General features: G+C 43.4%; 2 protein-coding genes across 5 annotated transcripts; one reads left to right on the top strand and one right to left on the bottom strand.

Moving 5' to 3' along the window:
* Positions 1-2964: 2964 nt before the first annotated feature.
* NIPA2 (NIPA magnesium transporter 2) lies at positions 2965-60980 on the bottom strand. 4 transcript variants are annotated; one of them, XM_073614613.1, is made up of 7 exons: positions 60825-60980; positions 43430-43579; positions 30362-30599; positions 26592-26648; positions 15072-15162; positions 11589-11749; positions 2965-5480 (listed from the first exon to the last, which is right to left on the bottom strand). In XM_073614613.1, exons 3-7 carry the CDS (start codon positions 30498-30500, stop codon positions 4837-4839), a joined length of 1092 nt encoding a protein of 363 aa, XP_073470714.1. In that variant the 5' UTR covers positions 30501-30599; positions 43430-43579; positions 60825-60980; the 3' UTR covers positions 2965-4836. The 4 variants fall into 4 exon arrangements, with proteins under 4 accessions (XP_073470714.1, XP_073470715.1, XP_073470713.1 ...); XM_073614614.1 differs by lacking the exons at positions 43430-43579; positions 60825-60980 and adding exons at positions 32510-32547; positions 37608-37875; XM_073614612.1 differs by lacking the exon at positions 43430-43579.
* A 15294-nt stretch (positions 60981-76274) lies between these two features.
* NIPA1 (NIPA magnesium transporter 1) lies at positions 76275-104216 on the top strand. Its single transcript, XM_073614616.1, has 5 exons — positions 76275-76554; positions 84864-84911; positions 90602-90692; positions 98159-98319; positions 101499-104216. Exons 1-5 carry the CDS (start codon positions 76437-76439, stop codon positions 102008-102010), a joined length of 930 nt encoding a protein of 309 aa, XP_073470717.1. The 5' UTR covers positions 76275-76436; the 3' UTR covers positions 102011-104216.
* The last annotated feature ends 39963 nt before the right edge of the window (positions 104217-144179 follow it).

The raw sequence follows: 144179 nt of genomic DNA on the forward strand, positions 1-144179 counted from the left end.
GACCCCACAATAGGGATAAAACTTTTTCGCAGAAGAGAGTTTAATTGGACTCGTGGCCACTCATTACAATTAGAAGAAAAGAGGTTTAACCTTAACCCCTTCCCGCCGACCGAACGCATATATGCGTCCTCGGCTTTCCGGGGTTATACCGGGATGATGCCCGCAGCTGCAGGCATCATCCCGGTACCGTTGTTTTCAGCGGGCGATCGGCTACCCGAATATAACAACCGATGCGGCTAAAAGCCGCTCGGTTGTTATACCGGAGGAGCGGGAGGGGACATCCCCCCCCTCCCGCCGCCTCCCGCCGCTGTTACCGGGCCTCCCGTGCGATCGGGAGGCCCGGTGTCCGGTCCGCTGCCTTCGGCGGCTGGGGGCGGACTGGAACGAAGCTGTGAGCGGCTTCGTTCCAGCCTTCTTCTTGTAAATGCGGAAGCGACGTCATGACGTCACTTCCCGTTTACTCGGCTGCCAATGGCGCCGAATTTAAAAAAGTACACAGTATTCAGAATCGCCGTTTTCGGCGATCTGAATACTTTGAAGTGTAAAGGAGGGATGGGGGGTCTTTTAGACCCCCCATCCCTCCATAAAGAGTACCTGTCACCACATATTACTGTCACAAGGGATGTTTACATTGCTTGTGACAGCAATAAAAGTAAAAAAAAAAAAAAAAAAATTTAAACACAATTTATAAAGTACAAAAATAAATAAATTAAATTAAAAAAAAAAAAAAAAATTTTTTAAAGTGCCCCTGTCCCCGCGAGCTCGCGCAGCGAAGAAAACGCATACGGAAGAAAAATTGGGGTAACTTTACTGTTTGGATTTTTTAAAATTCATGAAAGTGTCACTTTTCCAAAAATTTGCGTTTAAAACACCGCTGCACAAATACCGTGTGATAAAAAATATTGCAACAATCGTCATTTTATTCTCTAGATTCTTTGCTAAAAAAATATATATAATGTTTGGGGGTTCTAAGTAATTTTCTAGCAAAAAATATGGATTTTAACTTGTAAACACCAAATTTCAAAAATAGGCTTAGTCATGAAAGGGTTAAACTACGTAGAGGGTTCTTTACTGTAAGAGCGGCAAGGATGTGGAATTCCCTTCCACAGGCGGTGGTCTCAGCGGGGAGCATTGATAGCTTCAAGAAACTATTAGATAATCACCTGAATGACCGCAATATACAGGGATATGTAATGTAATACTGACACATAATCACACACATAGGTTGGACTTGATGGACTTGTGTCTTTTTTCAACCTCACCTACTATATATGTAACTATGTAACATCATAGTTACACTGGTGATGTTTCAGAGCTCCAAAACGTCACCTTGTAACTATGATGTGATCGCTAAATAAAGCTTTGGACCTGTTCTGGAGATCCTTGGTGTGCTGGTGACATATTTTTTTTTTAGGAAAGAGGACACGCTTGATAGTCTGTCAGTGTCCTGCCACCCCCCCACCAAGAAGGTCATTCATATACTTGTAGTGATCAATTTTCCCCCTGCAAATCACTGCTGCAACCTGTAGTCTCACACTGCACTGTTCTGCTGTGGTCTGTAGTCATGTACATGCAGAGAGCTGCACAGACATGACCATCACCTACAACATTAGCAAAAAAAAAAAAAACTGAAGTCTTGCATAACTGGGAAGGGACTTGTTTTTTTTGCCAGTGTCCAATCAACTGAAGGTGGTAACATAAACCCTATTCTAATGGATATGAAGATGCCCTGGTGTACCCATTATGTATGACAAATACCTACTGATGAACACAGAGGGCAAAAAAACAAGGGCTTTTAACCCTTCCCTACTATATGCAAACAAAATAAAAAGTCGTGGAGTAAAGCCCTGTACACAAGAGCAGAATCTCGGGAAACATTTGCCAGTACAAAAAATTACCGCCCTACATTCTGCCTGTATGCATGTCAGTCAGAAGCCGGGTGTTCGGCCAGCTTCTGTCAGACATGCATGCTGGAAAACCAGCAGCCGACCGACTCCTGATCAGCGCTTTAATGCAATGGCAAAGAGCGCTGACCAGAGTGCTCTGGCTGGGTGGGAAGAACACAACAGCTCAGCGGGGAGATCGATGCACTAACCTTGCATGGTTAGCACAGCTGCTCCTGACTAGAGCAGTCAGTTTTGTTTCGTGGAACCCGCGGGGTTGCACGAAAAAAAAAAAAAAACAAACAGTAGTGTGTACCAGGCTTTAAAGCTGGACTACAGCTTTACCTTATCTTTAGGATGTTCATTCACACTCTCCTCCTACACTGATTCATACATACATTTGTGCCTGTAAACTTTACGTACCACTACATAGCAAGGACGGTGCAGGACACATTCTTAAACCCACCCAACTTCCAGGCTGAGCGACTTACAATTACAAAGCAGCTCACTTCTAGACTCATCTCCATACGATGGCTAGTCTCTTACACCCATTGGTTCGCAGCTCTTGAAACTAAGCTGTGGTGAAGTGAATGGGCTGTCTTCCAGCCCTCCCTACACAGCATGGACTTGAGAAAAGGACAGAAACAGCCGGGAACCATCAATGACGTCAGAATACTCACAAAAAGTATGTTTTGTTTTTTTTTACAAGGGAAGAATGAAAGCTAATTATAGCGTAGCTATCAAGGAGGGATGCATTTTTTTTTTCAGATTACACTTCATCTTTAAAGCGATTTCCAATTCATCCTGAAATTACTGCAAGGTAACAGAATTATTGTGGAAAAAAACTGGGTCAGGATCATCAAGCTGCTGACTGCACATCTGCAGCTAAACAGTGTTTGGTGTCAATGTGTACAAGCCCTTATGAGTTAAGGAGGCTGATTTACTGACAAACAAAAAAAAACAAAAACTGAAACAGTGCAAGCCTTTTTTTTGCAAGTAAGTGTAACATATTAGATATATTGTTCTCATGTATTAGCCAACACCACTATATTATGTTTTTTAAAGAATTTTGATGCCGTAGTTGAAAGCTTTCAAAGAAACATTTTATTTCAAAATAAGTTATGTTTCACAATTTTTTATTACTTGCCCAATTCTGTATTATACAAAGGCAGCAAGCTTAAATTGCATTAGACAGTGTAGAGATCATAAAAGCAAACAGAACTTTAGACACATATTATTTATGTACAATTAAAAGTTACCAGTGCAACAAATTTTGTTTTAGGAGTCTAAAAATTATGTACAGTTTTACATGCTCAAATTAAGAACAGAAGATAAAATTGTAAGGCAAAATAAACCATTGCTGCTCAAGCTAACCCAATCAAAATCAGTGTTAATGGGATTGTTTGTACACTTGAGAGATAAAATCACTTCAAATATTCAGACATTCTAAAATGGCCAAGCAAGGGAAATTCACATGGATTGCCATTCAACATGGTTATTCATTCCCAAATCATTTAGAGAGATTATCTATAAATTTTGCATTGATTTTTCAAAGAACAAACTTGCATGGCCTCCTAATAGTCATTACATTATCACAGGCCAATACTGTACCTTAGTCTGTCCCACAGACTCCACAGCCTGTTAATACCAAGGATTTGTTATGCAACTTTATCTGCTGCTAAGACAAACCCATTCAAGTCTCAAATCAAAACTGGCATTCTGTAAAAGTATAAAGTATCTCTTAATACAAAAACACAGCATATACAAAAGGATCTGGTTTAATCTCCTTACCAGTGGCATGCAGACTCTCAGTTAATCTTCATTTTGTTTTTACAGGAGCTGGCAGTAGCCTTTCAAATAAAAAGAAAATACTTTGATACTGGACAGCAGCAGCTTCTTCCCCCTCCTTCTCCGTGGCATTAAATGCATTTTCCACAGTGCTGCCACCAAATGCTATTTAGGGTATGAGCTTTTCTGAGGGTTTATAAGTGCAAATAATTTAAAATAACCTGTAGTGACAAAATATAGAGACTGCTATCCCAAACAAGTCTTCTTAACAGTAGGTCAGCACGGCAGCCCCTGTATTTCTCAGTACATGTTTCCTTCACAAGGGCAGAAAATATACATTAAAACTAGGCTTACATAAAAGGGCAGTCAGTTGCATTCACAAATATAAAAACAGAATAGTGTTAAGAAATGAATCCATCCAAGATAAATTTATAATCCTGATGAAAAGGCTTTCTTATACATAGATTTGTCATACTCAACCCCTCCTCAAACCAAAATCTAGTAGAAAACTCTTGAGAAAAGGGCTGTACGGTCAATGTAAATACAATGTATATCACGCCATATATTTACATATTTGTAAATGTTATCGATAGAATACTAGCCCTTTTATCTAAGGGAGCTTGTAATTTTAGATTTTCTGCATATTACAGTGCAGGCATCCAAGGAACCCATAGAACAAACTTGGTCACGTAAAAATTGAATAAGGAAACAAGTCTTCAATCAAATTTTTTAAAAATATACCCATTATTTATACGGAAGCTTCAGGCAGCCTTTGATTCTCCAGTTTTAATGCTGCAGGAACCAGAGGCTGCCTATTCATCTCATTATATTAGTGGACTTCTAAAGCAGAATTTTCAGTGAAAATATTCCCATCAGTGACACATTTAATTGTTGCACCACATTAACTTTGATGTTTCTGTTTTACTGTTCCTGCAATGGTTTTGAAGCTGGGTTGGGCATGTTGCTGGCGTTTCTTATGTTTAAAATGCCTTGATAAAGCTGTTTGGTCCCAACAACAGAGAGCAACACAGCGGTGCCACACCTCATTTACATGATGCCACTGAGTAAAAGGTTACTGGCAATGTTTATTATTCACTAGGTGACCTTTCATGAGGCCAACATTGTGTATGAAGTTTGCCAGTAGTGGAGAAAACCATATTTCATTTTAAAAGGATGCCAGATTTCCACTGCGGCGAGAAGCTGTATTCTCATTTATCTGTATCTCATTTTCACACAGAAGAGAGCTCTCCTCATTCCCATTTAAGTGTTCATAGATATTGTTGGATAGATTCCCATTCATGATTCGTTCATCTTTTCTCAGGGAAACTGGAAGGCTGGACAAGGTGAAAGAAACATCTTTGAAGGCGTGCAATAAAAAGATGCCAATAATAATGGTTAAGAAGCCACTAAAGGTCCCAATCATGTCATTAGCAGGCATATGTCGCCATTCTTTGAACAGGATGGCAGAGCATGTAAGCACTGAGGTGGTAAAGAACACATAGTAAACTGGAGTCACTAGGGAGGTGTTAAATATATCCAAAGCTCGGTTTAAATAGTTTATCTGAGTGCTTACACAAACAATAAGGCTGACCAATAAGATCCAGGCCAAGGGATTCTTCAGGACAGGCTCTCCAGCAAAGATTCCTTTAATAGCAATTCCTAATCCTTTGACACAGGAAACAGAAAGGGCTCCAATGACAGAGCAGATGGAAATGTACACCAAAAGATTGGATTGTCCATGACTTGGTCCCACCACAAAAATGAGAATCAGTGATACAATGATCACTGCTGTTGCAAAGAGCACAAAACCTAAAGAACAGAAAAAAATAGCGCATTACATATTTGTTTTTTTAATGGTAGTGTCATATTTAGTTTGTGTATTTGCACACATATGCATTTTTCCATATCCTACACCCACTGGTATACAATTATAACGAAGCCTGGCTGAAATGCATGTTCCTGCATTACACAGAATATGTGAGAGTTTTCTACACCCTTTCTCCCACTCATGTGCATCCCTTCCCTTAAAGTGGTAATAAACCCAAAAACAAAAAATGTAATTGCAGCTTACCAATCCTTAGATGTGGTGGCTGCATTCACTTTCTTTTTTTTAGGCTTTTCACCTTTGTTTCACCTGGTGATCCAGCCAGTAACACATTTCCTGTCCTAAGCTGGGTTTTTTTTTTTTTGGTCAACCAGCCAATTGAAAAAAATAAAAATAAAATAAAAAAAAAAACTGACAGATCCCTGCATCACACATCGTTGTGTGGATACCCAGCTTCATACTACAGAAACAGCCGTAGGGAGTTTATGATAAAAAAAAAAAATTCACAGCACAACACAACAAAGTTCCACTGAGAACTCATAGCATGTTTTTTCAGATCAGACTCTGCAAAAACCAAAGAAATTTTCCATGGTGCAAAGGCAAGATCTGATCTGTTAAAGTTGCTGTGTGGCAACAAGGGGGTCTTGGAGTAATTCATCCCTCAAATGCTAAATGAAGCCACCTATACTCTCCATGCAAGGTCTCATAATTTGAATTATTTAGTTAAGACACCTGCCAAGCCTAAATCTAAAGATCTAAAGTAGACCTGAAAAAAAGTGAAGATCTACTATCTTATGGGGAGCATCTAGAAACATCTAAAACAGTGTTTCTCAACTGCAGTCCTCAAGGCGTCCCAACAGGTCATGTTTTCAAGATTCCCCGCAGATGAAACGGCTGTGGTAATTACTAAGGCAGTGAAACTGATTAAATCACCTGTGCAAAATAATGGATAGCCTGAAAACATGACCTGTTGGGCGCCTTGAGGACTGGAGTTGAGAAGCACTGATCTAAAAAGGTCTACATTTAGTTTTGAAATCCTCCTCTAAAACCACAGTGCACTTCCTGGTATGCAAGTTTCTGTAGCCTTATAGTTAACGCCCCCCACCCCCAGCCCCCCTAAATAGTTACCAGAGTGTGATCTTGAGCCAGCGCTGTGCCCAAGGGTAGTAGCGCTGTTCTCTCTCTACACTGAAGTCATTGGCTCCTGCTGCTGTCAATCAAATCCTGTGAGGGGGGAGCCGGGGGCACTGTGTGTGTCAACAGATTAGCTAATTGAACAAAAAAAAAACCCACCTCCCCCCCAACAGATCCTCACATCAACACAACAATGTGTGATGCAGGGATTTCTCCCACTGTGCGAGTGCGAATGCGGGTGCGGGTGCCCCCGCCAGAATATACTGATCAGCACTTGCAGCCATTGACTGCAATCGCTGAGTGAAGGTTGGTTTTCCAGAAAGACCATTCAACAGAAGTTAGCCTCTGTTGAACAGACAGCGGTACACATATACTGAAAGTTGGCCGGTTCCTGCTTAACTGGCCCACTCTCAATGTCAGTACTGGGATTTAGGATGTCTGCATTCTGAATAAAGTAGTAAAGCAAACACCTTTGGACAACAGCATTTCCAGTCTGGAGAGAGGCTAGTGTTAGATACGCTAGCAGATTTAAATGGACTGAACTCCAGCCAACACTCTACAGCTTTTCCTTTTGGAATAAAAGTTTTACACAAATAAATTGCTGTCATTGTTAACTACTTGCCGCCCGCACTATAGCTGAAAGATGGCTACAGCGCGGTCCTTAATTGTGATGTCCTTCCGAGCAAGTGCTGTCTGTGCAGGACGTGTGTGGCGCGCTCTGTGATCGAGTCTATGAGACTCAGCTGATCACAGATCTGAGTAAGGGGTCGATCCCGGACCCTTACCACGTGATCATCTGCAAGCCAATGACGGCTGATTACTTGATGTAAACAGAAGCTCGGTAATCTGTAATTTTTTTTCCCCCTTATGCTGTCAGCAAGGGAAAAAAAGAGCCGATCACCGGCTTCTGTCAGAGGGACAACGGTCCCTCACACAGAAAGCCGTGGCTGCATTTTCTGTGCACACCAGTGTCAGTTGCCAGTGCCCACTGTGCCACCTATCAGTACCCAGCAGTGCCACCTACCAGTGCCCACCAGTGTCTCATAATCAGTGCCACAGATCAGTGCTGCCTATCAGTGTCACCTACCAGTGCCGCCTATAAGTACCCATCAGTGTAGCCTCATCAGTGCACATCGGGGAGAAAAATTACCCGTTTTCCAAATTTTATAACAAAACTATGAAACAGTTTTGTTTTGTTTTTTCAAAAATTTCGGTCCCTTTTTGTTTTATTTAGCAAAAAATAAAAAACCCAGCAGCAATTAAATACCACCAAAAGCTGTATCTGTGTGAAAAAAAATGATAAAAAGTTCATTTGGGTACACTGTAGCACTGTCATTCAAAGTGTGACAGTGCTGAAAGCTGAAAATTGGTCTGGGCAGGAAGGGGGGTTAAGTGCCCTGTAAGCAAGTGGTTAAATGATTAGTCTCAACACCCTAAAAGCTACTTTGTCTGGATGGTTATGGTCTGTTAAAGAAGGTTGCAAAATAACAGATTTACTGGCTGGATCACAACGTGAAAATCTAATGCAGCCACCACATCTAAGAATTGGTAAGCTGAAATCCAATACATTTTTGTTTTTAGGTTTAATACTGCTTTAGAGTTCATTCCACTTTTTTGTGTGTTGCTGTTGTGGTGTTTTAGAAAATTTATCTCAGTGGAGGATGCGTTTTACTGTTAACTGCACTAAACACTAGGGTGTGGATATAATTTGGCTTGCCTAATTTGGGGAAGCTGAAGAAAATAGGAGTTCTCTCTTTAACCACTTAAAGTGGTTGTAAACTCTCACAAAAAAAAAAAATAATGACCTGCAAGACAAAGGCATAATGAGCTAGTATGCATCGCATATTGGCTCATTATGAAATACTTACCTTAGATCAAAGCTGTTGCAGTGGTCCCCATACACCACTGTGACCAGTAACGTGTCTCCTGGAGTTATTTCCTGGTTCGCGGGCTCCGGTGCGGTGATTGGCCGGTGCCGCGATGACGTCACTCCCACGCTTTGCATGTGGAGCCGCTGGTCACAGCACAGCTCCTGAAGAATCGGCACGAACGAGCCGTTTCTTCAGTGTGCATGTGCCGATGACGTTGGTACATCCAGATACAGTGAATGGTGCAATTTTAGGAGATATTGACTGTACCTACAGGTAAGTCTTATTTATAGGTTTACCTGTAGGTAAAAGTGGTGTAACAGGGTTTACAGCCACTTTAAGGACCAAGCCTATTTTTTACACTTGGTGTTTACAAGTTAAAATCGTTTTTTTTTTTTTTTTTTTTTGCTAGAAAAGTTACTTAGAACCCCCAAACATTATATATTTTTTTCAGACACCCTAGAGAATAAAATGGCGTTTGTTGCAATTACTTTATGTCACACCTTATTTGCGCAGCAGTCTTACAAACGCATTTTTTTTTTTGCAAAAAACACACTTTTTTGTATTAAAAAAAAAAAAGAAAAAGTAAAAAAGATAGCCCAATTTTTTTATATTGTAAAAGATAATGTTACACCGAGTAAATTGATACCCAACATGTAATGCATCAAAATTGCACCTGCTCGTGGAATGGTGACAAACTTTGACACTTAAAAATCTCCATAAGCGACATTTAAAAATTTCTACAGGTTACCACTTTTGTGTTACAGAGGTCTTTTGCTAGAATTATTGCTCTCACTCTAATGATGGTGGTGATACTGCACATGTGTGGCTTGAACACCGTTTACATACGCGGGCGCGACTTACGTATGTCCCTTAAAAAAAAAAAAATTTGATCACTTTTATTCCTATTACAAGGAATGTAAACATCCCTTGTAATAGAAATACACAGAACCTCTTTAATGTGAGATCTGGGGTCAAAAAGACCTCAGATCTCACATTTGCACTTAAAATGCAATAAGTCTTTTTTTTTATATATATATATATTTTAAAAAAAATTGCCCCTTTAAGGTCGTTGGGTGGAAGTGGCGTTTGACATCGCAACTGTCAACCAATGGCAAAGAGTCAAGTCGGGGCCATCATTCCCTCTCTTGACTTCCTAGATCATCTCCGCCGCTACCGATGGATCCAGTAAGTGGCAGAGACGACCATGTCCTGGCAGGAGCGGGGTGGGCTCCTCTCCCACCACAGATGAAAGTGATCTTGCGGCGAAACCGCCACGGAGACCACTTATTTTAAAGCAGCCCGCCTGCCTTTGAAGAAAATACCAGGGTTATGGCAGCTATCTGCTGCCATAAGAACAGTATTAAAGATCAAAGTAGCAACCTTACTCCATGGTGGGCGGTCCAGAAGTGGTAAAGAGGAGCTACAGTCTCCTACTCCAAAAACATCCCCGTGATCCTTAAAAACAAATTAAAAAAAAAAAAACAACACACACCTTTTTTTTAAATTTGGATATGGTCAGTATTTAAATAAATTGCTTACTTTCCAAATGTCTGAGTTAGTTGCCCCTGATAAAATGCTGGTGGCAGCCATCTTAGGTGTGGGCATCTGAAGCCAGTGCCAGCGAGTTTGGGGATGTAGTGCAGCTGGTTTACCCAGAATGCAACTCCCAATCTTGCGCATGCGCACAAGTGAGTGCCCAACGTACAGGTTGCTATAGCAATGGTTGCAAAATACCATAATTTCATGATTTATGTCTCTTCTGTAATAAGCCTGCCTGCTCGCTGTTTCTTACAGTGGCACTTCAGTTACACTTTCAGAGCAATGTCTTCTCCATTTCAAATGGTGCAAAAAACAATGTGATTAAGTTATCTCACAGTCAGTACATACATGGTTTACTTACAAAAGATTACAGGGACACTTCAGTCTATAGGGGAGACTACAATGTCACAACTTAGGTACTTAGACCTAGATAGACTGAGATCCCTGTGCCTAGACACGTTTTAGGGGCTGGACATCGGGTCACTGACCTTAGGTTTATAGTAAAAGACCAGGTCCCAAAGCTTAAAAAGGGGCAGTTACCACAGCACGGCCTTGAAATGCAAAGCGATATTATTAGATTTTTTTAAATAAATACTTTACGGTCACAAGGTTTAAAACATGATTTAGATTTGTTTCTTTAAATGGATTTTCCCTGTTTCTGGAGTAGAATTCATCTAGCGATTACACCTGTAATTCACTGGTGTTGTTGCCATGTATCTTTAAAATATCTAATGTGTTGTCTATGTGCTGCAACCTCTCTATCCCTATAAAATGCTATGTGGTTTGTTGCAATGCCTTTGTCGCAAAGGTAGGTGGGTAGGTGCAGCTATGCAGAAAAAAAAAGTTCATCTATCTACACACACACTTAGGCCCCTTTCACACTGAGGCGGTTTGCAGGCGTTATTGCGCTAAAAATAGCGCCTGCAAACCGCCCCTAAACAGCCTCCGCTGTTTGTTCAGTGTGAAAGCCCGAGGGCTTTCACACTGAAGCGGTGCGCTGACAGGAGAAGAAAAAATCTCCTGTCAGCCGCATCTTTGGAGCGGTGAAGGAGCGGTGTTATTCACCGCTCCTAAACCGCTCCTGCCCATTGAAATCAATGGGACAGCGCGGCTATACCGCGGTAATACCGCGGCTATAGCCGCGCTATACGAGGGGTTTTAACCCTTTTTCGGCCGCCAGCGGGGGGTTAAAACCGCACCGCTAGCGGCCGAATACCGCGGTAAAACAGCGCTAAAAATAGCTCTGTTTTACCGCCGACGCCCCCTACCGCCCCAGTGTGAAAGGGGCCTTACCGCATTCTTTTTTAAACACATATACACTATTTTTATAATATATACATGCCCTCCTATATTTTTACCATTCAATAGAGATAGAATTTTACGGTCTATGTATTAAGTGGCCAACCCCTTAATGATTATTCTTGTCTGGTATCCAGCAAAAAAAAAAAAAAGAAAATTATGTTTTTCTTTGTGAAATTTTATTACTAACAGTACATAATATTGCACTGACACCTCATAACACAGAATGTCTGTATGTAGGTACAGTACCTGGGTCCGCTAATTTAATGGACATTTCATTTAAACTCCGAATTTCCTCTTCCTGAGGGGCATGGATAACCATCACAGTTGATCCCAATATGCTCAGCAAACATCCGATCTTTCCATGCAGATTTAATTTCTCATTAAGGAAGTATGAGGATAGGATGGCACTGCAATGAAAAAAGGTCAGCAGTCACAACACACCTTAAAGAAAGCGCACATATATGTTGTTGTTTGATACAAACTAACAGACACCATCATCTGCTGATCTCCATTTACAGCTTTATTTGTAGTTCTGTCAAATTCCTGGAGGGTGGTGCATTAAATAGCTATTCTACCCTAAACTAATATTTCATCTATAGTCAGTGTCCGATTTGTGAAATCACTTCCCTATTTTTTTTTTTTTTTATTAAATCTCTCAGGAACTCCAATGATGAGATTTCCTTGACACGTTTCCTGAGCAGCAGTTAAGCAGTTAAAACCAGGCAAACCTCACCTCTTGGCAAGTAAAAGCATTTACAAAACCTTTAATTAGAGAAGTACACTTCAGAGCAGAGAGTTCCATACGCACCTTCACCCCACTATGCAATTTAAAAATTACAATGTCAGGCTTCAGACCAAACTAGTCCACCACCTAAACAATCCAATGCACTATGACAATTATGGACAGTAACTGACTGATGCAGAGATTAGCAGAAAAACAAGGTGAACTTTTGCTCAGGCATTCTCAAGCCAATACATCCAAAAGGGGAGGGGGATATCTGACCTAGAGCTAGTGGATAGCTGTCTAACCCCTGTGAGTACCCTTGGGTATCTGGCTGCCTGAATGAAGCAGTGCCCTTCAGATAAACTCAACCAGGTTAAACAACATCCAAAGAATCAAAGTACCTTGTTAGGATGTTTAGGATTACGACAAAAGATGGCAACACAATGTACCGATTTAGGTAGAAGAACCACTTTAGGTAAGAAAGAGGACAGAGGCCCCAACGCCACCTTATCCTGGAGAAGAATCAGAAATAGGTACTTGCAGGAAAGCACAACCAACTAAGAGATCCAGCAAGCCAAAAGGTAATGGCAACCAAAAAGCAGTGAAACTCCAATTTGAAGGCTCTGGATACCACTCTGCAGACCCAGTCACCTGTGATACGGAGTCCAGGCAGCTGCAAGGTCCCGTAATCAACCTCCAAACCCCACATGTGGGGATGCCCCTTAACTGTGACTGGGATTTGCCTTTGGAACAAAAGGACTTGGGTGTCAAATTTTTCTTATGGAACTGGGTTGTAGGTTTCCAAGGCTGGTTGCTTGCAAAGGGAACTCTTCTTGGATTCTGGAAGCGCAATTGGTTTACCTGTCACCTTCACCTTCTTCTTAAGGGGTAGGAATATGCTCTTTCCTACAGTCACCTTCTGTATGAAGGCATCAAAAGATAGCGCAAACAAGCATTTGCCCTCAAAGAGCAGCCTCTCAAATTTCTTCTTGCAGGGAAGATCTGCTGACCAACACTTAAACCAGAGGATCCTCCTCCTATGGATAGACATGGTGCCCACTCTAGAAAGCTACCATATGAAATCTTCCAAGGCATAAACTGTGAAGCTACAGGCCCATGGAAAGTCTTCCAGAAGCTGCCGGATCATCCAGGTCATATTCTACAGAATGGGAGCAAAAGCTTCGCCCAGACCTTAAGGGCTTGGCAAACGAATCTATAACAGGCTGTAGAGTTGCTTCTAACTAGAGCAGTGGTTCTCAACTCCTGTCCTCAGGAGCCACGAACAGGCTAAGTTTGCAAGATAACCGAAATACATCACAGGTGATCTCATTTGCTGCTCAGTGATTGCAGTATTCTAGCCTACATTTCCCCAAGGCAATACTTAAAATCTGGCCTGTTAGTGGGTGCTGAGGACAGGAGTTGAGAACCACTAAACTAGAGAGAGGGGTGCCTTAAAGAGGGTTTCAAACCTCTTATCCATGGCATAGTTAAAGACCGGGACCTCATCTATCAGGAACGTCAGTAGGACATAGCCAGGCCAACTGCCAGAGCACCCCATTTCTCCTCCTCCATGGAATACTGGTGAGCAAAATACTTTGGCAGTGAAAACGCTTTCACTGGGTGAGCCCAATGGGCAGACATCAATTCTTGTATATGAAGGTGACCCAAACACAGTGACATTAGGGGAAGAGGATTCTGGCAGCGTACCTTAACTTAGAGCTTACCACATCAGCCAGGAAGCCCACAGTGGACTTTTGTGTCTCAGACGGTGAGCTTCCTCCTGTGAGGACTTCAATGCTGCAGAAATGTTTCTGTACCATTCCCCAGATCTGTGCCTCGATACAATCCTGTCTACAGACAATTCCTTGGACTTCGTGGCTTGGTTTGTGCTCTAACACTGTTATCAGTGGGACTTTATACAGACAGGCATGTGCTTTTCCAAATCATGTCCAATCAACTGAATTTACCACAGGTGAACTCCAATCAAGCTGTAGAAAAATCTCAAGGATGATCAGTTAACATGATGCACCTGAGCTAAATTTTGAGTGTCATGGCAAAGGCTGTGAATACTTATGTAAAAGTGATTTTTTTCTCATTTTTTATTTTTAATAAACTCTTTGACGTTGTCATTATGGGGTATTGTTTGCAGAATTTTGAGAAAAATAATTTATTTAGTCCACTTTTTAATAAGGCTGTAACATAACATAAATTGTGGAAAAAGTCTCTTCCTCTTACTGATGAGCTACTGGCTGTCCCTGATCTTGTATGTGGGTCTGGATACAGTTCATCTTGGCCTGCTGGCCATAGTGACAGGTCCAGATACAGCCCACCTCTGCCCAATTAGGGTTGCAAGGAACAAGCCATGAACTAGGAGACCGAGCCCACAAGAGAGAGATACATGGGAGGAACATCCATCACATAAGGACACTAGCATAAAACTAAGGCTTAGTGGAGCTGGAAGGGGCTATGCCTGGGCAATGATTGCTGCCTTTTTTTGGCCAGTGTCTATTTACCTGAAAGGGTCAGCATAACCCAAATAGTCATGAACATTAACGTCTGTATCCTGTGATGTATGCTTAAAAAGAGCTTCACCAAGTTCCCTATCCACAAACAAGTATTTAATCGTCGAAATTTGGGTGCAGGCACAGCCCCACTGCAAGAGCTGGTTCTTTTTTTAAGTTTCCTGGAGTTCAGCTTTAAATGTATTCTTTTTTGTTAGATTACAAGCAAAACAGTTTATGTCATTGTAAATGTTTGTCTGCTATGGCGGATTTGGACCATGGTTTTAAACAGTACATGTCAGACCTGCAACTTTAAACCTATATGAACTATTAACTAAAACAAGTAAGAGCCTGTGCTGTAAAATAGACAGATGATACTGTATGTTAATTATATTGTTAATTTCATAAATATAGACCAATAAACAATATTGATAAGGCAGACAGATAAAATAAGATTAGTTCTGATTTATATACAGATAAATTATAGAATTATAGGCATAGTACCTGACCAGTACACTCAAAGCTCCTAAGGGTGTCACAAGAGTAGCTGGTGCAAAAGCATATGCGGCAAAGTTTGCAACTTCTCCAGCTCCCACTGAAAGATAGAAAAGCAGACTGTCAGTCTATAGAAAGAGCTCAGAGCACTACTGCAACACTCAGTGAAATTGGATATAATGAACAGATTGACAATTCTAGATTTTCCCATCAGATATTGGTTTGCTTTCTATGGATACCTTATATATAGTAAAAACAGCAGATAAAAGGTTAATAAAACAGGTTTTCCAAGACTTAACAGGACATAAAATTTTAAACAGACTAAACATGACATAGCTGTTGTAAATCTAAAGCAGCAGAATCTACAACCCCAATTCCAAAAGAGGTGAGACATGGTGTAAATCTACATAAAAAACAGAATGCAATCATTTGCAAATCTCATAAACCCATATACTATTCACAATGGAAAATAGAAAACATATCAAAAGTTTACACTGAGAAAATAGATCATTTTAGGGGAAAATAAAGGTAAACTTTAAAAATTGATGGCAGCAACACATATCAAAAAAGTTGAGGTTAAGATTTATTGGCAACGGGTCAGTAACATGATTTGGTTTAAACCACTTCAGTACTGGGCACTTCCACCCCCTTTCTGCCCAGGCCAATTCTCAGCTTTCAGTGCAGTTGCACTTTGAATTGCGCAGTCATGCAACACTGTATCCATATGAATTTTTTAATCATTTTTTGAGACAGATGGAGCTTTTTTCGGTGGTATTTAATAACCATTGGATTTATTTTTTACTAAACATGCGGAAAAATTATATATATTAGTAAATTTTTCCTCTTCACTGATGATCAGTGCAAATGTCCCCTGTCACACTTGCCTGTTACCGGCTCGCCTCTCCTAATGTGTGACAGCACGTGAGGAAAGGAATGCTGATAACCGGCAAGTTTGTTTACATGTGATCAGCTGTGATTGGACACAGCTTATCACATGGTAAAGGGTCACTGTGATTGGCCCTTTACCGCAATCTGTGATCAGTTGTGTCCAATCACAGAGCATGCCAGATGCATGCCCCAGGGGGTACCTGGTTCTGGGAGGATGTCCATGAAAGCCCTCCCAGTTTTTGGCTATAGCGCACATCTGAACTGGTTAAAGAGCATTTGAAAGAGTCAGAATGTCTCAGAAATAAAGATAGGCAGAGGTTAACTAATCTGTGAAAAGCTGTGTCTAAAAATTGTCAATTTCAAAATAATGTTCTTCAACCTAAAATTGCGAAGGTTTTCAATATATCATCATCATCTACAATACATAATATCCTCAAAAGATTCAGAATCTATAGAAATCTCTTTGCTTAAGGGACAAGGCCAAAATGCATTGGAGGTCTGTAATCTTCCGGCTCTCAGACAACACTGCGTTAAAAACAGGAATGATTCTGTGATGACATTACTGCATGGGCTCAGGGACACTTCCAAAAATAACTGTCTGAGCACAGTTCACCATGCCATCCAAAAATGCAAGATAAAGCTCTATCATGCAAAGCAGCAGCCACATCTGAAAATTAATTAAAACCCCATGCGCTATTCAAAAATATAAATCAGGGGGCGTGTCCAAGATGGCGCTGGGAGCAGACGTACTCTAGCTGAGCTCCCGTCTCCGGCAACGAATCCTGCGTTGATCCTGGTGATAGTGACCCACGATATAGCAGTCACCCAACGGAGTATTAGCAGGGGGTCCGGGCGATGCCCGTGGGCAAACGGCACGGTAAACAGAGCGATTTGGCGACCTCTGGGAGTTCCCGTCCCTCGCTGCGGCCTACGACACACGCGGCACACCATATGGAGGCCCAGACAGATCCCCCACCTGATAACGGGATCCAGGCCGGATCGGCAGCTTTTGATGCCCTCATGCTGGCGATCACGACATGCCAGGCTGCACTTACGACAAAAATTGAACATGTGCAAACCGAGACTGCCCTTCCGGGACCGTGTGGCGGAGGTGGAGCGACGGGTCTCGGAGACGGAGGACTGCCAGAGAGAACACCATACAGACCTCCAGGCCCTAAAACTGAGAGTGAAACACCTGGAATCAAGGGCTGAAGATGCCGAGAACCGGAACAGGCGTAATAACCTGCGGGTTCTAGGCCTTCCTGAAGGAGCGGAAGGAGAAGACCCGGTGGGGTTTATGGAGGAGCTGCTGCCAACCTTGCTGCCCAGAGCTAAGTTCTCTCCACACTTCTCTATAGAGCGGGCTCATTGTATTCCAGCATCAAGAGGTCCCCCGGGAGCCCCCCCCGCGCACTTTCATATTCAAACTCTTGCATTACCGAGACTGTGACACAGTGCTGAGGGCGGCTAGGCTGCAGGGGGAACTCAAATTAGAGAACACTAAACTCCTCATTTTCCCGGACTACACAGTGGAAACACAGCGTCAACGGAAGGCTTTTGATCATGTCAGAGGCATGCTACGCCAGAAGGGGGCAAAGTATAGCATGCTATTTCCAGCCCGGCTGAGAGTCCAAGACGGGGAAAGGATCCAATTTTTCACATCTCCCAGTGAAGCTGCAAAATGGGCTGAAACACTCCCTAACTAACCCCCCCCTCCCCGCAGGTATGCTAGACTCTAGGAAATGGCTCAGAAGACTCTCTCTTATTCAACTGTACACTCTTCCTCATAGTGGCTCCTCCTCGGCTGCATATACTGACTCAGTATGTTAGACGCATAGGGGCACTAGATCTAACTGTGTTTAGCTGACTAATGTTCTGTAAACTCTCCCCCCTTGTGTAAGAATTAATCCTCAGACATACATCTGCTCCTCAGCTAAGCTTCTTCTGACGAGGAGGTGAAGAAACATAGATTCCCCCTTAAGCGGTGCCCGGGACCTATTTGAGACTCCTCTTTTCAGACCACATATAAATATACCTCTGGAGAGGTGCTGTATGCGACAGACACCTAAACCTTTCAAGGCAGCCAATAGATGTACTTTTCTCTGGAGATGGTCAGCTGCATCAGGATTGACTGGGGGGAATGCTCTTCCCCTCCTAATTTTTTACCCTCTCCACCCCCCCCCTTGTTACACTGTGGGACGGGTGATGGGGATGGAGGGGATGGAGCGCAACTTCTCATTGTTACTGGGATATGCCACTTATAGAAGAGTCAGTACTGCATATTTCATGAGACTATGATTGTCATGACCTAGGGTGGATGGTTATACTTTAATTCAACTGGGACCTTAAGCTTGTGCCCCCCCGGGGACCCGGGAGATCTACACTCGATATCCTTGCCGGACTACAGACTATTCCTCCTTTTTCTTGTTTTTGTGTTACATTTTGTTTTTCCCTTTTTTTTCCCTTGCAGTTAAGCCTGAACTGAGAGGCAGAAGCGCCTCTTGCACACTACCCTCATGTTTGGCTGGGAAGCCAATTGTTGTTTGGGAAGGGAAGCCCTCCTGCTGGAAGTGGGGATGGGCGGGTGGGGTTGAAGGGTTAAGTTGGTCTGCTGTTGCGGGCCCTATTTTTTTTTTGTTTTTATGGCTTATGACAGTGCATTTGGCGATTATGGTGACCTACATTGTAACGCGTGTAATGGTTTGTGTATGCCCGTCCGAGCCTGGGGGTTTTGATCAGAGAGGCCTGACCCACACCTATTATCCTTTAATAATCATGGACAGTTATTATGTCCTCCCTTAAGATAATCTCCTGGAACACGAGGGGATTAAATTCTCCTATTAAGAGATCACTAGTATTCCAATTCGTTAAATCGTATCACCCCCACATATGTGTGTTCCAGGAGACTCACCTAGTAGGGAAAGAGACTTACAGCCTTTAAAAAACTGTGGGTAGGCTACCACTATCACTCTACCCATTCTCATTCTTAAATCCCTCCCCTTCAGGCTTCTCGATCTGGCTCAAGACACAGAGGGCAGGTTTGTTGTGATACATGCCTTATTATACAATGTCCCTTGGGTAATTGTGGGCCTATACCTCCCGCCCCCGGCCTCCCTTCATGTATTAAATCAGATTACAGCTAAAATAGCTGAATTCTCTACTGACAAAGTGCTTTTACTAGGGGATTTCAATCTAGTTCCTGATGCAGGACTAGATAGACTCCTGGCTGCTGGTACGACCCGACAGGGTCTTGCAGACTGGGCAGACACCTATGGGTTTTATGACATCTGGAGGTGGAAACACCCCCAGACCAGGGCACACACCTGTCACTCAGCTTCCCATAGAACCTTCTCCCGCATTGACTTGGTCTATGCGGGGGTTCGGTTCTTCCTAAGATCCGGGATGTCAAGATCCTCCCACGAGGTATCTCAGGCCATTCTCCGATCCTCCTGGAGCTGGATGCCTCACTTGCCCCGTCAGATAGGCTCTGGCGTCTCTCCAGATACTGGATATCGGACACGGACGTAGAGCAAAAATACAACGATGAGTCCTACAGGCAGATAAATCCTGATTCTGCCTCGGCCTCCTCGGTCTGGGATGCCTTCAAGGCATTTTCCAGGGGACAGTACCAGACCATTATAGGGCAAGTCCGTAGGACACGTAGAAAGGAACTAACAACCCTTGAAATTGAGGCCCAGAGACAGGAAGCCTTATATGTTCGATCCCCAGACCCATTAGTTTATGCCAGGTTGCAGTCTCTTCTGGGAGAAGCTCTCCTCCTGAGGACGGCATTGACACAAAAGAGACTCCTCCATCAAACGCAGAGAATATTCGAGCAGGGGGAGAGATCGAGTCGGCTGTTGGCCTGGCTCTCCAAGGAACAATCATTGGGAATGTCCATAGGTCAGATCCAGACTAGAGATGGAACTCTCACTTTCACACCTGAGGGAATTAATCGGGAATTCGTATCTTACTATCGAACGCTATATAGCTCCCAGATAACATATGATTCAGCAGACTTACTGGCCTATCTTGAAAACATTGATATACCAATCCTCACCCAGACTTACGCTGATAAACTAGATGCCCCTATTAGAATAGAAGAAATCCAAAAAGCACTTAAAATGATGCAGACGGGTAAGACACCGGGACCGGACGGTTTCCCGGTGGAATTCTACAAAACGTACACAGAACATTTGGCCCCTAGACTCCACTCTCTGTTCAACGAGTCCCTTAATGACGGACACCTTCCTGACTCCATGCACGAGGCGGTGATTGTAGTCATTCCTAAACAAGGCAAAGACCCGACCCTATGCGCTTCATACCGCCCCATTTCTCTCCTAAACGTAGACGCAAAAATCTTTGCCAAAATCCTGGCTAACAGGCTAAATACTATCATTACAGCCCTGATACATCCAAATCAAAACGGGATTCATGCCAGGCAGAGGAACAGACATAAACATCCGCAGACTACATACACACATAGCTATTGCCTCCCCCGATAACCTGGGAATAGTGGCCTCACTCGACACGGAGAAAGCTTTTGATTCGGTCGAGTGGGGCTACTTACAGGCAGTCCTTTCTAAATTTGGATTCGGTCCCAAATTCTTCACTTGGCTACAAATGCTTTACGCCCAACCCAGAGCTCGTATCCGCACTAACGGGGTCCTCTCAGAGGGGTTTAAGTTGGGAAGGGGTACCAGACAGGGGTGCCCTCTCTCTCCGACCCGGTTTTCTTTGGCACTTGAGCCATTAGCCATCCTCCTTAGAGCAGACGATCAAATTAAGGGCATTAAGGTAGGCCCATTGGTAGAGAAGGTTTTGTTATACACTGATGACTCTGTCCTTTATCTGGCGGATGCCTCTGAATCCCTAAGAGCAGCCCTCGCGGTATTTGATAAATTTGGCTGGTTTTTGGGCATCTGAATAAATTGGAACAAATCGATCCTCTTCCCCCTCTGTCACTCGATGCCACGGGCGGATACTGGAACCCCGTTGGGATGGGTTGATGAGTTTACCTATCTGGGGGTGAAAATAGGGAATGACCTGACTAGTTTCCTAAGTAAAAATGTACTTCCCCTGTTGGCCCAGCTTCAGCAGAGATGCTCAGCCTGGAAATCTCTTCCCTTGACTCCGGTGGGCAGAGGGAACCTCCTAAAAATGATTTTTCTGCCAAAATTCCTTTACTACTATTTCAGAAATACCCCAACCCCTATCCCCAAATCCTTCTTCCGCAAACTGGAAAATGTGGTGATCTCCTTCATTTGGGCAGAGAAACCCCCAAGAATAGCAAAAAATACACTTTATCTTCCTCTGTCTGGTGGCAGTCTGGCGCTGCCTAATTTCCTGATGTATTACTGGGCGGCGGTTCTGGTGACAGTGAGATGGTGGTTTTCACAGCCTAAACAGAACCCCGCAGTCACCCTGGAGGCAGCCTTATTGGGATCTTATACAGCGTTATCTAACCTGCCATACAGGGGACCGAAGTCGATCCCTGCAGCGACGAGTCTTATGAAAACCACAATTCAGGTATGGAAGGCGTCCAGGGCTTCCCTCCTGAAGCCAACACAAATTTCCCCACACACTCCATTATGGGCTAACCCCATGCTCCCCCACCTCTTTACTGTCCCGGACCTGGCAATCTGGGCTAAGAGGAGTATCACAGCGATAAAGCATGTTATGCCTCGGGGGGTTATAATTTCATTCCGGGAGTTACAATCTGCTCATAACCTTCCGAGGCATTTCCTATTCAGATATCGGCAACTACTTCACGCACTAAAGACCCAATTCCCCTCCCAGGTGACGCTAGAACCTGACCCAATAGAGCGCCTTCTGACCTCAGGGATGTTAGATAAACCTCTTTCCTCCTTATACCTTTATCTAACAGTAGCTCATGAGAATAGGAAGAATGGTTCATTGACCAAATGGCAGAAAGACATTCCTTCATTGGGTGAAGAGGAGTGGGAGGAATGTTTAACCACGTTTATACCATCCATGATAGCAGCTAAGGATAGATTTATCCAATTGAAGTTTATACATAGGGCTTACTATACGCCGGAAAGGCTAGCAAGGATTTACCCTACTCTCAGTCCAAAATGCACCAGATGCGAACTAGATACGGGCACCTTTTATCACATGGTCTGGTCCTGTCCCAAAATCCGCCCATTCTGGAGTTCAATTGCAGACACTCTGGAGACGATGTGCGGTGTTGAGATACCACTAGACCCATTTACTTTGTTGTTGAGTCACTTGGAAGATATAGAGGGAGACCGTTATACTAAATTATGCCTAACGTAGTCGCTATTTTATGCGAGAAGGGAGATACTCCTTAAATGGAAACAAAGTGAAGCCCCAACTAAAGAAGCATGGCAAAGAACGATAAAAAATGTGTTACCATTATATCGTATAACTTATGAGAGCAGAAACTGTCCACAGAAATATGATAAAGTGTGGTCGAGTTGGATTGATGCATGTGGTTAGTCCCAGATCGGGAGTGGAACTCTCTAGTGCAAACCTTTGCTGGGAAACTCACTCTTCACGAAGGGAGAGTTGGGGATTGCCCTCTCCTCCTTGTTCTCAGGGCTACATGATGTTTGATTGGACAGGGGGTCGGGGGTGTTTCCCCCCGCCCTTCTCCGAGCCCTCCCCCCTCCCGCCCCCTGGGGTCGGGGAGGGGGGGAGGGAGTTCTAATATGGGCTGGAGTAGGGTGTCTGCTCCCGTCTAGGTATGATACTCGGGGGACAGCCCCCCGATCCGATCCAATCTGACATGGGTTTCTAATAATCTGTATGTTTACACCCGTTGACTATCATAAAATTTACAGCACCTCGTAAGATCAGTTTAATTAAACTCATACTGATGTACTATAACTAATCACCTACTGCTTGATCCTGTCAATGATACTTGTCATAATGTACTGTCTTGTTTTTGTGTTCAGAAAATAAAAAACTTTTCTGTTAAAAAAAAAATATAAATCAGAAAGCAGCCATCACTACAAAATGTGCACTTGTACTACAACAGAAAAAATATTACAATGAACTCAAAGGGCAATGCACTGATAGCGCTTCACTGTTTGTAATATCATATATCTGAACATGACCCAGAAACACTGCCATCCTTTCTAGGCCAAAGCTTATTTAAAAGGGTCTGTTGCAAAGTGGAAAACTGTTCTGTGGTCAGACGAATCAAACTTTGACATTCTTTTTGGCAACCATAGGTGCTGTGTCTTCCAGACTAAAGAGGAGATGGTCCTTCCAGCTTGTTGTCAGCACTCAAAAGCCTGCATCTCAGAAGGTATGGGGGTGCAGCTTGCACATCTGGAAAGGCAAGATCAATGCTGAAAGATATATCCAGATTTTAGAGCAGCGTATGCTGCCTTCCTCTGCCAAACTTTCAGCAACTGTTTTTCTCAGTTCCCAGACAGTTACAGAGTGTTGGTAAAAGAAGAGGGGATGCTACACTGTGCTAAACTTGGCTCAGTCCCAACTTTTTTGAATCGTGTTGCCATCAATTTCAAAATTACCTTATTTTTTTCTTAAAATTGTATATTTTCTCAGGTTAAACATTTGATATGTTGTTTTCTATTGTGAATAAAACACGGGTTTATGAAACTTGCATTCTGTTTTATGTAGATTTTACACTGCATCCCAACTTTTTGAGAACTGGGGTTGTACAAAGATATTGTAACGTTACTAACCAGGTTTACCCAAGTGGATAACCTTCATGATTTCATAGCAATGTGCAGGTTGCTACAAGTTATTTGCCTTTGTTAATGTTAGAGTGTAGTGTAATGATGTACTCTAACAGAAATTACTTTATGACACAACGCAGTGGTGGCTGGTGCTCAAAATTTTTGGAGGGGCACAAACAAACTAAAGCATGCAGAAAAAAAAAAAAAAAAAAAATCATCAAATGCAGCCTCACTGTGCCCCATTAAATGCCGTCGCCAATGTACCCCATCAAATGCCGCCACTGTGACCCCCACCTGCCCGGCACTTACCCCATGGGTAAGTGGCGGATCAAGCAGCGTCGAGCTGTGTCCTCCGTGTGTCTCTTGCTTCCTGCTAGGCATCCAATAGCAGCGCCCGTCCTTTCAGCCAATCAGGTGACAGGTATCAGACCCACGCTACCTGACTGGCGGAGAGGCGGTTCAGTGTTAAAAAAGCAAATATTCATTTGCTTTTCTAACACACCTGGGTGGGCTCCGAGCCCAATGCTCTGTGCTCCAAGTCCACCTTTTTTGAAGCCTATTAGAGCCTATGGCTCTAATTAGGTGCTTCAAAAAAAAGAAAACCCTGGCGCTGTAATTCAGGCGCCCGGTACCCTAAAAGTGACAGGACGCCTGAATAGAATGAATGCATGCCCCCCATAGCAAGCCACCTTTCTATTTTTCACTTTTTTATGTCACACGGTATTTGCTCAGCAGTTTTTCAAACACAATTTTTTTGGAAAAAAATACATTTTTATTTTTTTTTTTGCATTAAAATTCAAAAGATACAGAAGCCACATTTTTTTGAAAAATATACAAGATGATGTTACGCCTTTACAGGTTACCACTTTAGATTTAGAGAGGTTTAGTGCTAGGATTACTGCTCAAGATCTGGCGTTCGTGGTAATACCTCATGTGTGGGTTGATTGTGGTTTGCGTGTGTGCAGCACCAACACGTGTGTTCCTCTTTGCACGTGAGCACTTACATTTTTTTTTTTTTTTTTTTTGGAAACTGTTGCTTGTAAAAAAAAAAAATTGAATCACTTTTATTGCTGTCACAAGAAGTGGAAACATCCTTGTGAAAGTAAGAGGCATGTGACAGGTATTCATTATGGGGAGATCTGGGGTCAAATCCACCCTTTGCCCTTAAAAGCATTCAAAACACCAAGATCCGTGTTTTTGAATGCTTTTCATTTTTTAAAATGGCGCCGTTGACATCAGGGTAAACCAGAAGTGATGTCAGGTCATCGCTTCCCGGTAACTATAGCAGAGAGACACTCAAAGCCGATCCTGCCTTTGTTCGGCTGTCCGACCAGCCATCAGACACGGCGGCTGGACGCTCAGGTGAGCCCGAACAAGAGAGCTGACCACTGGCTCTAAAGAACGGTACTGGGGTGACGCCTGCAGCTGCATCATCATACCTGCATTATTCCGGTATAACAACTTGAGGTCCGGAAACATATGTCGTATGTCACTGGTCAGCAAGTGGTTAATATTGGAAGTTATTCATTTGGGCCAGCTTGACCCAAGCTTTTTAAAGTCACAGTAAAAATGCAATTCTACTTTACGCAAGTTTGTATGTAGCAAATAAAGTAGTCCTCTATCATTAAGCACCTCACTAGAGGCCACTGTATATATACACGTCCTGGTCGGGCAGTGGTTTTACCGGGATCATGGTTGAGGCTACAACCACTATCCCGATGTCATTTTTTTTTTCAGCCAGCGAGTCTTTCATGTAAACATATTCTCGAGCTGCTGGGCAGCCGCTGAAATACTTTTACATGTGGTGCAAGGGGGTTCCACCCCCCCCCCGCCACTGCCATTACCAGGCTAGCCTGAGCGATCGGGAAGCCCGGGAGTGATGTGACCGGCGGCATCCATGTCCAGGCTCACAGAGAGAGGAACTGAAGCTGTTCCTCTCACTGTGTGATCTCAGAACCGGCGAGCGTCGACTATGTCATCACTTTCAGCTCTTCATTTGTTCGTTGCTGCGCGACCAGTAAAGCAACCGATCAGACTGATCTGTGTCTGATTGGCCCCATTGGAGCCCAAAGGAGAGATGGGGGGTCTAACAGACGCCCATCTTTCCATAAAGAATACCTGTCATTGCTATTGCCATCAAAAGGGATGTTCATATTCCTTCTGACAGCAATAAAAGTGATCAATAAATGTTTTTTTTTTTTTTTTTTAAACACTGTAAAAATAAAATAAATAATAATTGAAAAAAAAAATGTTTTAAATGTTCAAAGCGCCCTAGTCACCCCGTGCTCACGCGCAGTGGAGAACACACACGTCAGTCCCACGCGCATATGTAAACCATGATCGCACCACACATATGAGGTATCACCGCGATCGTCAGAGCGAGAGCAATAATTCTAGCGCCTCCTCTGTAAATCAAAACTGGTAACCCGCAAAGGCTTTTAAAGCGTCACCTATAGAAAATTTTAATTACCATGGTTTGTCGCAATTCCATGAGCGTGCACAATTTTGAAGCATGACATGTTAGTTATCTTTTTATGCGGCATAACATCAGCTTTCACATTGTAGAAATTTTTTTAACTCATTAAAGTGTATTTTTTCAAAAAAAAAAAAAAAAAAACTGTGTTTGAAAGACTGCTGCGCAAATACCGTGTGGCATAAAATATTGCAACTGCTTTAAAAAAAAAATAATAAAAAAAATAACATATAAATATATATAATGTTTGGGGTTCCAAGTAATTTTCTAGTACAAAAGAAAAAAAAAAAAAAAAAAAGAAGTTGATTTTTACATGTATATGAGAAGTGTCAGAATTGGCCCGGTTTTAAAATAGTTAAAATAACCACCTGACAGAAGTCCAGCCCACCACACATGCTGCTGTTCTGGAAGTTTTTATTAAAACTTAAGTTAAGCCTGCATGTAGGAAATAAAATCATCTTCCTTTAAAATACCTACTTGACAGAAGTCCAGCCCACCACAGCCATTCTTTAAGGTATGCATGACCTCCTTGACCTACAGGCAACGACAAAACAATAATATATGTTATAAATGTGATCTGTCCGCTTTAGAATGGTAATGCACTGAAACAATAACGTAATGTATTCTTATACATTGGCACATGCATTACAGTTCTCATAATGGCGCCAACCACTTAACTAGTTATTTGAAAATTTTATTGTGGCAATTAAATGTTACGTTATCTATGAAGCCAGCCTTGGCTTGTGTTTTCAGTATTACAGAGGAGTTAACATGTTATCATACTGACACTACTTAAAAAGGGACCTTGCAGCTAAAATACAAGGTCAGCTTTTTAAATTCCCCTCTCCCCTCCACACATAACGCAGCATAAAACTTTTAAAAATGTTTTTTAAAAATTCCTGTAGGGTGAAAAAGTATAGTATGGGCAGGAAAGTATAGCATAGGGTGTCATCCTTCTTCTGAAAAGATCTGGAGGAGGAGTAACCCAAATCACAGTAAAGCTGGCCATACACTAGGCAAACTTTGAAGGACCATGACTGAAAAATTGTTAGTTGAACGGTGGTTGCATCAAATCAGATGCAGCTGCTGTTTGGGTATTTTGGCAGCCGCTGGCACCAGCTATCAGAACACAATAGGCGCAGCGGGAGATGGAGGAATCTAAAAAAAAAAAAAAAAAAAAAAAATTTCATGCACCCCGCAGGCAGGAAAAAAAAAAAAAAATCTGTATGGCCAGCTTAAGTTTACGCTCCCAGCACTGTGCTGCAGTGTCTTCTTGCAAGATATGAAGTGCTCACCATTCACCAGAATCTGGTTAAAGTGGATGTAAACCCACTCTCATCTTTTCTAAACTACTGCCATATTAGTTATCTATAAGGATATACATGCCTCCTGCATGTATCCTTGCCTGTCAAATGTCTCCCCTCTGTTATGAGACCCAAAAAACTGCAGATTGTGTGGGTGGGTCTGTTGTCCGGAGCTCGGTGGGTGGAGTCGTGATGTCAGTAGGCTCCCCGCCCACCTCTACAATCCCCTTGTCAACATGCATTTTCTCCTGTGTATTTCTTACAATGAACTTCTGCTATGATCACTAACATACAGTCAAAACCCGGAAAAAAGTCACCACATGACTTCAGCATGCCCAATCATGCGGAGGTGTGGAGCAGCCAATCCTGGGAGAGCTGGAGAAGAAAGGAGGAGGGGATCTGAAGTACACAGAATGCCTCTCTCAGGCTCCTGCATGAGATATGTAAATCACCTGTCACTCACACCAGGGGGGAAGAACTGACTCCTATTTCTCTGGTGTCAGTTTTTATCTCACCGAAAAAAAAGATAAGAGGATTGCTCAGAGCTGGATTAACTCTTCGCAGCAAGACTGGGCACAGATGACATTAAATCCTATACTGTACAAGGTGCAAGCCTTAATTTAAAAAAATAAATAAATCTGGGTTTATATGAACTTTAAGGAGGATGTTGTGCTTTTTGTAGTTGCCTTTCCTCCTGCTTTTTTCCACTTTTACTTTGCAAAAAAACAGACCTTGCAAGTATAGTGTTTTGATTATTATTTTTTTTTTTAATCTATACACATGGGGGAAAAAAAAAAAAAAAAAAGAGAGAAGATCAGCTTCACATAAACATCATTTTTACTCCCTATTTTGCAAAAAAGTGTGATGTGCCCTAGGCTTCCATTTAAGGCAGAATTTCAGTTCTGGATTCATTCCAAGATACTTGAGATTTCAAAACTGAGCAATTTGGTATCGAAGGTGGACTACTTTTGTTCTATGAGAGAAATGCTTCATTCTTACAAAGATTCCTACAATAGCTTCTATGAAATTAGCAGATGGCTAGAGTTTAAACCCTTTGGTGCTTATGGTGACTTAGTAGGCCTCCATGTTTAGAACGGATTACTGATATATGAAATGGATCTAGGTAACCAAGGCCTGGCTCAGGAGTGCGTTCGCGGTTTTATTGCGGTCTGCATTTCTGTAGGAAAGGTGCCTCCCCTCAGTTTCTGTGTTGGTAACTATCATCACTGGGCCTGGAAATTAGGAAGTTTGTATCCGGAAAATAATAAAATTCCTGCGAGCCTCAATCAAAGCTTAATAGATATCACTAACCAGCTGCAAGCATTACACACGTCTCATAAGCTCGTGCACTTAGAAAAAAAATAGTAAATAATACGCTGCGCTTTAGAATATTACACAATAAATGCGTGCTGAGGATTAAAACAAACACGTGTAGTGTTAATGTGACGTAAGTGACATAGATGTAATATGACCACAATAAAACAATAAATATGTCAATTAAAAGATAAATAATAAAGTGCTCATGTGCATCCAAGTGCTTTGTAACACAGATATAAGTGTCCGGTGGTATATAGGGAATAACACTAGCCCCAATTTAAATAGCAAAAAGTGCTATTGTGCAAAAACAAGTCTTTTTATAAAACAATACTGTGACAATCCTGTTGAAAAAAGTGCATATGCGTGGTATCCAGTAATGGCACCGCTGACATGCTTATAAATCCATGAGTCTAAATATGATTGACAGGTGTTGCAGATCATGCATGGGTGCTCTTATTCCAGTGACCCCCTAGGTATTGAATGCTCACCTTAGAGCGTGTGACTTAGCAAATATGCTCAGTCAATACACGCTTGTGAACCACCCCTGGGTTCTATAATGGTAACAGGATCCTGGGCTTCCCACGCAGTATCTCGGGAATAATGGGAAATAAAAAGACTTGATAGTGTAATATTGCTTTAAACATTTTATTAAACAAATAAGAACAATCCCCCAATGGTGTACTCACATGTACCAGGTGCATCAGTGCACCACTCTGTGAATTCCCCCTGATGAAGATACGATTACCCTGTATCGAACACATGTAGGGGAGGGGCCAGGACGGTATGACAGGCAGTCTATCTGCCTAGGAGGAAGCATATACCATTCCAAAACCAGCCGCTGTAATATTTCATGCCATACACAGAGTGGTGCACTGACGCACCTGGTACATGTGAGTACACCATTGGGGGATTGTTCTTATTTGTTTAATAAAACGTTTAAAGCAATATTACACTATCAAGGCTTTTCATTTCCCATTATTCCTGAGATACTGTGTGGGAAGCCCAGGATCCTGTTACCATTATAGAACCCAGGGGTGGTTCACAAGCGTGTATTGACTGAGCGTATTTGCTAAGTCATACGCTCCAAGGTGAGCATTCAATACCTAGGGGGTCACTGGAATAAGAGCACCCATGCATGATCTGCAACACCTGTCAATCATCTTTAGACTCATGGATTTATAAGCATGTCAGCGGTGCCATTACTGGATACCACGCATATGCACTTTTTTCAACAGGACTGTCACAGTATTGTTTTATAAAAAGACTTGTTTTTGCACAATAGCACTTTTTGCTATTTAAAGTGGGACTAGTGTTATTCCCTATATACCACCGGACACTTATATCTGTGTTACAAAACACTTGGATGCACATGAGCACTTTATTATTATTGTTTTAATTGACATATTTATTGTTTGATTGTGGTCATATCACATCTATGTCACATATGTCACTTACGTCACATTAACACTACACTTGTTTGTTTTAATCCTCAGCACGCATTTATTGTGTAATATTCTAAAGCGCAGTGTAGGAAGTTTGTATCCAACAGGAAAAAAGACCACAGCAAAAATGTTCATATGCAGTTCTAAACAATTGTGCTTTGTTTGCAGTACTGCAGCTGTATACCTGCTCTCATAGAGCCCTTCCTAGCCAGCCGGAGAAGTCCTTTCTTTTTTAGGATGAAGCTTCCCCCAATGAAGAAACTGGAGCTGATCGCCAATATGAGCCCAATATAAAAGTCATATTTTCCCTTGTCTTGGCTCATCTTGAAATGCTGTTAATCCAATCACATTGGTGTCTGTCCTACAGACCCAGATACATCGACAGAAGAATACGATCTCTTACGAGGAATCCACTGTTACATCTGTATGAAAAAAGGAATCAAGTCATTTGTAGTAATTAAGAGGAAAACAAAAATAAAACTGCTAATAAAAATTATATATATATATATATATATATATATATATATATATATATATATATATATACACACACACACACACACACACACTCGACAGAGTATTTTGAGGTACAAAGTGCATTCAAGAAACAAATAAATTCTATATCCCACCTACGGTGCCTTGCAAAAGTATTCACCCCCCTTGGCTTTTTACCTATTTTGTTACATTACAGCCTTTAGTTCAGTGTTTTTTTTTAATCTGAATTATATGTGATGGATCAGAACACAATAGTCTAAGTTGGTGAAGTAAAAGTAGAAAACTATATACATAAAACTATTTTTCAGAAATAAAAAACTGATAATTGGCATGTGCGTATATATTCACCCCCTTTGTTATAAAGCCCATAAAAAGCTCTGGTGCAACCAATTACCTTCAAAAGTCACATAATTAGTAAAATGATGTCCACCTGTGTGCAATCTAGGTGTCACATGATCTGTCATTACATATACACACCTTTTTGAAAGTCCCCAGAGGCTGCAACACCTAAGCAAGAGGCACCACTAACCAAACACTGCCATGAAGACCACTGAACTCTCCAAACAAGTAAGGGACAATGTTGTTGAGAAGTACAAGTCAGGGTTAGGTTATAAAAAAAAAATATCCAAATCTTTTATGATCCCTAGGAGTACCATCAAATCTATCATAACCAAATGGAAAGAACATGGCACACTAGCAAACCTGCGAAGAGACTGCCGCACACCAAAACTCACGGACAAGAAGGGCATTAATCAAAGAGCCGGCAGCACAGAGACCTAAGGTAACCCTGGAGGAGCTGCAGAGCTCCACAGCAGACTGGAGTATCTGTACATAGGACGACAATAAGCCATACACTTCACAGTTGGGCTTTATGGCAGAGTGGCCAGAAGAAAGCCATTACTTTCAGCAAAAAACAAAATGGCACTTTTTGAGTTTGCGAAAAGGCATGTGGGAGACTCCCAAAATGTATGGAGGAAGGTGCTCTGGTCTGATGAGACTAAAATTTAACTTTTTGGCCATCAAAGAAAACTCTGACACATCACCCAAAGAACACCATCCCCACAGTGAAACGTGGTGGAAGCATCATGTTGTGGGGATGTTTTTCAGCAGTCGGGACTGGGAAACTGGTCAGGGTTGAGGGAAAGATGGATGGTGCTAAATACAGGGATATTCTTTGGCAAAACCTGTACCACTGTGTGTGTGATTTGAGACTAGGACAGAGGTTCGCCTTCCAGCAGACCCCAAACACACTGCTAAAGCAACACTTGAGTGGTTTAAGGGGAAACATGTAAATGTGTTGGAATGGCCTAGTTAAAGCCCCGACCTCAATCCAATAGAAAATGTGTGGTCAAACCAAAAGATGGCTGTTCACAAGCGCAAACCATCCAACTTGAAGGAGCTGGAGCAGTTTTGCAAGGAGGAATGGGAAAAAATCCCAGTGGTAAGATGTGGCAAGCTCATAGAGACTTATCCAAAGTGACTTGGAGCTGTGATAGCTGCAAAAGGTGGCTCTACAAAGTATAGACTTTAGGGGGGTGAATAGTTATGCAAATTGACTTTTTCTGTTATTTTGTCCTATTTGTTGTTTGCTTCACAATAAAAATAAAAAAACACATCTTCAAAGTTGTGGGCATGTTCTGTAAATTAAATGATGCAAATCCTCAAACAATCCATGTTAACTCCAGGTTGTGAGGCAAAAAAACACGAAAAATGCCAAGGGGGGTGAATACTGAATGAGCCATGAAAGATGAGAGAGAAAAAAATGGCATCCAATTAGCTATCAACTACTGAAACTGAATGGTTGCCATGGACAAAAAAAAAACATTAGACTACGAACCTTCCAGGATGGCACACCCGAGAGATGAGGGCTCCTTCCTACAGGAAACACAAATCAATTGACAACTTGTTATGAGTCCCCACCCTTCTCCTTGATCCCATTTGTAATAAAGTAATCCCGAACCGGTTCACAAGGAGAATCACTCCACATTTGGTACATTTGTTTCCAGGAAGCCCCTGCTTTCTCAGCCCAGGAAGTTGCTAGTGACCTGGTTGAAAGGGCCTTTACTTTTGCTGGTGCTGGGACCCCAGAACTCTCGCAAGCCAGGGAGATAGCTCCCCTCATCCACCTCGAGACTGAGGCCTTAGACGCCGGAAGTCCCATTCTTGGTCCAGAGTATAGCACTAGTAAGTGATTGCATCTCCTAAACTCTTTTGTTCTTTGTAAATAGGTAAGGAGACACCTTCTTACATACAGGCAATTAAATGTATTTTCTTACTAATTTTTTGGTTTATCACAGAAGGACGGCAATATTATATCTTGCGACCTATGGAATAAGGATGTTACCTTTTGGTGGATACAAAGCGTCTGGCCTTAGGGTGACTATCTGGCTGTATCAATAGGAAGGGTTCCTTCATGGACAGCCCTTGTAGATCCCCAACCTTCCTGGCCGTGGTAATTGGTAACAAAAATTACAAATTTTAATGTTAGACACTTAAAAGGAACCTCCTCTATGGGTTCAAATGGGTGTTTAGATAACACCTCTAATACCCTCGTCAGGTCTCATGGTGGAAAACTGCCTTTGGGGACTGGGTAAACCCTTTCTCTGGGCACCAGAAATCGCTTAATGAGGTCTTCGTTTGCTAGTTTTGTATGAAGGAAGACCGAGAGCACTGCGATCTGCACCTGAAGGGTGCTGACCTCTAGGCCTTTTTCTACTCCGTCCTGGACAAAAACTCCAGGATCACGGGGATAGTGGTGGTCGTCACCTGTTTTAATTTACCCCAGGAACAGAAAGTTTTCCAATTTTTGGAGTAGATTCTTTTAGTAACTGGTTTTCTGCTCTGAAGTGGAGCATCTAGCACTCTCTCTGAGCAGCCCTTCCACTTTAGCATCTGGCGCTCACTAGCCAGGCTGTCAGCTGGAAAAATTCTGGCCTTGGATGTAGCACTGGACTCTGCCTGAGAAGATCTGGCCTGACTGGGAGCTTCCATGGCTCTGCCACCGCCATGGATCTTAGGATTGCGAACCTGGCCCTCCTTGACCACCAGGATGCTATCAGGAGGAGCTGGCCTGGGGATTGGTTGATCTTCTCAAGGACCCGCGGGATCAGAGCTAGGGGTGGGTATGCCAGCCTGCGATGCCAAGTCTGAGTCAGGGCGTCTAAGCCTTCTAACTCCCTCTCTTGGGAAATTGAGAAATATCTCTTCAACTTCCTGTTCTGTCGGTTGATGAACAAATCTATTTCCGGATTTCCAAAGCGCTGCACCAGGGTTTGAAATACCTCGGGGTTCAGTTCCCATTCCCCCTGCCTTATCGGCTGATGGTTGACAAAGTCCACCTTGGTGTTGCTTGTCCCCTTTATGTGGACAGCTGATATGTAGAGAACCTTCCCCTCTGCCCAGTCCAGGATCTCCTTGGATAGGTCCAGGAGGGGTCTGGACATGGTACCTGCCTGCTGATTCAGGTAAGCTATGACAGTGTTTTTGTCGGAGCTGACCTGAACCTCCCTGTTTAGGATGTTTTTCTTTAAGACCTTCAGGGCCTCTCCCACTGCTCTGAGCTCACTGTATTTGGATTACATCCACCCTAGTGAGCTGTTCCATTGGCCTTGGGCTTTTTCTAGGTGGGACCCCCATCCCCAGATGCTGGCATCGGTGGTGACCTTCACTGGATCCCACGGTCTGCCTCCCTTTAGGTTGTCGGGCACTGTCCACCACTCTAATGAAGACAGGACCTGAGGGGTGAGCACTATCTCCTGGTCCAGGGATTCTCTCTTCTTTCCCCAAGAGGACAGGAGGAAGAAATGGAGGACTCTATAGAGTGGAGGTGTTCCCAAATAATGGCCAATATGCTTGCTGACATCAGGCCCAGGGTTTTTAGCACCTCCCTTTTGGAGCTCGACAGGGTTTTTATCAGGTCCTCCACTGATGAGGCTTGTTTTACCACCTTGTCTTCTGGCAAGAAGGGTTTCAGTAGTCTGGTGTCTACCAGATAGCCTAGGAAGGTTTTGAGCTGTTCTAGTTTGAGGGACGACTTTTCCATGCTGACCATCCAACCCAAGGTTTCCAGGGCGGACATTACATTGTTGGTGTCTGATCTAAATTGGGTCACTGATGGTTCAGAGATTAGCATGTCGTCCAGGTAGGGAATCAGAGTTATACCCTGGAGATGCAGAAAGGCCACTGCTTCTGCTAGGATTTTGGTAAAAATCCTTGGGCTGGCTGTTAAACCGAATGGGAGGGCTCTGAACTGTCAGTGAAAAATTTCCCCTCTGATGACTACTGCGAACCTCAAGAATACCTGATGATCCGAATGGATTGGAACATGCAGGTAGGCATCCTTGAGGTCCACTGTCGTCATGAAGGCCTCCTTCAGGAGGTTTTTGCATACGGAATAGATACTCTCCATTGTAAATTTTTTGTATTCCAAAAACCTGTTCAGGGTTCTTAGGTTTATTATAAGCCAATTCTTTCCTGAGGGCTTGCGAACAACGAATACATGGGAGTAGAATCCTTTGTATTGTTGTTTTGGTACAGGTACCACCACCTGTTCTAGCAATACCTGGATTCCCTCCAGAAGGGCTGATCTTATCAGAGCATTCCTTGGGAGGGTGAGGGTGATCATGGAAGGGGATTTTGCCGAGAATTCCAGACAATAGCCTTCTCGTAGGATCTGGCAGATGTATTTGCTGGCTGAGATTTTCTCCCACTAGGGAACAAAACGGGACAGCCGGCCCCCCACCCTGATCTTGGTCTCATTTGGTTTCTTTGACACCGACCCTGGGGGAGGAAAACAGTAGACTGCTCCTTTGCCTTCCCCTGCCATTACCCCACTTCCTGTTAGGCTCTTTTTTGGCTCTATGCTTCACTTGTCCCGGTATGGGCCACTTCCCTTTTTTCAGAGGACCTAGACAGGACCTCGTCCAGGCCCGGGCCAAACAGCAGTGAGCTCTGAAAGGGAAGACCAAAAAGTTATCCTTTCGATGTGACATCTCCTTCCCAGGCCTTAATCCAGACAGCTCTTCTAGCTTAATTGATTATTGCAGCCGTCCTAGCCGAGGCTCTTGCTAATTCAACTGCGGCATCTGCAAGGTATGCAACAGCTTTTCCTATAACTGATAGGGAGTCAAGGATGTCACCCGAACCGGATTCCTGTGACAGGTGTTTGGTCAGCTTCTCTCTACCCAGGAGTCTGCATTCCTGGCTACACAGGCTGCCACTAGGGCTGGACTCATAGTTGAATGCATTTGCATACCAGGCCTTCCTAAGGAGGGATTCTATGGTCCATCAAGTGCTTAATACACCCTGCATCCTCAAAAGGAGAGATCAGACCTTTTGGTGACCTGAGACAAGCGAGAAAAAATTATAAATAATACAGCGCTGCGTACAGAGTGAGTGAACAGCTGCCAACACACCTATAGACCCAGGCAGTAGAAAAATATATTAAAAAATGTAGCGCTATAGACTCAAAAAGAGATGATAAAATAAGTGACATATCAAAACCAAATAAAGTGTGTATATATTGACATGCCGTATGGTTAAATGTAATATAAAGAAAACAAATACATATCTATATAATATACAAAACTGTGAACCAATGTGTAAAAAACCTCTACAGTATTAGTGTAAATTAAGAATACGCTCTGCTAAAGATGACGGCTCTTTAGCAGAAACGCGTTGGATGGACCCCTCACAATTACCGCTACTTGATCTATGAAACTTGTGATGATCTACAAAAATGTGAGTTTGTTTTCAACATTCTTAATAAACCTGTGCTTACGTTGTTATACTATGTGAATTTCTTTCATCTATTTCTCGCATGGCATATGAATACTCGTTTGTGGCCTTCCATTGAGATACTACTTTCCACGATTGTTGAGGATAATTGTAGACGCTAAGCAGTTGCTCTGTTTTGGATTCAATTGAGGATACTTAAAGGGGAAATACCTTTCCGACCAGTTGGTCACCATGCCTGTCTGACTTGGATGACATAAAAGTCTCCCCAGGTCAACAACCTCTGGTAAGCCTTTAATATCTTCAGGTGACGGCTTCTTCCTATCATCATTGCCTTTCTCGGGAATTCTGGTTGCTTTCACACAGCCTTCTCACACACCTCTATTCCAACCTACAATCCAATATGGGCGTTTAAAGTACTACACTCGTGTGACCTGTTGGTCTCATAGCCTGTTGTGACTTGGCCGGCATAAGTCGTTCCAAGTCATTTACTTCTTGTAAGCCCCCTAAGATTCTGGGTGGTGGCTTCTTCACTTCCTTTATACTGGTCGGTGGACTTTAATATGTTGGCTCCTTGTGGAGCCAATCCTATTTAGAACCCTTTGGACTTTTATAATTTGCTCTGTATCACTTTTCACATGTTTTGATACCTTTACAGTTATATATTATATACAGAGTTTATTATTCTTAATTTACACTAATACTGTAGACGTTTTTTACACATTGGTTTACGCTTTTGTATATTATATAGATATGTATTTGGTTTCTTTATATTACATTTAACCATACGGCATGTCAATATATACACACTTTATTTGGTTTTGATATGTCACTTATTTTATCATAATCTCTTTTTGAGTCTATAGCGCTACACTTTTTTATATATTTTTCTACGACCTGAGACAAGCGGCATCCAATTTTGGGAGCTTAAAGAATGTCTCCTCATCACCCTCTTTAAAAAAGGGAAATATCCCTTTTCAGGTTTTTGTCTGACAATTCTACTTTCAGGGTCCCTCCATTCCTGTAGGATCGAATCCTTTAAGGACTTGTTGAGTGGGAACACCCTGGATTGAGCCTTGCTCAGCCCACTGTAAACCTTCTCCTGAGCGGAGGTAACTCTGGGGGTCTCTGGAATCTCCTCTGTAGCATAAATCACCTGTAGGAGTCCTTCCAGATCCTCTAGGGTAAAAGAGGTGTCTCACCTTGACATCATCCTGTGCCTCACTAAGCTGGTCTGGGTCCACTTCCCCATCTGAGCTGTGGTCTGATTTGGCCTGGCTCTCTGTTTCTCCCCCGTATTCGTTTCTTCCTCTTCTGCCTGAGCTAGAAGTAGTTACTGTGAGTGCGGGAGAAGAGCACTGGGTCCCCCTCTGGAAAAAGGGACTTCTCTAGGGTTAAGCTCCTCAGGGTCAGGGCTCTAGGCTGTTGGTTGCCTGGTGGCCTCATGAAAAGATGACAGTTGCCAGCATTTCCAGATGCAAAGAAACGTTTCATTAAAGGTCAAAGCTTCTTTCACTGCTAGATTATTCATACATTTATAGCAGAAGTGCTTGGACTGGGACCTTGGAAGCTTATCCTTACAGTACCAGCAATTCTTAGAGGAGCTATGCCCCGTTGCGGCAGAAGGCTGTTTATCAGGGGCCTCCTGGGTTCCGCTGGGGGACTAAGACAAGAGGTAAAGCATGCTTGTAACTTACTCTGTCTTGCCCCTGACTGTGGGCTTGTACTGGGTGGAGGGAAAGGTAGGGCAGGGCAATTATGGAGATCCAGCCAGCCTGGCTGGCCCAGGGATGGTCTCTTCTCAGACCCCTTAGTAACCAGGGCCTCTCACCCCCCCTTTTTTTTCTCAAGGGGGGCTTCTGCTCTCCAGGGCCCAACTTGGACTTGCCCGCAGTCTCCTGTTCCAGGAGGAGGCTGGCACGGTCCTGGGCTGCTGGTACCGCTGAAGGGCTTGGCACAGTGTGCCGACTGCTGTCCGCCGCCTTGCTCTCTCTCTCTCCCCTCCACGCCGTTCTAGCGTTTTAGAGGCACTTCCGGGTCGTGCTACACCTCCGGCGCCACCCAGGGGCTTCAGGAGAAAGAGTAGCTGGCAGCGGTGTTTTTTGCACTACAGCAATGGCGGGCACTCCCCTGCAGGCAAAGTGCTGATGCAGCCTTTGGGGGCGACCTGTGAGAGGAACAAGCCTGCAGGTTAATTCAGCCCACCCCGGCTTCCCCAAGACCTGCCTCAACAGGGGACCATCAGATCCTCCCTTGTCATTTGGTCTCAAACCATACAAACATGCTGCTGTATTCGGGAGAAACACAATCAATACTGGGTATCAAGAGGAAAGATGGGGACTTATAACAAGCTGTCAATTGATTGTGTTTCCTGTAGGGAGGATCCCTCATCTCTCGGGTAGGAAGGCGATAGGAGAAAAGCCTCTTCTAAAACCCTTTTTATACATTAGCCAAAATGTTATCACAAAAAGCAGCATACACCATAAAATCACAGGTCAATAGGTCCAAGACAAGGGGCTAACAATTGTTTATACTTTAAGGAAAGCAACTGCAAAAAAATAAAATGAGCAGGTGGATGGCTGGTACATGTCCACTCCGCTTATGCAGAGCAGATACAGACACAGCCCGCTCTCCTCTATGGGCAGTCGGATGTAAATGGACCAGCTGTCTGTTTACACTGCCATCCGATCTGCCAGATGGATGGGGAACGGATACCCATCCATCTGTTTTTAGCAGACAGGTTCAGATCGGATGTCGACTTACTAGAGTTGCACGATTCTGGCTAAAACGAGAATCACAATCTTTTTGTTTGGAATAAAGATGAGGATTCTCTTGCGATTCTCGTAACATCTTTCACATTATACAAAAAAAAATTGGGCTAACTTTTTTTTTTTTTTTTTTAATTCATTAAAGTGTAATTTTTCCAAAAAACTGCGCTTGAAAGACCGCTGCGCAAATACAGTGTGACATAAAATATTGCAACAACCGCCATTTTATTCTCTAGGGTCTCTGCTAAAAAATATACATAATGTTTGGAGGTTCCAAGTAACTTTCTAGCAAAAAAAAAAAACAGATTTTATCAACTTCAGCCCCGGAAGGATTTACCCCTTTCCTGACCAGAGCACTTTTTGCGATTCGGCACTGCGTCGCTTTAACTGACAATTACGTGGTTGTGCGACGTTGCACCCAAACAAAATTGACATCCTTTTTTCCCCACAAATAGAGCTTTCTTTTGGTGGTATTTGATCACCTCTGCGGTTTTTATTTTTTGCGCTATAAACAAAAGAGCGACAATTTTGGAAAAAAAGAAAAAAGAAAAAAAAAAAAAAAAAGGAATTTTTTTTACTTTTTGCTATAGTAAATATCCCCAAACAATATATTAAAAAAAATTAAATTTCTTTCTAAGTTTAGGCCGATATGTATTTGTCTACATTTTTTTCTTTTACCAAAAATATCGCAATAAGCGTATATTGATTGGTTTGCGCAAAAGTTATAGCATCTACAAAATAGGGGATAGATTTATGGCATTTTTATTATTTTTTTTTTATTATTATTAGTAATGGTGGCGATCTGCTTTTTTTTATCGTGACTGTGACATTATGGTGGACACATCGGACACTTTTGACACCATTGTCATTTATACTGCGATCAGTGCTATAAAAAGCACTGATTACTGTGTAAATGACACTGGCAGGGTAGGGGTTAAACACTAGGGGGCGATCAAGGGGTTAAGTGTGTCCTAGGGAGTGATTCTAACTGTAGGGGGGATTGTCTCACTAGAACATGACAAAGATCACTGCTCCCGATGACAGGGAGCAGTAGATCTCTGTCATGTTGCTAGGTAGAACAGGGAAATGCCTTGTTTACATAGGTATCTTCACAGTCTGCCGCTCCGTGACTTGATCGCGGGCCCCCCGGTGGACATAGAGTGTGCGGGAGTCGCAGTCATGCTCACGGAGTACACAGCAGCGCACGCCCACTATGCCGTGATTTAGAGGGCATGTACCTGTACGCCCATTTGCCCAGCAATGCCATTGTGCCGACATACATCGTCGTGCACTAGCCGGCAAGGGGTTAACTTGTAAGAAACAAGTGTCAGAAAAAAAGATTGGGGTCCTTTCACACGTGCTTTCTGCCCGACAGACTCCGTTTTGCTGAGCAGGGGGGTGGGGGTGGGGGGGAAATCGCCCCCCGATGCCGACGAGGTTACACTGTGCTCTGTCCTCTGGCAGAACGTGTACAGCAGCACAGCCTTGCTGCCTCTCAGTGCTACCCTCCCAGGAGGCCAGTATCAAGACAGATTTATAAACTGACAATAGCCATTTTTGAAATGCATCTAATATTTTTTTTATTTATTTATTAAAAAAAATATATAGTTTTTGTAACTTACCTGAAAAATCAATTTCTTGAAGGGAACCCTCCCTACCGCGATGAGCCATGCATACATTGTGCTGATCTATAAACCCCCCCAAAGACCCTAGCTTGTGTGCCTCGTATAGGCCCATTGCGTTACTCAACAATGACCTTAAAATCCTAACCAAACTCCTTACGTTACGTTTGCAGTACGCGTTACCCACTGTTATGGATCCGGACCAAACCGGATTCATGGCCCATAAAACAAAAAATATAAATCTTCGCAGATTGTTCCCAAACATACATGCTCCACACCCCAAATAGGGGTCCAATGGAGTGGCCTCTCTTGACATAGACAAGGCATTTGACACAGTTGAATGGCCTTTTCTGTGGCAAGTGCTCAGGAGAATGAGGTTTCCACTACTTAATTGGTTACAAGTCCTATATAAATGCCCAACAGCCTCAGTTAGGTTGGGGGGCGGCCTGTCTGCTTCTTTCCATTTTCACAGAGGCACTCGCCAGGGCTGCCCGCTGTCTCCAGCTTTGTTCTCCATAGCCAATGAACCAGTGGCTGAGGCCCTTCGTATTTCACCTGAGATTAGAGGCCTTCGCATAGGCTGGCTGGAGGAGAGAAATGCCCTCTATGCAGATGACCTCCTGCTGTTACAGTGGGTGGAGGAGTTGAAATACCTGGGAGTGCAGATCTCCCACAAGGTTTCGGTTTTCTCTCCCTAAGGCCTCATGCACACTGGATGTTATAAAAACGCCAGTAGCGTTAGCTGTAGAATGAGTTTTACAAAGTTTATGCAGTAGCGTTTTGCTTTTTTTGTGCAAAACTATACTCCCACAACAGCTTATGTCTCAAAAACACTGATAAACGCAGCGTTTTTCAGCTTTTATCAGAGTTAGAGTGTTTTTACAGCTGAAAAACTACTCTTAAAACCCACTAGTTCTGGGGGGGGGGGGGGGGGGGGGGTTCCAGCCAAAAAACGCCACTGCCAAAAAATGCTGATAACATTCTATGTGTGCATAGACATATAGGATAACATGCTGGCGAGTTTACTGGCTGCAGAAAAAAATACGTTTGACGCCAAAAACATCAGCTGTAAAAATGGCCAGTGTACATGAGGCCTTAACCTTTACCCTGTACTAAATGATACTAGGCTGCAGCTGAGGGCATGGGAATGATTGCCATTGTCGTTACTGGGAGGGATAAACTTAATCCAAATGAAATGTTTGCCCAAATTTGCATACTTATTTCGTCAATCTCCTACTGTACTTGGATCCCAAAATCTTTTTTTAAATCGCTTACATCAACATTTCTCTGTGTTTCTATGGAGATCTCAGCCGCCGAGGTATGAATTGACCAACCACCTTAATGCGCCCTGCTTCCCAGGGGGGTTTAGCGTTTCCCCGATTGCCACAAATATTTTTTAGCTTCCCAGTTGGTTAGCGCTGTCCGGTGGCTTTCTCCAGATATATCTAATTCTGCAACCATGTTAGAAGCGGCGGTGTTTAATTCCACTCGAGGCCTTGCAGCTTCTTCTGTTTAGAGGGCCTAGAGCCCCTTATCACTGACTCCTTCCATGTCCACTACCATTAGAGCCTGGAGAACAGGTTTAACATGTGAACACTACCCCAGGCATGCGGTATCACCCAATGCCCCACTTTGGCTGAACCCCTCTCTACCTCGTTTATATATGCTGCCTGACCCAGGGGCATGGGCGAAAAATAATATCAAACTCCATTCCCAGGTGGTAGCTGGAAATATCTTGAGGCCCCTTACTCAAATGGTCTCTGACATCCCTCTCTCGTATTACTTTTGCTACATGCAGCTTTCTTGTGCCCTCAGCAGCCAGTTCCCGTCAACATCTCTCTAAATGGCACAATCGCCCCTATACAGGTGTTTAGGACAGATTGCTCCAATAAGCCCACCTCCCATCTGTACACCCACCTGATTTCAGTGCCAATACCTGACTTGGGGTCTCTGAGGGCTTGGTAGCAGACAAAACAGACAGGAAGTCCCCCTATATAACCCCTCCTACTCCAAAAGTTCTTTAGTTTTGTAGCAAGCAATGAACCCCAAAATTGGGGAGGGACCTCTGTGTCCCGTGATGTACTACAATAAGTTGATTTCACAGGACACAGAGCATGCTATAAATCATGACTACCTGGAATGTCCCAAAGCAATGCACATGAGGGGCGTGAGACACAGCAGCCACCATTGGGCCCAAAGAAATTACTTAACACACTGCGGTCAAAAGCCCTTACGTCCACCTGGTAAAACTTTGTAAAGGTATGTAGCAAAGATCAGGTTGTAGCCTTGCAAACTTGAGCCACTGATGCCTGATGACGAATAGCCCAAGAGGCTCCAACACTTCTGGTAGAGTGAGCCTTCATTTGAAAAGGTGGAAATTTACCCTTCAAGCCATAGGCAATAAGCCTACAAATCTACCATGAACTGGTCGACTTGGTAACGACCTGACCCTTCCTGGGACCTTCACACTATCAAGCACATCTTGATGGCCTGCACCACATCTAATAGCGTGGAGGGCTTTGTATCCTGGCCTGGGGGAAAAAAATTAAAAAGGCAAAAGGCAAAACAATGTCTTGATAAAGATGCAGTTGAAACAAATTTCGGCAAAAATGACAGTTGAGGACGAAGTACCACCTTGTCATGATGGAGTACCAAATGCGGCTCCTTGCAGGAAAGGACCATCTATTCCGAAACCCTTCTTGTCGAAGTAACTGCCACTAAAAAAACGACTATCCAAGTCAAAAGAACTAACCAAACCTCACAGAGTGGCTCAAAAGGCAGTTTCTGTAAAAGAGAAAAGACCAAATTTAGATCCCATGGACAGAAGGGTGACCTAACAGGCAAAACCATCTGGGGGACTCCTTGGACAAACATGTGCAACAATGAATGAAAAGCAAGCGGCCTTTGGGAAAAAACTGCCGGGAAAAAACTGCCAAGGCGGAGATTTGTTCTTTATTGGTACTTAAAGTAGTTGTGAAGTCAAATACACTATATTGTCAAAAGTATTGGGCCACTGGCCTTAACACGCACATGAACTTTTATGGCGCCTTAGTCCGTAGAGTTCAATATTGAGATGGCCCACCCTTTACAGCTATAAGCTTCAACTCTTCTGGGAAGGCCGTTCACAAGGTTTAGGAGTGTCTATGGGAATGTTTGACCATTCTTCCAGAAGCACATTTGTGAGGTTAGGCCCTGATGTTGGACAAGAAGGCCTGGCTGGCAGTCTCAGCTCTTATTCATCCCAAAGGTGTTCTATCGGGTTGAGGCCAGGACTCTGTGCAGGCCAGTCAAGTTCCTCCACCCGAAACGCGCTCATCCATGTCTTTATGGACTTTGCTTTGTGCACTGGTGCGCAGTCATGTTGGAACAGGAAGGCGCCATCCACAAACTGTTCCCACAAAGTTGATAGCATAAAATTGTCCAAAATGTCTTGGTATGCTGACACCTTAAGAGTACCTTTCACTGAAACTAAGGGGCCAAGCACAACCCCTGAAAACAGCCCCACACCATAATCCTCCCTCCACCAAATGATTTGGACCAGTGCACAAAGCAAGGTCCATAAAGAAATGGATGAGCGAGTCTGGGGTGGAGGAACTTGACGGGCCTGCACAGAGTCCTAACCTCAACCCTATAGAACACCTTTGGGATGAATAAGAGCGGAGACTGCAAGCCAGGCCTTCTCGTCCAACATCAGGGCCTGACTTCACAAATGCGCTTCTGGAAGAATGGTCAAACATACCGTAGACACACTCCTAAACCTTGTGAATACCTTCCCAGAAGAGTTGAAGCTTTTCTAGCTGCAAAGCGTGGGCCAACTCAATATTAAACCCTACGGACTAAGACTGGGATGCCATTAAAGTAGAACTATAGGCAAAACTTTTTTTTTCATTTTGGATAGAGCAAGGGAGAGTTATAACCCCTGTCATTTTTTTTTTCTCCATATGTGGTCCATTGCAGGGATTTTCCTTCACTTCCTGTCCCACAGTCAAAACAGCAAGTGAGAGGAAATGCAAATAAGGACATTTTTTGGGGACCCCAGGTCACCAGAACTAGTGTCCCCATTGGAAGATTTCCCCTCTATTACTTTTCTGGGGACCACCCAAAATTTGTGATTTTCTTTTCAATGCTAAACAGAACAAACAGAGATGGGGAATCTCCTTAACAGGGGCACAGACAGCAATGAAAACTGACAGGGGTTCCCTCTCCACTATCCAAAGCTAAAAAAAATGTTTGGGCTTTAGATATACTTTAAACTTCATGTGCATGTAAAGGGCAGGCGTCACAATACTTTTTATAATATAGTCTATATCCAATACTTGTATCCTCTCCTGTTCTATATAGCTATAAAAGTACTGTGTGTCAGTTTTAAAAAAAATTCTAATCCCAAATACCAGCTTTCACAGCGCCGTGGTAATGTGACCTCCCTCTGCTCTCCTTCCCTAATCTCAAGAGACCAGTGGGAGGGGCTGAGATTACCCACCAATGTCAGCTGGCAGAGGGAGGTCACGTGACCGCAGAGCATATCGGGGATATGCTTTGTAACAGAATAGAGGCGGGAGGGGCAGGGAGCAGAGCTCTCACACTCAGGCTGGAGCTGACAGGCAAGAAGGGAGGGGAAGACACTCACAACACAGCGGGATGATGAAGGTACATAAACCGATCACTGTATCATGGATCAGCAGGCATGTACTGGCCATCGGGACTACCGGGAGATTCCCGGTGGGCCGATGGCTCAGTAGGCCAGTCAGGTGTGGTCCTGGAGCCGCTCCTCTCTGACAGTGAGTGATCGCAATTTCACTCCTGTCAGGAGGAGCAGCTTCCGTCATATGCTGGAGAGAGCATTAGGCGTTATGCTCCCTCCAGCATGCAGGGGGAGATAGACCAACGGCAGACTTTCCTTCCTCTCTCCCCTTATCACTTGTTATCACATGGCTGGAGAGAGGAACGAGAAGCTGCTTTCAAAACTGTGAGTACATGTGGGAGAGGGAGGACACTCTGATGTAAGGGGGACGCAGTTGGGGACACTCTGATGTAAGGGGGACGCTGTTGGGGACACTCTGATGTAAGGGGGACGCTGTTGGGGACACTCAAAATTAAAGTGGGCCGGTCATGAGGAAGTCCAGGGCCAAATATTTGTCCCAGTCCAGCCCTGTGGATCAGCAGCCATGATTACCACGGTCAGTTCACATAGAGTGACATCGGAACAGGCAGGATCAACCAGGTATTTTAGAAAGGCACAAATTACTATAACACTAGCCTGTTATTCATACTTTAAAGGAACAGGAGCATTATTATTTTGTACAGGGTTATAAAACGCTTTAAGGCTAACGTCAATTCCACACCCAATTGGAGTAAAGCCAAAATCTTCCCTATCACATATTTTAGGGGTATGACATTTCCTAGCCTCACACCAGGACACAAAAGACTTCCATGTCCCATGGTAAATGTTCCTGGTAAAGGCCTTTGTGGTTCCTAATAACTTGGGAATGACCAAGTCAGAAACTCCTCTATCCTTCAGAACTTGAATTTCAATAGCCAAGCCGTTAAACCCAGTGACTGTAAAGCAGGATGGAAGATTGGCCCCCTGTGACAGGATGTCCAGTCGAGCTGGAAGCGCCCAAGAGCAACCCACCAGTAAGCTAACGATGTTGCCATACCATGTTCTCCTAGCCTAAGCTGGTGCGATTAGAATCACTGGCTTTCTTTTAGGGTGGATAAAAAAAAAAAAACAACAATATTATATAAATAAATAAATATATATATATATATATATATATATATATATATATATATATATATATATATATATATATATATATATATATATATATATATATATATATATATATATATATAAAATATGTTATTTTATTTATTTTATTTTTTATTTATTTTTTATTTAAATCAGATTTTTTGGATTTATCAAATTTATTTATTTTAATAAAATGCTTTTAGAGAAAAAAAAAAAAAAAATATCTATCTAAAAGATAGTTTTAAATTCACAATACATTAATATTATCGTTTATTCAGCATGAAATGGAGCTTAGTTATGTAGCATTGTTTGCAAATAAAGATTCTAACTACTAGCAAGAATGAGTCCTTACATTTAAAGAGCACCTGTCATTTCAGATACATCACGGCAGCGCCTGTTAGCGGGCATCCACTCACCTGCTGCCGCCACGTCCCTCACCTTGTTGTGTCACTGTCGCATCATCAGCCATCCCATTAAAGTGAATGGGACCGTCTGAGTCAACAGCGAGTCAGAGGTGGAGCCACTGCGGGACAGAGATAACAGTTGCTCTTTAAAAATTATGACTTAAATCAAGTCTTTTTACTAGTGATTTAAATCAAATCCACCCTTTCTTTCCACTCAATTCCTGTGTAACAGACGCAGGAAAAGCTGAATTGGCAGAGAAGCATATATTAGAGACAACCAGTCCCAGGCGGTTACTAGGGGCATCTATAGTCACTGCCTGCGGGTCCCTTGTCTTGGAGACAAACCTGTCCAAAATGTGTCCAGTTTTGTACTGAATCTCTGAATGCCAGAAGATCCACATCTGGTGTGCCCAATTGGTGACAATGTGCCCTGAATGAACAGATCACTTACCCAGTGCCAATTTGCTAGCGACTGAGGAAGTCCACCTGCAAATTTTCCACTCCTAGGATATGAACTGCCAAAGTTCTGCCTATGACAAAATAAGGTTTGCCTCCACCTGGACAGCACCACTTCTGGTGCCTTCCCGATGACCGATAAATTCCACAGCAGTGGCACTGTCCAACTGGATCCTGACCGGAAGCCAATGGAGCTGCCTTGTCTAGTGCAACAGAGTGAGCGAATAGCTTCAAGTGCCAGAATGTTGATGGGTAATAACCTTTACTGGGCACACCAAGTCCCTTTAACCAAAAGGGGCCCCAGAACCACTCCCCAACCTGTCAAGACTAGAATGACTAGAATCTGTCATCTCCACCTTCCAGACAAATTGAACGAAACAACTTTCCTGCCTCCAACTTTCAAGGTGATATCCACCAATCCAGAGCCAAAAGCATACTGGGGCATAAGGACATTTGAGAATCTAGCAACTCTATCTTGTTCCATTCCACCAGAATATTCCTCTATAGCAGTTTGGAATCAAAGTCAGCATATGGAACTGCTTAGAACATGGCAACCTTCTTTCCCAGCAGTCTTATACAGAGACGAATCAAGGGAAACCTGCTATTTCTGAGTACAGACAACTGATGTCTCCAAGAAAAGAAAAGCACTTTTCTGGAGGCAGAAACACCTGCACCTGGACAACCCAACCTTCCATAGCATGGACTGTGAGAGTCACATTTTGCCTCAACTGATGAGATGACTGTTCCCGGAGCACAGATCATCCAGATACCCCAGAATGTGCACCCATTGGACTCCTAACAGACCCAAAACTAGGGAGAGCACTTTTATGAACACTTAAGGAGTGGTGGTCAGCCCGAATGGCAGAGCCACAAACTGAAAGAGCCAATCCATTATCACACATTGCTAGAACTGATGTGCAGGAAAGATTGGGACATGAAGATAAACATTTCTTATGTCCACAGATGCTAGAAAGTCTCCCTGCTGGTGCAAAGCCACCACTCCATACAAAATGTCAGAGCCCTGAGAAACTTGTTCAGACTTTTTAGGTGCAAAAATCAGCCAAACATCACCGTTTGGCTTTGGGATTATAAACTGATTTGAAATTTTTTAAAAACTGAGTAATCTGTCAGTCTCTGGAACTGACACGATTACGCGTTGTGCCATAAGATGGAGTGCTTGAAACAGTGACACCCTCTTCTGCTAATTTACTGACACATTTGATCTCAAACTGCGGAGGAGGGAAATACCAGAACTCCAATCTTTACTTGTGGGTGACTATAGAAAAGACCCAACTGTCTGAAATCACCAAGCTTCTGAAAAAGCCAGCAACCTTTCCCCCAGCTGAATGAGTTGGGGGCGTCCCTTCACTGTGAAGTAGAGTTTTACTCCTGTTTTGCTGACCAGGCCCTTTTTTTTACTTTGGCCCCGATTCCTCCCCTCCTCTGGGATCCGTAGCCTGGGAGTGTCTGTTCAAGAAGGATCTAATGTCACACACACCACAGGGGATTTTTTGGTGTCCTAAATTATGCAAGATAGAATGTGAACCGGCTTCCAATCAGCGAGAGCAATGACTGGAGAGTTCTGGCGAGAGGGCTGTCCCCCTGTCAGAACACAACAGCTCAGCTTGGGGGGGGGAATCGCTGTACTAACTTTTGTGCAGGAAAGCTGCTGTACTGTTAGTACAGCAGCTCTAACCGTAGCGGTCAGTTTTTCGGGTTGAACGAAAAAAAACAACTATTAATGTGTACCAGGCTTTAGACCACAACGAAACCCAACTAAGCATTCTCCATGTTCTTCATACCAACATATTGGTGCAAAATCCTATAACTTTACAATATAACTTGTATTGTGGTCAAGAGGGGCAATTATTCTTTACCCCTTCCTGACCACAATACAGCTAATTAGGTCCAAATGTAAAACAGCCTTGCTGTGAAAAAGTAAACATACCCTGCGTCAGGGAACTAAGAACATACAACTCTGTGTCTTCATAGTTCTCAGACCCAGTTTCTATCAGAGAAATTGGTCACAGAGGTCTTTTCAAGTTAACTGGCACAAACTGATGCTGCTAAACTTGTTTTTTGAGCTTCAAAAGACTTTGGTCACAAAGGGGTCAAAGGGCAAGTTCAACTTTTCACAAAAAATTTAAAAGGTGAACTAACTCCTAATATCCTGGCCATGCCCCCCCCCCCCCCCCCCGCTGCACATAGCGACTGTGATACCCCATGCTGTTGATATAGTTGTTTGTACAGTGTGGTCACGCTGACCAATAAGCCCTTGCCACAGCCCCCGAGTGAGTATTCATCATAATGCTTGCAATGGCAAGCACTCATTGGTCAGTACAGCCACACGACCATGCTAACCATTTAGAGGCGCACCTAAGGCTTCTTCCTCTGCTAAGGTGTCCCAGAAGAAAGAAGCTCTTCTCTTTGGTCAGAATGGTCACGCTGACTGATGAGTGCATCAGGATGGATACTCACTCCGTGACGGTGTATTCAACACTTCCAGGTGTCTAAAATACCTACTCCCCTGTCACACACAGTGGTTCCTCCTGCCAGCTTATATGTCACTACAGAAAGTAGTGTGTGGCAGGGATGGTAGGTATTCAACCTACCCAAATATCTTCAGCAGCTGGGGAGCAGCAAAGTGTCAGACTTTAAATGCACATTCTGCCAGAAAGGTAAATGTATTGCCTTTTCTTTTAAAGGCTAGCTTTTATATCGAAGTGACCCCCCACCCCCTCTTAGTGTAGCCCACATAGTAAAATCATTACCTTTAGCTCGCTCTTTGGATAATCATTGTGTGGCCCTGGCAGAACCTACTGCATAAGCACAATGCAACATTATTCACACATATAGACTCGTGGCAGCCCCAGCCATTGTAAAGTAAATGAATTACACAGGATGTGCCCTTTGTACGAAGGATGTGCGGTGCTGGCTAGGGCCACACAATGAAGGTCTTCAGAGTGCGGATGAAGATAAGTATTCAGCTATGAAGGTTACACTGAGGGGGGAAAGCTTTAGAGAGAAACTAAAAATCTGTTGTCCTTTAATCTAGGGCTGCAACTAACGATTATTTTGATAATCGATTAGTTGGCCGATTATTGTTTCGATTAATCAATTATTCGGTTAATAACCTTAAAAAAAAAAAAAATAAAGTGTGGTGTATTATTTAGTTAATGTGTACAGTTTTAAAAAAAGGTAATTTATTCTTAAATATCTCTATGCAGTGGTAAATATAAAATAACCAACTATATGGTTAGGGAGCAAAATATCGAATCCACTCTGAGAATAACAGACAGAAGAGATATACTGTATATACTATTAGAAGAGAGATATACTGTATATACTATTAGAGGAGAGATATACTGTATATACTATTAGAGGAGAGATATACTGTATATACTATTAGAGGAGAGATATACTGTATATACTATTAGAGGAGAGATATACTGTATATACTATTAGAGGAGAGATATACTGTATATACTATTAGAGGAGATATACTTTATATACTATTAAAGGGTGAATCTGGTAAATATCATCAGACTCGGTGATCACATTTTTTTTTATTAAAAACAATGTCTTCCTTCAAAAAAAAAAAAATGTAATTTTAAGAACGTTTGTTCTTTCATTCAGTGAATGTAAAAAGATTTTTCGTCTGAATATTCTCATCTGAAAATTGATTGGTGTGGCCAGCATAAGGCTCAGTACAAACCTATGCAGTTTGCTTTTTATCTGTTTCTGCAGTGCTTTTTGCTGTGCGTTTTGATTTTTGTGCACGTGATTTTGCTGCGATTTGCGTTTTTGCATTTCTTTTGGCCAATTTGTTGTTCGGCAGATTAAAAAACACATATTGCTGCAAAAAACACATTACATGCTTTTCTGCAGCCTCTCTATTGAAGTATATTGAACCAAAAAAGCACTGTTTTGCGTGAACGTGTCCCATAGGAAACCATGTGAATGAACTGTAGTGCGTTTCTGCAAAAAGCACCAAAAAACACATAGATGTGAACCAGGTCTAAGACATTTAGTGACATAATGGGGTGAAAAGAACTAAAATTAGCCCTTTATAGTACAAAAAAAAAAGCAGATAATCACTACTGTAAGGGGTTAATTTTTTTACTGTAGAACTGTGAAAGTAATATTTGCAGTAGCGATTATTTGCTCTTTTTGTACTATAAAGGGCTCATTTTAGGGTTTTTTTAACCCCATTATGTTACTGGCCGATTAATCGATTATGAAAACAGTAATCGATTTCATAATCGATTAGTTGTTTCAGCCCTACTTTAATCACTACTTATTAATAGGAGGAAAAGGTCCATGTGATCAGAATTTAAGGAATAAGAAAGCGGCAATATTTTAAAGAACAGGGTGAATTTGATCTAAATCAAGTTGATGTAAATTATGATTTAAATCAATTCGATTTAAATCATAATTTTTAAAGAGCAACTGTCATCGCTGTCCCGCAGCGGCTCCTCCCCTGACCCGCTGTTGACTCACAGACAGCCTCATTCACTTTAATGGGACAGCTGGTAATGCGGCAGTGACACAACAAGGTGAGGGATGTGGCGGCAGCAGGTGAGTGGATCTGAAATGACAGGTGCTCTTTGAATGTAATAACTTATTCTTGTTGGTAGTTAGAATCTTTAAATATTTGCAAACAAAATGAAGGTTTCCTATTTAGAATAATAAGCTGTCAGGTTAGTAAAACGTCCATATCTGAACCGATTCAATCATACAGTTTGTAGTGTACATAGATTTGCTATACAATGGGATAGAGCAATATTACTGAACTTTGTTTTATCTCATGGTTACTGTGAAATTGTGTGAATGCATCAATGCAGTGCATGTTATCTCAGGTTGCATTCATTGAATGAGTTTACCAAAAACGTAAATATTGCAGAATATACAGCCTCATGCTACATAACTAAGCTCCATTTCATGCTGGATAAACTAAATTATTAATGTATCTTAAATAGAAAACTATCTTTAGATAGATTTTTACTCCAAAAGCATTTCATTAAAATAATTTTGGTGAAAATCAAAAATAAATAAAATAAATTGATTTGAATTAAAAAAAAAAAAAATCAGATTTAAAAAAAATTATTGATTTATATCCACCCTGTTAAATAATCATCCATGGGTGCTGCCTGTATTGACATTTAGCCAACAATCAAGATATAAATGTTCATTTTGGTATTGGTTGATTATCTGTGGCTTTAATACTCATCTGGGACAAGTGTGCATATCAGAAAAATGAGAATATAGTCACACATTCTTGTACCTGATCCAGGTCAGAGACACAAAGTATTGACACCAGATGTTGTGCATGATAGTCAGGCAACTAGCATTTTCAGCCTCCCTCCCTGATTCATGGGTCCCAAAAGCAAAACGTTAATTGGGCCTCCCAGCAATATTTCTCCGACACTTGGTAATGACAACCAGGACAATAGTGTAATTGGTCCCAACACATGGTATGTCTTAATTAAGGGCAAGCAACAGGAGAACTGTTAACATAGTCAGAACACTACTAGGGATCAGTGCTGAGGATAAAAGTTGTAAGTGAAGATCGGCAGAGCAGGAGACTATAGTATACCTAAAGCCAAAACTTATTTTCCCCTTTTTGGATAGAGTAGGGAAGGGTTGTAGCCACTGTCAGTTTTTTTGCCACCAATGTCTTATTTTGAAGAGCTCAAAATACAACAGGAAGTGAGAGCATATCTTTCCAATGTGAGGGATATCCCCTTTTAACAATATAATGTTCCTGGATCAGGCTCAGGAGTAGCGCGTGCTGTAGCAACATCTAGCAGGAAACCGGAACCATCACAGATCAATGTTCATATTCGCCAGCACATCAAAGTCGTCCAAAAAAGATTTTTTTTTTTTTTTTAATTAAAGAATGATCACTTTACAAAGAGAAAGTTGCAATGTTTCGGAGCAGCGCAGGACCCCTTCATTGGGCATGTGATACAAGAATACATACATTATAAATATGATAGCTATCACACCAATGAAAGCCAGAGAACGGGTGCCACCCTCCCCCGCCTTCTGATGTCGAATGATGTCACAATCCTGCCAAAACAGCATAATATACAAAGGCAGCAAACATCTGTCAAAGCACACTATACAAAATTCCCCTGGATGCTGGTTTTTCAAGCATTCTTGTTCAACCCAGCAGGCTGAACAAAAAAAAAAAACTGAGATGTCGTCATACTAACTAAAGCAATGTTAGTGTGGCAATCTCCCCTGCAGAGCTATTGTGTTCTGACAGAACACACTGATCAAATGCTGGTTTTCCAGTATGTCCCATTCGATGAAAGCCACTCAGATGGTTTCTGTTGAACTTGCCAATATTCGGCCCATGTGTACCAGTCTTTAGGCATAAAGACTAATAAAGTCCTGGCCAGTACGAACAGTACTGTGAGAGTGCATATGGGTCAGTAGGGGTGAGTACTGTGGGGGTGTGTAGGGGTGAGTACTGTGGGGGTGTGTAGGGGTGAGTACTGTGGGGGTGTGTAGGGGAGAGTACTGTGGGGGTGTGTAGGGGAGAGTACTGTGGGGGTGTGTAGGGGAGAGTACTGTGGGGGTGAGTACTGTAGGGGTGTATAGGGGTGAGTACTGTGGGGGTGTGTAGGGGTGAGTACTGTGGGGGTGTGTAGGGGTGAGTACTGTGGGGGTTAGTACTGTGGGGGTGTGTAGGGGTGAGTACTGTGGGGGTGTGTAGGGGTGAGTACTGTTGGGGTGAGTACTGTGGGGGTTAGTACTGTGGGGGTGTGTAGGGGTGAGTACTGTGGGGGTGTGTAGGGGTGAGTACTGTTGGGGTGAGTACTGTAGGGGTGTATAGGGGTTAGTACTGTGGGGGTGTGTAGGGGTGAGTACTGTGGGGGTGTGTAGGGGTGAGTACTGTGGGGGTGTGTAGGGGTGAGTACTGTGGGGGGGTGTAGGAGTGAGTACTGTGGGGGGGTGTAGGGGTGAGTACTGTGGGGGGGTGTAGGGGTGAGTACTGTGGGGGGGTGTAGGGGTGAGTACTGTGGGGGGGTGTAGGGGTGAGTACTGTGGGGGGGTGTAGGGGTGAGTACTGTGGGGGTGAGTACTGTGGGGGTGAGTACTGTAAGGGGTGTGTAGGGGTGAGTACTGTGGGGGTGTGTAGGGGTGAGTACTGTGGGGGTGTGTAGGGGTGAGTACTGTGGGGGTGTGTAGGGGTGAGTACTGTGGGGGTGTGTAGGGGTGAGTACTGCGGGGGTGTGTACTGTGAGACAGTGTATGGATCAGTACAAAGAAAGAAAAATAGAAAAAGACCAACCAAACCCACAGGGCATTGGCAACCAGGGTTTTACTGATACAGTCACACACATAGAGACACGCACACCCTTTATGTTACGTCTCTGAATTTGTGTAAATAGGGTCAGTATAATAAAACTGAGGTTAGCCAAGGCCGGATCAAGGATATGGTGAAAGGGCCACATGTAAATCTTAACATGTGAATTCTTTCATGAGCACCTGTTAGGAGCACAAAAACCCCAAAAATTGTAGAATTATAATTACAGAATAAGTGGTCTTTCTAAAATTAAAAAGGATATATGCATACATGGGCATTTTAGTCATTATGTACAGGAAAATTTTGCTGAAAGGGAAGCTCTGGAATAAGACTAATAATTTAGGCTCATGGGGAAGTCATCTTCACATATGTTATCAAGATGGGACACAGCAAAACAAAGCTGCTTCTTTTAGCAAAGAGACCAATTATAAGGCGGCGGCTACTGGAAGTGCAATGCCACCCCAGGGAGCGCGACTGCAACATGAACATACATGATTAATTAGGAAAGTACTCCCTCAGCAGTAGAGATATTATTAAGCACAAGCAGGAAAAATAATAAGCGGAGAAAAAAAAGCGGAGAAAAAAAATACTTAAAATTGTTTTACAGCCATTTAAAGGTCAGCAATTACATTAATGCAAGGGTGTTTCTCTTAGGACCAGGAGAGAGACAGTCTTGTGAAGCTACATACTGTTTACTGAACTGACATATTTCCTGTAGATAAAGTACAAGCTGTTAGTGCTCCTGAAAACCTGACCACAGTCACACATTTAATGCTGTAATCGTAGATAGCTATGCTTAAGAATGTGGTGGTTAGCTCGGATTTTAACAGCCCGACACATGCAATGACGATATGCTCACCTAAACACATTTAAAATACTGTTTTACCCATCAGCAATAACTAAAAAAAATTGTACTTCTGTTTGTACTCCTGACGATTCACACATTCCTAACATGCTGCACATTCAGGACAGGTGATGTAACTATTCTAGCTTTGAAACTTGTGCTTAATAGAGCATAAAAGCAGATTGCCACATTTCTCAGACCCCCCCCCAAAAAAAAAAAAAAAAACAGGTTCTCTGCTCTCAGTGCATGATAGCATGATTGACGCATAACGCAATACAGTCTAAACTAGCTTACAAGGAACAGATTGTAAGTCTAATATCATACATGCCAAGTAAGGGACAATATACTGTACATCTGATTATGTTTTTTTTTTGTAGCTAGGACAAAGGGTGCCTGTATTATATCTGCCTGGGATTTCATTACAAGAACTATCATACATCACCATATTTTGTAACCGTTCTGTCCCCCGTTGGACAAAGTACATGTAGTACTCTATCCCATATTGCTAGGAGCTGCCTAACCAACTAAGAGGTATGAACTGCATCAGCAACTGCATCAGCCTGGGGTGGAGCTACAAACTGCACTGACAGAAATAAAAATGTCATCTTATTTCAAATCCACAGCAGAGATTTGAATGAGACTATGTCATTCAGGGGCGGATCCCGGGGGGGGGGGGGGGGGCGCAACGGGGCAATTGCCACCCCCGAGAAATTTGTTGCCGGCCGGGTGACATAGCGGGCGGCTCCGCTAGCGGGTGACATAGCCGGCGGCTCCTCGGGCAGGTAACATAGCCGGCGGACCAGGTGGTGCGGTTTGTGAGTGGGCGGCGCGATTTGTGGGCGGGCCGGGCTGCCAGGTGACTCAGTGTTTTGGAAGCTGGCCATTCAGTTAGCCAGGGGCAGGGGAGCAGAGAGATGAGATCATCTCTCTCCGCCAGCCCTGCATCCCTACAGTAACTTCCGCCCTCAGTGGGCAGGCAGCAGAGAGATTACATTATCTCTCTGCTGCCTGACTCAGTCTGGGAGTCTGGGACACAGCAAGAGACAACCAAAACACCACCTCAACAGGCAAGTGACAATCCGCAAGGTGTGGCAGGTGACGTGGCAAGTCGCAATCCGCAAGGTGTGGCAGGTGACGTGGCAAGTCGCAATCCGCAAGGTGTGGCAGGTGACGTGGCAAGTCGCAATCCGCAAGGTGTGGCAGGTGACGTGGCAAGTCGCAATCCGCAAGGTGTGGCAGGTGACGTGGCAAGTCGCAATCCGCAAGGTGTGGCAGGTGACGTGGCAAGTCGCAATCCGCAAGGTGTGGCAGGTGACGTGGCAAGTCGCAATCCGCAAGGTGTGGCAAGTGACGTGGCAAGTCGCAATCCGCAAGGTGTGGCAGGTGACGTGGCAAGTCGCAATCCGCAAGGTGTGGCAGGTGACGTGGCAAGTCGCAATCCGCAAGGTGTGGCAGGTGACGTGGCAAGTCGCAATCCGCAAGGTGTGGCAGGTGACGTGGCAAGTCGCAATCCGCAAGGTGTGGCAGGTGACGTGGCAAGTCGCAATCCGCAAGGTGTGGCAGGTGACGTGGCAAGTGGCAATCCGCAAGGTGTGGCAGGTGACGTGGCAAGTGGCAATCCGCAAGGTGTGGCAGGTGACGTGGCAAGTGGCAATCCGCAAGGTGTGGCAGGTGACGTGGCAAGTGACAATTCACAAGGTGTGGCAGGTGACGTGGCAATCCGCAAGGTGTGGCAGGTGACGTGGCAAGTGACAATTCAAAAGGTGTGGCAGGTGACGTGGCAATCCGCAAGGTGTGGCAGGTGACGTGGCAAGTGACAATTCACAAGGTGTGGCAGGTGACGTGGCAAGTGACAATTCACAAGGTGTGGCAGGTGACGTAGCAAGTGGCAATCCACAAAGTGTGACAGGCGATGTGGCAAGTGACAATCTGCATCTGGTGGCAGGCAAGTGACAATCCAAAAGGTGTGGCAGGCAACGTGGCAAGTGACAATCTGCATCTGGTGGCAGGCAAGTGACAATCCACAAGGTGTGGCAGGCGATGTGGCAAGTGACAATCTGCATCTGGTGGCAGGCAAGTGACAATCCGCAATGTGTGGCAGGTGACGTGGCAGGTGACACACTCAGGGCTCCCACCGATTCTGCATTATGGTGAGTCGAACTATTTCATTTTATATTACAATGTAATTATAGAAATAATGCGCTTCAATCATCCTAACACTGTAACAACCATGGTGCTGGGATGATTGAAGCGCCAACACCAGCCGTTTCCCAGATAAATTGCCCACAAAAAACACGGATTTTCTGGCAGTGCCCCTCCCAAGACAAGACTCTGGATCCTCCCATGGACTATGTGCTATGTGTACTGGGTCCCCTGGGGGATTCAGTAAGGGTTTTACATTCCTGTTTTTCAAAGAGGAGCGCCACTCATTTTTCTGTTTATTAAAAGTCAGCAGCTAAAAAAAAACTGTAGCTGATTTTTAAAAAAACACACACTCACCTGTTTCAGGATCCAGAGATGTGCTCACCCAAGCCATTCCTTCTCTCCCCGGCATCTCCACTGTGGGCACCCAGCATTAACAGCTTGCGTCTACACAGCTGGGTGCCCACTGTGCAAGCTTGAGTCGTGCTGCGCCTCCTGAATGGTCCGGCAGTCTTTGGGGACCTGTGACGTGTCCCAGAACACTGCAGGGAGGTAGGGGAGAGGTGATCGCCTAGGCCGGTGATGGCAAACCTTGGCACCCCAGATGTTTTGGAACTAAATTTCCCATGATGCTCATGCACTCTGCAGTGTAGTTGATCATGGGAAATGTAGTTCTAAAACATCTGGGGTGCCAAGGTTCACAATCTCTGGCCTAGGTGATGCGAGCTGAAGATTGAGCAGGTACCTGTCAAAACTAGGTACTCTCTTCCCCTCCCCCCACCCAAGCAAACTGACATGCCAAATGTGGGAGGGGAGGAGTACTTAAAGCGGAACTTCCTCTTTTGAGTGAAGCTCCACTTTAAAGTTTAGTTATACTGTATAAAAGAAAGGACTTCCAGCACAAAACCCAAAAAACAGGAGCTCAGTTGCTGCTTATAGGTAGGTGGATATTGTTGCATTATATGAAACTATTAGTTCAGTTTTTATATATTTTAGGCCTCATGCACACAGGATGTTTTGCCTACTCTCCTAGACTCCTTTCCTCCTAGCAGCAGAATTTTGGTAGAAAAAACACTTGCTTGTAAATGTGTAACACCTTTAGGTGTGACAAGCGCTCAGGCATTAATTCATTTCATTGGCCAGAATAATAATTTCTGGCCACTGCAATTATTTAATGTTCAAGTGCTCAAACGCGTCTAGCGCTAACATGCATTTATTTCTGTCTTTAAAAGCCGCTAACTCTAAACACCTATAAGTGCCCGAACACATAGGCTAAAATGGAGGGGTATTTAGAGGCCAAATGCCCCTAAAAGCCATGCTAAAAAACACCCAGTGTGCATGCATGGGGCTTTAGAATGGGGTGCATAGTTTTAAAGGGTGCCTTGAGTGAAAAAAAAAAAAGGTTGAGAAACACTGCTGTATCTGATACATTCTGCAGGAGAGCGTGTTCATTTGAAAAACAATAGCCTTACTGGCCAGATCACGAGATAAAAATAGAAGAAAGGAAGTCTAAAAAAGGAAACAAATGCAGCACACTAAGGCTCGGTTCACACGAACTCACCGAGGCGACCTGCACACGACATCCACGGCGACTTGCAAAACGACTTCTGTATAGAAGTCTATGCAAGTCGCCCCAAAAGAAGTACAGGAACCTTTTTCTAAGTCGGAGCGACTTGCGTCGCTCCTATTAGAACGGTTCCATTGTACAGAACGGAAGGTGACTTGTCAGGCGACTAGGTCGTCTGACAAGTCGCCCCTGTGTGAACCAGCTCTTAAGAAATGGTCACTTGTAGTATAATAAAATGTTGCTTTTGGGTTTATTACTGCTTTAAAGTGGTTTTAAAGCCTTTACAACCACTTTTTGCTACAGGTAAGCCTATAATTAGGCTTACCTGTAGCTACACTGGTTATCTCCTAAACCTGCTCGGTTTAGGAGATATCCCCTGTATTTGCACGTGCCAATGTCATCGGCACATGCGCACTGAGGCAAACTGAAGAAATGGCATGTACGTGCTGTTGCTCCAGTTAGAATGTGCCGTTACCGGCGGCTCCCGCTCGCATGCATGGGAGTGACGTCATCATGGCTGTGGCCAATCACAGCGCCGGAACCCGCAATACCTGGAAGTAACTCCGGGATCGATGTCGTCCGCCGAAGCGGTGAACGAGGACCGCTGCGGGGGGCTTCCATCTCAGGTAAGTAATTCATAATGAGCTACCACTTTAAGCCTATTATTCCCTCCTGTATTGAATTGTATTGTACTTGTACTGTCTGCCCTCATGTTGTAAAGCGCTGCGCAAACTGTTGGCGCTATATTATTATACAGTTTGGGCTGTGCTTTACAACATGAGGACAGTACAGTTACAATACAATTCAATACAGAAGGAATCAGAGGGCCTTGCTCGTTTGATCCTCTATAATAATAATAATAATAATAATAATAATAATAATATTATTAATAATATGAACATTAACGCATTACATCTAGGTATGAGATCAGGCGTGCTTGGATCCTAGAACAAGACCATCAGGAAGCTGCCACAGTTCTGGGCCAATCACCTGTGGCCAAGGCATTCTCCACACCACCGCACGTATACATGGGACGTGTATGAGCGACTGCAAGGATTGCCTTGGCCGCTTCTGATTGGCCCAGTGCAGTGACAGCTTCCTGCTGGGCTTGCTCAGATGAGTTCAGATTAGGATCTGCACTGCCCTAGTTGTAACTGATGGTCTTCAGCTTCACTGATGGTCAGCTTCCCCACCCCAGCATTATCTGCAGTGGTTTTTAGGCCCCCTGCAGTGCTGTCCCATTTGTTCTGGGTATTGGAGGTGAGAACAGCACTGTATGCAATCAGAAAGCTCTCCTCTACTGAAAGAAGATGGGGGCTTTGTAGTATGAGGGCACTCAGCTTCTGCCATAGACAGGTCCATTGCTGTAGCATGAATAGATACACACAGGATCCTTGTGTTCCCTCAAGTCCCCACACCTAACTGCATTCTCATTACCTGCTTAGACCCTATTAGAACTGGAGGACAAGGCTCACCTCTCTAAGTCCCTGCCATGTCCTCTAGTATGACCCATGACACACACACACATGTATACAAAGCATGTCACCTGCTTCCTGGCCGCAGGCCGCCCCTCATTCGCTGCTCATCCCCCGAGGTCGTACAATCCATGGATCCCTAGCAGACAGATCCTCAACCCGGCCGTGACGTCACTCCGGACCTTGCCAGCTTCCTACTTCCGCCACTGAGAGAGAGGAGGGGGGATGAGTCACGAGCCGGGACATGTGACATGTCTCAACTTTATCAGTAGGACTACGATGGTCTTGTGTTGGACTATGAGGGGGCGCTTAGATGTGTGCTGAGGTATAATAGTATTTACCAATGTCTTATGACAGAAGACATATTAGTAGTGAGATAAAGGTGTGTGTGACACGTGAAGGCTCTCCAATGAGGCAATACAAATCCATGGCGATGTGCTCAATAACCAAAGTATGGGCGACCCCAGTGTTTGTATAATCCAGCACAGCAGGCCTTGACTCTACTTACATATAAACATCTTTATAGTGGATCTTTCTTTGTGGATAGAGTCAGAGGCCTAACAAGAACTTTTAGGGTCCCGGTGCAAGAAACCATTGAAGTGATTGTAAGAGTTCGTATTTAAAAAAAAAAATAACATGTTATACTTACCTCCACTGTGCAGCTCATTTTGCACAGAGTGGCCCCAAACATCCTCTTCTGGGGTCCCCCAGCAGCTCCTCACCACATCTGATAACCCCCTAGGAGAAGAGCTCTCCTGAGGGGGTTACCTTGCGGGCGCGCTCTCGAGTCCAGCATTCAGCGTCCATAGAGGCCAAATGCCGGCCCCGGTGCCCGCGTCATTGGATTTGATTGACAACCCCTTTAAGAGCCCCTGTCCCCAACCCACTGATCCCAGGGCCCTTTACTCCCATTGTGAGACCCTTTATTATGGTCCCGCAGTGGGCCACCGTCCTTCCGTCTTGGGGTCCCCCTACGGTGCCGGAATGCCAGAGACCAGTCACAAGTGCGACCTTTGCGACCCTGGTAGTTCCACCACTGGTGTCAGTAGTTTTTTATTTTTGTTTTATATTTTTAACATTTTTTTTTTTAGAATCCCTGTTGGGGGGCTTTGGTGAAATATCCCTGATGTCTCACTTTTGAGACAAAGAAATGGACTGAGGACAGATTCATCAGTCCCTTTCTCTGCAGCCTCAGCTGAATAGAATGAATGAACAGGAATAGCCCTATACAGAGCTTCCTGTTCATTCACAAACTGAAGTATAGTAAATTGACTATGCCTCAACTATGAATGAATAAAAAAAAAAAAAAAAACAGTAAGTGATGACTCTCTGCTTTAAAGCGGAGTTCTGCTTGTTTTTACATTTATTAAAAGTCAGCAGCTACAAAAAGTGTAGCTGCTGACTTTTAATAAACAGCCACTCACCTGTCCCACGGTCCAGCGATGTGGCCACCCAAAGTCTCACTCCTCTCCACGGCGCCATGACTCTAAGTGTGGGCACCCAGCTGTGACAGCTTGCGGCTTCACAGCCAGGTGCGCACTGTGCATGTGCAAGTCGCGCTGCGCCTTCTCAGTGGACGGGCAATCTTCTGGGACCGTTGATGTGTCCAAGCAGATTGCAGTGAGGGAGGGAGAGAGAAGGCGTCACCTAGGCGATCCGAGCGGAAGTGGGAGCTGGGTACCTGTCAAAACTAGGTACCTGCTTCCCCCCCCAAAAAAATTACATGCAAATGTGGCATTATGCCTTCGCACTGGTCGTATGATTGTGCAATTGACCTTTAACCTGGTGCCATACCCCCTTGTTGTGGGGTCTACCCTTTGTCTGTTTCGGAGGACAAAGCCATGGAGGAGTATGTGGCCGACGCACTTTCTCAAGGATTCATCCGTAAATCCTCATCTCCTGTTGGTGCAGGTTTCTTCTTTGTGAAAAAGAAGAATGATGAACTGAGATCTTGTATTGATTATAGGGGTCTCAATCACTTCACATTTAAGAACACTTATCCGATTCGTTTGATTACAAAGTTATTTGACTGCCTCAAGGTAGCAACGGTTTTTACGAAGCTTGATTTGGGAGGGGCAAACAATCTCGTGAGGATCAAGGAGATCGACAAATGGAAAACTGCGTTTAATACCAGAACAGGCCATTATGAATACCTAATAATGCCGTTTGCTCTTTGCAACGCTCTGGCAGTTTTCCAGGAATTTTATCAATGTCCTCCCAGATTTGCCGCTATTTGTGGTGGTTTATCTCAACGACATTCTCATATTTTCCAAGTCCCTAGAGAGCCATCACACAGATGTCTGCCAGTGCTGCAGAGGTTGAGAGATAATAACCTGTATTGCAAATTGGAGAAGTGCGAGTTTCATTGTGAACAGGTTAAATTCCTGGGTTATGTCATTTCCACTGCTGGTTTTTCGATGGACCCAGAGAAACTTTCGGCAGTACTACAGTGGCCCTGACCTACGGGTTTATGAACATTGCAGTGTTTTCTTAGCGTTGACAATTATTGTCGGAAGTTTATTCGTAACTTCTCGTCTCTGGTCAAACCCCTGACTGATATGACCAGAAAGGACGGTAACCCACAGAATTGGTCTCCAGATTCCATTATTGCCTTTGAGAGTCTCAAGGCTGCCTTTGCTTTTGCTCCTGTGTTGGTACATCCTGATCCAACAGTACCTTTCATCCTTGAGGTTGGTGCATCTGAGACTGGAGTTGGCTCCCTGCTATCTCAATGTCCTACCTCCTGAGAGCGCTATGCATCCTTGTGGCTACTTTTCCAAGAAATTATCTCCTGCAGAATGCAATTATGAGATTGGGGACAGAGAGTTGTTAGCGATCATTTTAGCCCTTAAAGAATGGAGGCATCTCCTCGAAGGTACCACTGTGCCGGTTCTTATTCTAACTGACCATAAGAATCTCACATTCTTGCCTGAGGCTAAACGCCTCTCTCCCAGAAGGGCGCGATGGGCTCTTTTCTTATCAAGTTTTAATTACATAGTCTCATTCTTACCTGGTGCTAAGAATGCATCGTTGCGACAGTTTTCCTTCACTTCCAAGATGGAGTCGGTTCCTGTGATTCCCCCCGATCGTATTCTGGCTACGGTTCGCACCAGTCTTACTTCTCCAAAATTCTTGCCACTCTCAGATCCATTCTCCTCCTGAGAAACCTTGTGACTGCTGCTTTGTCCCTGAGAGTCTCCGTACTGCCGTGTTCCAGACTTACCATTCTCCCAAGGCTGCTGGCCACCCAGGGAAGAATCAACTCTTTTGGGCCATTTCAATGCTGATCAAGCTGCCTTCCTAGCTGCTTGTTCCGTCTCAAACAGGGGTAGCCAGTTTGTGTCCAGGTTCTGGCGAGCCTTTTGTGCACAGTTGGGAATACAGTTTTTCTTGTCCTCTGCATATCACCCGCAGTCCTATGGGGCCCCAGAACGAGCCCATCAGTCCTTGGAACAGTTTTTACGTTGCAACATTTCTGACCACTATAACAACTGGTCATACCTCTTATCTTGGTCGCAGTTTGCTCACAATAGTGCTAACAATACCACTTCCTGATTGTCTCCATTCATGGCGAATTATGGTTTCCAACCATCCATGTTGCCTGACTCATTTGTTCTTCAGAGTTTTCCTGCATTGGAGGAGCTGGTCTTCGTTCCACTTGGGTACAGGTCCAAGAGTTCTTGCGACGTGCCAATGATAGGTATAGACTCCATTATGACTGCAGACGCCTACCTGCGCCTTCCTACCAAGTTGGAGACAGGGTCTGGCTGTCATCTCGCAACCTCCGACTCCATGTTCCCTAATTAAAACTGTCACTGCGGTTTATTGGTTATTGGTTTATTGGTCCTTTCCGTATTCTCTGTAGGATCAACCCAGTGGCTTAGGCTTTAGACCAGGGATATGCAATTAGCGGACCTTCAGCTGTTGCAGAACTACCAGTCCCATGAGGCATAGCAAGACTCTGACAGCCACAAGCATGATACCCAGGGGCAGAGGAATGATGAGACTTGTAGTTTTGCAACAGCTGGAGGTCAGCTAATTGCATATCTCCGCTTTAGACCTTCCTTCTAATATGCATATTTCAAATGTATTTCATGTCTCCTTATTGAAACCTTTGGTATGCAACCATTTCACCACTTCGGTACCACATCCTCACCCAGTTCAAGTTGAGAACCATGAGGCATATGAGATACAATCTATCATTGATTCCCGTAGCTTCCATGGGCGCATACAGTACCTGGTTCATTGGAAGGGTTACGGTCCAGAGGAACGCTCTTGGGTCTCGTCCTCAGACGTACATGCTCCTGTCCTCCTCCGTGCCCTCCATAGACATTTTCCCCTCAAACCTGGTGGTCCTCCGAGGGGGAGGCGTCATTGAGGAGGGGGTACTGTCAGGGCTGGGCTCAGCTGTCGATAATTGCCAAAGACTCTTTATTCCACGGTGACTGACCTGGTCTTCATTTCCTGCTCGTCTGCTAGATTTGCTGGTTTTATAAACTCCCTGGATCAGATCATCTGTGCCTTTGCCTTGGTCAACATATCCGGAATCTCTCTGCTGTGTTTTCCTTTTGACTTTTGCTTGGCTGACTTCCCTTCTGGTTCCTGATCCTGTTTGCTGCACCTGACTACGCTGATCTCTGGACCCCTGTTTCTCTTGCTTGTTCTGACTACCCATCCTGGTAACTGAACTCTGGCTATGTTTTGACTACGTTTGCTCTGTTTTTATAATTTTACCATTTTATTAAATAGTGTTATTTTTTAATGCACTTCTGTCTCAGTCTGATTCATGGTTCCTGAAAAGGAGATAATCAGAGACTGCAGACATTGTACAGGAGATGGTCAGAGATTGCGGACATTGTACAGGAGATCAGAGACTGTGGACATTGCAAAGGAGATGGTCAGAGACTGCAGACATTGTACAGGAGGTAGTCAGAGGCTGTGCACATTGTACAGGAGACAATCAGAGGCTGTGCACATTGTACAGGAGATGATCAGAGACTGCAGACATTGTATAGGGGATGGTCAGGGACTTGTGACATTGTACAGGAAATGGTCAGAGACTGTGAACATAGTACAGGAGATAGTCAGAGGCTGTGAACATTGTACAGGAGATAGTCAGAGACTGTGGACATTGTACAGGAGCTGATTGGAGACTGCGGACATTCTACAGGAAATGGTCAGAGGCTGTGAACATTGTACAGGAGATAGTCAGAGACTGTGGACATTGTACAGGAGCTGATTAGAGACTGTGGACATTCTACAGGAAATGGTCAGAGACTACGGACATTGTACAGGAGATAAACAGAGACTGCGGACATTTACAGGAAATGATCAGAGACTGCAGACCTTGTACAGAAGATAGTCAGAGATTGCAGACATTTTATAGGGGATGGTCAGGGACTTGTGACATTGCATAGCAGATAGTCGGGGACTGTAGGCATCATACAGGAGACGGTCAGAGACTGTGAACATTGTACAGGATATGCCGGCTATCAGAATACAGTAGCCCAGCAGTTGGGGATTCTTTCATATGTGTTGTTTAGCATGAATGGAGGAATCCCATTTCCCTTGTACAGCCTGGGGCAAGGTTACCAACCATCAGTAAATTTACTGACAGTTTGTAAAAAATCACAGATTTTTTACGACTGTCTGTAAATATCAGGGGCTGAAAATTTGTTATACTATGTTGGCTTTTTAAGTGTAAACCAGGCAAATTACTTGTTAGGTGTATTGTCGACGTTTCCATATTGTGTTTATACTGTTTAAATATCAGTTGTCTTAGTTTTTAATAGGAGTTCTGTTTATTTTTTTTAGGTTGTCAGTGAAAAATGTCCTCCGCCAGTAAATTTTACATGTTTTGATAGTAAAAAATGTTGTGGGAGGTTGGCAATACTGGCTTGGGGGCCTAAAGAAAGAAATCAATAAATGTATGGCCTGCTTTACTTTAAGTGTCCAAAGTCTAACACAGTACAGCGGAGATAAGCTGGGCTGTCCCAGCCTCCTGGGCTAGGCATACATCAGTCATTCTGCTCTTAGATCAGTGAGTACATCCAACAGACAATATACAGAGCTCCTCTTCCACTCAGGAGATAGAAACACTGTGTAGACTGTGAGGGCTGAGGAGAAGGAATAAGGAGGCACCTACATCCAGCCTACAGTGACATGGCCAAGCTGGCAGCAGAGATTGGAGAAACAGTAGGACTGAATCAGGGTTCCAAAGTCCCCACTCTTAAATACTTCAAATAGGAGAGCCAACATATGGCAGCAACTGACTGTTAAAGAATGACCCAAAGTTTACAGATTAGGAAATTGGCATTAAATAACGGCTAAGTTTATCTTAATAATAAATGCTCATTTTGTCCTGATAAATAAATGTACCTTTTATAAAAAAAAAAAAAAATTCACAGGAACCTGAAAAGTATCACACCTGCGATCAGTGGATGGCAGGTGCAATGCCAGGCTCCTGCAGAATTCCTCCAGCTCTCTGCCCACTGGAGGAAGCGTCAGTAAACTACAAGTGCGCTGATTACTGCACTTCTCTTCCATTGAGAACTTCAACTCGGCCAGGGTGAAGATATGACTTGTAGTTCATTCATTCACAGATGATTTTAACTATTCTAAACATGCTTGTCAAACTCCTACCAACCACTAATCTATATATCATTCTATCTTTTTGTAAGCTTAGTTTTTATACCGTTTCCACTGTTCTCAACATGCTTGGGCCTCTCATATCAACCTATGCATCGTACCACCTTGGGAATACAATATACAGGACCATGGATTTATGACAGAGGATTTACAGGAAATGGTCAGAAACTGTGGATATTGTACAGGAGACTGCGGTCTGCAGTGATGGAAATTAGAATTGTTCCTTTTTAAATATACATACAGTACATACATGTTGTACATTTTATGCCTAAACATTTTTTACCTTAATGCATTCATTTCATTAAGGTAAAAAATGTTTAGGTAGCAGTATGCCCTCTCAACCACCCCCCATGCTTACCTGAGTCCTCACTTGACCCAGCGCTGTGCCCGTCTGTAGTAGCTCTCTCCCTTTCTCCGCTCTCTCTCAGATTTGGCTGAGAGCAGCGGGAGCCATCGGCTCCCACTGCTGCCAGTCAAATCCTGTGACGAGGGAACAGAGGCAGGTCTGAGCCATGCTGCCTGTATGTTTAGACAAAAGCAGCATGGCTTGGGACCTACAGGTGTGCCACGATAGGAAGTAGCACTAAGAGGGATCCTAGAAGAGATGGTATGGGGCTGCTCTTTCGATTCCAGTGCACAGAGAAGGTAGGTATAACCCTGTTTATTATTTTGAAAGAATAAAAATCACTTCTCGCTCACTGTGTCCAATTCAGAAAAGGAAGGGGCCAGTAAATGACTGGTCCCTTCCTCCGCTCTCCATCCCGACAGATCCCCACAGCCGGCGGGAGAGGAGGGAAGCCGTATGTGGGGGACAAGGGGGGGGTGGAGGAGAAGGACAGGGAGCCGGCGAACATGGGGGTGAAGGACACGGAGGGGAGCGGTAGAAGAACGGGGGGAGAAGAACAAGAGGGGGGGGAGAAGGACACAGAGGGGGGCTGGAGGAGGAGGATACAGGGAACAGCCGGGGATGATCGGTGCAGCAGGAGGGACAGCTATGATCACCGATCTCCCTGTTTAGCTTTTTAGCCGACAGATGCGGGAGGGAGAGGAGGAGAAGCATTTGTCAGCTATACAGGGAGATCGGTGTCCACAGCTGTCACTCCTGCTGCACCGATCATCCCGACTGTGAACCAGGGGACCATCCAGGATCAGCCCCGCAGCTGGGATATAGGGCAGCACTTGCGGGTATCCGGGAACCGCCCCCCGAAATGCAGGAGGCTCCCACACCTCGCGGGAGACTTGGGATGTCTGGCACATGGTTAGGCCACACTCTGAATAAGGCCTAACAGTTTTGGATTCGCCATTTGCTGGCAGGGGTCTGCAGTCCCCTTTGGTGTACCAACCAATAGCAATTGAAAAGAGTCTTTTTTGTGCTAGCTGTGTTTTAGGTGGACTACTGGTCTCAGTCAGTCCTGTGTAGACTCTGCCAACCCTCCTGGCTGCAGCAGCCTGTCTCAAACGCCAGCAACATCAAAGTCTCTCTCTCTGGCTCTACATCCACTCCTGGCATGTCTCTCCTAGATCTTCTGACTGTGCCTGTCGCCTACCGAACCACAGATGGATCCCTCCTGCCGAATGCAGGACTTGGCCCCCGCCCCCCCCCGGTGGCCGCGTCATTGGATTTGATTGACAGCAGCGGGAGCCAATGGCTACGCTGCTATCAATCTATCCAATCAACAACTGAGAACCCCCTAGCCGAGAGACGGCGCATCCCCGTGGGACAAGTTTGAGGGTTCGGGTAAGTAAAACAGGGGGGGGGGGCGGTCACTGACAGGTGTTTTTTCAATTTAATGCAAAACACTTACCTTTACAACCCCTTTAAGCTTTAAAGGGGTTGTAGACCCTCGCATATACCTAGTGAAGTGACTGACTTCTGTGATACACAGAGATGAAACAAATGCTCCTACATAAGTTGTACATGTTTATCTATAGCTGTTTCCCCCTACATCCATTCAAAGTGCTGAATTTGCATGGGATCCCTTTGCTCTGAAAAGCAGGGGGCGGAGAGCTGAAGTTACATCAGCGAGGAGAGATGTGAGATCTGATCTTTTCCCACAAATAGAGCTTTCTTTGGTGGTATTTGATCACCCCTGCGGCTTTTATTTTATGCACTAAAAACATAAAAAGACTGACAATTTTGGAAAAAACCAAAATTTTTTACTTGATAAAACATATTCAATAAAAAAAATCTAATTTCTTCATAAATGTAGGCCAATATGTATTCTGCTACATATTCTTGGTAAAAAAAATCCCAATAAGCGTATATTGAGTGGTTTGCACAAAAGTTATGGCGCCTACAAACTATGGGATTTTTTTTTTTTTTTTTACTAGTAATGGCGGTGATCAGCGAATTATAGCGAGGCTGCGATATTGAGGTGGACATTCAGACACTAACTGACACTTTTTTGGGGACCAGTGACAATAATACAGTGATCAGTGCTAAAAAAATATGCACTGTCACTGTACTAATGGCACTGGCTGGGAAGGGGTAAACATCAGGGGCAATCAAAGGGTTAAAAGTGTGCCTAGCCAGTGTTTTACTACACTGTGGGAGGTGCTTTTACTAGTATAATTACAGAGGAAGAGTTGAATCACGTATGTATACGTGAGCCTGTGCAGAGGCGCCGCTATAGGGGCGGACCTTAAAGTGATTATAAAGTCAGAAGTTTTTTTTTAACATAATGCATTGTATGCATTAAGATAAAAAGCCTTCTGTGATCAGCAGCCCTCCTAATACTTAAGTACCTCAGCTCCATCTCTATCCAGCATTGTCCACTAATGCCTCATCAGTCTGGGACTCTGCCTCCTGATTGGCTGAGACACAGCAGCGGCGCCATTGGCTCCCGCTGCTGTCAATTAAACTCAGTGAGCCAATTAGGAGAGAGGGGGGCTAGGCCGAACCACAGCTCTGTGTCTGAATGGATACATGGAGCTGCAGCTCGGCTCGGGTACCCCCATAGCAAGCTGCTTGCAGTAGGGACACTCAACAGGAGGGAGGGGCCAGAAGCTCCAGCCAGGGACCCGAGAAGAAGAGAATCCAGGCTGCCATGTGCAAAATCACTGCACAGAGCAGGTAAGTATGATATGTTTATTTTTATAGAAAAAAAAAATTACTTTACAATCACTTTTTGTGATTAAAGTAGAAGTATGGCCGAGGCTCTTTTGGGCCATACTTCTCCTGTGGGTAAAGCCTGCTGTCGGCTTCCATCACAGAACTGGCCCAGAGCTATCCATCCAGATGCTTGGACCGGCGGCTGTCTCAGCCTCTCAGTTTGCCACTGAGAGGCGGAGCCAGCTGCTCCTGCCCCTTCCCCAACCAGTGAGCACTGGAGGGGCAGAACAAAGAGCGATGACTGACAGTCACTGCTCTCTGCTCAGAACTGACGCCAAACCCGAGCGACCTGTGGTCTTTGATCGCCCAGTTCTTGGTGTAGAGGCGGCGGGGGACAGATGCAGCTTGGATAGGTACTGCAGCTGTCTGGGGTGAGTATGTGTGTTTTATTGTTTTACATCCCGGACTTCTATTTTAAACAGCATCTTCAGTCTCCTTTGGTTATGCTCCCCTCCCCTCTGATACTGACATTTTCATTATGATAGTGTGCACACAGATGTGCTGACGGGCTTTACCCAACCTTCCGATCCTGGCAGAGTCCTTAGGCACATCTGTGCACACGCAGATTTCCCGTGCATGTAGGGTTGCCATTTTTTCTTCAAGCCAATCCTGAACACTTTAGCGGTGAACAGCAAATGTTTTTATTTTTTTTTAGCATACACTATAGGACTGTAACAGACCTGAGACACCTTTGTAGGCTCCAAAGAGAATAGTAATGCAGCATGCATAGTGCCCCCACACCCTCCTGTCAGGCCCTGTTCCGAGCCACATTCCTGTCTGAATATTGTGTCGAACTGAAACCCGGACACATGATCCAAAACCTGGACTGTCTGGGTGAATCCCGGACAGATGGCAACCCTACGTGCATGCGCAAACACTGCAAAGATTTTGGGTTTTCCCATCGCGGCGATCGTTGTTGTGGCGTGTCAGTCTGACACGCCACAACAACGATCTAGGTAAAGAGTCTCTGACAGAGACGCTACCACGTGATCAGCCGTGTCAAATCACGGCTGATCACGATGTAAACAGGAAGAGCCGTTGATCGGGTTTTCCTCACTCGCGTTGGACAGACACGAGTAGAGGAGAGCCGATCGGCTGCTCTCCTGATAGGGTTGGTCTTTACTGATTGTTTATCAGCGCATTCCCACCTTGGATGCCCGTCCCGGACCACCAGGATGCCGCCAGGACCACCAGGGATGGCCACCACACTGGACCACCAGGTATGCCACCCTAGACCACCAAGGAAATGCCAATTAGTGCCCAGGCAGCTGCAAATCAGTGCCAAAGAATAATTCCTGCCAGTGCCACCAGTGATGCCTATCAGTTAAATCTATCAGTGCCCATCAGTGCCGTCTATCAGTGCTACTCATAAGTACTCATCAGTGTCACCTATGAGTGCCCATCAGTGCCGCCTATTAGTGCCACCTATCAGTGCCCATCGTCAGTGCCCATCAGTGTCACCTCATCTGTGCCACCTCATTGGTGATGCCTTATCAGTGCAGCTTATCAGTGCCCATCAGTGAAGGATAAAACTTACTTATTTACAAAATTGTATAACAAAAACAAAGAAAAACTTTTATTTTAAAAAAAATTTTGATCTTTTTTTATTCGTTTAGCAAAAAATAAAAACTGCAGAGGTGATCAAATACCACCAAAAGAAAGCTCTATTTGTGGGAACAAAATGATAAAAAATTAGTTTGGGTACAGTGTAGCATGACCACGCAATTGTCATTTAAAATGTGACAACGCTGAAAGCTGAAAATTTGGCCTGGGCAGGAAGGTGCGAAAGTGCCCAGTATTGAAGTGTTTAACCACTTGCAGACTAGCCGCCGCAGTTGTACTGTGGCAGAATGGCACGGCTGGGTGAAATGACGTTATATAACGTCGCTTCGCCCTGTGGCCACTAGGGGCGCATGCATGCCCCCTGCTCGCCCACGGAGCCGATGCGAGTGCCTGGTAGTCGCGATCACCGCCGGGCTCCCGCGATCGCTCAGGGCACACGGAGAACCAGGATCTGTGTGTGTAAGGCTCGGATCACACTGGGACGACTTGGAATCCGACTTGTCGCCCCTCAAGTCGCCCCAAGTCGCCCCAGAAAGAGATTCACATGACAGTGAATGGGAGCGTCTTAATAGACACTACTGAAGTCGCTCCGACTTCAGAGCGTACTCCCTGTACTACTTGGATCCGACTTGGTAGGCGACCTGTACCATAGAAATCAATGGAAGTCGCCTCCAAGTCGGATCTCTCTCTAAAGTCAAGCGACTTTGCAGGCAAAAAATTTCGTTTGCCCAGGCAAACCCCTCCCTCCCAGAGAGCTGATTGTCCTGTGATTGGCCACAGCCGAAGTCGCCTGTCCTGGAGGCGACTTGAAGTCGCGTTGTAATTTGCTAAAGTCGCGCTGAAGTCGCACTGAAGTCGCGTTGAAGCCGCGTTGAAGTCGCCGTGCAAAGTCGCGCTGAAGTCGTGTTGCCCCTGTGTGAATCGAGCCTAAACACACAGTTTCCGGTTCTCTGAGGGGAGAAAAGACAGATCGTCTGTTCATACAGAGTATGAACAGCGATCTGTCATCTCCCCTACACAGTCCCCTCTCCCCTCCAGTTAGAGCACACACTAGGGAACACAATTAACCCCTTGATCGCCCCCTAGTGTTAACCTCTTCCCTGCCAGTGACATTTTTACAGTAATCAATGCATTTTTATAGCACTGATCACTGTATAAATGCCAATGGTCCCAAAAATGTGTAAAAATTGTCTGACGTGTCCGCCATAATATCGCAGTCCCAATAAAGATCACAGATCGCTGCCATTACTAGTAAAAAAAAAAAATAATAAAAATGTCATAAAACTATCCCCTATTTTGTAGACGCTATAACCTTTTATGCAAACCAATCAATATATGCTTATTGCGATTTTTTTTTTTTTTTTTTACCAAAAATATGTAAAAGAATACATATCGGCCTAAACTGAGGAAAAAAATAGTTTTTTTTTTATATATTTTTTGGGGATATTTATCATAGCAAAAAGTTAAAAATAATGTGTTTTTTTCAAAATTGTCACTCTTTTTTTGTTTATAGCGCAAAAAATAAAAACCGCAGAGATCAAATACCACCAAAAGAAAGCCCTATTTGTGGGGAAAAAAGCAATTTTGTTTGGGTGCAATGTCGCACGACTGCGATTTGTGCAGTGCACAAATCGCAAAAAAGTGCTCTGGTCAGGAAGGGGTTAAAATCTTCCGGGGCTGAAGCGGTTAAATAAAATAATAGCAAACCTCCCAACTTTTTGAGATGGGAATGAGGGACACCTATCATCAAAAGTATGCAGGCATAGGACACACCCCTTGCCACGCCCCCTTAAATAAGATTGGTTAAACCCACAAGGGCTTTTTTTTTTTTACCACTACTATTCCTTTATATTGGCTTTTGGAATTTACAAATGCAGCAATTTAGAAATTGGATGAAAGGTTTAGCATACCTCCCAACATTTTGAGATGGGAATGAGGGACACCTACTTGCAAACGTATGTAGGCATAGGACACCCCCCCGACACACCCCCTTAAAGGAGAATTAACCGAAAAAAAGGTTAATTAAATCCACAAGGACTTTTTTTTTTTTACCACTCCAATCCCTTTATATTGGCTTTTAAATGTACAAATGCAGCAATTTAGAAATTGGATGAAAGGTTTAGCACTGGGAAACACTTTTGAAAGATAAATAGTGCATTTCAGATACAACTATATAGATCAGACCAAAATAAGGGACCAGTGAGGAGCAAAGAGGGACAATGCTCCAAATCAGGGACAGTCTCTCCAAATCAGGGACAGTTGGGAGCTATGGGTTTAGCGCTGGAAAACACTATTTGATAGAAAAAAAGTGCATTTTATATACATCTATATAGATCAGACCGAAATGAGGGACAAATGAGGGGGAAGAGGGACAGAGGGACATTGTTCCCACAGGGACAGTCCCTCGAAATCAGGGACAGTTGGGAGCTATGGGTTTAACGCTGGAAAACACTTTTTGATATATAAAAAGTGCATTTTATATACATCTATACAGGAGCGGACTGACAACTCATGGGGCCCCCGGGCAACAGGAGAAGATTATGGGGCCCCCGGGCAATAGGAAATTATGGGGCCCCCAGGCAATAGATTATGGCTCCACACAGTATACACACACACACACATACACTATACACACACAGAATACGCATATGTAGCGCTGGTAGATTTGTAATCTACCGCATGTTAGGTAAATTTAGTAAATTGTGCGTTAGGAAGTTTAAAGTTTACCTCTGTTCCAGCTTGGCTGACATTGTGTGTGTTTCCGTGCTGACCGGTGGGTGTCGCTGTTGCCACTGGTCAGGGTTGGAAAGACAACGTGTTGAAGCGTATGAGTGCTCCTCTGTCTCGGAGACAAGCTCGTGGAGGTGGTCCTCCGAGTTGCATTCTGGGAGAGGGTATTTATGGGACAGACGCCATATTTTGGGGTTCGTTTTACAGCCACCTGCTGGCCCTCCTGGCCGACAGGTATGCGTTAAGGAGCTACCTCGTGGTCCACTGTTCGGGAGGCCCATGATACAGCGGCACAGGGGTGGGTCCAGAGGCTTGTCTGGAGCCTACCACCGCAGCCGAGGAATGGTCCTGAGCTGTCGGTCCTGTGTGATGAAGCTGGACAACCGAGGAGATCCCAGGGGAGGACCCGTCTTGGAGAGATCACGCAGCGTTCTGGTCTATAGAGGGGCCTGGTGACTCGGTTGGAGGACATATCCAAAAGTAACTGTACAGCATGGTGTTGCCGGCTCGGCTTAAAGGTTCAAGCACTGTGACTGACTTTCACTACAGAAAAACCTATACATCCTGTGGCAGAGGATTGTATGGATTTTATTCCCAAACAAGTCTGTGGCAGAGACTTTTGATTCGTGCTGCGTGCTGGCTGCTAGACCGGTGAGAGAGGCCTATCCAGACGAGCAAGGAGTGTGTCCCACAAGGGGAGCACATTTCAAATAGTATTTGAATTCTACCAGGACATTTTGTCAAAGAGAACCCTACCAGAGAATATTTGAGTTTCTTCTGCAAGTTTCCTTTCTACCTCTTTCCTGCTACTTCCTAAGTCGTTTGTTTAATAAAGCATTGAAAACATACTCCAGTGTTGGTGCGTGTGTTGTCCAGGAGTAAACTCAACGAAACCCTAGACCCGATGGCGGTGAAACAGAGGGAAGCAAAGTGAAGGTAACAGACCCGCTTAAACCAGCAGCTTCACTGTGAGTTGGTGCTACACATACACACACTGAAAAGGTACTGGAGAGGCGGGGCAGTTATAATCTTGGGATTTTTAAAAAAACACAAAATTTTACATACTGTCCCTGGTTTTATTGAGGCTGGCAACCCTGATGGGGCCCCTTAGTGGCATGGGGCCCTCGGGCAGTGCCCGAATGGTCAGTTCGCCCCTGCATCTATATAGATCAGGCCAAAATGAGGGGGAAAGAGGGACAGAGGGACATTGCTCCAAATCAGAGACAGTCCCTTCGAAATCAGGGATAGTTGGGAGCTATGTAATAATAATAATAAAATCAGAAGCTAAATGTGAGAGAGTGATGGGGAGTAGAAGACAGGGGAAAATGAAAATGAAAGTTTGTTTAGGGTGAAGGTCTGCTTTGAAGGTTAAAAAAAATGTGTTTTCTAGTTAGGGGCATGTAAATCCAGAGTATCCATCGCAGCACTTTGTTTTCTGAATAATAAAGTTTATACAAAAGAAAAAAAGAGCATTCTCTCCCCCCTCCCCTCTGCACAGTTGTGCTGGAGTTTGTGGAGCTCGGAGCCAGCTGGCAGCAAGGCAGAGGGACGGACGGCTCGTCATCCCGGAAGGAGATTGATACGGACAGTATGAGAAGGTGGCCGGCCGGGAACTGACACCACACCAGGGATGGACACGGAGCCTGAGTTGCCCCTGCTGGGGTTGAGTGTGGCGCTCTTCTCCAGCCTGCTCAATGGTTCCACGTTTGTGCTGCAGAAGAAAGGCATCCTGAGAGCCCGCACTAGAGGTAAGGGAGGGAGGGCAGGGTGCCAGCTACAGGGCACATGTGACTACTGCACCCTGGGAGTGCTATTGGCAACAATAGACTGGTGCAGTCATGCCTGTTCCCTGCAGCATCACAACTACTGATGTCATTGACAGGACAGGGGACAATGCTGCCTTCTAGAAGAAGCTTTATTGCTAAAGTCATTGTGGACATGTCATTTCTATTCATGTCAGAAGAAGGGCATGCTCACATCATCCGCCCAGATCAACACAAGTCTTTGTTCTCTCTGTGCCCTGGGCATATCTGTTGTTTTTATTACACACACTCAAATGGAAGGTCATTTTGTGACTCTTCAATAAGGTGAAAAATAAACATTGCACTGCGTTGTAACGATACAACACAATGGACACCAGGTGTGAATGACACCTAAATATCTCATTTTATTTATTTTTCTGGCAATTACAACAAGCCACCCATTTTTGGAACCCTGATTGGTCTAGTGCAGTCATTCTAAACGAACGTTCCTCCAAAATGTAACTATAAACTCTGCGATACTTACCGTGTTTCCCCCAAAAATAAGACCTACCCCAAAAATAAGCCCTAGTTTGAAGTGCTTGTGTACTCCTATAATCCTCTCTGTTGTGGCAGTGTGCTGTGTGTCTCTGTGATCTTCTGGCTGTCGGTGGGGGATCTCGGCCCCCTCTCTGCAGTGTTCAGAGCAGAGAAGACAGCTTGGGGCTGGCCATGGAAGTGTCGGTGGGGGATCTCGGCCCATCCTCCCTGCAGTGTTCAGAGCGGAGAAGACAGCTTGGGGCTGGCCATAGAAGCGCCAGGTGTCGGCAGGGGATCTCAGCCCCCTCCTTGCAGTGTTCAGAGTAGGGAAAACGGCTTGGGGCAGGCCATGGAAGCGGCGATATGCGGTAAGGGTGTTTGGACAATTGTATTGCAGCAGCACTTTTTGCATTATATGATCCTTTTCTTGGTATGTTCATACTGGGGATTCCTGCATGGCAAGCCCTATCCCGAAAATAAGCCCTAGTGTGTTTTTGGTGTCCAAAATTAATATAAGACCCGGGCTTATTTTTGGGGAAACACGGTACCTTTTAATACGACAATAAACAGCGTCTTCTACCTGGCTTCTTCTGCGTGCCAGGCTGCAGCTGTCTTCATTGACTGGCGTGGGATGTCACTTCTGCGAAGAATGGATCCATGCCAGATCCGGTATCCATGCCGGAATATACACCGAGCTGCGGTTGTGCAGCTCAGTGCACGTTCTAAAGAAGACTGCAAGAAAGCAGGTAGGTTTCTTTTATTGCAGAAGAGACATTGCATGACACTTCTGCAATAAAGAACCTGCCTGCTCATCGTATTTAAATTTGGGACTTTTAGTTCTCACTGTGACCACAAGTGGGAAAAAAATAGTGCCACTCAAACGCATCCTTAAAGGATAAGTTCACTTTTTGGAAAAAAATAATAAATGCACATTTTGTGCAGGTAAAAAAAAAAGTGCATTTTTTATTTGTTATTTGTTTTTGGAGCCTGTAAAGCTTCAAAGCGCTGTGGTAGTTCATTGAAAACTACAAGCCGACAGCCGCAAAGGCTGCAGGACCTTGTCGTTTTCAATGCACATAGCCCTGTCAATCAGTGACATGGGCGGGTGGGGGCGGAGCCCTGCTCAGCCATGTTTCTTTCAAACGGTGACAGCTAGCGGGGAGGGAGAAGAACAGAACTCGCTAGCTGTCACAGCAGGGATCAGATGTTGTTGGGGCCGGTCCTTTTCATAACATGTTACGCCCTGGTCGCACTTTGAATGACAATTGCGCAGTCATGAAGCACTGTACCCAAATTAAATTTTTATCATTTCTTTTCCCCCCACAAATAGCTTTTTTCTTTTTTTTTTTTTTTTTTTTGGTATTTGATCACTTCTGCAGTTTTTATTTCTTGCGCTATAAACAAGAGTGACAAATTTGAAAAAAAAAACACAATATTTTTTACTTTTTGCTATAATAAATAAACCAACTTTAAAAAAAACAATGTTTTCCTCAGTTTAGAACGATATGTATTCTTCTGCATATTTTTGGTAAAAAAAATCACAATAAACGTATATTGATTGGTTTGCACAGTTATAGCGTCTACAAAATAGGGGATAGATTTATGGCATTTTTATATTTTTTACTAGTAATGGCGGCGATCTGCAATTTTTATTGTGCCTGTGACATTGCAGTGGACATATCGGACACTTTTGACACATTTTTGGGACCATTCACATTTATACAGCGATCAGTGCTATAAAAATGCACTGATTACTGTATAGATATCACTGGCAGGGAAGAGGTTAACAGTAGGGGGTGATCAAGGGGTTAAATGTGTTACCTCGGGAGTGATTCTAACTGTAGGGGGAGGGGACTCACAAGGGGAGGAGACTGATCAATGTTTCTCTGTACTGGGAACACACGATCATTCTCCTCCTCTACCCTGACAGGACGTGGATCTGTGTGTTTACACACACAGATCCACGTCCCGGCTCTGTTTCCGGCAATCATGGGTGCCCGGCTGACATCGCGGCTGTCGGGCACACGCATCGGCTCCCGAGCAACGCGGCGGGCGCGTGCGCCCCCCAGACAGCCAGGAGGCCGAGGACAGCATATGACGCCCGCCCAGGATGGGAAATCCCTCCTGCGGACGTCATTTGACGATGGGCGGGATGTGAAGTGGTTAAAGTGAAAGTTAAGCTTTACAGACAATCTGTAAGGTGACCTTACACTGGACCCGCACCACTGTACTGTAGTCCCACGATTCTGCTCTGTCAGGATTTGAAGTCCTCCTGGCTTTCTCTCCTCTCGTTGCTGCGCTAACAGGACAGCCTACATGGATTCTGATTGGTCAGCGCTGACCAATTGGAATGCCTTTTGTCCGTACACGCTGAGAGGTACGGAAAGGAGATTAAGCCTCAGGGATTTGAAATCGCGGACCAGTGAAGTGGCATTTCGAGCACTGACAGAGCAGGATCGCAGGACTACAGGTGAACTTACACTTTAAACAGTGGGTGCAAGACCCTCTAAGAGCATGTCTTCCTCTGTTGAACAACCACAATAGCAAAATTAGGGGGGGGGGGGGGGGGCACACCATAAAGATCACCCACATCTCTTGGTAAAGTAGTAGAGGCTTCAGCTACAGTCCCTGCATCATGGCTATGCATACTGATGCGTTACACACTGATTGGGCTTAATCCTAGAGGTCCTTTAGGATTAAGCCCAATCGGGGTGAAATGCATAATGCATTAGCGGGGCATGGCCAAAATGTGGGGACTGTAGCTGAAGCCTTTACTACTTTACCAAGAGATGTAGGTGATCTTTATGGTGTGCCCCCCCCCCCCTAATTTTGTTATTGTGGGACTTTAGTTGTGCTTCAAACTGGCCATAGGGGGATCAAAATTTGGCCAGTCTATGCTGAACTAGCCTGAATTTCAATATGTCTATATGTGTGGCCGTCCCTGCTTAACAGACATTGATCATTTGATCAACTTCTGTTAAAAGACATTCTGAAAAACCTTTGTCATTTGGGGGCTGCAGCTGCTGATCAGTGTATGCAGCATCGGAATACCCCTGGCTAAACGAAAAAAAAAAAAACTCGTCTATAGCCAGCTTTAGTTAGGGGCTCCTCACGCTGTGGCTAATTGACCTCCTATCTGATGGTTGCCTGCATAATCCTGGCTCCAACACTGCTTGGCAGAGCCAGCAGCCTGACATGATCATTTTACCTGTCTGTAAGGCCTCGTTCACATAGACAAGACATCGACAAAAATAGGTAGTTGGGTTGCGTTTTTAACATTTCCTGACTACCTATCAATGCCACTTACAGTTGTTAATACAGGGAGCGGAAGGAGGTGTACACAAGGCAGCATTGGCGTTGCCTTGCTTCGCTGAAAGGCAAGTAATAAACTGCAGAGTTTGGTAGGAGTTGATGCTTTGCAATCGCCTCCATTAACTGCTATTGTAATGGGCTGTAAATGTGCCTAATGCGTTTACAGTGCGTTTAAGTGGTGGGTGCAAGGCTTTAGAAGTGATCATTTCAGCATTGTCCAAAAACATTTTAAAAAAAAATCTCAGTCACTGGCTGACAGCGCTGATCAGATGCCTGTTTTCCAGTAAGACCGTCCGACAGAAGCCCAGTCGTGAGACCAGCTGCTGTTGGACAGGCAGCTGTACACATTGGGGTTGATTTACTAAAGGCAGATCCACTCTGCACTACAAGTACACTTGAAAGTAGAGTTGCCACCTCATCCCTTTAAACCCGAACACATATGAATTACACACGTTCTGAGGCTAATTAAATGCAGATAAGGCACCAAGTGAGTTTAATTACCACCTTAATCAGCCACAGAACCTGTGTAATTAATATGTGTTCGGGTTTAAAGGAATGAGGTGGCAACCATACTTGTAAGTGCAGTCGCTGTAGATCTGAGGGGAAGCTCTGAAATGAAGGGAAGCTCTACTGATTTTATCATCCTATCATGTGCAAGCTAAAATGCTGTTTTTTATTTTCAATGCATGTCCCCCTCAGAGCTACAGCGACTGCACTTCCAAGTGCACTTGTAGTGCAAAGTGGATTTGCCTTTAGTAAATAACCCCGATTGTTCAATGCTGCTTTCTGCTGAACCAGCTGATATTCGAATCAAGTGTACCCAGCTTAAAGGCTCATGCACACAGGACGTTTTTTACAGCTGCTGTTAACGTTTTTTTTTTAACTGCCTCTCCATGCTAGCCTATGTGTCCATGCACACTTAAACTGTCAGAGGCATTTGGAGGCATAAGCGTTAATGGCAGTAAAAAAGACAGCCAGCCTGTGCTTCCAGGAGCAGTTAAAACAAGCGCGAAAAATGCAAAAAAAAAGTGTTTAGCCGCATTTGACATTTTTAGGCGTTTTTACATTATAGAGAGTGTTTTTAAAAATGCCCGCTAACGCGGGAAAACGCAGCTAAACCAGGCTTTTTTCATGCTGGCATTTTTAAAACGTTCTGTGTGCATGAGTCCTAAAACTTTATTCATGTCACTGCACAGCAGCCTGGTGCGATCATGTAGTTGTCATTGAGTGCAGTGAAAAACAATTGTTTTCTGTGTGCCCCGGTGGTGACCCTTTTTATCCAATACCCTTGAATTTTGTAATGCAAGGAGCTGTTTATATATTTGTCTTTTTTTTTAAATGTATTGGAAGTGTGCACCCTATTCAGATCTCTGCATAACAGCACCGTGCCCTGCGGTGCCATCCAGTGCCCTGCAAAAAATGCAGCATGTCATTTCCATTATGCATTGCACCGCACATAACAGCAGAGTTTTTGTGTTAATGGTGCACTGAGAAAGGAATTGTTTACTATGTGACCTTGTGTTGACTGGCATTGATGCAGTTCAGAAAAATGTTGGTCAACACTGTATAGTTATGTTTAGATGTGTTGCAAACTTGCCACACCTCTGAAAAATGCTCTTTGTTCAGAAGGCGTTTGACAGGGGGTGAGGAAGCACTATGTCACCTCCTCACAGTATATTTTAACCCCATAAATTGTCTACCATTCCACAACTGCATGGGCAATGCAGTAAACAGCCATTATATCACACGTGACATAGCACGCAAACGTCAGAGTGAGCACAATAATTCTATAATTTTACAGGTTAACGTTAAACTGACTGAGCTTTTGAAGCATCACCTAAGGACAATTTTGGTACCATTGTTATTTTGCCATTTCACTGGTGCACACAATTTTAAATCTTTTTACTGGAATCAACACTATATTTTATATTTTACCAACTGAAAAGTATATTGCGTGTGCTAAAATTTAATTTTAGTGTAATTTTTACCAAAAATATGCAGTGGATAAGCATTTACGCAAATATTGTGCAACACAAAGAGATCACAGCTACCACAATTTTATTCTACAGGGCCTCTGCTTTCAGAACATATATAATTTATTTTAGGCCCCTTTCACACTGAGGAGCTTTGTAGGCGATAAAGTGCTAAAAATGGCGCCTGCAAAGCGCACTGAAAGAGCCGCTAAACACAATCCATTGTGAAACCCCCGAGGGCTTTCACGCTGGAGCGGTGCGCTTGCAGGGTGGTCTAAAAAGTCCTGCAAGCCGCATCTTTGGAGCACTGTAGGAGCGGTGTATTTACCACTCCTAAAGTGCCCCTTCCCATTGAAAACAATGGGGGAGCGCTCCAAACCCGCCTGCAAAGCGGCACTTTGCGGGCGGTTTTAACCCTTTTTCGGCTGCTAGCGGGGGTCACAAATGCCCTGCTAGGGGCCGAATTAGCGCCGCTAAAACAACAGTAAAGCGCTGCTAAATATAGCGCCACTTTACCACCAGTGCCCCGCAACGCCTCAGTGTGAAAGTAGCCTTAGGGTTTTAAGTAATTTCCTAGCAAAAAAATTGTGATTTTATTTTAGTTTTTTTTACCATAAATTGGTTGGAAAAATTTAGTCACTCACAAGCTTTTATGACTCTGTCCCCATTGGGTCTATTTACCCTCCATCAAGTACAGTAAATATCTGCATCGTTTAGAAGATTTTTAGTTTAGCAGCGCTGGTGATGTCACCACTGCATGTGCACTGCACTCAATGGACCGCATGGCGTCCATAGAAAGAGCCATGCCGCGGCTGTGACTCCTGCGTGCATGAGCGGGAGTGATGCTATTGTGGCTCGGCCAATCAAATGGCATCTGCCCGCAAACCCACAAGGCAGACCGGGGGAAGATGAAATCCTTGTCAGCGTGCCGCTGGAGGGCCTCGTTTTCGGGTAAGTCTTTGATAATGTGCTAGTATGCGTTGCATACTAGCACAATATAACAATCATTTGCAGGGATAATATTAATATTTTTATATAGAATTGTATTATATTCGCCTTTTTAATTAATATTATGAATTTAAATGAATATAATTTTATTGTCAGCCATTATTGGCACCTTTAGCACAATATCACTGGTCCATTGCGCTTCCGTTGTGGTGTTAAAAATCTTGCTTGCTGCATTTTTGGTCAGTAAAAAAAAACGCACAAAAAACGCTGTTGAAATGTATTGAAAACGCAGGAAAAATGCAAATGCAAAGAAAAACGCACCTGTGTTACGTTTTTGATGCAGTTTTTGAGTCACAGGACCTATGAAAAACAACAATAAGCACAGTAAAATCATGGTACAATTGATATGAATTTGCTCTAAAATCGCCGCAAATGCACGTCAAACTTGCATGCGTGCATTTTCGGCACCATTATTGGCACCTTTTTCTGTTATCGGCAAATTCAGGCCAATATGTTTTGGCGGCCGAAATTTCAGTGCATCCTCTAGATTGTAAGCTCTAACGTGCAGGGCCCTCCGATCCCACCTGTATTGATTAGTATCGTAAGTGTCTGCCCCCCATGTTGTAAAGCAATGCGCACAAACTGTTGGCGCTATATAAATCCTGTATACTAATAATCTCTAAAAACTGTATTTAGGATATGTTCTAGTGATTTATAATCTAATCATTAGAAAATCTTGTACAGCTGTTTATTTTGGATTGTCAATGTGTACATGTTTTAAAGTATATGTAAACTGATAAATTAATGACATTAAAGTTTGCTAAAGCCCTTTGTATCATAAACCAATTGCTTTTTTTCATCTTTTGCACCTCTTCCCATATACATTCAAGCGATGGCTGCATGGAATTTTTAAGACCCCTTTCACACTGGGGCGGTGCGGGCGTTAGCGGTAAAGCGCCGCTAGTTTTAACAGCACTTTACTGCTGTTATAGTGGCGCTTTTCAGCCGCTAGCGGGGTGTTATAACCCCCGCTAGTGGCCGAAGAAAGGGTTAAGAGTGCCTGTGTTATGGCGCTGCCGAAGCTCTTTGCAGGTGCTTCGATAGTGCTGCCCATTCATTTCAATATACAAGAAACTCCCGCACTGCCCAAAGATGCTGTTTGCAGGACTTTTTTTTTTTTTTCCCCATCATGCAAGCGCACCGCCCCAGTGTGAAAGCACTCGGGTGGCTTGAGAGGCGCTTTTGAGGCACTTTACAGTCGCTATTTTTATCGCTAAAACTCCTAAAAAAGCGCCCCAGTGTGAAATGGGTCTTAGGACAGATTTTCTGATAGTGACAACAGCGAACTGCTATGCCTGTGTAATGTGTGTTAGTTCAAAGCAGTTGGGAGACAGGGACAGAGCGTTGTCACCCTATAATAGGAAGTGTCTGAACATTTACATAGTAAAGCTTGTATTGAAAGTACATTTAAAGCCTAATTAAATGGCATTTAGTTTGTTAAAGCGTGTCATAAAAAACTGTCTTGTGTTTCCACATTTATTGTAGGTGCATCTTACCTTACAGACTTTATATGGTGGATTGGCACTATTACAAGTAAGTGACAATCATGTTTGTTTTTTATATTTAATATTTAGAGAGTTATACAGTTTGGCCCTTTTCCCATGGGCTGTCTGATCAGAGATCCGCCTGTCAGTTTTTTAGGCAGATCTGATCAGACCTTGCAGTCTCACCTATGGAGCGGCGGATGCCTGCAAAATCCAGACAGATAGTGGTCCTATTTTCCATCCATCTGGCGGATCGGCTCACTAGCGGTCCTTTTTCACCTGATTTTCCCATAGAGGAGAGTGGGACTGTGTCTGTCTCTGCTCTGCACAGTGAGCAGACACGGACCTGCCATCCGCTTGCTCAGTGGGGATCAGCAGAGCGATCCCCCGCTGAGTAAGCGGATTCCATTAGGCGGAGGTGACCGTGTGAAAGGGGCCTATCTTTTCATTTAGAAGCACATGTATCTGACCTATCATTTTATGAGATCGTTGATATATTCAGTAAGAAAAAGTAAGCATTTTTAAAGTGATTGTAAAGCTTTTTTTTAAAATAACAAATATGTTACACCTTCTTTCTCTGTGCAATGGTTTTGCACAGAGCTGCCCTAAGGCTCCATGCACACTGAAGCTCTTTTTCTGGACACCAGATTGCTTGCAGAAAACTCTGGTTGAAAAAGGGGCTTTTAACAGCATTTTGTACTAGCGTTTATGAGCATTTTTAGTGTTTATAGGCGTTTTTAATAAAAATACACAGAGGACACTCCAAAAATCCCACAATGCATTGAAAAAATAGAATGCCGAACGCTAATTAATGCGCGTTTATTGGCGTTTTTTGGCAGTGATAAACGGCACTTTGAACGCGAATTTCTGGCGTTCAGAAAAAAGCCCATAAACTCCACTGCTCATTAAAGCTAAAAAAACATCCATGTGTGCATGGACACATAGGCTAACATAGAGTAGAGTTTATGAGCGTTTTAAAAAAACGCCCAAACTCCAATAAACTGCAGTTTATGAGCTCCAGTGTGCATGGAGCCTAAGCCTCTCCTTACGAGGTCCCCTGCCGGTGTTGTGACAAAATGACCAACCTGGCAGAATGTGCAACCCGTGTCACTTCCTGTGACGTGGAATCGGCTGTAGCTCCAAACCGCGTGCACTGCACAGGCGCAACGCGTCATACATCCCTTCAGTGGCTGACATCAGTGCACGGAGGAATTTGACAAAATGCTCGACTGACTACTGCGCATGGTGGAAATCAACTAACGCTTATGAAATGTACATTCTTAAGGCCATCTTGTTACAGCTTACACTCCATCTCATCACACCTACAGTAAGCAGGTGGGGCAGCGGACATTTTGGTACACCAAACCCTAGTAATCTTATCTACATCGAATAAGCTTATCTACATAAATATATATCTACATAAATATATATTTATGTAGATAAGCTCAATTGCTGAAATGAGTTTGCTAATTCCAAATGGGGTTTGGTGTAGCAAGATGTCAGCTGCCCCGCCTGCTTACTGTAGCAGTGATGAGGTCGAGTGTAAGGTGTACCAAGATGGCCTTAACCGTTTGCCGACCGCCTCACGACGATATGCTCATACAGGCAGAATCACGTACCTGTACGTTCCCCTTGAAGAGGCGGCCAGCGGGCACGCGCCCGCGGCAAGCTCCGTGAGTCGGGTCGCGAGTCCCGCGGACTCGACTGCCGTGGGGATGCCCGCGAATGCCTCACGGGGAGGAAGAACGGGGAGATTCTAATGTAAACAAGCATCTCCCCGTTCTTCCTAGTGACAGTGTCACTGATCTCTGTTCCCTGTCATCGGAGCAGAGATCAGTGACATGTCACACACAGCCATGCCCCTCACGGTTAGAAACACGCCCCTAGGACACACTTAACCCCTACACTGCCACCTAGTGGTTAACCCCTTCACTGCCAGTGTCATTTACACAGGAATAAGTGCATTTGTATAGCACTGATTGCTGTATAAATGACAATGGTCCCAAAAATGTGTAAAAAATGTCAGATGTGTCGCAGTCACGATAAAAATTGCTGATCTCCGCCATTTAAAAAAAAAAAAAAAAAATATTAATAAAAATGCCATAAAACTATCCCCTATTTTGTAAATGCTATAACTTTTGCACAAACTGATCAATAATTGCTCATTGCGATTTTTTTTTTTTTTTTTTTTTTTTTTTACCGAAAATATGTATAAGAATACGTATCGGCCTAAACTGAGGAAAAAAAAATATTTTTGGGGGATATTTATTATAGTAAAAAATAATGCGTTTTTTTTCAAAATTGTCGCTATTTTTTTGTTTATAGCGCAAAAAATAAAAACCGCAGAGGTGATCAAATACCATCAAAAGAAAGCTCTATTTGTGGGAAAGAAAGGATGTCAATTTTGTTTGGGAGCCACGTCGCACGACCGCGCAATTGTCAGTTAAAGCGACGCAGTGCCAAATCGCAAAAAACGCACTGGTCAGGAAGGGGGTAAATTCTTCTGGGGCTGAAGTGGTTAAGAACATAAGTTTTGTAAGTGTTAGTTGATTTCCGCCGTGTGCATGCACAGTAGTCGGTCAAGTATTTTGTCAGGCAAATTCCTCCGTGCACTGATGTCAGCCACTAAAGAAATGTATGACGCGTAGTGACTGCGCAGTGTCCACGGTTTGGAGCTCCAGCTGATTTCACGTCACAGGATGTGTCGCAGGTTGCTCATTTTATCAGAAACCGGTGCTCTTGGCTCCTCCTCTTCTCCGCGTGTTCCCATAGTATAGCAGCTTGCTATGTGGGCATTCATATGGGCTTGATCATAAGCCAGGCCCCACTCCCTCCTTACAGGCTTTGACTGACAGCAGCAGGAACCAATGGCTCCCACTGCTGTCGAGTCTCCTGTGAGAAGAGAGAGAGAGAGGAGTAAAGAGCTGCTGCAGACAGGCACAGCACTGGATCAAGATCAGGCACAAGTAAGTGTTTAAAGGGGGACTCATCAGCGCCCTTGCAGCGGCTGAAAAAATTTTACCTTTACAACCACTTTAAATACTCTTTAAGTCTTGCATATGTTTTTTTTAACAGATAAATGTTGCATATAATTTAAAGCGGTAATAAACCAATAATAAAAATGTATTTCATTGCAGCTCATAAATTCTTAGATCCGGTGGCTGCATTAGTTTTCCTTTTTCTTTCACTTTTGTTTTGTTTGGCTTTTTTCCTGTATGTTTAAATGGTAATTCATTCTGTAAGTCTGTTATTTTTCAACTTTCTTTAACAGACCAAGTAGCAGTTAGAGGGTTTTACAGGCTTTACAACTTTCCCCATGTAAACGAGACCTTACCGTAAAATACGCCTGACCCAAATGTAGGGGTCATGAGGAAGAAATGATAAGCTGTTTATATAATCAAAAAAATTATATGAGTACTCTGAGTATACAGTAGATTTTGTGTGCAAGTGGAATATGGATGAATAGTTAAAGCAGAACTGCATGTAAAAATTTGCTGGTAGCTTGTGTGTGTCTTTTCTGCTATAAACATTCCTCTTCTCCCTGCCAGCTTCTACTAAATGTACACTGAGAAACACATGTGCAGCTCAGTGTACATTCACACCATGGTAGGATTTATAACTCCCATACGCTTGTACGGGAGTTAAATCATCGCTGGCTGGCAAATCAGTATGGCTGATTTGCCAGATGCCAAACTCGAAAGCAGACAGGGAGAAGATTAAAACGTTGGCAAAGGAGCTCACAGTGCTGGAGGGAAGGTGAGTATAGGAAGTTAAATTCTGATTTACCCTATGGTTTTATTCTATTTGGGGGGGAGGTTTGTGATTAGTAGCTGTAAAGTTGTCAGAGTTCTCAGATTTTTAGGGTGGAACTGTGGATGAATACAAAGAATAATTGTATTAGTAGCCATCCAGCAGAAGGAGGGAGTTTGTTGCCAAATGTTACATCTAAGACATTATTTACCAAGAAAATCAACAGGGCACCATGTTAATAACCATCTGATCTATTCAAAAACCTTCCGATACCCTGACTTCTAAGCTCAAAAAGTAAAAACGATGATTACTAACTAGGACCAATAGTGAGGGTTTATCACTCCAGTCCCTTTGTGCTGATTTTGAGTTTTCTATTTTGTCTGCACTTAGGCTTTAGGTAGAACTGTGTCCCGGCTATAGGCATTCAACTATTTACATATTTTAACAGGCCAAGCAGTAAACTAAGTTTTAAAACAAGTCCTCACTGACCTCTTTAGCTGTGGACAGTGTGGAGCAATTCATGCTAAAAAAGACCGGAGTGGTAGTAAACTGTAATTTTAAACTGGTACCTACAAGTAAGCCTAAAATAAGTCTTACCTGTAGGTTTAGTGCATATCACCTTCTACTTTCTATTCAAAAATAAAAAGATTGGCTTTATATACACGTTAAACGTCTTCTATTGCTGAGGCATTTGAACAAATTTCAAACCTTCATATGTCTAACTTACACTTATACCTGGTAAAAAAGGGAGTGTTGTATAAATTATACAGCTTTCAGCCAAGTTCTTTGGGTTAAAGGTGGACTGATGTCTGAATGTCAAAATCTTCTTTAACCCTTTTTCTGTATTCAAGAGGAGAATATAATCATAGGGGTGGGCTGTACAGTGACTGATCATTGTGATCGCTATGATAGCCAGTCACAGCTTATCACAGCGATCAGGTTATCGGGAACCTCGCCTGTTCCGATCGTTAGTACGAGACATGTAGCTGTCCGCGAGAGCGCAGGCTTTGTGCTGGGAGCGTGCTTTGCAAGTGCTCTCAGCACAAACACAAAAGCACATATATGCAGCCTCACAGATAAAGAACCCACTTCCATTAGGCCGCATATATGCGTATACTCGGCAGGAAGGGTTTAAACTTTAAATAGAGAGAGATAAATGGGCTGCAGTTGACATACTTCTAAAAACTGTTAGTTGCCTGGCAGCGATGCTGACCTGGCTTGTTCCAGGACTCTGACCCAGAAAGTTCACTCTGCCCATGTAGAGACGGTAGAGGTTAATATTCATATTCAGCTGAATAGTCAATATACCAGTTACATATTTGCAGGTGAGAAAACTCCTAGATTTGGCACATTTATATAGGTTGTTCGTTATACTTTCATATTGTAGGTGTTTAAATATTAGCACTTAAAGTGTATCTATGGTCAAAACGTAAAATAATATATTCATTTCCATGTTGAAATGTAATCATTTCTAACCTAACCCTATTAATCTAAACCATCCTAGATGTTTGTAAACTTGCTTTGTGAAGCTCCCCACACATGTACTTCCTTTAATTCCATGACACATATTCACTATGCCCTGCTGTGTCACAGAATTCACAGTTTCAGGAGGCGGAGTCAGTACAGAAATCATTGATTGCAGGTAGCAAGGTACTGTTGGATATGTAGTGATTAGAAATTGATAGTAAACCGCAGAGGAGAAGCTGAAAAGCATGCAGTGAATCCAGGACATTGTAGAGTGAGATGGTCACTAGACAGGCAGTACTCACAATATCAAAGAATATTTCTAAGGAGGCTTATATTAGATTGTCAAAAATCAGTATTGTTTGTATTGCTATTAAAATGTTGATATTATGAAATACGTGTGTGCTGTGACCATAGATTTCATTTAATCTGAATCCCAGACATGTTACTTGGAGTAAATGTGTTCATTTTAGTTTCATGTGGCTCAACTCCTATAGATTTCTGATATTCTTACTTTTTTGGTAGTGGCTTTGGGGCAGATTGGAAATTTCCTAGCATATACTGCTGCACCAGCTGTGCTTGTGACTCCTCTGGGTGCCCTGGGCATTCCGTTTGGGTAGGTAATGCACTATATTGTATACATTTATGGCAAATAACAAGTATGTATTTTTTATCATGTTAAAATGGCTGTACAGTATATATAAATTAAATCAAAAGCAATTTGAAAAAAGCATCTCCTTTTGAAGCAGTTATAATTGACATGATCCTACTCATGAAGATGAAGAACTGTATTGGAGCCAGTTCCATACAACTCACTTACAAGGAGGTGTTTCTAACCTGATTGATGCAGTACTTTCTACCCTGCATTTGAATGATCAGCCTGCTGTTATAGGTCTAGGGTCTTTTATAGCTGTCAAGACTGCAAAGACCTTCCCAGTATACTCCAGTAAGTAAATATTTGGTCTCTGCCTTTGCTAGGCACTCCAGTCATACACCTGAACAAGGTTAACTTTTAGGGATTTCACACAAAAAAAATCCACTACCACGGTTTTAGGTTTCAGCTTGAGTTAACTCAAGTGACTTTCAATCCTATGTTGGTGGGGACTTGAATTTGTAAAACCATTTCACTATGGATCGAATCCCTTAATGCAGACCCCTTCATTACAAAGTTGAACCCGCGTGTCCTGGAGATTTTGGAACAAATGTATGGAGTCCTGTGCTTCAGCTGTGTTGGATTTTTGCAAGCATCTAAGATTGTGTCTCGTACAGGGGTGATGTCTGTTCACAGACTTGGGGATTTCAGACGAATTGCCTTGAGTGTAGAGTATATGCTCAAGGAACATCTGATTTACTTGCCCTTTAAGGGAAAGCATCGCTTTGGACCTGCCCTTTACAATGTTATTTTCTTGTTTGGTAATTTTTATTAAAGCGGATCTCTACCCAAAAGGGGAAGTTCCGCTTTAAGGCCTCAGGGGGGAGCAGGTACCCGATTTTGAGATTTACCTACTCCCATAATCACTTTGATCGCCTAAGGCTCCTTCCAACCCCCCCCCACCCCCCCCGAAGTCTTTAGGGACACATGACGGGTCAACTGTTCCGGCAAAAAGCTCTGAAGTTCCAGCCTTAAGGTAAAAAATGTTTAGGCATCAGCATCCCCCATCACCCCCCCTTTTACTTGAGCCCTTATTCGATCCAGCAGGAGTGAGGAGGGAGCGGGCGGCAGGGCCGAGTGTACACAGCAGCAGGGCTCAGGAGCGAGCATGCACGAGCGCCCCCATGGGAAACCTTATGGGAAGGCACTGAACAGAGAGGAGGGGCCAGGAGTGCCACTGGAGGACCTGAGAAGAGGAGGTTCCAGACTACCTGTGCAATTCTATTGCACAGAACAGGTAAGTATGGACCTGTATGTTATTTTTTTTAAAAGAACATTTTTACCTTTAGAATCACTTTAAAGCGGGGTTCCATCCAAATTTTGAACATTATCTCTATGCATTCTCTTCCTAGCCTAGATGCTGACATGCTGTGTAAAAAAATTTAAATCGCCGTAATTACCTTTTTTTTTTTCTAATCTTCTTAGCACTTCCTGGTTTTCCTCCCATGGGAGTAGGCGTGTTTCTAGCCTCTCCCAGACCTCCCACAGTCCCCTGGGAGCTAGTCTCAGGCTTCCCAGCATGCATTGTGCAACAGCGTCATCACAACATCTCGGTGAATGCTGGGGACACAGCATTCACCGCATCCAGGAAATACATGCTTGTGGGCTTCAAATGCCCACAATGAAGATGGAAACCGCCTTCAGTTTATTTTATAAGTTATTCTTTACAATGAAATCGGACACAGGCGGACTTATTACACAGAACATGTGAGTAGATAATCATGAGAAGAAAAGTTTGTGAATGAACTCCAAAAAAAAAAAACGATAGATAGGTGGACCCCCGCTTTAAGCCTCCGGCTGTTGACTCATGGGTCTTTTCTCTAAACATGGTCTGTCTTCCTTTCCCTGTTGCCAAAAGTTATGTGTTTTCAGCTCAAGCCTTTCCTGCAGTTATATGAATCATTTTTGTCATTGGACACACTGGGGTTGATTTACTAAAACTGGAGAGTGTAAAATCTGGTGCTTCTGCGTGGAAATCAATCAGTTTATTTTTTATTTTTATTTTTTTTCAAAGCTTAATTGAACAAGCTGAAGTTAGAAGCTGGCCGGCTACTTTGCACAGCTGCGCCAAATTTTGCACTTTCCAGGTTTAGTAAATCCCAGCGTGTCTGCTTGATTTTCCACTAAGGGATATTTTTATTTTTTCTCTGAGACTTATTCCCCTAAACCAGGGATATGCAATTAGCGGACCTCCAGCTGTTGCAGAACTAAAACTCCCATGAGGCATAGCAAGACTCTGACAGCCACGAGCATGACACCCAGAGGCAGAGGCATGATGGGACTTAGTTTTGCAGCAGCTGGAGGTTCGCTTATTGCATATCCCTGCCCTAAACATTTATTTTTTGTTGACCACATTAGTTGTTGGTCTAATTTTCTCCCCTACAGGTAGTATGCTCTTTCAATCCTTTTTTGATGGGTGGTTGATTGGCTGAACATCTGCCCTGGTCTGGAGCACCGGGTTGATCCTTGGTGCCTGCCCCTTGATCATGGCACTTTCCTTATTGGTTGGTCCTTCCTCATCTAGCCTTCAATTGGGCATTAATCCTTCAGATACTCTTTGTAGTATATTCTCCACATCTGTTGGATGGCTTGGTGTCTATTGCCCACCCCTCATTTGGGCAGCTTTTGATTTTCCATTGAGGGGCACAGGTCCTGCCACTCTGTGTGTTATTATCTCTATTACTGCTTTTTCACAGTAAAGAAAAAGATTTTACAGTAAATAAAAGCTAATCTTATCTTAATGGTGCAGTATACAATACAGGGCTCATATTCATAGACCATTAGATATATGCAAGCTACCATCAGGTGACTGGATACTGGCAAAAACTTTGCTAGGGACTTCTCCTTTGCAGAAATGTTATTCCTTTTTTTTTTCAGCAGACATTGCTATCAAGATTTACCTGCTCACTATTCAAGCTGTCTGGCAGCCAGATAGTTAATAACTAAAGACTATCAGCTGGTGTCTTTTCCTTTAGGCTGGGTTCACACTGGTCCGACAAACGCTCCGACATTGGTAGCTCATGTCGCATGACGTGTGAAATTCAATGTTTCCCTATGGGAGCCGTCCTAACGGTCCGACACAAGTTGTTCCGACTTTAGATATGCTCCCTGTACTACTTTGGTCCGACTTTGATCCTACTTCAGCCCATTGACTATCGTTGAAGTCGGATCGCCGTTTCGCATGATCCGACTTCGGCATGCGACTTGTTCTCGGATGATCTTGAGGGGGAACTCCGCGCCAAATTTTAAATAAAAAAACGGCATGGGTTCCCCCTCCAAGAGCATACCAGGCCCTTGGGTCTGGTATGGACCTCAAGGGAAACCCCGCCCTAATCCAAATCCATACCAAACCCTTATCCGAGCACGCAGCTCGGCCGGTCAGGAATGGGGGTGGGGACGAGCGCGCGTCCCCCCCCCCCCCCCCCCCCCCCGAACCGTACCAGGCCGCATGCCCTCAACATGGGGGGGTGGGTGCTTTGGGGCAGGGGGGCGACCCTGGCCATTGGTTGTTGGGGTCTGCGAGTGGGGGGCTTATCAGAATCCGGGAGCCCCCTTTAATAAGGGGGCCCCCAGATCCCGGCCCCCCACCCTTTGTGAATGAGTATGGGGTACATCGCTATGTATCTCTCTGCTGTTTTACATATATTCCATGCCTAAACCCCGGGGAGGAAGTTTCTCAAATACATCTTCAGTCCATCTATGTGAGCAAAAGCGTCTTTTGACTTTCTTTGTAACAAAAGAAGTCAATTATATCTGGTAAGCAGATTTAATATCCAGCACACGTTGGGTGTCGTATATATTATCTTTGGTGAAGGACTTCTCACTACTTCTTTAGAAGATTGCCTACACAGAAGATTTCTTTGCTTATGATAGAACTGTGTTCTCTCTTTTTTTGGGACTTTATATGTCAACGTTTGCCACGATTCACCTTGATCGATTGAATTCATTTTTGTTTTTTTATTGTTGTTTTTTTCACTTTATTGGTTTTACATGCATGTTTATTGTATGATAGTTGACACCATGTGTTTATGTTATTAGTAGTCACTATCTAGCGCCCTCTACACATTACCCAGATGATAAAATATTGCAAAGCATTTTAAATTGTAAACTGGAGATTAATAATATATTTGCACCGAGTACGTTGTTCAATTAATCACCTCATGTGTCACTCATGGTGGAACAAAAACAATTAAAGTGTCACATAAGTCGCAGTCGGACCCTCTAATAAACAATATTATGTGTATTGTTGACACAATACAATATCATATTACTACTGCGTTTATATAACGTGTATGATAAGTGTCTAGTTAAACCATCATACTAACAATGTCTAATGTACACTTCTATTAAAGATCATTAACATGAAAAAAAGAGATCTGCAATTGTCACTCACTCCAAATAATGTATAAAAAAATAACAAACTGTCACATGTCTGGGATTGTTTATCTCTTACTAGCAGGGTGTATCGACGGCGCCATTGCCAGAAGAGCGTTCATCCTAAATCTGAAATTATCTGTGTGTCCGGATTAGGAAGGAAATTCTTTTAACAACACTGATTGTAACCACAAGCACTCAAACACATTATAGCTAAATGCTGTTATTTCTCAAGGGTTGATGTGTTCATCACAGGAGAACCCTTATATAAATTATTATGCCCAAACTGCATAGATAGCGCATATATATATATATATAGAAAAAAATTGTGTTTTTTTTTTTTTTTTTTTTTTTTTTGGGTGTAGAAAGTTTTAAACACCATACCTTTCCAACTGCATAGTGTGCTAGTATAAATAAAATGATGGCGGTCCTGAACTGCCAGATTAGTAATCATTGATGAAACAGTTCAGGTCCACTTCCACATTTCACCCTTTGGGCTGGAGAGTATCTACAAGGTAAATCCATCTAGACTTTGTAAAACGTATACGACGTGAGTAGAGTTAAAAGTTATAAACTCATTTATTGCAAATTCACTTCCATTGGAAGATGATCTAAAGGTGGTCAGACCCCTTTAGATGTGCGTTTACCTGTCTACAGGCTTTACATCTACAGCAAGCATGGAATTCTTTGCTGTCCCAACACATACGTGTCTTTTGCTGCTGACTGTCTGCTGGCTTTTAAGCCTCATACACAGGATAAGCATATCGGACGAATGATCGTCTGGATTTTTTTTTTTTTTTTGGAAAATCTCATATTGATATTACTAAAGTTATGAAAATTCTCGTAAGGCAGAATACAACTTCGGAAGTGATGTGTAATGTATTGTATTATTTTGTTTCCGAGCATGCGTGGTTTTGGTCACACGGTTTTTTTAGTGCTAATACTATACTAATCACACAAAAATCGTTAATTTTGTTACCATACGAGAAATATTTTTGTGCTTGTCGCTTTGGATATTTTTGCATGAACAGTCATAATGGGCTTTTTAAAGCAGTATATTAACGAACAGATTATCGGACGATCCCTTTGAATGCATGGTTGTTTTTTTTTTTGTTTTTTTTTCCATATGGGCCTTTGGAATGGACTGGTTCTGGTAATATACACTGAGCTTAAACTGAACTGTGACAAAAATGTAGGATGTCCTTACTGTCTTTTTTTTTATGATAGTGCTAGTTCCTTTATTGTCTATTGAGGAGAACAGAAAATTAAGCCATTCTGTAACAGTCGGTAATACTGCTGCCCAAAGGAGGTTGGGACACAGACAAAAAGAAAAAAAAGTTTTATGCCAGTCCCCATATAACTCCTATACCTAGCATGCATCAGTTTGCTAATGTCCCAGGAGGTTGTCTGCTTTTTCTAGCTAAAATTTTCCTTGCCTTCTTCCTTCTTTCCTATTTACTCTTGTTTAACCTCAGTGCACCACTGATTTTTTTCCTCTGTCACTTCAATCAAGATTTCCACATTGCTGTTTGAGCTGGTCTCCATTAGAGATGTGCTCGGACGTGTTCGAAATCCTACGTGCCCGTTTCCGCCAGGAAGCCAACACTGCACACGGCTAATCACAAGCAGTGAGACATTTCCTGGTTCGCAGCTGTACAGATTGGAAAATGTCTCTCTGCCTGTGATTAGCCGTGTGCAGTGTCTGATTGCTGGTGGGATCAGGCATGTGGGATTTCGAACACGCCCATCTCTAGTCTCCACATAGCAGCTGTCCGGGTTGGTGTGTTCTCAGCAACAGCCTTGGAGACTGTGACTGGACTGGAAGATTGCTGGGCTATCCCAGAACATGACCTTTGGGCATTGCGGTGCTTTCCAGATCTTTGTGTCCTGTGTTAGCTGCAGAGCTCTCTCTGTGTCCAATGCCATGGCACAGCCTCAAGTGACCCTGTGACTAAAGACTCAGTAAAAAGGGGCCAGTCGAGCTTAAGCACTAGAAGCTACCTTTCTGTTGTAGTGTTGGGAGCCTTTCAAATCTATCATATAGAACCTGGAATCTCTATTGGCTTAGGGTAATCCTCATCAAAGGCCTAATCTACTCCATCAGGTGAGGCCAAGACCCCGTCTCCACTTAAAACTGTTTGCCTGCTCCCAATTACTGGAGCTGTCTGCTTGTTAGAGGCATTAAGTGTTCTATCACTGAAGCTGTCCCCGGCAGAGTCTAGTTCTGACCCTTCTAGGCCTTCAACTCAAAGCATACCCGAGCCCCCTGTTAACATCTCTAATTTGGATTCAGGGTCTTCACACTGTGCTCTTGTAGAGACTGTTAGGCCACCTGCAGACGACTCAGGTTTACAAGGGGTTGTTTCTAACCTGGTTGATGCAGGATGTGCTACCTTGCATTTAGAGGATGCAGGGTAGCACATCCACGGCTCCTGCTGCTCTCAGCCAAGTCTGTAAGAGAGAGGAGAGACAACCGGCAGATGGGCACAGTGCTGGATCGATACAGGGCTCAGGCACAGCAAATGGAAAAACATTTTTTTACTTTAATGCAGGGAAAGCATTAAGCTAAAAATGTTTTACTTGTATAACTACTTTAATTAAAAAGAAAATAAGAGTTTTGTACTTACTGTAAACTATTTTTATTGAAGTTCGTTGAAGGACACTGGTCCCTCCCCTCTGTTTATTGGCCCTGTGTACTACTTGCCCAGAAAACTGAGGCATGCTGGGTAGAGATACAACACCTATTTTTCCATTTGCTTGTCCCAGCCTCCCATAGGCAGCAATATCCCTGAGTTCCTTTTGTCCTTTAGCTGCGGCTCACAGAGGGGGTCCGGTGTGTCCCTGTTCTCCATTTCAGGTGCGAATCAGGTTTGAATTTTTGGCTGAATTTGCCAGGCACACGCTCCATTCATGCGAATTAGATGCAGAGAAATTTGCATAAGTGTGAACCCAGCCTAAAAGAGTGTCAAGAACAAGCAGCCAACATAATCCTTGCAGATTTCCTTTACTTTCTGATATCTCTGATGTACTGTTTAATTTTGTTTTCTATTTCATAGGTCTCTCTTGGCTTCATATGTACTAAAAGAAAGGCTCAACTTCTTGGGTAAACTGGGATGTCTGCTCAGCTGTGTGGGCTCCGTCATTCTAATTATTCACTCTCCTAAGTCTGGAAATATTACATCTCGAGCTGAGTTTGAAGAAAAGCTCTCCAACCCAGGTATAACCATTTGCTATGACTATCACATCTGATAAATTGTACTGGTTGATGGCTGAAAATGGAGTACAATAGGGCCGGATCACAAGTGGGTTATAACTAACTATGCCATCATCAGCTGACATTGGGGCTGCATTCACACCTGAGCAGAGCAAATTTTAGGTATTTTAATGCCTATTTCTATGAGCTTTCTTGAAGTGCATTTCAAGCATTTTACATGTGTGTTCAGGTTCAGCCATGTCTATTTTAGCCAACGGAAAGCACTTGGAAGGGAGGCCATCTGCTTTAAAATGCATGGAAAAGGCCTAAAAAACAAGTGAAAATACTTGATTCGTGTGTTTCCAGGCTTCTCTATTCAAGTCTCTAGTGCTTCAACATAAAATCTTTCATTGAACTCAAATGCGTGCCATTTTCCTTCATTTGACTAATGAGTTTGCTGCAGATGTACACTAGATGTGTCTATTACTTTGAATGTAATGAGAATACTTTTAAAGAGGATTATTAGGAGTAATGACTTATAAAAGTAAGCGTTAATAAGAGTAAGAATAATTATATATGAGTAGCCACTAATAGCCTTGTCCGTTGAAAAGATTTCTGGCTTAGCACTGAACAGTCATACAACATTTAGGAGATGTAAAGCAAACTGACGTACCAGATTCTTATGTATGTGGATGAGTCAAAGCAAAGGAGCCACAAATAGACTGAAAAAGCTCCCTGCTTTCAAGTAATAGTGTCAAAAGTCCAATGTCCAGGAAAGAACCTGTTATTTTGCTGAGAGCATTGTTTAGACTATATTGTATACTCATACTATTATGCAGCAGGGAGCCTGATTTTGCACTTTCCAGCTTTAGTAAGTAAACCCCACTGTGCACTTAAAAGTGGGGTATGCCTGTAACCTAATGTAATGAACCTGGGGCAGGAAAGTCAATACTTTGAGAATGCAGTGGTGACGCACAGATTGCCTCTCCTAGCACTTACATACGTTACTTCCATGGAACGTTCTTCTCCTAATCTTACCTTTTTAGGTTTCTATTCATAGTTTCCTAGCATACCATATAAAGCTTTAGTACAGGTATGCTAAATAACCTCATACACAACGTATTATTGTAAATTTTGAATGGAGTAGGGAAGTGGCAAAACCTTTTTGTCTATTTGTTATCACTGTCTATGCTTTGTACACATTCCTGTCCTGATAATAGTTGTGTCCAGGACAAAGGTTGAGGGAAAGTTCCAGTAATATTGTAAAAATATTGTAAAAGTGGGTTTTTATTGATTACTTTTATTGAATACATTTCCAATGCATTTGGGGGGTCATGCAGCTCCCCTGTTATCAGGGCTACATCGTAACATTAAGAAAGGCTTTATGTTTAGATTAGGGTTTTATGCATAGGCTAAAGAGCAAAAAGTTTTTTGTATTATTCTTTTTCTTTTAATTAAGTCTAATTGCATGTTTTATGCTCTGTCATAGCCCTGATGAAGAGCTATGTGGCCCCTGAAATGCGCTACATCATTTATTCAATTATAAGTTTGTAATAAAACCCCACTTCTTTTGATTCTAAAATTTTAGTGTGGTGCTTCAATTTTTAAACTCCAAACACCTAATTAATTTCCTGAGGTTCCTCTGCATATGGAAGCAGCCCACATATTACTTGGTTGCCCCAGTGGCTCACTACTACAACCCCTGGCAAAAATGATGGCATTGTCCATGACAAGGCTCCAACCTGCAAAGATGATTTGGCAACAGCAATCAGAGAAGGCTGGAGCCAGATTGATGAAGAGTACTGTTTATCACTCATAAAGTCAATGCCTCAGAGACTGCAAGCAGTTATAAAAGCCAGAGGTGGTGCAACAAAGTACTAGTGATGTGTTGGAGTGTTATTTTGTTTGTTTTTCATGACTCCATAATTTTTTCCTCAGAGTTGAGTGATTCCATAATTTATTCCCTGTGCTTGTTCTATAAATCTAACTGTTACTGGCCACCTCAGTTATTTTTCTTGATTTTCTTTTAGTGTTTCTTAAAGCCAGAAAGTTGCCATTTGAAATGCCTTTAGTTTTTGGCCATGTCTGTGATCTTCTTTTTTTCTACAACAATAAACAACTGAAGGAACATCCTCAGGGACTGGTGATTCCATAATTTTTGCCAGGGGTTGTAGTACAGCTGTGACCAAATCCAAACTAAAACCGGCCATAGACGGTTCAAATCTCAGGCGGTTCAGCAGAAACCAGCTGAGATTCGAACCATGTATGGGCAGGCTTAAAGTACCCAGGTTGATCGATCAATTAACTTGTGTACAGCCAGTCTGCCAGATTTGACATGCGATTATTTATAGCTGCTAGCAATAATCAATGTGTTCACCCGGCAGAGACGACTTCTTCTCCCGGGAGAACACAATGGCTCTGCAGGAGGGATTCCCCCATCAACACTGACTGTGTTGATGGGGGGGAATCGAGTAATTTTTGGCTGGCTTAAGGTTTCACTCTCCAAGTATCATTATATACAATGCAGAAGGGTGGTATCAAAATTTTTAATTCTTTGTTAGGACAGGACAGTGTTCAAATCTAGATGATAATAAGAACTGACAATACAATATAGAGAGCGTTCACTATGTTGAACATTACTCCACAGCCTCCTCTTAAACATCACACAACAGAGAGCATATAAACATTATTAAGCAAGTAAAAAAAAAAAAACAGCAGCTTTTATTATTGTTGTTGTTATTATTTTAATTTATGCTACTGTATGTTAATGGGAACATGTAACAAATATAAAGTAGGTGTTATCCCAATTGGGCTGCAAAAGTGGAAACATGCTTTAAACGCTTCCATTTTCTGCTCTCCTCAACAGATGTTTAAAGGGCAAAAACTATTTGCTGTACGTTAACTAGTTCGCGCAAAAACATGAAAATTACCCTGCATGCAATAAAGTCAGTGGATCTCTCTCTGTTTGAAATATACATTTTTGTGCTTTACAATTTGTAAATAACATATGGTAATGAAAATGCAGCGTCCAGCGTCAATAATATGCCTGTGGACAACAACTAGGCAGAATGTAAGCTAAGTCTAAAAAAGCAGTATTTTGACATAGCTTGAAAAGGAATGAATTTACGTGTGAAATAACAGTGGACAAAACCATTACGAAGAAATTTATAACCCTTTTTTTTTTTTTTCTCCTTCTGTTTCAGTATTTCTGAGCTACCTCTGTGTTGTTCTCCTGATGCTGACTTTGCTGATATTTTGGCTTGCACCAGCTTATGGGAGGAAAAATATCATGGTTTACATTGGGATATGTTCACTGCTCGGCACGTTCACTGTTCCATGCACTAAGGGCATTGGCCTGGTTGCACAAGATGCCTTTACCAGCGATCCAAGCAGCCCAGGGGCAAGACACCTTTTCCTGTGCCTCCTAGCAGTATTGGGATGTAGCATTCTCATTCAGTTTCGCTACATAAACAAAGCACTGGAAGACTTTGACTCTTGCATATTTAGCGCCATCTATTATGTGACTTTCACAACATTAGTCCTGCTGGCAACAGCCATCCTCTTTCAGGAGTGGACTAAAGTAGGTGCAGTGGACTTTTTAGCCATACTATGTGGCTTTATCACTGTATCCACTGGGGTTATATTAATCCAGATGTTTAAAGAGTTTAACATCAACTTCCGAGAGGTGAACAAGACATTAGAGAAAAAAGAGTGAAATAAGTAGGCCTAAAATGCAGAACAGTTATTCCGTGTTCAAATTCAACATGTCTATCTTGTAACTTAAATAATTTAAATTTTCAGCATATTTTGTATTTGTGCCTTCACATTGACTTCCATTCCTTTGCTTCTCATAGGTGGGTGTTCTAAAGGGGATCATTCTGTTTGACCGACATTCCAATATCTGACATGCTCTTTACATTCTGTGTGCTTATTTCACTTTCATTTAGGGTATGTATGAAGGTAGGCTGGTTGTCATTTACCACATAGTTAAAACTACATAACATTCAATCTAGTGTTTGCTAATCTGACGTGTAATTTTAATTCGCTTTGTGTCTGCATCCTCTTGTACTCTGAACATCTCTACTCCCATAATGCATTATAGTGACCTAACAATGCTACTGTGACCACTTATGACCCTACACTTACTACAGTACTAATTTAAAGTCTGTGTTCTCATATTGTAGATGGCTATGAATCCATGTGCTTCTGGTGTAATGGGCTGTAGCTCTATTTTACATACAACCCCCCCCCCCCCCCCCCCCCATAACACATTAATAGCTTATGTCCCTTGCACAGCCATTACACCTGCGTGAGTCAAAGCTTCTTGGCATGCAGTGCTGTCATACACAAAACTCACATAGTTTTTTGTGAATACAAGTATGGGTCCTAGCATAGTATTTGCATGGTTCAGTTGTTTACAAAGAGTATGTTGTAAAGAGCCCAAGTGAAGCTGAATTAGAGCATGTTATTGAGGACTTGATAGTTTGGCTTGTTCTGATCTAAAAAATGCATGTTACAGCTGGCAAGATGTAGTAGTGATTAGGTTGTAGTTAGCCCTGTAGCAACACCAATGCTCAATTCATTGGCCTGTATAATCAAGTTTTGGTTATAGTCCTATAAACTAATATATACTAATATAATTTAGAAAAAGAAAGATTGTGCAATAAGGTAGTAATTAGCAATAACATATTTTTCAGCTTTGGAGTCCCTGTATGTTTGCATTTTTTTTTTCTTTTTCCAAGAGAGTAAAATCTGATCAGTTGCAAGTAGACATTTGACACGGAATTACTGTTTTGCATATAAATTTTATCTGGGAAAATTCACTTTATTATTGTAAAGTAGAATATTTTAAATTGTTAAAATGTTATGGTAACACAATGCTCTGGTCATTCTCAGGTAACACAAGTGAAACTACTCAGTATTAATTAAAAACATGTTGCTTTACTTATGTGAAAAATGAAACCTGTAATAGCAACAAACATACCTGATAATTGTTCTGTGGATATGAAGTACAGTTTATTTTATACCGCTGTCCTTAGTATGATGAATAATGATATCAATATGTACTGTATGCTTATCATATATTAGGAGCAAACTGCATACACTGGACCACTAATCTCATCAACAGGGCTGATCTGTGAAAGCATTCTGGCAGCGTATGACAAGCCAATTAGATTTTATTTCCTATCAATATGATTATACTTGGACAGCTAGTTTACTTCTACTTTTATCTCAATTACATTGTAATAATGTCTAAATAACTTTTTAATATATTTTGATGCACCTCCGTTATAATGCATGTGAAGATTGAATTAATGCAAATGCATAACCAACATTTATTATGTAGAAAAATAAGTCACATTCTATAAAAATGGAGAAAAAGAAAACGGATGTGTTGCTCACTGCAAACATTTAGAATCCAGCTGCCTTTCTCCATTTGTATAGAATACTGAAATCTTCATTCTGTGTACAGTATTAAGAACAACTGAGAAGTACATTTTCAGGATTGATGCTTCAGGATAGGATGATTATGAGATTGTAATCAGATTTTTGAAGGGGAAAATTATTGATAGCACTGATCTTTTAAAGGGCACTGAAGACACAATTATCAAGTTCTTTTAAAAATGTGTGCCTTTTTTTTACTATAGAAATGTTTTACTAATCTATAAAAGATTCATAAATGCATGCTTCTCTTGATCTTGCATAGTCATCAATTACATAAAGCCGCATTTCCCAGTTCCAAGCCTCAGGCTCTAAACACACGGGTACTGTTTAATTCTAACTATAAAAAAATACAATCAGCACAAATTGAAAACAAAATTAATATGCCAGCTTAACAATTAAAGATCTTCACATAAATCCATAAATATATAAGAAAAAAGAAGTGCAGCGCAATAAATCAATCACGCATGTTAATCAAAGTGTCCATATAGTAAGACATGTGAACCACAAGTGTCAGATGAGATGGACAGATAGTATCCACGTGATTGGAAAGTAATCCAGGAGAACAAAGCTGAAGTGACAATCCCTCCATCTTCAAAATAATCACTTCGCTCACCTCATGTAATGGACCCCTGAACTAACAGGCGGTCAGAAGCGCAGGTCCCTCACTAGGGCAAAGTAAATTGCAGCTCCGGATTAATTAGTCGGGTGATGCAGTAGCTCTGCCCCACTGAGGAAGTTCTGGCAAACATAACTCGTATGGGGGGAGGAGTTACGTTCGGATGACATCACCCGCTGCCATCCTAAGATTTTACAGTGTGCTCTCCTGTGTTTAAATGCCCGTTTTTAAGCTTCAACATGTGAGTAGAAATACCTTTTTTGTTTTAATAAAGCATTTAGTACCTTAACGGAGAGCACTTAGATCTCTTCTTTATATGTATGGTCTTGGTGTATCACATTGGAGATCTGGATCACCAGCAATTTACTTTGCCCTAGTGAGGGACCTGTGCTTCTGACCGCCTGTTAGTTCAGGGGTCCAATACATGAGGTGAGCAAAGCGATTTATTTTGAAGGTGGAGGGATTGTCGCTTCAGCTTTGTGCTCCCAGATTCCTTTCCAAACACGTGGATACTATCTGTTCACCTCATCTGAGACTAGTGGTTTACCAGTCTTACTATATGGACTATTTGATATACATGTGTGGTTGATTTATTGCGCTGCATTTCTTTTTTCTTGTATAATTTTAGCATGTAAATGAAAATCTAAAGAATAGCATTTCGAATAAGCATTTGCACTAATGAAGCTTTAAGCAGATGGTTTAAAATTAGTTTTGTAGATGTCAGCCTAAAGGGTATCCCCTTTCCAATATTTGCAGAGCAGTGAACCTTAGACCCCTTTTCACATTGAAGTGTCGCTAAAACAGCACTAAAGCGCTGGTCGTTTTTGCGGTGTTTTAGCTGCACTTTTGCGGAGCTTTTCAGGTGCTAGCGTGCCGGTTTGTATGAAATTTGCCTACCTAAGTGGCTTCCCTTTTTTGTACCAAAGTTTTTGTGAGGTAGCATTATCAGAAACAGACTGTATTTAGCAGGGCATTGCGTAAAAAGGAAAATTTCCTGTGCTGTTCTTTTCTTTAATGCTGGCATACAGGAAGCTTGTGACATAGTGCTTTGTACATGGTCTCATTGACTCTACATTATACAGGCACTGAGTATACCATGTATACCTTGTTTTACATGCAGCTATATATATTTATTTTTTTTTATTGTATTTTTTGTTAGCAGAGACCCTAGAGAATAAAACGGTAGGTGTTTTAATTTTGCACAGCGGTTTTTCAAATGCAATTTATTTGGAAAAAATATACTTTAATGCATTTTTGCACACAAACACTATATAATACCCAATTTTTTGTTAAAATATAAAAGATGATGTTAAGCTGAGCAACTGCATACTAGCACATTATGAAATACCTTAAAACAAAGCCCTCCAGCGGTGCACTGTCACTGCTCACAGGGCTTTCATCTTCACCAAGTCTTTCTTCTGGGTTTGCGAGCTCCGGCTATCTGACTGGCTGAGCCGCGATGACATCACTCCCATTCATTAGCGTGGGAGTGTCAGCCACGGCACACAACTCTGAAGGAACAGCATAAGGATGCAGTTCCTTCAGAGCGCATGCGTTGGTGACGTCACTGGCTGCTGCTCGCTTCAATCTCTCCTAAATGGTGCATGTTTAGAAGATATTCATTTGACCTACCTTTCTGACTTCCACTTTAATAATTCCTGATCTGCATTCTTGCTCCCAGCCAGTAATTAAAATGTTACAATCAGAGGATCCCAATGACAGTCAAGGAACTATCATTTTCCCAAATAGTCAGCAAGGGAAGCATACACATTTCTTTTTTGGCAGGTGTGCTGTCAATTGTGTATTCAAAACCTGTGGATTGTAGCTGAAGCTAAAAGCCCAGAACTTTTCAAAATCTATGCAAATGTTTTTGAAGCTGATGCTTTTTTGGAGTTTTCTTACACCCACACACACTTGCTGTCCATTGATGGGGAGATTGTCATAAGAAAGAGCGCAGGAGTCAGCAGATCTAGATCCACCATACTGAGCTCTGGAGAGGCTCACAAGCGTTTTTTGACCCAACTTAAGTGAGGGGTCACACGCTTCGAGGTGAGAATACACATAATAGGGGAGGAGCACGTGTGAGGTGGTACAGCGGTTGTTGGAGCAGCTTATATTGGATCGCAGAATTTTTCCATCGAATGTGATTCACATAAAGAGTCAAGTCACATGTGGGATGCTTTATTTGTATTTTGATGGACTTTATCTAGCACTAGCCACTGCATGTTATTATATTTGATACTTTATTATTTACATATATAAATGCATATATTACTTCTCAACATCTATCATTGGTTATTGAGCACGGATTTGAGTGTATTTATACACACTAGGATTGTTACACATAGAGCGGCACATCTACTGAACTCTTGCTCTTCCCTGTGAGGGTAAACATGTTCCTCTACAGGCATACACTTTATGAACGAGGCCTTAGACAACATAACGACTGCTGTACATTTTCACAGTCCAATAGATATGTAAGCATGCATACATGTATCTTTTGAGCATATATCCTGCAATAAACCTTGGTGCTTCTCATATCTTCATTGACCCCAGGGCTTTTAGGTAATAAACCCAACTCAGTAGAGAGAAACATAGTTTGATAGTGAGCAGTGTTTTCTGTATACCTGCCTGCAGTTCATTTTAGTTAAAGGATATTTATGCAGCTTACATTTTGTTGGCTGATCCATAACATCAAAGACAAAAAATGTAAATTGTGTGAAATATGGGCATCAAATTAGTTTTGAGAGCAACACACAATCATTTACTGAGGCAATCGGAACAGCTTCTTTAAAAAAAATTTAAATAAATGGACTTTTAGCCAAATAAATGATAGTGGACTATCTATAGTAAGGAATGAGCGAAAACTCCCCTGTATTCTAATTGGATGACAGAGGACATTTCAGCTTTTTTTTTTTTTAAGATTCCAAATCTGATACTCCATTAGATATTTTCAACTGGGTTGGTTTATTAAAAGCAAAAAAAGCTGTGCACATTGTACACCTTCCCCAGAGCTTAGTGAATGAGGCCAAGTTCTGCTGATTTTCATCATCCAATCATGTGCAAGCAAAAATGCTTTTTCTTTTTTTTTTTTTTTTTTTTTTTTTTTTTCTTTTACTTGCACCTGATTGTAGTAAAAATTCACTTTGTAGAAAATACCCAATCACTAAGGCTGCATTCACACCTGAGTGTAGCGTTTTTGAGCGCTTCTTTCTGCGTTTTGTAGCGCGTTTTTTCGTGCATATTTGCGCGTTTCCATGCAGCATTGTCCGGCGTTTTTGAGCTTTGGCATTTTTTTTATTAGCCAATAGGAAAAATGATCATCTGTTTCACCATTTTGTTGCTATGTTGTTAGATTTTTTTTCATCTGCTTCCTGCTCTAAAAACGCCCAAATCTGCCTGATTCGCTTTTTTCCCCTCAAGCGTTTTGTAGCTTCAGGCTTCAAGCTACAAAACGCTCAAGTGTGAATGGGCTCTAAGCTCTGGGGAAAATGAGTGCAACTGCACTTGCAAAGTACACAGTCTATTTGCCTTTAGTAAATCAACCCCTATATCTGCTTTAGGCTGGGTTCACACTGCTGCGGTGCGGGAACGCAGCGAATTTACTGCGGGTTCCCGCATCGCACCAACTCGCACGGCAGTTCACACTGCCATATGCGAACTGCTGGGGAGTGTCATACAATGTTAATGACACCCCCAGTTCAGCCCGCATATCGCAATGCGAACTGACAATTCGGACATTTTCGGATCGCATAGGTGTGAACACCCATGCAAACCGATTTTGGTCCGAACAAAAAAAAGGGTCCTGTGCGAGTTTGGACCGAATGCGGTGCGATATCAGCCATACTATCTGTATGGCTGATATCGCACAGCACAGACATCGCATGTGATGTGAACAGCAGTGCGCTGCGAATCACATGCGATGTCTGCCACCGCAGCAGTGTGAACCCAGCCTTAAATGATCAAATTTGAGCTGCAAGAGATTTGAATTTTTCAGGTAACCTTTTTTTTTTTTATATCTGCAGAAATGAAATAAAGATCAGCCTTATTGTAGGGTTAGTCCATCCAAAGGCTATAGTAATGAGCAGAGCCAAGTACCCTCTAAATACAACACATCCAAACAGATGGAAATTATTCAGGTGCTGTGTGAGTGAAATAAACAGTTTTTGCTACTGCAAATTAGTTCGCTTAATATAAGTGAGAATTTAAAGTATTCTCTGCCCCACTGTCACCATGAGATTTGCCTGGTAAGATGGCTGTTGTATCTAAAGATATATTTAGCTGAAAGAAAGATATACTCAGCAAATACATGCCAAGTCTGCTTTAAAGTGCACCTCTGCCCAGACTATGAACAATAATTGGTTTGCATATTGTTAAAATAGCTGACCTTTCTAGCTGCTTTTAATGTGATGTTATTTGTTCTTAGGGATCACGAGAAACTGGTTTTCAGTTGGTTTATAACTGCTTAGAAACTGCTGCTGGTCGTTTCAATTAAATGGCTGGGAGGATGCCAGGATCTGCTTTGAAGGGGAAAAAAAGCTAAGATTTCAGCTCTTGTGTTTTGACCTTTTTGAAATTTAATTTTTACACAATGCTTATAGATACAGAGATGAATGAGTGCTTGTTTAGAATGTGAAGACACTTTAATGTGCATGATCTGGGCACAGGTTCATTTTTTAAGTAGGGTATGACAAATATTTGAGTATAGCCTCATATATTAATATATAATATGAAAGTACCATCATTCAAATTAATATATGAAAGATTGGAAAGGTGGAAATGTGGGGGCAGTTGCTGATGCTGACCAATACACATGACCATCTGAAGTGATTAATGGACTATCTCTTCTGAGGAAACAACTTATACTCCACTCCAACAGAAACTTTACGGGGGAGCCCGTTAGTAGCTAGGTAACTGTGGTGTATTTTTTAATACTTTTGTATGTTTTATATGTATTAAAATTTGTGTTTTTTATTTGTCATTGTATCAGTACCGAGATAGTCCATTAATCACTTTAGGTGGTCATGTGTATTGGTCAGCATCAGCAACTGCCCCCATATTTCCACCTTTCCAATCTTTTAAGCAGGGTAGGTTTTTAAGCAGTTTACCAAACAGCAGGTCTTAAGAAAAGCCAAAGAGGTTGATTTACTAAAGGCAAATATACTGTGCACTTCGTATAGATCTGAGGGGAAGCTCTGCTGATTTCTATCATTCAATCACGTACAAGCAAGAATGTTTTTAGTTTATTTTCCTTGCACGTGATTAAGTCTCATTTACTAGGTGCAAGAGAAGTGCACAGTATAGTTTTTGCCTTTAGTAATTCAACCCCATAGTGTATGTAAAAACTAATACTTGTTTTTTCTTAAAGGAATTCATATTAAAGGCTGAGTTTGCCTTTTGGGAAAATATTAAGTGCACATATTTTTGCAGAAAAAAAGTGCATTTGTTATTTCCCCCCCCTTTCACAGGAGCCATTAAAGCAGGCATGTCCAAAGTGCGGCCCGCATTCTGGTTTAATGTGGCCCCCCTGGTAATTTGTATATATATATCCCCCCAGGGCCACAAAAGATATATACTGTATTTATCAGCGCTGCCTCGGAGGGGGGCGGGACAAGCACCATCAGATTACATACAGGAGAATCTCCTGTTTACTCGGCGGCATCTGTAATAGGAAGTCCCCTATCCTGGGCTGCCATTGGACGACTGTTCTGTCTATCATAGGAGGCGGGACTTTGTATTAAAGAGGCCGCTGTGTAAACAGGAGATTCTCCTGTATGTAATCTGTTGGCGCTCGTCCTGCCCCCCTCCCTGTCACCTCCGAGGCTGCAGATGGGCATCGATCAGACTGCATTGATGGCAATGGTGAGGCTGTGTTCATAGCAATGGTGAGGCTGTGTTCATAGCAATGGTGAGGCTGCGTTCATGGCAATGGTGAGGCTACAGATGGGCACTAATTAGGCTGCATTGATGGGCACTGACCGTTATTTTGCTTCACAGTTCTTTATTTAAAATGTAAGTTTTTTTCCTGAAACTTCCCTCTTAAAGTAAAAGTGCGTGTTATACGCCGATAAATACAGTATATCCAAATAACACGCCCGAGCTAATCCTTAGTCCTGAGTGGTGCTCGGGGATTAGTTGGGCCACAAAAGATAGAGATATATATATATATATATATATATCCAAATAACGTCCAAGCCCATCTCTTCACCATACACAGCCACAAAGGCAAGAGAATTCTTGTTGGGCAGTGTATTAGAGCTCGGACGAACACACTTAGACTGAATTTTAATGGTTCAAAGAATGTCTGGCAAAATGGTCGGCCCTCATGCATGTTCACTTTATCAAATCTGGCCCTCTTTGAAAAAAGTTTGGACACCCCTGCTATAAACCATTGCAACCGTGATCAGTGGATTGCGGGAGTTTTCAGCCTGTGAACTTATCCTTAAAGGCAACCTTGTCGGTATTTATTATAAAATAGTAAAAAAAATAAAATCTCTGCAAAAAAAAGTATTAATACTCACCCCTTCTGTGCTGTTGAACTCACATTTCTGGGTTTGTCTGGTCCCCTGCAGTGCAGTGTGCTTCCATCCACCAGCCCCTAAGTCTCTACTGTGACCTATATTGATCCACAGAGTGCAACAGGGGACCAGGCATCCACCATATATCCAGGAGTGTGTTGCATACAAAAGATTTTTCAGTAAGCTTATCACTCAAAGATAACAGAAGGGGCGAGTAGTATTAATGATTTTCTTTGCATAGAGAACTTTTTTTTTTTTTTTTTCCTAGGAAAAAAAGTGTTTTTAAGGTAAATTTTATTTAACTGCTCTCATCCCATGTTTTTAACTTAATTGTATTGCTTCACTGTCTAATTTACACAAAGTATATGTAAGTTATAGATTTTTTAAAAATATATTAAAGACTGAAGATAATAAATTAAATCTTTTTTTTGTTGAATCTTGTTGTCTTGTTTCACTTTTATGGAGGAAACATCAAAGACATGTGATCTTCTGCTTCTTGTCAGAAGTCAACGTGTCAGGGCATATGACTTTGGTGCCCAAAGCACAGGGTATAAAAAATATTTTATGTGTCTTTTGAGCACAAATCATTTTGTAATTCTTGACATTCTCACACTATACCTAATAATGCTTTCACTTACTGATCCCAAAGCAAGAATAACACCAGCACTTCACTGAAAAATATAAAATTCAGTCCCTGATGCCCAATGGAATATATTTTGTTTAGTTCAGAATGCCTACAGTGATGTAAATAGTCCCTGCTGACACAATTGGGGGGGTTACTAAAACTGATGCAAACAGAATCTGAGGCAGCTGTGCATAGTAACCAATGGGTTTTTGACTTCAGCTTGTTCAATTAAAGTGATATTACAGGTAATTTAACCACTTCAGCTCCGGAAGATTTCGCTGCTCGATGACCAGGCCATTTTTTTGCGATACGGCACTGCGTCGCTTTAACTGACAATTGCGCGGTCGTATGACGCTGTGCCCAAACAAAATAGACGTCAAACAAAATAGACGTCCTTTTTCCCCCACAAATAGAGCTTTCGTTTGGTGGTATTTGATCACCTCTGAGTTTTTTAGTTTTTGCGCTATAAACAAAAAAAGAGACAATTTTGAAAAAAACACAATATTTTGTACTATTTGCTATAATAAATATCCCCTTTTTTTTTTTTTTTTTTTTTTTTTTTTTTTTTTTTTTTTTTAAAAAGCTATTTTTTTTTCCTCAGTTTAGGTCGATATGTATTCTTCTACATATTTTTGGTAATAAAAATCGCAATAAGCGTATATTGATTGGTTTGCACAAAAAGTTATAGCATCTACAAAATAGGGAAAAGATTTATGGCATTTTTATTATTATTATTATTATTATTATTATTTTTTTTTTTTACTAGTAATGGCGGTGATCTGCAATTTTTATTGGGACTGCGACGTTATGGCAGACAGGTCGGACACTTTTGACACATTTTTGGGACCATTGACAATTATACAGCGATCAGTGCTATAAAAATGCACTGATTACTGTGTAAATGTCACTGGCAGGGAAGGGGTTAACACTAGGGGGCGATCAAGGGGTTAACTGTGTTCCCTAGTGTGTGTTTTAACTGTAGGGGGATGGGACTGCCTAGAGGAAATGACAGATCATTTTTACTAGACAGTAGGAACTCGCGACCTGTCTCTCCTCACAGAACAGGGATTTGTGTGTTTTATATACACACACGCATACAGCCCTGTTCTGGCTTTCGCCGGCCATGCGCATCAGCGCCCGCCCTTGCTATCCTGCTTAAAGGAGCCAATGTACAGCTATGACAGTTCACGGGATCGTGCAGACCTGCCCACAGTATAATGACGACGGCTGGTCGGCAAGTGGTTAAACAACAACAAAAAAATACTGTGCTTATCTGCTCTGTGCAGTGGTTTTGCACAGAGCAGTGCCAATCCTCCTTTTCTCGGTTCCCCCACTGGCGCACTGGTCTCCTCCTTTTCTCTGAGTGCCCCAATAGCAAACCGCTTGTGTGTGTGTGTGTGTGTGTGTGTGTGTGTGTGTGCTCTCGCCTGAGCTGGCTCTGTGTGTCCATGAGTCACGCTGAACAGGGCTTGGCCCCACCTCCCGCTCTTCCCTAATGGCTGTGATTCACAGCAGCATGAGCCAATCGCTCTCTCAGCCAATGAGGATCCAGAAGAGCGCCTGCTCTTGTACACATTGCTGGATCGCAATGGGGTTCCGGGTAACTATTAGGGAAGGCTGTGGGGGAGCTAAAAAAACTTTAGCCTTTAAAGTGATTGTAAAGTCTCTTTTTTAATAAAAATAAACATGTTATATTTACCTGCTCTATGCAGTGGATTTGCACAGAGCAGCCTGGTGGTTCCTCTTCTCGGGTCCCTCTTCTGTGCTCCTGGACCCTCCCTCCTGTTGAGTACCCCCATAGCAAGCTGCTTGCTATGGGGGCAGCCGAGCTGCAGCTCTGTGTATCTATTCAGACACGGAGCTGCGCCCCAGCCCTCGTCCCCTCTTACTCCTGATTGGCTGACTGACTTTGATTGACAGCAGCGGGAGCAATAAACCATAAACAATAAACCTTTAGAAGCTGGTTGATTACTATGCTCAGCTGCACCGGATTGTGTCTGCCCCAGTTTTAGTAAATCTCCCCAATGAGAAGTATATATCCAGTGGAAGCCATCCCAGTGATCCTGATTTATGTTATGGGAGGTAACATACAGTGGGGACGGAAAGTATTCAGACCCCCTTAAATTTTTCACTCTTTGTTATATTGCAGCCATTTGCTAAAATCATTTAAGTTCATTTTTTTGCTCATTAATGTACACACAGCACCCCATATTGACAGAAAAACACAGAATTGTTGACATTTTTGCAAATTTATTAAAAAAGAAAAACTGAAATTCACATGGTCCTAAGTATTCAGACCCTTTGCTGTGACACTCATATATTTAACTCAGGTGCTGTCCATTTCTTCTGATCATCCTTGAGATGGTTCTACACCTTCATTTGAGTCCAGCTGTGTTTGATTATACTGATTGGACTTGATTAGGAAAGCCACACATCTGTCTATATAAGACCTTACAGCTCACAGTGCATGTCAGAGCAAATGAGAATCATAAGGTCAAAGGAACTGCCTAAAGAGCTCAGAGACAGAATTGTGGCAAGGCACAGTTCTGGCCAAGGTTACAAAAAAAATTCTGCTGCACTTAGGGTTCCTAAGAGCATAGTGGCCTCCATAATCCTTAAATGGAAGACATTTAGGATGACCAGAACCCTTCCTAGAGCTGGCCGTCCGGCCAAACTGATCTATCGGGGGAGAAGAGCCTTGGTGACAGAGGTAAAGAAGAACCCAAAGATCACTGTGGCTGAGCTCCAGAGATGCAGTCGGGAGATGGGATAAAGTGTTAGAAAGTCAACCATCACTGCAGCCCTCCACCAGTTGGGGCTTTATGGCAGAGTGGCCCGACGGAAGCCCCTCCTTAATGCAAGACACGTGAAAGCCCACATGGAGTTTGCTAAAAAAAAACACCTGAAGGACTCCAAGATGGTGAGAAATAAGATTCTTTGGTCTGATGAGACCAAGATAGAACTTTTTGGCCTTAATTCTAAGCGGTATGTGTGGAGAAAACCAGGCACTGTTCATCACCTGTCCAATACTGTCCCAACAGTGAAGCATGGTGGTGGCAGCATCATGCTGTGGGGGTGTTTTTCAGCTGCAGGGACAGGACGACTGGTTGCAATTGAGGGAAAGATGAATGCGGCCAAGAACAGGGATATCCTGGACGAAAACCTTCTCCAGAGTTCTCAGGACCTCAGACTCTGCCGAAGGTTTACCTTCCAACAAGACAATGACCCTAAGCACACAGCTAAAATAACGAAGGAGTGGCTTCACAACAACTCCGTGACTGTTCTTAAATGGCCCAGCCAGATCCCTGACTTAAACCCAATTGAGCATCTCTGGAGAGACCTTAAAATGGCGGGCCACCAATGTTTACCATTTAACCTGACAGAACTGGAGAGGATCTGCAAGGAGGAATGGCAGAGGATCCCCAAATCCAGGTGTGAAAAACTTGTTGCATATTTCCCAAAAAGACTCATGGCTGTATTAGATCAAAAGGGTGCTTCTACTAAATACTGAGCAAAGGGTCTGAATACTTAGGACCATGTGATATTTCAGTTTTTCTTTTTTAATCTGCAAAAATGTCAACAATTTCTGTCAATATGGGGTGCTGTGTGTACATTAATGAGGAAAAAAATGAACTTAAATGATTTTAGCAAATGGCTGCAATATAACAAAGAGTGAAAAATTTAAGGGGGTCCGAATACTTTCCGTCCCCACTGTATATTGAAAATATTTTGAAAGTTCTCAGTAGTTAAGTGGTAAGTACAATGTAACTTGCCTATAATTTGAGTTCCAGACCATTATTGTGCACTATTCATTTTGTACCACTGGACTTCTGGACACTTACAGACATTATCATTGCTTTCTCTGGAGAGGCAGCTCAGAATGATTTCTGAATGGGACAGCACTATGCACTATTGAATGTATGTTTATATTTAAATAGTCAAACATAAATTGTATCTAAACCCTAAATAAAAGTTAAAGCCTAACTCCAGGCATACTGATAATGACATTCTAAAGCCTTAAAGCGGAGTTCCGCCTGCCACTGTAGCTTCTGACTTTTAATATTAGGACACTTACCTGTCCTGGAGTCCAGCCACGTCGGCACCACAGCCGATGTTTCCATCAGCTGTTGAGTGCTGCCGCCGCCATTGCCAGTAAGGGAACTTGGCAGTAAAGCCTTTCGGCTTCACGACTGAGTCCCTGCTGCGCATGAGCGAAGCACGGCTGCGTTCTCCTACTGGCCCGACCAGTAGGGGGAGGAGGAGGGGGCCGTTCTTCTGACATAACTTGCCACGGCGAGGTCCAACGGAAGTGGGGGCAGGATACCTGTCAAAACACGTACCTGCTTCCCCCGAAAGGTGCCAAATGTGGCACCAGAGGGGGGAGGAGTCAGATAAGCAGAAGTTCCACTTTTCCAACTTATTTTTAGTGTTGGATAGAGTTGATTTGGATTAGGACACCTGTCAGTTTTTATTGCTGTCAGTGTCCCCATTAGGAAGATTCCCCCTCTCTATTTCTCCTGTTTTACCATTATCATTGAAAGTGAAAGTAAAAAAGTCCCAAATTTTGGGTTGTCCCCAGGAAAGTAATAGAGGGGAAATCTTCCAATGGGGACACTAATTCTGGTGATCTGGGGGACCCCAAGAGATTGCCTCACCATCTGTCAATTACTTTGAACCTCTGTGTTTTAGGTCCATGTTTAGTACAGCGTGTGTGTTTTCTTAAAATTATAATGCTAAGTACCTTCTTTGTACAGTGCTGCTGTGCAGTAAAGTGTCCTTCCTCTGCCATCTTGCATGCAATGTATAAGAAGGGAATCACAGCCTCTCCCAGATCGGGATGGGAAGCAGAGGGAGGACACTTTACTGCACAGCAGCACTGTGTGAAGAAGGTATTTAGCATTTTAATTTTAAGAAAACACACACGCTGTACTTAAACATGGACCTAAAATGGAGAGGATCAAAGTAATTAATAGCTCTGACTTTACAACCACTTGAATTTGCAGGGATTTCCTCTCACTTACTGTTTGGCTATAGGGCAGGAAGTAAAGGTAGATCTCCCCAATGGGACAAAGATGGGAAAAATAAACCTTACAGGGGTTATGACCCTCCCTTACTCTATCCAAACAGAAAAAAAAAACGTTTTGTCTATAGTTCTACTTTAATTTTTTTTTTTCACAACTGCTCTTAAGCTTTTTTTTTAGTGGCTCCCAGCCGCATAAGAACAGTTTCTATTACAGAAAACGGTTCCAGTGGTGTAAATGGACAAACGTTCAGTTTTTGCTTGAAAGAAATGGCTCCGGGACTCTAGTGGTTATGGACTCTAGCTGGAGTATGTAAAAAACGGATGAAAAACTTTTTGAAAAAACATGACTGAACTGATGAAACGATTGGTCGGCATGTGTGAAAGGGGCCTTAACCTGAATAAGACTCCAGGCCCAGATGGCTTCTTGGCCTTATACAATACTACTCCGCAACCCTTGCTCCACAACTCACCAGTGTATTTAACCGGCTCATGCAGATATACTGCGGCAGAATGGCTCTCCTGGGCGAAATCCCGTACAGGTCCTACCCTTTTTCAGCCACCAGAGGGCGCGCGCACCTGCTGCATGGCGGGGGACCCAATGCGTGTGGCCGGAGGGCACGAACGCAGTGTGCACGAGTACACACAAATCCCTGTGCTGTCAGAGGAAAGGAGCCATATTGTTTGTTCCTAAGTAGGAAAAACAATATGTCTCCTCTCCTAGTCACTCTCATCCCCATACAGTTAGAACATGCTGAGGGAACACACAGTTAACCCCTTGATGGCCCCCCAGTGTTAACCCCTTCCCTGCCAGTGACATTTACACAGTAAACAGTACATATTTATAGCACCGATCGCTGTATAATTGTCAGTGGTCCCAAAAAATTGTCTGATCTGTCCGTCATTACTAGTAAAAAAAAAAATAATAAAAATGCCATAAATCTTTCCCATAATTTGTAGATGCTAAAACTTTTGTGCAAACCAATCAATATACACTTATTGCGATTTATTTTTTGTAGAAGAATTTATATATTGGCCTAAACTCATGAAGAAATGTGTTTTTAAAAAATGGGGGATATTTATTATAGCAAAAAGTAAAAAATATAGTATGATGTTTTTTTTCAAAATTGTTGCTCTTTTTTTGTTTATAGCGCAAAAAAAAAAAAAAAAAAACGCAGAGGTGATCAAATACCACCAAAAGAAAGCTATATTTGTGGGGAACAAAGGATGCAAATTTTGTTTGGGTACAGCGTTGCATGACCGCGCAGTTGTCAGTTAAAGCGACACAGTGCCAAATTGTAAAAAGTGCTCTGGTCAGGAAGGGGGTAAAATCTTCAGCGGCTGAAGTGGTTAATCACCTTTTCACACATACGGATTTGCACTCCTCTCTACTGGCTCACATACCTGCTTACTGTACATTAGCCTGACAAATTCTATCCACTCCTTCAAATATTATGTTCTTCTGGGCGTCTGTCTTTTTCCCCAATGGCAGATGGGCTTTCCTTGGAAATGGATGTTGTACGCATGCAGAAGAATCAGAGCCTGGCCAGACGACCATGAGAGGAGGCTGTGCTGTCCCCAGCACTATACAGCTTACTGTTGAGAAGGAGGGACAGGTAAGTTTAAGACTTTGGGGGTAGATGTAAGCCATAGATTATTCACATGTAGTTAACTAAATCGCTGTGCATCATAAGAACAGTGTTTTCTTTTATGTATTTCTTTATTATAGTGTGAATACATTGTTTTTTGTGAATTTCATGCTGACAACTGTGCATGTGCAGCTCAGTGTACAATGCTGACTTTATTAAAATGCTGGAAGTGTCGGGTGCAGTAACAAAGTTTTTGCATGCATATGCGTGGGAGTTATGTCATTCCAGCCTAGCCAATGAAGAGGGCCAAAAACTCTGGATCCGAGAGGAGATGGAAGCGACCGTGGTGAAGGGGGTCATGGATGTCACATCGCTGGAGGAGGGCACTTTGAAAGTGAAATATGCCAAAATGTGCACATATTCAACAATGGCTGCATGTGTGGGTTTCTTGATGGTGTCAACAGTGAAACGTGTGGGCATGGCTGAGGGGAGCACTACCCCCCCCCCCCCCAACAGGAGGTACATGAATAAGGGCCAATGGCACGATCACCAGGTTAAATTTTAATGAAAGCTGCAGATCTAAAAATATTGAAAATTACTTTAACATATTAACGCTTATATGACATTTTAGGGATTGGGTTTACATATACTATAATGCAGACTTTCTACTAAAATGGAAGGTCTGCTCTACTGACAGTCTCTCAACCCCAAAAAAATTACGGGTAAAAAAACCTCAAAAAATAAAGATTTGAGGGGAAAAAAAAACTTTTGGGCCCAAATTTGATGTATATGACAAACTTGTGTAATGCCACCACCCCTCATTGCTGCCTCTGTGCACTTGAAATCCTGCAAGAAAGCACTGCAATGGGCTGAACAGCATTCTCACTGTATTTCTTAGAGTGTGATTTGCCCTTTTCTATAATGTTTGCATATTTTAGTCTTTGCCCCCAGAGAACCTAGCAGTTGAATGCCCTTCTGACAGTCATGTACTGTATATGCAGTAGGGATTATTTGGGTAAAAGGCAGCCCATTAGCAGAACCATATATCAGTCTCTATCTGAAAGACAATTTCTCTAGTGGTACAGACTGCTGTTATCATTGTAATTGTATAAAGGTTTCCAAACTACATTATTGGTTTTCAAATGTATCTGGAGACCATACTGGATCAAAATCAGTGGACCAATTGGTCTTTTTCTGCTATCACACTTCAATGCTTTTATGGCAAATGATATCATTATCTCCACAATTTGATAGTGTGAATGGTAAGCTTATGTAGTATATTTGAGCCAAAATACAAACTAATACCTCATGATTTTGGGGAGCAAGTGAAAAGATGTCTTTAAAGTGCATACTGGCCCACAAGCTTAATACATAGTATAGGTGACACAAAGAAGCTTGCTTTCAAACATCTGCATCCACAATTGAATTACCAATTTTTTTAAAGCGTTTGTTACCCTAAAAAAAAAAAAAAAAAAAAAAAAAAAGGATCCTGTTCTTTTAAAGCATTAATAACAGCACAGTGCTTGTGCTGTGTAATTTGGTCCGTTCTAGCACCTGAAATACCTGGCTGATCCAGCCTTGCTATGCCCTCCCCCTTGTAAACTGACCACGGTTTATCATGGCTGCTGTGCCCTGCCACCATGGTCAGGTTACTTGCCTTCGTCATCCCGCTGCTCTCCTCTGTCTTCCTCCTCCCTCTCCCTGCCTATCAGCTCCTGTTTTTGAACCGGCCCTCCCCTCCTAGCACCGTTCCGAGCAGTCTAAAAATTACTGCTCACAATCAGTGTCAGCCCCTCTGCTAGGATAACATGTACTATACAGTGTATGTCGTCATTTTTAAAAATTCTGCTTCTAAATGCCTTATTTCTCCTCGCTGATCAGCGGTCATGTGACCTCCTGGCAGACGTCGGAGGGAGATCTCAGCCCCCCCCCCCCCCCCCCCACTGTAGTACATACATTGGAGGAAGAGAGAGACGGGCGACCGCTGATCTGCGAGGAGAAATAAGGTATTTAGAAGAAGAATTTTTAAAAAATGACATACACTGTAAATAAAATACATGTTATCCTAGCAGATGGGCTGGCAGTGATTGTGAGTAGGGATGAGCTGAACACCCCCCGGTTCGGTTCGCACCAGAACTTGCGAACGGACCGATAGTTAGCGCAAACTTTCAAACCACGTTAAAGTCTATGGGACTCGAACGTGAAAAATCAAAAGTGCAAATTTTAAAGTCTAATATGCAAGTTATTGTTTTAAAAAGGGTTTGGGGACCTGGGTCCTGCCCCAGGGGACATGTATTAATGCATTTCAAAAGCGGCCGTTTTTTAAGGAGCAGTGATTTTAATGATGCTTAAAGTGAAAAAATAAAAGTGAAATATTCCTTTAAATATCGTGCCTGGGGGGTGTCTATAGTATGCCTGTAAAGTGGCGCATGTTTCCTGTGTTTAGAACTGTCCCTGCACAAAATGACATTTCTAAAGGAATAAAAGTCATTTAAAACTGCTTGCGCCTTTAATGTTATGCCTGGTCCCAGCAATATGGATGAAAATCATTGAGAAAAAAGGCATGGGTACCCCCCCCCCCCCCCAGCCTATTACTAGCCCCTTTGGGTCTTGTATGGATTTTAAGGGGAACCCTGCACCCAAATTAAAAAAAGGAAAGGCATGGGGCCCCCAGGCCCTATATACTCTGAACAGCAGTATACGGGCGGTCCAAACAAGACAGGGACTGTAGGTTTGTTCTTAAGTAGAATCTGTTTGTAATTTTGAACTGGTACATTTTTAAAGTGTAGCTCCAGCCAAAAAATCTATTTTTAAGCTTTTTGGAAAACATAGGGAAGCATCTGTTCAGAAGTTTTCACCTCAGTTTCTGACCCAATGACAATTAGATTTTGAACATTTTGGGGTTTTTAGTGAAACAAGGAACTCTTACAGGAGAGAATTTCCCTTCCTAGGGGTAGATTTCCTCTCACTTCCTGTTGTCTTCTTCTGTTTGAAAGTAGGAGTCGTTTGTAGGTTGGATGTTTGAAAGTAAGGGCCTGCCCTATAAACTCTGCAGAAATTTGGGCCTTAGGTGTTAGTGTTGCCACAACACTGTAAGCCCTCACAGTTACTCTTGGTGGGCTCAGAACGGGCCCTGCTGTGAAATATTAGTTCAAGAATTGTAATTACATGCCCCTGTTGAACAGGGTCGGAAAAATTGGGCCTTTGGTGGTGGACAGTGTGGTGGTGTTGCCACAACAGTGTAAGGCCTCACAGTTACTCTTGGTGGGCGCAGGAACGAGCCCTGCTGTGAAATATTAGATCAAGAATTGTAATTACATTCCCTTGTTGAACAGGGGCAGAAAAATTGGGCCTTAGGCACAGGTGCTGGTGCCACAACACTGCAACCCCTCACAGAAACTCTAGTTGGAGCGCATGAATGAGCCCTGCTGCAAATTATTGCAGCAAAAATTGTAATTACATGCCCCTGTTAAACAGGGGCAGAAAAATTGGGCCTTAGCCACTGGTGGCAGTGCCCAGAACCAAAAATGTTCTTACAAGCTATCAGCATGAAAATTGAGGAGGAAGAGGATAGTCACTCAGCATCAGCATAGGCAGTCTTGAAGGGATCTCGCATTAAAAAAAAATTATTCGGTTACATCAGCATCAGGCGCTTGGTAGCTGGTGATCCAAGACTGATTCATTTTTATGAAGGTCAGCCGATGGACCAATTCAGTGGACAGGCGCATCCTGTGATTGGTTAAAAAGCCTCCAGCAGCACTGAATGTGCATTCCGAAAGAACGCTGGATGCAGGACAGGCCAGTAGCTCAATTGCATACTGTGCAAGCTCTGGCCAGTGATCCATCCTCAAGACCCAGTAACCCAGGATTTTCGGTGGGAAAGGTGTCCAAGTCAGATCTTTCCCCTAGGTATTCCTGCACCATGTAAATCAGACGCTGGCAATGGTTGCTGGAACCGATCATACCTTGGGGCTGCGGACTAAAAAATTGTCTGAACGCATCGGTCAGATGGCCACCTTCTCCACTGCTCCTTCTATGATTGACCGAAGCCTCAGCAACACGTTGTCCAGGACCAGGAATTTGTAACCTCCCAGGCTCTGGAAACGCGTTGCACAAACCTTTCTGGGAGGCCTCCCGAAGATGTTTCAGCCACTGCTCCCTCTGCGACAGCAAGATAAGGTCCGCAACCTTACCCTTGTAACGTGGATCAAGGAGGGTTGCCAGCCAGTAATGATCCCTCTCCTTGATACCACGAATACGAGGATCCTTCCGCAGGCTTTGCAGGATCAGGGAGGCCATGCAGCGTAGATTTGCTGAGGCATTCGGTCCGGAGTCCTCTAGGTCGCTAAGGACGACATGATCCACAGCCACCTCCTCCCAGCCATGTACAAGTCCATGGGTTTCTTGGGACTGTAAATGATCCCTTGAAGACTGCTGCTGATGCTGAGTGCTAGGCTCCACCTCCATGCTGACACAATCCTCCTCCTCCTCCTCCTCCTCTTCCTGTGTGATCGGCGGGCATCAGGAACACTGTCTGGATAAATGGGGCCTTGAGAGGTAAGGAAGTCCTCCTCTTCCTCCCTCTGTTCTGCCTCAAGTTCCCTGTCCATTATTCCACGCAGCGTGTGCTCCAACAGGTGGACAAGAGGGACAGTGTCACTGATGCATGCACTGTCACTGCTCACCATCCTCGTGGTCTCCTCAAATGGTGACAGGACAGTGCATGCATCCCTGATCATGGCCCACTGGCATGGGGGAAAAAAAACAAGCTCCCCTGACCCTGTCCTGGTGCCATAATTGCACAGGTACTCATTGATGGCCCTCTGCTGTGTGTGCAGCCGCTGCAGCATGGCCAACGTTGAGTTCCACCTGGTGGGCATGTCACAGATTAGGCGGTTCTTGGGCAGGTTAAATTCCTTTTGGAGGTCAGCCAGCCGAGCACTGGCATTATATGACCAGCGGAAATGCACAGACTTTCCTGGCCTGCCTCAGGAGATCCTGTAAGCCCGGGTACCTGCCCAAGAACCACTGCACCACCAAGTTAAGGACGTGAGCCAAACAGGGCACATGGGTCAGGTGTCTCTGTTGGAGGGCGGAGAGGAGGTTGGTGTCATTGTCGCAAACCACCATTCCTGGCTTAAGCTGGCGTGGCTTCAACCACCTCTGAGCCTTCCCCTGCAGAGCTGACAGAATCTCTGCCCCAGTGTGGCTCCTGTCCCCCAAGCACACCAGCTCAAGCACCGCATGGCATCTTTTTGCCTGTGTACTTGCGTAGCCCCTTGAACGCCTACAGAGCACCGCTGGTTCCGAGGACAAATCAGCACAGGAAGAGGCCATGGAGGAAGAAGAAGAGGAGGGGGTGGAAAGAGAGGTGTGTCAGAATCACCACTAGTAGCATTTTGGAGGCATGGTGGTGGAACAACCTCCAACACTACTACACCCTGTCCTGCATCCTTCCCAGCTGCCAGCAGAGTCAACCAGTGGGCCGTGAAAGATAGGTAATGTCCCTGTCCATGCCTGGTGGACCGTGAGTCAGCGGTAATATGCACCTTACTGCTGACCGCCCTGTCCAGCAAGGCCAAGACATTGCCTTCCACATGCCGGTAGAGAGCCGGAATCGCCTTCTATGAAAAAATGTGGTGTTTGGGAACCTGCCACTGAGGAACTGCACATTCCACAAACTCACGGAAGGGGGCAGAGTTTACCAACTGAAAAGGCAGCAGTTGAAGTGCTAGCAATTCAGCCAAGCTTGCATTCAACCACTGGGCTTGTGGATGGCTGGGAGCGAACTTCTTTCGGCGGTGCAGCAGTTGGGGCAGGGAAATTTGCCTGGTACAATCAGACATTGGTGTACCGATAGCAGATTGCCCGCAAGTACTTGGCAGTGACACACCTAATTCTACACCTTCATTTCGCTCGGTGCAGGTTTCTGAGAGCACTGAAGGTATAGTGTGTGTGTATATATATATATATATATATATATATATATATATATATGTCTGGTCAAGCATGTGGTGCCCAAGTGGCTGCTGTTTTGTCCACGCTAGATACGCTTCAGACATATGTTGCAAATAGCAACGGTGCGATCTGCTGCACACGTCTCAAAAAAGGCCCACACCAAAGAACTTTTGGAATAACGCGCTGAGACAGCAGCACCCTGCACATACGGAGCTCTGCGGTGTGATGCAGTCGGTTGGCTGCCCTTAAGCTGGCCCCTGGAGGGCATCCTGCCTCGTTGGAGATGTGCCTCCACCTCTCTCCTATCAGGCACCCATGTAGAGTCAGTGACCTCATCACCCCCTTCCTCCTCGTCACTGGAGCAAACCTGGCAATATGCTGCAGCTGGGGGAACATGACTGGCAGTTTGCTGTCCTTGGGTACCCCTCTCTCTGGGCTCACGTAACTGCCTTCCTCAAGCTGGGTACCATCATCAGAGCCCTCAAAACGCTGCGCATACTCTTGCAGCATGTACCTAACACTCTGGTCAAACAGTTTGAGGGACTCCTCAGGACATGGTGGGGCTAGGGAAGGAGTGACTGATGCCACTGAGCTGAAGGAAGAGGCCGCTTTGGCAGCTGCTTTGGCAGCTGCAGTACCCTGAATCTGGGTGAGAGAGGATGAGGACGGCTTGGTCATCCACTCTACCAACTTTTCTGCATGTTATGGCTCAACACGGCCACCTGCCGAAAAAAAAGGACAAGCATGCCCCACGGCCACCTGCTGATCAGGATTCACGACCAACACTGTTGCCTCTAGACACAGAGCCTGCTTGCCCTCTTTTATTGGCCTGTGTGTGTCTGCCTCTCCTTGTTGGCCTTCCAGACATACTGTCTTTGATGTATTGGAATAGGTACACAAGGAATTGTCTGCAGTCAGCTTTAGCTGCACACTGTGCCCAGTATACAGTACACTGACTTAATAAACTGCAGCTTAGCTCAATCAACTGCCTGTATTATTAAGAATAGAACAGGAATAGTCTGCAGTCAGCTTTACCTGCACACTGAGCCCAGTATACAGTACACTGACTTAATATACTGCAGCTTAGCTCAATCAACTGCCAGCCTATATTATTAGGAAGAGAACAGGGATGGTTTGCAGTCAGCTTTAAGTGCACAGTGAGCCCAGTATACAGTACACTGACTTAATAAACTGCAGCGAGAATAACAGGAACACTCTGAAGTGAGATCTAGCTAAACTGAATACAGTGTATATGTATATATATATAATATACACAACTCCTGGGATGCAAATATATACTAAATACACTGACTGCAGCTACCTGAATCGCCTGCCTGCTCTATCTAACTGAAATGAAATGACACTCTGACTCTCTCTCTATCTCTCTCACACGCCGCAACACACTACACAAGGCCGACACTCAGGCGGCCTTATATAGTGTGGGGTGTGTACCTACTCCCCTGAGCCATGATTGGCCAAAGGCACCCTTCCTTTGGCCAATTATGGCTCTCTGTGCTGACGGCGCTGTGATTGGCTAAAGCATGCGGGTCACAGTGCATGCTTGGCCAATCATCAGCCAGCAATGCACTGTGATGCCGCAGTGGATTATGGGCCGTGACGCGCCACTCGAATTTGTCACGAATGGCCCATAATGTTTGAAATTCGGCAAACGGCCAAACAGCCAATGTTCGAGTTGAACATGAGTTCGACTTGAACACGAAGCTCATCCCTAATTGTGAGCCTTTAAGCTAGTAAAGTAAAGAAAGTCTGCTCCACACCTATATTATTTCAGCTCATATGTAAATAGAAGGTGCAATCAGCCCAAAAAAATACTAAACCCCCCAAAATGCAAGCTGGAAACTGAAAGATTTTCACAAAAATCAACGACAAATGATAAAAAAAATAAGAAGTGTAGCGCAATCAAGCAATAAAACACAGTCCAAAATGTTGTTGAAAAACAAGTCCCAGAAAGATGAAAAGATGACTCTACCGGTGAAGATCAGCAATTTCAATAATGGTGACAGACCCTCCACCTTCGATATAAGTTCTATGCTCACCTCACAGCATGGACTCCTGAGCTAACAGGTAGTCATGCAAGCAGGTCCCACACAATTGGTAGGTAGCAAAACAGATCAAGTAGAACTTCTCTTCCAGATCGATACTCTCAGTGGCGGGGTTAAATCGTATGTATATAAAGAAAAGGGAGATCTAAGTGCTCACTGTGCAAACATTTAAAATTGATTTAAGTCCAAATACGGACTACTCTGTGCTCCGGGCATCAGGACAGGCCCTAATACTATCATGTATGCACATATATTACTAAAAATGCAATTAGTTAAAAAATGGACTTATAAAGGGAAAAAGTATTTATAAAAAGTGTTCCCAGTCAGTCCACTGCCCCCTAGTGGATGATCAGCGTATCCAACCAGAACACATGCATGTATTTTAATATATAAGATCTCACCCGATGCCATCCTCCAAAACATCACAAAAATTCATACACTTTCATTTGAAATTCATTAAGATTAAAATATCTCATTATTTAAAAGAAAAAAAAAAGTAAAGACCATTCCGGTCGGTAGGCTTAAAGTAATTCCGCATCGTGAATGTAGCTCCCTCCTTGTAAATCTCTAAATCAAGGAACACGATTTTCTGGGTATCTATGTTCCATGATATGTTTTTAGTGTTGGTATTCATCTTCAGCATGAATGCTTCAGGGCTGGTCATGTCACTCTCCCAGATCATGATGAGACCCTCAGGGATGTCATTGCCCCAGGAGTCATTGACCCACCCATATTTAAGGAAAACAGAATTTTCTCTTTTCTTTCGGGTTTTTATGCTTGTGGACAGTGTCCAGCATGCAAACAGTGCAAATTCAACATAAAAAAACGCAAGGAGTTTACCTCTTGTTCCTCTAATGGGTCTTATAAAATCAAGAATCTTATTACGTGTGGCACCGTGCAGTGGTCTATATGTTGGAGTGCAGTTGTGGACTCTAATATATAGGCCGAAACTCCTAACCCCTGAGTTTTCGCGACGGGGAGCATGTTAATAATATTAAAAAGGGCCTCAGGACCCATATCGTGTCTAAACATTTTAGACAATGCTATAACTGGGATCCTAGATGCCTACGTGAGCACTAATGCCGTGTACACACGACCAGACTTTACAGCATCAAAGGTCCGACAGACTTTCGACGGAGTTACGACGGACTTTCTAACGACCGGACTTGCCCACACACGAATGGACTAAAGTCCGTTTGAAAGTCTGTTCGTTTGAACGTAATGACGTACGAAGGGACTAGAATAAGGAAGTTCATAGCCAGTAGCCAATAGCTGCACTTGCGTTGTTTTTTGTCCGTCGGACTAGCATACAGACGAACAGATTTTCCGATCGTACTGAGTCCGTCGGAAAGATTTGAAATATGTTCTATTTCTAAATTCCGTCAGATTTTTCGACCGAAAAGGTCCGATGAAGCCCCCACACGATCGAATTGTCCAACAGATTCGTTCCGCCGGACCAGTTTGGTCGAAAAGTCCGGTCATGTGTACATGGCATTAGATCTCCCTTTTCTTTATATACATACGGTTTGATGCCCCTACTGAGAGTATCGATCTGGAGGAGAAGTTCTACTTGATCTGTTTTGCTACCTACCTTTTGTGTGGGACCTGCTTGCATGATTACCTGTTAGCTCAGGGGTCCATGCTTTGAGGTGAGCTTAGAACTTATATCGAAGGCGGAGAGACTGTCACCAATTTTTGAAATTGCTGATCTTCACCGGTGGAGTCATCTTTTCATCTTTCTGTGACTTGTTCACCAGCATTTTGGACTGTGTTTTATTGCTTGATTGCACTGCACTTCTTATATATTTATTATTTCACCTCAGCTGTGGTCACTCTTCCACACAAAGTGTTAGATCATTAAACAGGTTAAAAGGGTGGGGGCGGGGGTCACAGGGAGTGCGCCATGTGGTATAGGGGAAGCATGATGTGCGCTATGGGGTATAGAAAAGGGCATGGGGGATGCATGGAGTGTGCTATGGCATACAGTAGAGTGTATGGGGGACGCATGGAGTGTGCTATGGGGTATAGGACAGTGTATGGGGAAGGATGGAGTGTGCTATTGGGTATAGGGAAGGGCATGGCGGACACATGGAGCGTGCTATGGGGTATAGGAGAGTGTATAGGGGACACATGGAGTGTGCTATACGGTATAAGAGAGTGTATGGGGGAACACATGGAGTGCACTATGGGGTATAGGGAAGGGTAAGGGAAATGCATAGTGTATTATGGGGTATAGGGGATGCATGGAGTGTGCTGTGGGGTATAGGAGAGTGTATAGGGGACACATGGAGTGTGCTATGCATGGGCGTAGCAACAGGGTTTGCGGGAGTCCTAATTGTGACCCCGCCCATGTTCCAGGGGGCCCGTGCAGTTTTCTTTTAGATTAGTGAACCCATCAGATAATGTAACATTCCACCAGGTGCACCTGCGTGTTCCAACGCTACCACGTTTGCTAATCTGAGAAAACACCTGGAGTCAGAAGGCACCAGCGGACATCTTACTACAGCCAGCTACGACTTGAATTTCAGAGTAATTTTAGCAATAAAATAATGTCAATATAGTATATTGACATCTGTGATGCTGCTTTGATGTTACATTTTTGGAAGAAGCTAAGCGCCAGCAGTAGGAAGGTGGCAGAGGCCATGTTGGTACACCCCACACTACTCAGCGCTAAACCTTTAGGCTTTCAAAATTAAATATCCAAACAGCATCACAGATGTCAATATAGCTGGGTGTAGTAAGATGTCTGCTACCGCCTTCTGACTGCAGGTGTTCTGTGAGATTAGCAAACCTGGTAGCAGTGGAAAACGCATGCGCACCTAATCAAACGTCGCTTCCATTACCTAATCTGACGGGTTCGCTATTCTGACAGAACAGCGGCTTCCCTGTCTTATTAGCATACCCGAACACCTCCACAAAATCTCAGAGTCTGGCTTGGATGTTGATTGTTTTTCACAGCCGAGTGGTTGAATGGTTCCAGTGTTCTATCAGATTACCGCTACCCATCAGATTGTGCAACGGAAGTGACGTTCTGACCAAAATCTAGTGTGTATGTGGAATACATCTATGTAGCACCTGAAAAGTCCCTGTATATTCCTAACATACTCAAGAATTTGAGCATCAACAGAAATTGATGCGGTGCCCTAATAGAGCTCCAGGAATACAAAAAAAATAGGTATACCCTTGCATTGTGTGTGTGTGTGGAGAGTAGCCTCTTTCACTTACCTGTTTCCATGCTCCAGCCAGTTGCAGTGCTCTCTTCCTCCACCCAAAACCTCAGCATCATCACATACCATACAAGAACATTAACCTTGTATGGTATGATGAGGGGGGATGGAGTGTGACCGTAGCCAATCACAATGTACACAGAAGCTGTGGGGAACCAGTCACAGCACTGGAGGAAGCCTGTTTAAAGAGGAGCTCCAAGCTCCCCCCAAAAAATTAAGTCAGCAGCTACAAATTCTGTAGCTGCTGATTTTTAATATAAGGACACTTCCCTGTCCAGGGATCCTGCGATGTCCTCATCTGAGCCGGCATTGTAAGTAAGGTTTGGGTCTCTGGTCAGCCGGTAGACATGCCGGCTGGTCGCTCGGGTCTCCTGGTGGGATGGGAGACCCGGGCAGACCGGCAGCTGCCTGGGCACAGATTAGTATTTCCCTGGGGGTCTAGGGGGGGCATACCTGGTGGTCCAGTGTGGATGGCCATCCTGGTGGTCCTGGGTGGCATGATGGTGGTCCAGCACAGTCCCCCCCTGTCAGGAGAGCAGCCGATCAGCTCTCCTCTACTCGCGTCTGTCAGACGCGAGTGAGGAAAAGCCAATCACTGGCATTTCCTATTTACCTAGATCGGAGTTGCGGTGTGTCAGACTGACACACCGCAACAACGATTGCCGCGATGCGCGCCCCCCCGGGGGCACGCAGCAGCTTAATTTCCTGAGGACGTCATATGACGCTCAGTCAGGATGTTGAAACCACTTTGCCGCCGTCATTCTGCTATATGGTGGGCGGCAAGTGGTTAACAACCAGCTAATCTTCATTTCTAGGGTCCTACTACAACAATATAAAAAAAAAAGTTGGGACGCTATGTCAAATCTACAGAAAAACAGAATGCAATAATTTTCAAATCTCATAAACCCACATTTTATTAACAATAGAAAACCTCAAATGATTAAACTGAGAAAATGTACCATTTTAAGAAAAAGTAAGGTAACATTAAAATTAATGGCAGCAATCTGAGTATCTGAGCACCACAAATGCTGTTTAACCACTTTCCACCTGGCCACTGCACATAAACGGCCGGATGGGCTATCTTTCCTTCTGAGTGGACGTTCAGGAACGTCCCTCAGAAGAAGCGGGATCGCACCCGTGCCCGCGCAGCGGCTCGATCCCGATGTGCTCGTGTCACCCGAACACGGTGCATCTCCGATCGGTAGGATGGCTCTGGGATTGGCCCTCCTGATCACATGACGGCCGCGTCGAATCACAGCCGTCATGTGATGTAAACACAGAGCCGGTTGCTAGGCAATCTGCTCTCCTCTACTCACACGGAAGTTGTCAGTGAGGAGAGGAGAGCGGATCGCTGCAGCCGTCTGGTGATCAGTGAGTATGAGATGTTTTTTTACAGCATTTTACTCACTGATCACCAGTCTAGTGTCCCCACACATGCAAAAAAACACAAAGTAAACACACAATGTCCCCAAAACACGTACCCAATACACATGTCCCCAATACACATGTCCCCACATAGTAAAAACACCTGTCCCCCACATATGTCCCAGTAAAATCACATGCCCCAATGATTATCTGCACACATATGTCTGTGATCACCTGCGCACATCTGTACATGATCATTTGCGCACATGTGTCCGTGATCACACGAACCAATTATTATACACTTAAGATTTTTTTTTAACAAAAACATGTAGCAGAATACATTTTGGCTTAAATTTATGACAAAATTCGATTTTATTGGATTTCTATTAAAATAGAAAGAAGAAAATATTGTTTTTTTTCCAAATTTCCGCTCTTTTTTCGCTTATATCGCAAAAAATAAAAAATAGTCATGAATCAATACCACCAAAAGAAAGCTCTATTTGTGCGAACAAAATGATAAAAATTTAATTTGGGTACAGCATTGCATGACCGCACAATTGTCATTGAAAGTGTGAGAGTGCTGAAAGCTGAAAATTGGTCTGGGAAGGAAGGGGGCAAAAGTGCCCAGTATTGAGGTGGTTAATTCATTTTTAATATTTAAAGCAAATTCCCTCATCCCCCTATGTCTCTGCTTTATTTTGCTGAGAAATCACATTGAATAACAGCCCGCTAGCATTTCTGGCCGTGGCTATTTTGCAAAAGGGTAGATGATTCATGATTTTCTGTGACTTCACCATGTAGGTAGGGCTAAACATGTCCACTTACCTTCCTTTTCACTGTCCTGTCACTCAATTCAGTCACTGTGAATAAATGTCTTATGTAACCTAAGAGTTGCACCTCTTCTGATCAATGTATTACTAGCTACAAGACTGGATTCGAAAATGCTTGTTGTGGTGCATTGTATTCAATTAAATGGGCTGCCAACACACCAGAATAGACAAAAAAAATCAGACATGCACCATTTCTTCTGACTCAGCACAATAGATGTGCAATGTGGTATGTCGCAATGCATGTGTGGCAGAAGTGCATTGGGTTGATGTGTTGGGGTACCATTGACAATGAATGGCACTGCAACACGCTAACGCATGTAACATTACAGTAAAGCACAAAAGTGTGATTGGATGCTTACAGTAAGGTGGACATGGGCAGGGCAGTTCACAGAACAGTCCAATACATAAAATCCTCCAGCATACTTACCAGCCAGCCAGCAAAATAAGAAAAAGTCTAAACTGTTTCCACAATTTGTGTTAGGTTTACGTTGTGCAAATTTGGAAATATATGTAAAGCTGCACTGCCACGTTCAGGCTTCTCTGCAAAGTGCAGTCCTTAATTCTACTCTAACATTGTTTCTAAATTGTGACATAGCAAGGAATAAACTGAAAGTCTAACCTATTCTTTAAAATTTGTTAAAAAAACAGAAGGTTTTGGTTGCATATATTTGCAATCACATGTAAAGCCACACAGAGCTCCCAACTTGGAACAATATTCCAGCCAGTGTGTTTTTTTTTTTTTTTTTTTTTTTTTTGCTGGTGCAAACACACATCTAGTGCCAGATAACAGAAAGAAGAAAAAAAAATACAACCTCCCCTTATAGCCGATCCAACACACACCTGTGGGGAAAAAAAGGTCTAAAAGCCACCAACTTCCCCTTATAGCCAGTCCAACTCACACCTGTGGGGAAAAAAGAAGGCTACTGGCCTCCAACCTCCTCTCATAGCCGATCCAACACACACCTGCAGGAAAAAAGGTCTACAGGCCTCCAACCTCCCCTCATAGCCAGTCCAACACACACCTGTGGGGAAAACAGGTCTACCGGCCTCCAACCTCCCTTCATAGCCAGTCCAACATACACCTGCGGGAAAAAATTTACTACTGGCCTCCAACCTCCCCTCATAGCCAGACCAACGCACACCTGTGGAAAAGAAACTCTGGCAATCCTTTTAGAAGAGAGCTAGGCATTGCTCTCTTGGAGACGGGTGCTGATAAGAATCCTTCAGTAAAGTGAAAATGTAGAAGACGCTCCAGTGATGATGATTTGACTCTGAGATCCTCTGATGCAGATCTGTCAAAGAGAGGAGACAAAGGTAGCAATGTTTATAAAGCCAGCCATTTACAAATCTGTGTGGATGTTGAAGAACTCTAACAATATATTACGGTAAGCTGGCACACTGTTCCTGAACTATGATTCTATGAAGGGATAAAAGTCTGCTCCAAGAGACATAATATCCTACTGCACTATGGGAACAGATGAAGGTGCAGATTCTTCTAGGTACATTGCCTCAAAAGTATTCATACCCCTTGAAATTTTCCACATTTTGTCATGTTACAACAAAAAAAGTAAATGTATTTTATTGGGATTTTATGTGATAGACCAACACAAAGTGGCACATTTTTGTAAAGTGGAAGAAAATGATAAATGGTTTTCAACATTTTGTACAAATAAATATGTGAAAATTGTGGTGGGCATTCGTATTCAGCCCCACTGAGTCAATACTCTGTAGAACCACCTTTTGCTGCAATTACAGCTGCAAGTCTTTTTGGGTATGTCTCTACCAGCTTTGCACATCTAGATAGTGACATTTTTGCCCATTCTTCTTTGCAAAATAGCTTAAGCTCTGTCAGATTGGATGGAGAGCGTCTGTGAACAGCAATTTTGAAGTCTTGCCACAGATTCTCAATTGGATTTAGGTCTGGACTTGGACCGGACCATTCTAACACATGCATATGCTTTGGTCTAAACCATTCCATTGTAGCTCTGGCTGTATGTTTAGGGTTGTTGTCCTGCTGGAAGATGAACCTCTGCCACAGTCTCAAGTCTTTTTCAGACTCTAACAGGTTTTCTTCTAAGAGTGCCCTGTATTTGGGAGGCGTGGTCTGATGCCAATGTGAGCGGGCGTGTATAGCTCACCTGGGCTCCCTCATTCTGTTGTAGATCAAGATATCCTGCTTGGTAGTCCAAGATTAGTGAACTGAAGGCGGTAGGAGGAGTGTGGTGAAGTCCTGGAAGCTGGTGGCGGAGAGACGAACGGTAACGGAGAGCTGCACTGGAACCTCCTGGACCCTCCACCGATCCCAGCAGGCTGTGGTGAGGCTTCGGTAATTTCTGGGTGCCTCCGCGCCGCCGCGCTTGTGAATGTGGAGAGGGAGCGACTATCAGCGTCGGCTGATTCAGCTGAGGACGGAGCGGGAGGTGGCTCCATCTAACCCCTGGTGGGCTCCCTCTGTCTTTTCCTGCTCCCTTCAGCTTTCTCTAGCTGGTAAGATTCATTACTTCTATTACTCCTACTCCAGTATTAAATATACAGTTGTGCTCATAAGTTTACATACCCTGGCAGAATTTATGATTTCTTAGCCATTTTCAGAGTATATGAATGATAACACAAAAACATTTCTTTCACTCATGGTTAGTGTTTGGCTGAAGCCATTTATTATCAATCAACTGTGTTTACTCTTTTTAAATCATAATGACAACAGAAACTACCCAAATGACCCTGATCAAAAGTTTACATACCCTGGTGATTTTGGCCTGATAACATGCACACAAGTTGACACAAAGGGGTTTGATTGGCTATTAAAGGTAACCATCCTCACCTGTGATCTGTTTGCTTGTAATTAGTGTGTGTGTATAAAAGTTCAATGAGTTTCTGGACTCCTGACGGACCCTTGCATCTTTCATCCAGTGCTGCACTGACGTTTCTGGATTCTGAGTCATGTGGAAAGCAAAAGAATTGTCAAAGGATCTCCAGGAAAAGGTAGCTGAACTGTATAAAACAGGAGAGGGATATAAAAAGTTATCCAAGGAATCGAGTGCCAATCAGCAGTGTTCAAACTCTAATCAAGAAGTGGAAAATGAGGGGCTCTGTTGAAACCAAACCATGGTCACATAGACCAACTAAAATTTCAACCACAACTGCCAGGAAAATTGTTTGGGATGCAAAGAAAAGCCACTAATAACTTCAGGTGAAATAGAGGACTCTCTGAAAATGTGTAGTGTGGCTGTTTCAAGATGCACAATAAGGAGGCACTTGAAGAAAGATGGGCTGCATGGTCGAGTCGCCAGAAGAAAGCCATTACTAGGCAAATGCCACAAAGTATCCCGCTTACATTACGCCAAACAGCACAGACACAAGCCTCAAACCTTCTGGCTCAAAGTAATTTGGAGTGATGAGAACAAGATTTAGCTTTTTGGCCACAATCATAAACACTACATTTGGGGAGTCAACAAGGCCTATGATGAAAGGTACGGAGGTGGATCGCTGATGTTTTGGGGATGTGTGAGCTACAAAGGCACAGGAAATTTGGTCAAAATTGATGTCAAAATGAATGCAGTATGTTAACAAAAAATACTGGAGGAACATTTGCATTCATCAACCAGGAAGCTGCACATGGGACGTACTTGGACATTCCAACATGACAATGATCCAAAACACAAGGCCAGACCAATGAAGGGAACCAATTCCTCCCAATGACACCAACCCTGGGGGCACTATTCCTCCCGTTGAAACCAACAATGGGGGGCACCTGTGTGAGTGGATGTGCTGAGTAACGCCCTCCACTCTACACCCCCCCCCCGGGCTATGAGCTAATCTGCAATGGCCGTGAGTGAGGCTGATTGGGAATCTCCCAGTGCTCCAGCCCTTCAGCCTACTGAGCTTAGCAGAGACATGCCAACACGCAAGCAGGCAGCACAACAAGATGGAGAGATAAGATCATACCTCTCTGCACGTACGGTGGACCTCGGCGGGAGCCGCTCAGTGAGCGGGCGAGATCCGAGGAAAAAGGATCAGAGAATGATGACACCAGGTCGCGGTATGCAAACCACAGAGCAAAGATCTCCAGGGCTGGGAAGGGGAAGGACGGCTTACAGAGATGGCAGCACAGTAAAAAGCGTGGCCCCCCCAGGGATAGAGACAGCTCTACAATCCCCCAGCCGGAGCGGACTGGGATATGGAGAAACACCGATGAAAGCGGACTCTGGAACAGAGAGAAGGAGAGATGGCCCATCTAAAGCGCAGCAGGACAATATTGAACCTCAGTGAGGAAGTATCCACAAAGGATAGGACTCCCCCAGGGTCGGAGGAAGAAAGTGTGGGGGCTGGTATGGGAAAGAATGTGGATGGACCAGGCTCCCCTGGAGAGGAATTAGTAGCACAGACCAAAACCCCTAGCTTTGTCCCAATACAATATGGAGATAAACTATCTGTAGGGACAGGTGGGGGTCTAGAGGGTCTGGAGCTGAACATTAGAGAGCTTTTAAGAGCCCTTCCCACTAAATCAGATATCCACCGATATCAGCGGTGGAACAGTCGTGTCAACAAGCAGTGGAAAACCTCAGAGAGGATACACGTGCAATGGATCACAGGGTAGAGTCACTAGAAAATAGTCATGAAGCAGTGGTACAAGCAGTAGCAGACATTCAAGACACTGTAAAACAACATGAGGAAGCCCTGAATATCTACAGGGACCAGTTGGACGTTTATGAAAATAGAGATCGTAGACAAAATATTCGAATAAAAGGATTGCCTGAAACGATTCGGTCACCTGAATTGCTCCCAACTGTTCAAAGACTATTCCGCCAGATAATGGGGGACTCATCATCAGAGAACATTGAGGTGGATAGGGTTCACCGTGTCCCCTCTAATGTAACCCCAAATTCTGAGAAGCCAAGAGATACCATATACAAATTACATAAATATACTGTTAAGGAATCAATTATGAAAATAACTCGTAGCAAATCTGAAATTATTTTGGACGAAGTACATGTATCTCTGTATCCTGACTTATCACGTAGGACCTTAATGCAACGACGGACTGTTAAACCTCTGTTAGAGGCCCTACGCGCAGTAGAAACTAACTATCGATGGGGGGTTACGTTTAGCCTCAGGCCCTCTCGAAATGGCAAGACAGCAACTCTGCGCACTAAGGATGATTTGCAAGCGTTTGTAGAGACTTTAGATTTACCCCCAATTGACTTTGTGGACTGGAGGAGGAATAATTTTATGAACCCCCTACAACGCCCTGCCCAATGGCAACAAATGCCCAATAGATCCCAATGTAGAAATCAATTAAAGGGACATAAGGAAATATGATAGACATGATGGGGTTCACCTTGTGGGGAAATTGAGATAGTGGGGGGAGGGGAATAGGAAAGGGAATGGTTTGAGGATTAATTTCTTTAATTTTGGATTTTTTTTTTCTTATATATTTAACTGTTAACTGTGAACGTAGACCCCAAATACAAGTAAAGTGTGCAAACAGGGATTGTGTTTGTGTGTGGATGTGTGTGTACATGGGCTCACGTATACACCCTTTGGTGTGTATGTGATTTCATGATATACCTATTGCATATACAACAACAGAGATCTGGTGGATCTCCTAAAAAAATATGCACACGAGATATGTATATGTATGTGAGCACACGTTCCTTACACGCGGTTGATGATAGACAGCACATTTCTTTATATGTACCTCTGTGATTGGGTGCGTTGTGGCACACTTATGTGTGTGTGTATGTGTGTGTATGTGTATATATATATATATATATATATAATATATGCATGTATAGTTTTCACAGTCGGTGTGTATATATGTGTGTGTGTATATATATATATATATATATATATATATATATATATATATATATATATATATATATATAATTTATTTATTTTATTTTATTTTTTTTTATAACCTAATCTAACACTAGGAGAGAGTTGTAAAGATGGAGGATAAAATACCCTGCGTCCCCCCAGTGTTTAACCACTTCCCGCCCGGCCCATAGCAGATGACGGCCGGGCAGTGGTTCAGTTATCCTTTACCACGTGATCGGCCGTGTCCAATCACGGCTGATCACGCTGTCAATAGGAAAAGCCGTTGGTTGGCTCTTCCTCACTCGCGTCTGACAGACGCGAGCAGAGGAGAGCCGATCGGCGGCTCTCCTGGCGGGGGGGGTCTGTTTATCAGCGCAGCCCCCCCTCAGATCACCACACTGGACCAACAGGGATCGCCACTAGGACCACCAGGGAAGGGGCAACATGTGGATGGCCAGGTATGTACCCCATGGCCATCCACATGTGCCCAGTCAGTGCCTAATCTGTGCCAATCAGTGCCCACAAATGGGCACTGATTGGCACCATTATGTTGCAGTGATGCCCAGCAATGCCACCCTTGGGGGCATCAGTGCAAACAATCAGTATCATCAGTGCCACCCATCAGTGTCCATCGGTGCCACCTGTCAATGCCCATCAGTGCCCACCTATCAGTGCCCATCCGTGCCCATCTGTGCCAACTATCAGTGCCACCCATAAGTGCCCATCAATGCCACCTACGAGTGCCCATCAATGCCACCTACGAGTGCCCATCAATGCCACCTACGAGTGCCCATCATTGCCGCCTATGAGTGCCCATCGGTGCCATCTATGAGTGCCCATCAGTGCCGCATACCAGTGCACCTCATCAGTGCCACCTCATTGGTGCCACCTCATCGGTGCCCATCAGTGCCACCATATCAGTGCCCGTCAGTGCAGCCATATCAGTGCCCGTCATTGAAGAAGAAAACGTACTTATTTACAAAAATTTTTAACAGAAACAAAGAAAAACTTTCGGTCTTTTTTTATTTGTTGCGCAAAAAATAAAAACCGCAGAGGTGATCAAATACCACCAAAAGAAAGCTCTATTTGTGGGAACAAAATGATAAAAAATTTGTTTGGGTACAGTGTTGCATGACCGCGCAATTGTCATTCAAATTGCGACAGCGCTGAAAGCTGAAAATTGGCCTGGGCGGGAAGGTGTCTAAGTACCTGGTATTGAAGTGCTTAAAAAGACATGAAATTTGGTGTTTAAGAGGATAAGCAATGGAGGGAGGGGACGGGGTGGGAATATGATATTATCTTCAGAATGGAGGTGTTTGTCAAGGTGAATAATATATGAATATGTGTTTTGTTTTTTGTGTTTACTTGTATTTGGAGTCTACATCCACAGTTAGTTGCACAAACAAGCAAGGAATATGTTTGTATGTGTATATGTGTGTATATGGGCTCATGTATGCATCCTTTGGAACATATGTGACTTCATGATATACCTATTGCATATACAACAGAGATCTGGTGGATCTCATATAAGAATATAAACACGGGATGTGTATATGAGCACACACTTTTTACACACAGTTGGTGTTAGACAGCACGGATTCATTTATTTATTTACACATACTTCTGTGATCAGGTATGTTTTGGCACATTTATGTATATATGTATATACATGTATATTTCTCACAGTCAGTTGTGCAAACGGGGACTGTGCTTATAAGTGTGTGTACGTGGGCTCATGTATACATCCTTTGGAACATATGTGACTTCTTGATATATATATTGCATATAAAACAACAGAAGATCTGGTGGATTCCATATGAGAGTATACATATATATTTTTTAGTAATTTAATCCGACATAAAGAGAGAATTGTAAAGATGGAGGATAAAAACACCCTGTGTCCCAACAGTTTTTAAAAAGACATGATGTCTGGTGTTTAAGAGGATAAGTAATGGAGGGTAGGGACGGAGTGGGAATATGATATTATTTTCAGAATGGAGGTGTTTGTTAAGGTGAATAACATATGAATAGGTGGGTGTTTTTTTTTTTTTTCTCTTCCTCTCCTCCTTTCTTCCCTGCTCCTTCTCCCCCTTTTTCCCCCTATTTATAGGGGAAAAAGGGGGGGTTACCCCGCATAGTGTATATGAGTAAGAGGGATGATAGGAAGGTCTCTATAGAGGGGACAAATAGCCGGATGCAGTTATAAAGGGGAATATATTATGATGCCCGGGGGGGAGGGATATATACTAATGCGTGGGAGTATGGGTATGGGTCGCACAGTAGGCCAGGTCCGATATAAGGGACTTGATATCCTGCGGTGTAGCAGGAAGGTGGAGAGGTCTAGGGGGGAGACACCCCCTCTCAGAGTTCTTTATTGTTTAGTACATATTCCCTAAAGTGGAATATTGGGGTGGAGGAGAGTGGGTGGGAGGGGGCGGAAATGGAGAGGCAGGGATGGTGTGGGGGGCGGGGTTTACTTCTCTTTTTTGAATTCTTCCCATTTTTTTTTTTCTTTTTTTTTTTTTCACCCCCCGGGGACACCTGGGAGCAAAGAGACACTCTAGCTACTGGATGATTATATTGGGCAATAGTATTATCGGATATGGCAGCCCCAATGAAGGTGATATCATATAACGTGAGAGGTTTACGTTCACCACAAAAAAGGGGTCGTCTTTGGCAGGAACTTCACCACCTTAGGGGTGACGTGGTTTTCTTGCAGGAGACGCACTTCGTGAAGGATTCCATTCCAAACATGCCCGTGCATGTGTTTAACCAGTGGTTTCATGCACCATCCCCGATTGCGAGAGCAAGGGGGGTAACCATAACCTTTAGAAAGACATGTCCAATGGTTGTAATAGCCTCACAAATAGACCCAGAGGGTCGCTTCCTGTTTGTAAAGGGAAGACTACACGGCTTCTGCTATACATTTGCCTCAATATATGCGCCAAACACTGGAACGGTCAACTTCCTTGTAAAGACTCTGAAGCTGTTGGAGGAATTCAGGGAGGGGTTTTTGATGCTGGGGGGAGATTATAACCTCACCCTAAATTCAAAGATAGATACGTCAACAGGCAAAACTCACATATCTTTTAAAGCGTTAAAGCATCTAAAACAGCTCTTACGTTCCTTTCACTTGGTGGATGGATGGCGAGTAACACATTATGGCAAAAAGGATTATAGTTATTATTCCAAAATACACGATACTTATTCTCGCCAAGATATTTTTTTGGTGGACCAGTTCTATCTTGAAAGGATCGGCTCTTTCACTATAGAACCAATAACAATTTCAGACCATGCTCCGATTACCGTGACTTTCCTTCCAATTTCTGCAGGCCACCTAGAACGAACTTGGCGGTTGAATGAATCTTTACTGGACGATAATAAAGTGGTGGAGGCTTTATCTTTTTAGATAAAAACATATTTTGAAACAAATATGCCTGGAGAAGTTTCAGAGCAGGCTGTTTGGGAAGCCCATAAATCGGTGATTAGGGGGGAACTGATAGCACACGGGTCAAGGATTAAAAAAGAGAAACAAAAAGAAATAGTAGATTTATTGAAAGAGATTAATGAATTAGAAATCAAACATAAAAGACACTTGGACCCAGCAGATTCCCAGCAATTGGAGGACTTGAGACATAACTTAGCACAATGCCTAGACCGCAAAGCTAAAACCAAGCATAGATACTATGCGCATCGGTTTTATGAGCAGGGCAATAAATGTGGTCGGCTACTTGCTAGACAGCTTAAAAAACAACAAGAATCCAGGCATGTGCATAGCCTAATAGTCCAAAATAAAAAGATAGTGGAATCTCAAGCCATTGCGGCAGAATTTCACAAATTTTATAATGCTTTATATAATATTCATACTGTTCGCCGAATGTGACGGGAGAACAGTGTAAATTAGAAATTCGAGAGTCTATAAAAAAATTCAGCGCTGCCCTCGCTGCTGCCCACGGTAATCGAGGAATTAGACCAATTTCTATTAATGAATTCAACGAAGTAATATCGAGTCTGCCAAAAGGTAAAAGCCCAGGACCAGATGGGCTCACCAATTCATATTATAAGAAATTTATTACCAGATTAGGAGGCCCGTTATGTAGCTACTTTAATTCAATTAATGCCTCCAATCCATTACCTCCAGAGGCCTTGTTGGCATACATAACGATACTTCCTAAACCAGGGAAAGATACCCAGCAGTGCGCGAACTACAGACCCATCTCCTTGTTAAACTCAGACACTAAGGTTTTAGCAAAAATTTTGGCTCTTCGGTTACAGGATCATATAGTGAAACTAGTTCACTCTGATCAGACGGGAATTATGAAGGGCCATGAGGCCAGAGATAATACCATTCAGGCATTACACACCCTTCATTGGATGCAACACGGCCCTGACAAGGCCCCAAGAGTGATATTGTCAATGGATGCCGAAAAGGCATTTGACAGAGTGAACTGGGGATTTATGACGGAGGTGCTAAGGGGGATGGGTCTGGGGGAACGCATGATGGGCTGGGTTGCAGTATTATATGCAACACCGAGAGCGAAGGGTCAAAGTAAATGGCACACTGTCGGATTATTTCCAAATACGTAATGGCACAAGACAAGGGTGTCCATTATCCCCGCTGTTGTTCGCTATGATATTAGAACCATTTCTTTGCAAAGTGAGGGGAAACATTGAAATTCAGGGGGTACGGGTCAGATCAGTTGAATATAAAGTCTGGGCATATGCCGACGACTTATTATTCTATCTTTCATCACCACAGACATCACTACCGGCTCTGATGGCAGAGGTCTCTAAGTTCGGAGACTTATCTAACATCAAAATAAATTTTGAAAAGTCTGTACTGTTACCTAGTCATGTCCCCTTAGGGATGAAAACGATTTTGCAAAATTCTTATCCCTTTATTTGGAACAAAAACTCTTTGGCATATTTGGGAATATATATCACAGCAGATGCTAAACTACTGTATGATTTAAACTATGGTTCCTTAATGAAGGGGGTAATGGGGGACCTGCAGAAATGGAAGGGCCGGTTATTAACGTGGTTTGGAAGGGTCAGCACCATAAAGATTAGTGTATTACCCAAAATAATTTATCTTTTCCACACAGTGCCAATTACACTCCCACAAAATTTTTTTAAAACCTTACGCAAGGCCTTCATAGCATTTGTATGGAGGGATAAACATCCCAGATTGGCGTATGATGTTTTGCGTAGAGGCAAATTGGAAGGAGGAATGGGACTAACAGATGTAGCTTTATATTATAGAGCAATGTCTTTAGTGCGGATCCTGAACTGGTGCCACGACTCCGCAAAGAAAATATGGGTCTCCATAGAGCAGATAATGGCAGGCAGGAAGCTGGCCGGAAACCCGTGGATTCCGAGTACAGAAAGGGGTCTCTCAAAATGGACGTCACCATTAACAAAGAGCACACTCTTAATATGGGATAAATTAAATCAATCAGGAGACTATACTCCTCGGATATCCCCTCTGACCCCATTGGAGGGGTACCCATGGTTTCCTCCAGGGGAGGAGGTGGGATTTTTTGGAGCCTGGGGAAGGGATGGGGATACGACATGTGGCAAATTTGCCCCTCATGGAACATTAACCCCCCTGCGAGATTTGACATCGAAAATGGGGAGGATACCTATGGAGGAGTGGAGATACCATCAATTGGGGTGCTTTTTCAAGGGTCTGAAACCCGGGATGAGACCAGTGAGTTCTCTTACTGCTTTTGAATCCATGTGTGTAAATATACCCACTAAAAGACACTTGATGTCACAGATGTATAGACTGATTCTCGCGACACAAAATCGAACAGTTCCATACTTTATTAGAGAATGGGAAGGATAACTAGGTCATAATCTTACCACAGCACAAATTAAGAAACTATTTAATTTGACGCACTCTACGTCTATAAGCTCTCAGATTCAAGAAATGTCATATAAATTTTTGACTAGGTGGTATTGGACCCCAGTTAAGATAGCAAAGAGGTTCCCGACGGCAGACGCCAGATGTTGGAGAGGGTGCGGACAGGAAGGCACCTTTCTCCACCCATGGTGGTCTTCCCCTAAGATTAAGGTGTTCTGGGAAGCAATCGCTTCTTGGGTTGAAAGGTTATCCCCCGGACCAATAGAGGTGACGCCCTTGAACTTTTTGTTTCATGGAACTTCGATGTCTGTTAGAGCTTATAAGAATAGTGTTATTCCACACTTACTAAATGCTGCCAAATCATTAATACCTAGGCTGTGGAAACAAACTAGAAGTCTTACCTTGGTGGACTGGAAGAAAGAGGTTAACTTAATAATGGAGGCCGAAAGATGGGTGCACGCAGCAAAAGACAAGAAAGATAAAAACACTGAAACATGGGCAGGATGGGTGCGCTACTTGAAAGAGATTAGATAGAACAACGTTGTAAAGAGCAGTGTGGTCTCTGGGTTTGAGCGTGGGTGTCCCGGGGGGGGGATACAATAATTTTTTTTAATTATTATTTATTTATTTATTTATTTTTTCCCCTCTTCTCCCTTATTAGTTTTTTTCACCTATCACCTGGGGTTGAATACAGGAGAAGGGATAGTTTGAACAGATATAGTAAAGGGAAAAGGGCATATTTACTCACTGATTATGAAGGATGTATGGCTCATAGAAGCCTCATATGGTTCTCTCTATTTTTTTTTTTCTTTTTGGGATATTAAGGCACAAGAGTGATTTGAATTGGCTTAGTAGCCTCCTAAACAGAATTTTTTTTTTTTTGTACAGGCTGAGGGTTTTTTTTTTTTCTCTCTATCACAAGGACGGAATGACTTTTCAATT

Source organism: Aquarana catesbeiana, linkage group LG02, assembly GCF_042186555.1.
Source record: "Aquarana catesbeiana isolate 2022-GZ linkage group LG02, ASM4218655v1, whole genome shotgun sequence".
NCBI lineage: Eukaryota > Metazoa > Chordata > Amphibia > Anura > Ranidae > Aquarana > Aquarana catesbeiana.

Bases quoted from the DNA above. Each gene is read 5' to 3' on its own strand.
- NIPA2 (XM_073614612.1), bottom strand. From the start codon at position 30,500: ATGAGCCAAGACAAGGGAAAATATGACTTTTATATTGGGCTCATATTG. The intron at 15,163-26,591 runs GTAGGTATTTTA...TCTATCTTTCAG, and splicing joins GTGGGCTGGACTTCTGTCAA to TGGGAGCTGGAGAAGTTGCA. The intron at 11,750-15,071 runs GTACTATGCCTA...TTTTCATTGCAG, and splicing joins GCTTTGAGTGTACTGGTCAG to TGCCATCCTATCCTCATACT.
- NIPA1 (XM_073614616.1), top strand. From the start codon at position 76,437: ATGGACACGGAGCCTGAGTTGCCCCTGCTGGGGTTGAGTGTGGCGCTC. The intron at 76,555-84,863 runs GTAAGGGAGGGA...CATTTATTGTAG, and splicing joins CCTGAGAGCCCGCACTAGAG to GTGCATCTTACCTTACAGAC. The intron at 90,693-98,158 runs GTAGGTAATGCA...TCTATTTCATAG, and splicing joins GCCCTGGGCATTCCGTTTGG to GTCTCTCTTGGCTTCATATG.